Below are 121896 nucleotides of genomic sequence, written 5' to 3' on the forward strand. Positions count from 1 at the left end.
ACACCATATGGTAAAACTACACAACCAATGCAGGTTCTTTGGCATTTGGATGACTGGTACAACTTGTACTCTCTGACGTTCCACCAAAGCGTTGAGAAACAGAAGAAAATCGCCATCCAGATTGAAGTGCCGGTCGTTTGCAATATATAATGACATGTAGAACGATAATGATGTCATCTTGGGATAGGTATATTCGGTCTTGTTGTGCTGGTGAAATTCAGATGGAGTTAAAGGTGGTATTGAAGATGATGACGACCGACTTGCATAACATAGGTAACAAATCCACAGCTGTATCATCTCATCATGTAATAGCAATCGTGCTGGTGTGACATAGAAGTTTATAATGTTTATAAGAATGAGCACTGGTTCAAAATATTGAAGTATCCTGCAACACCTCATGATTCATTGTAATGATTTGTTTCCAAATAAATAAGTACAAAGTCGCCAACTTAATTTCTTCTCAGATTTATTTCCCCCTTCAATTCCATACAAATATCATACATCTATACAGTTGTCATTCCCGGACAACATGCCGGCCAGCTATCCCAGAGATACACAGAGACACGGAAAACAAGCCACCAGCTACTACAGCAGGTACACAACAGACTGATCACAGTACAGACAGCACTAACAGATCACAGGGGATTAGCATGCGCATCTGACCTACAGTCATTACACATCCATAGTATAATGATATATGGGTCATAGATTGGTGTCAAGCCCCTGTGTTACATTTGGTAAGTACTGAGTTTTGCACTGTGTTTTAACTGTCTATTTGATCCCCCAATCTGATTAAAATCAGCTGTTTGAAACTCCGCTATTTTCGTGCAGCAAAAAATCAGCTGTTTGATACTCCGCTAACTTCGTGCTCCACAAAGTTAGCGGAGTATCAAACAGCTGATTTTAATCAGATTGCTTGATCTCTTACATGTTCTTTGAGATCTACCAAAAACAAAACTTCATCATGAAAGATAGATTATACTAAATTAAGACAATTAGTTTATATCTCTGTCAACTGGACCTCAATAATACAATTCAAGTCTTGTTAGAAGTTTGGAAATATCTAGTATTCTTCTGCAAAAAAGCAACAACTCAAAGCTGTTTTCAACAAAATATAATAATTTCACAATAAAACACATATTATATCTTAATAGTAATTAATATTTAGATTAAAGTCATTTCTAAATTTCATGAATTACACTTTAAATCAATTCTTTTGATATTTGATTTTGAAAATAATATACTGTACATGCATCATGAATTATGCATAGAAGCAGGCAAATCACTAGACACAAAATTGCTGTAAATTGAAGCCATTTTCATTGATGACCCATCAAGTGCCCTTCCCATGTTACACAGACCCCAATTTCACTTACATCAAATAAAATGTTGACAGAAACAATGAAAACTGTATTGGTTTCTTTATTTGAATTCCTTTGGAATAAAACAATAAAACAAGAGGCCCAGAGGGCCTGTATCGCTCACCTGGTTTGTAATGCCTAGGAATGTTCTGAATATAAGTTCATTGTTTCTTTTCCGAATTCCCCTATTAGGGTCCACTCTTTCTGCTCCAGGGGGTCAGAGCCAAAATTTATACAATTTTCTGTTCTCCTTCCCCCAAGGATGTTTCTGGCCAAATTTGGTTACAATCCATGCAGAACTCTAGGACAAGTAGCCATTTATAGGATTTACATCTATTTCCCCTATTGGGCCCCACCCCTCTTGCCCCGGGGGATCAGAGCCAAAATTTATACAAGTTCTGTTCCCCTTCCCCCAAGGATGTTTGTGGCAAAATTTGGTTACAATCCATGCAGAACTTAAGGACAGGTAGCGATTTATAGGATTTACATCAATTTCCCCTATTGGGCCCCGCCCCTTCTGCACCCGGGCGGTCAGAGCCAAACTTTATACAAGTTCTGTTCCCCTTCCCCCAAGGATGTTTGTGGCCAAATTTGGTTACAATCCATGCAGAACTCTAGGACAAGTAGCGATTTATAGGATTTACCTTTATTTTCCCTATTGGGCCCCGCCCCTCCTGCCCCCGGGGGGTCAGAGCCAAAATTTATACAAGTTCTGTTCCCCTTCCCCCAAGAATGTTTGTGGCCAAATTTGGTTACAATCCATGCAGAACTCTATGACTAGTAGCAATTTAAAGGAAATGTTGACGGACGGACGGACGGACGGACGGACGGACAGACGATGGACGCCGCGCTATGACATAAGCTCACCGGCCCTTCGGGCCAGGTGAGCTAAAAACGATTCATGGCATACTTCGTGTAATATCTTTTCTGAAAGGTTACCCGGAAGTCCAAATTTGGTCCTAATAAACACCCTCTCATTTTTCTTAAGCATTTTAGGTACTTTTTGGGGTCAAATACAGTCAATTAGATTGAATTTTTCATATTTAAAAAAAAAATGTATTAAGTGATGAAAACCTGTGCTTACAGTACTATCAGAAATGTATTACTTTCTTACCATAATTTATAATGCAAAACATAGAAAACATGCATCAAGTTAAGTATAAACAGCGTGATAAGGTGTTACTGGAAAACTTTAAATAACCTTAGATAGAATATTAGACAATGTGGAAGGAACCATCATGAGGGAAATAAGATATAAGGAATAGTGTCATTGTACTTAAGTTTTCCAGAGTTGTCTCACCTTGCAGGTAGGTATCAATTGTTACGATGTGTTGTGAGCATAACGTCATATTTCCAGAGAAATTTTCTCTCACAAACCAATGATGTCACAATGTTTCCTTCAAGGGCAGATAACTCTGTTATAAATAGAAAACGTGCATTTTGTTATCAGCCGACGTGTTACACATTTTAACCAGAATGAATTCAGTCAGACAACATTCACTCGTTTTAACTGAAGGTGCTTAGGGGAGGTAACTCTTGATTATTCTGCATACTGTCAAGTTAATCCATATACAGCTTTTAAACTAAAAACATTCAGTGACCATGAGTTCCATCAATTGGTCCAAATTGTACAAGATTTCTAACTACAGCTGATGTGCAGCATTCATTGCATATAAACCATCCAAGACACACTAACATTCCATACATGGCGGTGCATATTGATTACATCAACAAACATTTCCTGACTCTGTGTCAAAACTTCTATTCTGAGAAGAAACACATTTGTTATCCACTAACTTGATAGATCAAAAGGTCTACATATCTCACATTTCATGACAAACCTATATGAATTAGTTGTTAATTTTTTAACGATGCAAAATAAATTTCAAAATATTTTGACCTATGACCGATATATTCAGGTATAAATAAGCATATTTAACACATTATCAAAATCACATGTCAGCAAAATTTACTGTAACATATATTTTCATTTCACTTAAATCCAGTGAAAATGTACATCAGGATTTTTATACTATCATACTGGTAATTTTGTTCAAAGCATAATAACATCTTTATTGACATTTAAAAGATTTTTTTTTCCATTTAGCAATATCAAAAATTGAAATGTATCTGTATTAAGCTGCTTTAAAAGTGAAATATGAAGTAGTATCACATCTTAATGGACCAAAGACCCAGCATAAGCTCCATTAATATGTAGTGTGACAGAAAAAGTAAGTGCAAAAACAGGTCACAATGACCTACTTTTGATGTATTACATTCTTTCTCACACAGGTCAATTGACCCATATTAAAAGTTTTAATAGTGTTTGAGATGGAGACATGATAATAAGAGCAGAATGGATACACAGCATAGAACTATAGAGTTCTCACCGGGTAAAAAATCCCCCTCACAATTAGGTGTAAAAAGACGGCCATGTTTGTAGAATTTTATTATTTTGCTCAAGATCTGCTCTTTTAGCTACCAGTTGAGATATTTGTCAAACATCATATCTATATACACTGTAATTTTTATATATACATTTGTGATTTACTCTTGTAGGTAGGACATGTTTGTGATGTTTATTAGAAGTTTATCAGAGTAATTTATTGTCAAATATTTTTGCAGTCCTAACATTTTATAATTTTCATTTGAAATTAGAAAATCAAATTTCTTTGAAAATTTAGAGATTTTTAAGTGCATGTTAATTAAGAGTAAATATAACCTTATATATACTACATCATGTCAATGTCCCACACTATGGTGACATTATAGTGAGATACAACAACCCCCATCCTCCAAAGAAAAGTAACAATCTAATGTTCATAAGATCATCAAATGACTAAATTACCTGTTCTGTTCTGTTGTCTCCAGTTTTACTATGGGATAGTCCAGGGGTGAAGAGATCGTAAGTGATCGGAACCCAGGGCTGAAGAGATCGTAAGTGATCGGAACCCCTGGAATATCGAGGAAGATTCTTTTCATCACCTTAACCCATTGCTATAGACTCTGCCAAGAATTATTCCCCAAATGACTGTGCAATTTGTATATATTAGCTTACTTACTATAGGTCCAATTTCAGGACTCTAGACCTTTCAGAATTTGACAATAGTGAAATTGAAGGCAGCTCAGCTGAAAATATTTGACCAATCACAGACCAGCAAAGATTTCCTTTGAAGACTACAGAGAGAGCGACTCCCAACTTCAAAGCCACATAGTCAACCACAGTGTACCGTTATACGGCTCTTTTGATGTACATCAAATGACTAAATTACCTGTTCTGTTCTGTTGCCTCCAGTTTTACGATGAGATAGTCCAGGGGTGTAGAGATCGTAAGTGATCGGAACCCCTGGAGTATCGAGGATGCTATGAGATAGTCCAGGGGTGTAGAGATCGTAAGTGATCGGAAGCCCTGGAATATCGAGGATGGTATAACTTGTACTCTCTGACGTTCCACCAAAGCGTTGATAAACAGAGGAAAATTGTCGCAAAAGTATAATTGCACCACTTGAATAGATACAAATCGTCATCAAGTTTGAAGTGCCGGTCGTTTGCAATATTGTACGTGTAGCTCTAACGACATGTAGAACGATATAGTGATGTCATCTTGGGATAGGTATATTCGGTCTTGTTGTGCTGGTGAAATTCAAGATGGAGTTAAAGGTGGTATTGAAGATGATGACGACCAACTTGTATAATATAGGTAACAAATCCACAGCTGTATCATCTCATCATGTAATAGCAATCGTGCTGGTGTGACATAGAAGTTTATAATGTTTATAAGAATGAGCACTGGTTCAAAATATTGAAGTATCCTGCAACACCTCATGATTCATTGTAATGATTTGTTTCCAAATAAATAAGTACAAAGTCGCCAACTTAATTTCTTCTCAGATTTATTTCCCCCTTCAATTCCATACAAATATCATACATCTATACAGTTGTCATTCCCGGACAACATGCCGGCCAGCTATCCCAGAGATACACAGAGACACGGAAAACAAGCCACCAGCTACTACAGCAGGTACACAACAGACTGATCACAGTACAGACAGCACTAACAGATCACAGGGGATTAGGATGCACATCTGACCTACAGTCATTACACATCCATAGTATAATGATATATGGGTCATAGATTGGTGTTAAGCCCCTGTGCTACATTTGGTAAGTACTGAGTTTAGCACTGTGTTTTAACTGTCTATTTGATCCCCCAATCTGATTAAAATCAGCTGTTTGATACTCCGCTATTTTCGTGGAGCAAAACATCAGCTGTTTGATACTCCGCTAACTTCGTGCTCCACGAAGTTAGCGAAGTATCAAACAGCTGATTTTAATCAGATTGCTTGATCCCTTACATGTTCTTTGAGATCTACCAAAAACAAAACTTCATCATGAAAGATAGATTATACTAAATTAAGACAATTAGTTTATATCTCTGTCAACTGGACCTCAATAATACAATTCAAGTCTTGTTAGAAGTTTGGAAATATCTAGTATTCTTCTGCAAAAAAGCAACAACTCAAAGCTGTTTTCAACTAAATATAATAATTTCACAATAAAACACATATTATATCTTAATAGTAATTAATATTTAGATTAAAGTAATTTCTAAATTCCATGAATTACACTTTAAATCAATTCTTTTGATATTTGATTTTGAAAATAATATACTGTACATGCATCATGAATTATGCATAGAAGCAGGCAAATCACTAGACACAAAATTGCTGTAAATTGAAGCCATTTTCATTGATGACCCATCAAGTGCCCTTCCCATGTTTTACACAGACCCCAATTTCACTTACATCAAATAAAATGTTGACAGAAACAATGAAAACTGTATTGGTTTCTTTATTTGAATTCCTTTGGAATAAAACAATAAAAAAAAAAGATTCATGGCATACTTCGTGTAATATCTTTTCTGAAAGGTTACCCGGAAGTCCAAATTTGGTCCTAATAAACACCCTCTCATTTTTCTTAAGCATTTTAGGTACTTTTTGGGGTCAAATACAGTCAATTAGATTGAATTTTTCATATTTAAAAAAAATGTATTAAGTGATGAAAACCTGTGCTTACAGTACTATCAGAAATGTATTACTTTCTTACCATAATTTATCACGCAAAACATAGAAAACATGCATCAAGTTAAGTATAAACAGCGTGATAAGGTGTTACTGGAAAACTTTAAATAACCTTAGATAGAATATTAGACAATGTGGAAGGAACCATCATGAGGGAAATAAGATATAAGGAATAGTGTCATTGTACTTCAGTTTTCCAGAGTTGTCTCACCTTGCAGGTAGGTATCAATTGTTACGATGTGTTTGTGAGCATAACGTCATATTTCCAGAGAAATTTTCTCTCACAAACCAATGATGTCACAATGTTTACCTACAAGGGCAGATAACTCTGTTATAAATGTTTTTATTCGAAACTCCCAAAACTCCAGAAATACAGTGGTGAGTTTTAAGGGGTTCCGAAGATTTTTCTTTCTATAAACTACAGTGATGAGTCCCAATGGGCTCTGAAGAAGGCCATTTTACTAATGACCATCTCACAATAAGTATACTTATCAATTTAAAGCCTGGCCTTTAATCCGACAAACAATAAAACATGCTATGCGAGGAATTTAACAGATCAAAAATAATGTACATGAAAACATAGTGTAGATATGCTCTAAAATGAAAAATAGCTACATATAAATATTGTGTATACAGATGATTAACATTAATGTTTTAATAAAAATGATTTGGCTGATGAAGAAAAAAATATAACTGTTGTACAGACTTTTCTTTTTTGATCTAAAAAAACCTGAACTTAGGAGAGTGCCCAGCTCTTGGGCTTCTTATTGCAGGTTTTAGTAAAATAAGTCCAAAAATGGGGCTCAATTTTCTGTTACTGCTTTTTTTTTCTTCTTCACATGTAAAACCAAGAACTACTCTGTCTAGGATCTTTCCCAGAATACCCTGATTAGCTAAGTTTTTATACACTCTCACTCAGTCCTATGAATATTTTTTCTGCAGAATTCATGTTCACTTAATTATCTCTTGAAATATGATGAAACTTAGTCAGTACAGATATCTAATCAAATCATGCCAGTAAAATGTATTGCATAAAACATACAAAGCATTATATAATAGTCTACTGCCATAACAGGGGTACAAACTGCAGCTCAAACATATGATGAACGCTCTCTACACATAAAGATGTTCAAGTACATCGACTGTAAAAGTCTTCATGTAACTCATAAGATATAATTCTTCTTGGTTTTTTTGTAACCAACAAGGCTCATTGTCATTCTGACCTAACAGAGTTACTTCCCCTCGTTTCACTTGCTCAGTACTGATGGAGGGAAACAAAGATAAGTCATTCTGATAGATCAATTTAGACAAACAGTTGCACGACTTTAAAGCTCATGGACTAAAAAACAAACCCCAAATATTAGCTGTAACTTCGGTAATCTTGCTTTGTTCCTTATCAGTGATTCTATTGCCTTTCAAATAATCAAACTGTTTTTCCCCTGACATTGTGATGATATTCAGTGTTTTGTGATGACCATCCATAATAGGGTTGGTAAAACATTGATACATTTTGATTTCAATCTACCAAGTATTCAAAAATGTTTTTTTTCTATGAAGCCCAAGATAGAATAAAAATAGTTTTGTCTTAAAACACTTAACATCTTTTTCTAATTTAAAAACTTTACATGATATTGATAGGACTTGTATACATATATATGAACAGTACAACAAATGATGTACATGAAACTGTACATATCTCACAATACAGGAAAGTCTATAGACAAGTAACACTTATATTACTCATCAAAGAATGAGTCAAAACATTTGTTAAACTTTTAATGTGGGACATTTCAAATAACCAGTACATATAGATCTAGTGGGACAATTACCATTAACTATATCAATAAACAATACTCGTAATCTTAATATGCATATAATTAATTTACATTTTACCACCAGAATCTGGAGCAATATCTTCATAGAAAGTTTGCGTGCATTTTGTTATCAGCCGACGTGTTACACATTTTAACCAGAATGAATTCAGTCAGACAACATTCACTCGTTTTAACTGAAGGTGCTTAGGGGAGGTAACTCTTGATTATTCTGCATACTGTCAAGTTAATCCATATATAGCTTTTAAACTAAAAACATTCAGTGATCATGAGTTCCATCAATTGGTCCAAATTGTACAAGATTTCTAACTACAGCTGATGTGCAGCATTCATTGCATATAAATCATCCAAGACACACTAACATTCCATACATGGCGGTGCATATTGATTACATCAACAAACATTTCCTAACTCTGTGTCTAAACTTCTATTCTGAGTATGAAACACATTTGTTATCCACTAACTTGATAGATCAAAAGGTCTACATATCTCACATTTCATGACAAACCTATATGAATTAGTTGTTAATTTTTTAACGAAGCAAAATAAATTTCAAAATATTTTGACCTATGACCGATATATTCAGGTATAAATAAGCATAATTAACACAATATCAAAATCACATGTCAGCAAAATTTACTGTAACATATATTTTCATTTCACTTAAATCCAGTGAAAATGTACATCAGGATTTTTATACTATCATACTGGTAATTTTGTTCAAAGCATAATAACATCTTTATTGACATTTAAAAGATTTTTTTTTCCATTTAGCAATATCAAAAATTGAAATGTATCTGTATTAAGCTGCTTTAAAAGTGAAATATGAAGTAGTATCACATGAAGTAGTATCACATCTTAATGGACCAAAGACCCAGCATAAGCTCCATTAATATGTAGTGTGACAGAAAAAGTAAGTGCAAAAACAGGTCACAATGACCTACTTTTGATGTATTACATTCTTTCTCACACAGGTCAATTGACCCATATTAAAAGTTTTAATAGTGTTTGAGATGGAGACATGATAATAAGAGCAGAATGGATACACAGCATAGAACTATAGAGTTCTCACCGGGTAAAAAATCCCCCTCACAATTAGGTGTAAAAAGACGGCCATGTTTGTAGAATTTTATTATTTTGCTCAAGATCTGCTCTTTTAGCTACCAGTTGAGATATTTGTCAAACATCATATCTATATACACTGTAATTTTTATATATACATTTGTGATTTACTCTTGTGGGTAGGACATGTTTGTGATGTTTATTAGAAGTTTATCAGAGTACTTTATTGTCAAATATTTTTGCAGTCCTAACATTTTATAATTTTCATTTGAAATTAGAAAATCAAATTTCTTTGAAAATTTAGAGATTTTTAAGTGCATGTTAATTAAGAGTAAATATAACCTTATATATACTACATCATGTCAATGTCCCACACTATGGTGTATCGTAAGTGATCGGAACCCCTGGAATATCGAGGATGATTCTTTTCATCACCTTAAAGGTCCACTACCTTTTCCGAAACGGCTTTTAATTTTTAAAATGGGAATGTAAAACAAGATCGATAATTTTGTAGAGTCTTAAGAATTATTAACTTACCGTTAATACTACATTCATCACTACATTCATCATCACCTTCTGAACGTTTTGATTAAAATAAATAAAATGTTTATTTTCATAACGCGGGTCGTATTATGTTTCCCGCCTTCGTCCTAAATACCGCGCGGTAGTTGACTATCACTGCACTAGACGGCAAAACAGCGAATTGACTCTCCACTGTTTTCATATATTACGCAGGAAATCTTGCATATGTTTGGTGTCGTAACCTTATTTTAGGTCATCGGCATGCATTTTCTGATGTTATTAATGTTTTTTAAGAAACCTTTATATTTTGCTCCGGAAAGGTAATGGGCCTTTAAACCCATTGCTATAGACTCTGCCAAGAATTATTCCCCAAATGACTGTGCAATTTGTATATATTAGCTTACTTACTATAGGTCAAATTTCAGGACTCTAGACCTTTCAGAACTTGACAAGAAGTTGTTTGAAGATTTCACAAGAAATCATTGGAAGATTTCAGGTTTTGTAGCCCCTGTGACCATGAATAGGGGGCCCCGACACCAAAAAATTATTATTATTATTTGTTTTTTTTTTACTCAAGTATATGATTTTACATAGACTTGAGAAAAAATCTGTCTGAGAAAGTTTTATGGTGCCAGGCCCAGATCAATGTTAATCATAATTGACAAACTTAGTAGACATTGAGTCATAATACGTCACGTGACATTTTCACCTGTAGTGTATTTTTAGCTCGAGCAAGAGCTGTGCGCGGCAGGCGGAAAGCGACCATACCTAAAAGTTCTTCCTATATACATGTATTCTGAAAGGTCCAATGTCAATGATAAAAACTTTGAGCATCTCTTATTCGAAAGGCGCTGGTCAAATGAGCTTAATAAGTGGAAAAGTTGATGTGTCACTGGTAATTTCGTTTACTACTAGCAAGGACGTATATCACTTATAAATCCTTGCTTAGTAATATTCTAGCAGTCACGCCTTGAGTACACCATATGATAAAACTACACAACCAATGCAGGTTCAAGTGGTATTTGGATGACTGGTACAACTTGTACTCTCTGACGTTCCACCAAAGCGTTGAGAAACAGAAGAAAATCGTAATCCAGATTGAAGTGCGGTCGTTTGCAATATTGTACAGGTAGCTCTAATTATATAATGACATGTAGAGCGATAGTGATGTCATCTTGGGATAGGTATATTCGGTCTTGTTGTGCTGGTGAAATTCAAGATGGAGTTAAAGGTGGTATTGAAGATGATGACGACCGACTTGCATAACATAGGTAACAAATCCACAGCTGTATCATCTCATCATGTAATAGCAATCGTGCTGGTGTGACATAGAAGTTTATAATGTTTATAAGAATGAGCACTGGTTCACAATATTGAAGTATCCTGCAACACCTCATGATTCATTGTAATGATTTGTTTCCACATAAATAAGTACAAAGTCGCCAACTTAATTTCTTCTCAGATTTATTTCCCCCTTCAATTCCATACAAATATCATACATCTATACAGTTGTCATTTCCGGACAACATGCCGGCCAGCTATCCCAGAGATACACAGAGACACAGAAAACAAGCCACCAGCTACTACAGCAGGTACACAACAGACTGATCACAGTACAGACAGCACTAACAGATCACAGGGGATTAGGATGCACATCTGACCTACAGTCATTACACATCCATAGTATAATGATATATGGGTCATAGATTGGTGTAAAGCCCCTGTGCTACATTTGGTAAGTACTGAGTTTAGCACTGTGTTTTAACTGTCTATTTGATCCCCCAACCTGATTAAAATCAGCTGTTTGATACTCCGCTATTTTCGTGGATCAAAACATCAGCTGTTTGATACTCCGCTAACTTCGTGCTCCACGAAGTTAGCGAAGTATCAAACAGCTGATTTTAATCAGATTGCTTGATCCCTTACATGTTCTTTGAGATCTACCAAAAACAAATCTTCATCATGAAAGATAGATTATACTAAATAAAGACAATTAGTTTATATCTCTGTCAACTGGACCTAAATAATACAATTCAAGTCTTATTAGAAGTTTGGATATATCTTGTATTCTTCTGCAAAAAAGCAACAACTCAAAGCTGTTTTCAACTAAATATAATAATTTCACAATAAAACTCATATTATATCTTAATAGTATTTAATATTTAGATTAAAGTAATTTCTAAATTCCATGAATTACACTTTTAAATCAATTCTTTTGATATTTGATTTTGAAAATAATATACTGTACACGCATCATGAATTATGCATAGAAGCAGGCAAATCACTAGACACAAAATTGCTGTAAATTGAAGCCATTTTCATTGATGACCCATCAAGTGCCCTTCCCATGTTTTACACAGACCCCAATTTCACTTACATCAAATAAAATGTTGACAGAAACAATGAAAACTGTATTGGTTTCTTTATTTGAATTCCTTTGGAATAAAACAATAAAAAAAAAAAGATTCATGGCATTACTTCGTGTAATATCTTTTCTGAAAGGTTACCGGAAGTCCAAATTTGGTCCTAATAAAACCCATCTCATTTTTCTTAAGCATTTTAGGTACTTTTTGGGGTCAAATACAGTCAATTAGATTGATTTTTTTCATATTTAAAAAAAATGTATTAAGAGATGAAAACCTGTGCTTACAGTACTATCAGAAATGTATTACTTTCTTACCATAATTTATCACGCAAAACATAGAAAACATGCATCAAGTTAAGTATAAACAGCGTGATAAGGTGTTACTGGAAAACTTTAAATAACCTTAGATAGAATATTAGACAATGTGGAAGGAACCATCATGAGGGAAATAAGATATAAGGAATAGTGTCATTGTACTTAAGTTTTCCAGAGTTGTCTCACCTTGCAGGTAGGTATCAATTGTTACGATGTGTTTGTGAGCATAACGTCATATTTCCAGAGAAATTTTCTCTCACAAACCAATGATGTCACAATGTTTACCTACAAGGGCAGATAACTCTGTTATAAATGTTTTTATTCGAAACTCCCAAAACTCCAGAAATACAGTGGTGAGTTTTAAGGGGTTCCGAAGATTTTTCTTTCTATAAACTACAGTGATGAGTCCCAATGGGCTCTGAAGAAGGCCATTTTACTAATGACCCATCTCACAATAAGTATACTTATCAATTTAAAGCCTGGCCTTTAATCCGACAAACAATAAAACATGCTATGCGAGGAATTTAACAGATCAAAAATAATGTACATGAAAACATAGTGTAGATATGCTCTAAAATGAAAAATTAGCTTACATATAAATATTGTGTATACAGAAGTTTAACATTAATGTTTTAATAAAAATGATTTGGCTGATGAAAGAAAAATATAACTGTACAGACTGTTGATCTAAATAAAATCTTCCCTTTTTTCTGTCTTCTTCTCAATTCCTCTTTGATATGACCCATCAAGTGCCTACCATGTTACACTGACCCCATTTTCAATTACATCAAATAAAATGTTGACAGAAAACAATGAAAAATTCCTTTGGTATAAAACATAAAAATAAAAAACCGATTCAATGGAATACTTCGTGTAATATCTTTTCGGAAAGGTTTTTGAGAAGAAGTCAAAATTTGGTACCTAATCAGTGGAAAAAAATTGTACTTAAGCATTTTAAGTACTTTTTTATCAGGGGTCAACTGTACAGTCAATGGATTGAATTTTTCATATTATTGAAAAAAATGTTTTTGAATGGAAAAGACGGGGGCCCAGTTCTTACAGTCTATCATCCTGTTTTGGGTCTGTATTACTTATGTACTTATTCGTGTAATAATCTAATGCAAAACAAAAAAAAAGTGCATTTTAAGTATAAACAGCGTGTAATTTGTTACAGAAAACTTTAAAGTAAAAATTAGATAGAATATTAGACAAATTTGGATGGAACTTTCTCATTTTTAGAAGGGAAAAAATATAAGGAATTCGAGCCCTGTGTCATTGTTTACACAGTTTTCCAGAGTTGTCTCACCTTGCAGAGTCAAAACTAGGTAAAATCAATTGTATACAGAACTTGTTTTGTGATGCATCTACTACAAATTTTAGATATATAAATTTTTCAATCCTCACAAACCAATGATGTTTCACAATGTTTAATGCAAAAGGGACAGATAACTCTGTTATAAAAGTTTTGTAACGCAACTTTTTCCTCAAAACTTTACAGAAATACATTGGTGAGAGATTTTTAAGTTTTCCATAATTTTTCTTTCTAAACCAATGATACAGTGATGAGTCCCAAATGTGGCTTTGAATGAAAAACATTTTTCCGACTAAATTTTTCCATTTCTAAAACTACAATAAAATACTTAAAAATTTAAAATTGGCCTTTTGATCCAAATAACAATAAAAAGCATGGCCTTAAATATGCGACAGGAATTTAACAGATTTTTTTCAAAAATAATTTACATGAAAACATAGTGTAGATATGCTCTAAAATGGAAAATAGCTACATATAAATATTGTGTATACAGATGATTAACATTAATGTTTTAATAAAAATGATTTGGCTGATGAAGAAAATATAACTGTACAGACTGTTGATCTAAATAAAATCTTCCATTTTCTTTCTTCTTCTCAATTCCTCTAATACAAACACTTGTGTATGACTGCAGTTTATAGGAGCAGAAAAACAAGACTAAATTCTAAAACCACCTGAACTTGAGTGACCAGCTCTTGGGCTTCTTATTGCAGGTTTTAGTAAAATAAGTCCAAAAATGGGGCTCAATTTTCTGTTACTGCTTTTTTTTTCTTCTTCACATGTAAAACCAAGAACTACTCTGTCTAGGATCTTTCCCAGAATACCCTGATTAGCTAAGTTTTTATACACTCTCACTCAGTCCTATGAATATTTTTTTCTGCAGAATTCATGTTCACTTAATTATCTCTTGAAATATGATGAAACTTAGTCAGTACAGATATCTAATCAAATCATGCCAGTAAAATGTATTGCATAAAACATACAAAGCATTATATAATAGTCTACTGCCATAACAGGGGTACAAACTGCAGCTCAAACATATGATGAACGCTCTCTACACATAAAGAATTGTTACATAGTACATCGACTGGTAAAGTACTTCATTGTAACTCATTTAGATAATAATTTTCTTGTTTTTTTTTGTATCCAACAAGGCTCATTGTCATTCTGAACATAACAGAGTTACTTCACACGCGTTTCACTTGTTGTAATGATGGTGTGGATACAAAGATAAGTCATTCTGATTGATCAATTTAGAAAACTGGTGCTCGACTTAATGTTCTATGAACTAAAAAACAAACCCCAAATATTAGCTTTAAACTTCGGTAATCTGGCTTTTGATTATTTATAAGCTGGTTTATTTTGCCTTTCTAATATAATTTCTAACTGTGTTTTTCCATGATCTTTGTAGATGATTTTCTGTGTTATTTGTGATGACCTTTTCATAATAGGGGTTGTGGAGCTTTTTGGTATTATTTTAAATATAACTTTTGTTTGAATTTTGTTTTCTATTACTCCATAAAGTAATTCAAAAATGTTTTTTTTTAGTGCTTTTCTATATGAAGCCTAGGTTATGATTAAATAAATTAGGTTTCTTGTCCTTTAATAAAAAGTTTAACATTCCTTTTTTTTAATTTAAAAATAAACTTTACATGATATTGCTTAGGTCTTGTTCTACATATAAATGAAACAAAGTACAACAATTGAATGTACATGAATATGTACATTAGCTAACAATACAGGAAAATGTCTTTAGGTACATGTTACACATTAATATTTAATCATCCAAAGAATTTGAGTCAAAAACATTTGTTTAAATTTTTTAATGTGGGGTAGCATTTCAAAATAACAAGTTCATATAGATCATTGTGGGAATTTTCACCTTTTATTTAGTTTTCTATTATCAAGACTCGTAATCTTAATATGCATATAATTAATTTACATTTTACCTCAGGATTATGGAGCAATTTCTTACATTGTAAGGTTTTGTGCGTGCATTTTGTTATCAGCGACGTGTTACTCAGTTTTACCTGGAAAAATGAATTCAGTCAGACAACATTCACTCGTTTTAAATGATGGTGTTTAGGGGGATGGTAACTCTTGATCTATTCTGCATTACTGTAATGTTTAATCCACTATATAGCTTTTTATCTAATAAAATTCTGTTGATCATGAGTTCCATCAATTGCGTCAAATTGTTCAAGAATTCTAACTACAGCTGATGTGCTAGCATTACATTGAACTATAAAGTCATCCAAAGAAACACTAACATTCAATACTTGGCGTTGCATATTGTTTACATCAACTATCATTTCTTTTATATGTGTCTATTACTTCTATTATGAGTTTGTATCACATTTCGTTTTATCACACTTATATTGATTGATTCATAAAGGTCTACAATAATCTACACATTTCCGTGGACGATAACTATATGAATTAGTTAGGTGTTAAGTGTTTTTAACGTTGCAAAATATATTTACAAAATATTTTTGCCATATGACCGATATATCCAGGTATTAATATGCATATTTAACACATGATCCAAAAAATCATATCGTAAGCTAAATTTACTGGTTTAAAAAAAAAACTTATATTTACATTCTCATTTTTAAATCAGTGAATATGTACATCCAGTGATTTTTTTTATATCCATAATGGGAATTGTGTTTTCAAGCACATTAACATCTTTATTGACTTTAAAAAGATTTTTTTTCCATTTAGCAATTTCAAAAAATTGGAAATGTATCTGTATCAATACTGCTTTAAAAAGTAAACATATGAAGTTGAAGTAGTATCTAGTTATTAATCAACACTTCTTATTGGAACAAAGGACACAGCATAAGCATCCATTAATATGTAGATGTGACAGAAAAAGTATAGTGTCAAAATATGGTCTAAATGAAACTACCTTTTTGTTGGATTACATTCTTTTCTAAACACAGGTCAATTTGACCCTTATTAAAAAAGTTTTTAATGTGTTTGAGATTGGAGACTTGTTTTTTAGAGAAGAATGGATTACCAGCTCTTGAAAATTTAGAGTTCTCACACGGGGTCAAAAATCCCACTCACAATTAGGTGTATAAAAGACGGCCATGTTTGTATGAATTTTTTTATTTTGCTTCAAGATTATATATTTTAAGATACATGTTGAGATATTTTGTCAACACTTCATGTCTTATATACAACTGTAATTTTTATATATTCATTTCGTTGATATTTTCGTGTGGGTAGGGTCTTGTTTGTGATAATGATTAGAACGTTCTATCAGTGTTCTCTTATTGTCAAACTATTTTTGACTGTCCTATACATTTTATAATTTTCATTTGAAATAAAGTAGAAAATTCAAATTTATTTGAAATGTCCATGTGTCAACCGTATATATGGTGCAATTTTAGGTGAGATACTACTACCCCCATTGCCAAAAGAAATAGTAACAATCTCATGTTCATAAGATCATTCAAATGGACTAAATATACCTGTTCTCGTTCTGTTGTCCTCAGTTTGTTATTTGGGATTGTACAGGGCGTGAACGAGATCGAAAGTGATAGCGAACCCCTGGGCTGAAGAGGATTCGTAAGTGATCGGAACCCTGGAATATTCGAGGAAGATCTCTTTTCCATCACCGTAACCCATTGCTATAGATTATGCCCAAGATATTTATTCCCACAAATGACTGTGCTATTTGTATTTATTTGCTTACTTTCTATAGGTTCCTCCCACACATTTCAGGTACTCTTAGACCTTAAGATATTGTAACAGAAGTTGTTTGATGTTTTCACAGAATATCATTGGAAGTTTTCAGGTTTTTGTAGACCCTAGTGGGACACAGGATTAGGGGGCCTCCCCGACACCTAAACAAATATTATTATTATGTTTTTTTTTTTTACTTCAGTGTATATGATTTTTACATAGACTTAGCAGATAAAATCTGTATTCGAGCAAAGTTTTATGGGGCCGGGGCCCTGATCAATGTTAATCATAATTGACAAACGTAGTAGAAATTGCAGTCATAATTCGTCACGTGACATTTTTCACCTGGAGTGTATTTTTTGCTCCGACGCCAAGGAAGCTGTGCGACGGGGCAGGCGGGAGTAAGCGACCATACCTAAAAGTTCTTCCTATATACATTGGCCCTGACAGGTAGGGCGTTAGGAAATTGTACTGCGTTTTGCCCCTTTTGCATGATCGTTATAATGGCGATTCAGACGTTCAGGGGTCTTTGTAGAGATCGTAAGGTGATCAGATGCCCTGGATATCGAGGATGGTTGTATTAACTTGTACTCTCTTTCCCTACTCTATGACGTTCCACCAAAGCGATTTGATAAACAGAGGAAAATTGAAGTTCAACCAAAGCGTTGATAACTGATGGAAAATGTCGCATAAGTATTATAGATCCATTGATAGATACAAATCGTCTTCAAGGTTTAGTGCCGGTCGTTTGCAATTATTGTTCATTGTAGCTCCTATATAACGACATAGTAGAACGAATTATTGTGATTGTCATCTTGGGGATAGGTATATTCGGGTCTTGTGCTGGAGTGAAATTCAAGATGGAGTTAAAGGTCGTTATTGAAGATGTTGACGAACAACGTATTTATATTTTGGGTATACAAAATCACAGCTGTTATCATCGCATCTTGTTATTGCAATCGTGCTGGTGTTCTTGTGGACTTTAGATAGTTTTTAATGTTTATAAGAGATGTGCTACCTGGTTCACAATATTCGAGTTTCAATTGCAATATATTCCCTCATTGTTAATATCTGTAATGATTTGTTTCAAAATAAATAAGTTCAAAGTCGCCAACTTAATTTCTTCTCAGATTTATTTCCCCCTTCAATTCCATACATATTTTCTTGCCATCTATACAGTTGTTCATTCCGGACAACATGCCGGACAGCTATCCCAGAGATACCACAGAGGAACGGATAATCAAGCCACAGCTACTTACAGAAGGTACACAAACAGAACTGAATTCAGTTACAGACGCAACTAACTGATAACTGGGGATTAGGTTGCAAATCTGAACTAACATGTCATTTACACATCCATAAGTTACTATGTATTATTGTTATTTGCGGGTCTTAGTTTGGGGTTATGCCCCTGTTTGGTATTACATTTGGTATAAGTACTGAGTTTTGCACTGTGTTTTAAAACTGTCTATTTTGATCCCCAATCTGCATAAAATTCAGCTGTTTTGTTCCTCCGATATTTTCGTGGAGCAAAAACATCAGCTGTTGATTACTACGCTAAACTTTCGTGCTCCACGAATGTTAGCACGATACGAGTATCAAAACAGGCTGATTTTTAATTCAGATTGCTTGATACATTACAAGGTCTTTGAGGATCTACCAAAAACATAACTTCATCTATGAATGATATATTATACTACAATTATGACAATTAGTTTTATATATCTGTCAACTGGACCTCAATTTTACAATTCCATGTATTGTTTGAAGTTTGGCATGTATCTTGTATTTCTTCTGAAAAAAAAGCAACAAACTCAATGCTGTTTTCTAACTTAATATAATTAATTTCACATAATAAAACACTTCATTATTTCTATAATAGTAATTTATATTTAGATTTAAGAGTAATTTCTAAATTCCAATGAATTAACACTTTAAATCTCTTTCTTTTGACTATTTGATTTGTGATAATAATATACTGTTCATGACATATATGAAATTATTGCATAGAGATGAAGGCAAATCACTTGACACAAAAATTGTTATTTTACTGTTATATTGGAAGCCTTTTTCATTGTATGACCATCAAGTGCCACTTCCCATGTTACCACAGACACCAATTTCCTTATAAATAATTAAAAATGTTGACAGAAACAAATGAAATCTGTAATGGTTCATCATTTATTTGTATTCCTTTGGAATAAACTATATAAACAAGTGATCCCAGAGGGATTTGGCGCCCACAAAGATATGGAACTATGTTGACAAAGGAGGAAGAGGGATCTTTTCCCTGCTTTTCAACTTTTTCAAACCCACACTACTATAAATTATGAGACCAGATCGCTATAGTAACTGTTCTAAGAAATTAGTGGTAACTAACTTCAACAATGAAATCTAAGATGGCGGCGGTTGGCCTCTTGTTTACCCGATCAGTCCAAAAAGCATATTGCATCAGTTCCTAAAAGGTATAATGCACAACTAGGGTACAAGAGGAACCTATCAATGAATTTGAGAAAGTCCCTACGTACTTTCTGAGAAATAGCTATAACAAAATTAAACTATCAAAATCCAAGATGGCTCGTCGGTCAGGCAATCTTGTTCATTGATCGGTCCCAAAATGCCAATCATGCTCAACTAGGGGTCTAGGGGAACATGTATATGAAATTTGAGAAAGATCCCTTCAGCATTTTTTGAGATATAGACGGTTTCAATATTCAACTATCAAATTCAGATGGCCGACAGGCGGCTCTATCATCTCCCAAAATGCAATAGCACAACTAGTGCCTAAGGTCCTATATTGAAATTTGAGAAAGTTTAAACTTTTAGAATGATCAGCTGGTAACAAAATATTTAAGTATCCTAAACATCATGATTCATTGTAGGCCATCTTGTTTCCACAAAAATAAGTACAAAGTCGCCAACTTAATTTCTAGGGAAATCAGATTTATTTGAGAACCCCTTCAGTACTTCCATACAAATAGTGGTCAAACTTTACTATCAAAATCAGATTGTCATTCCCGTTTTCACAAAACTTGGTAGGCCAGCTATCCCAGAGATACACAGGCCCACACGGAAAACAAGCCATCAGCTACTACAGCAGGTCACAAAGACTTTTAGCTCAGTAACAAACTTTGCCTAATGAAGGTCAAGGGGATTATTTGAACATCTTGACCTACCTCATCACATCCATAGTTGTGACCGATCAGGTCAAAATGCAATATACCCCTGGGCCTAGGTAACCTGTATATGAAATTTGAGAAAGTCCCCTTCAGCATTTTTTGTGGAAATAGCGGTTTCAATATTTATTTATGAAATCCAAGATGGCGACAGGGCGGCCTCTGTTCATCGATCGGTTCCCAAAATGCAATATGCACAACTAGGGTGCCTAGGGGACATGATATTTGAAATTTGAGAAGATCCTTCAGTTCTTTTGGAGAAATAGCTGGGTAACAAACTTTAAAAATATCAAAATCCAAGAATGGCACGGACCTGTCGTCCATCTGGCTTACACTGATCGGTCCCAAAATGAATATGCACAATAGAGGTCCTAGGGGAACCTGTATAAGAATTGAGAAAGATCCCTTCAGTACTTTTGCTAGAATTAGCGGTACAACTTTAACTATTCAATAATACCAAGATGGCCGCCGTCGGCCATCTATGTTCACCGATCGGTCCAAACAGCCTAATTTTGCCACAACTAGGGACCTAGGCGGGAACCTGTATAGGGAAAGTTGTTTAAAGAGTATAGCCTCTCAGACACCCTGTGACCCTTAATTGGAAGTCACAAACATTTAATTGAACAAAATCCTTGGTGGCCGCCCCCCTGTCGGGCCAGCTTCCTTCACCGCCTCGATTTCCAGAATGCCATATGGCACTTCTAGGGTTCTCTCAGGGGAACCTATATTTGAAAGTCGTTGAGAAAGAATGCATTCCGTAATTTTGAGATAATAAGCATGGGGGGGTGACAATACCTTGAATGACTTTCAAGGTCATTCATTTGAACAACTGTCGGCAACTCTTCATCACCGAATCGGTTCCAAAATGCCAAATATGCACAACTTGGTACCTAGGGGAAACAAAAGTTTACGGACGGCGGACGGCGGACGGCGGACGGCGCACGACGACGGACGGTGCATGATGACAATAGGTCATCCTGACCCTTTGGGTCAGATGACCTAAAAACGATTCATGGCATACTTCGTGTAATATCTTTTCTGAAAGGTTACCCGGAAGTCCAAATTTGGTCCTAATAAACACCGTCTCATTTTTCTTGAGCATTTTAGGTACTTTTTGGGGTCAAATACAGTCAATTAGATTGAATTTTTTTCTCATATTTAAGAAAAATGTATTAAGTGATGAAAACCTGTGCTTACAGTACTATCAGAAATGTATTACTTTCTTACCATAATTTATAATGCAAAACATAGAAAACATGCATCAAGTTAAGTATAAACAGCGTGATAAGGTGTTACTGGAAAACTTTAAATAACCTTAGATAGAATATTAGACAATGTGGAAGGAACCGTCATGAGGGAAATAAGATATAAGGAATAGTGTCATTGTACTTAAGTTTTCCAGAGTTGTCTCACCTTGCAGGTAGGTATCAATTATTACGATGTGTTTGTGAGCATAACGTCATATTTCCAGAGAAATTTTCTCTCACAAACCAATGATGTCACAATGTTTCCTTCAAGGGCAGATAACTCTGTTATAAATGTTTTTATTCGAAACTCCCAAAACTCCAGAAATACAGTGGTGAGTTTTAAGGGGTTCCAAAAATTTTTCTTTCTATAAACTACAGTGATGAGTCCCAATGGGCTCTGAAGAAGGCCATTTTACTAATGACCATCTCACAATAAGTATACTTATCAATTTAAAGCCTGGCCTTTAATCCGACAAACAATAAAACATGCTATGCGAGGAATTTAACAGATCAAAAATAATGTACATGAAAACATAGTGTAGATATGCTCTAAAATGGAAAATAGCTACATATAAATATTGTGTATACAGATGATTAACATTAATGTTTTAATAAAAATGATTTGGCTGATGAAGAAAATATAACTGTACAGACTGTTGATCTAAATAAAATCTTCCATTTTCTTTCTTCTTCTCAATTCCTCTAATACAAACACTTGTGTATGACTGCAGTTTATAGGAGCAGAAAAACAAGACTAAATTCTAAAACCACCTGAACTTGAGTGACCAGCTCTTGGGCTTCTTATTGCAGGTTTTAGTAAAATAAGTCCAAAAATGGGGCTCAATTTTCTGTTACTGCTTTTTTTTTTCTTCTTCACATGTAAAACCAAGAACTACTCTGTCTAGGATCTTTCCCAGAATACCCTGATTAGCTAAGTTTTTATACACTCTCACTCAGTCCTATGAATATTTTTTTCTGCAGAATTCATGTTCACTTAATTATCTCTTGAAATATGATGAAACTTAGTCAGTACAGATATCTAATCAAATCATGCCAGTAAAATGTATTGCATAAAACATACAAAGCATTATATAATAGTCTACTGCCATAACAGGGGTACAAACTGCAGCTCAAACATATGATGAACGCTCTCTACACATAAAGATGTTCAAGTACATCGACTGTAAAAGTCTTCATGTAACTCATAAGATATAATTCTTCTTGTTTTTTTTTGTAACCAACAAGGCTCATTGTCATTCTGACCTAACAGAGTTACTTCCCCTCGTTTCACTTGCTCAGTACTGATGGAGGGAAACAAAGATAAGTCATTCTGATAGATCAATTTAGACAAACAGGTGCACGACTTTAATGTTCATGAACTAAAAAAACAAACCCCAAATATTAGCTGTAACTTCGGTAATCTTGCTTTGTTCCTTATCAGTGATTCTATTGCCTTTCAAATAATCAAACTGTTTTTTCCCTGACATTGTGATGATATTCAGTGTTTTGTGATGACCATCCATAATAGGGTTGGTAAAACATTGATACATTTTGATTTCAATCTACCAAGTATTCAAAAATGTTTTTTTCTATGAAGCCCAAGATAGAATAAAAATAGTTTTGTCTTAAAACACTTAACATCTTTTTCTAATTTAAAAACTTTACATGATATTGATAGGACTTGTATACATATATATGAACAGTACAACAAATGATGTACATGAAACTGTACATATCTCACAATACAGGAAAGTCTATAGACAAGTAACACTTATATTACTCATCAAAGAATGAGTCAAAACATTTGTTAAACTTTTAATGTGGGACATTTCAAATAACCAGTACATATAGATCTAGTGGGACAATTACCATTAACTATATCAATAAACAATACTCGTAATCTTAATATGCATATAATTACTTTACATTTTACCACCAGAATCTGGAGCAATATCTTCATAGAAAGTTTGCGTGCATTTTGTTATCAGCCGACGTGTTACACATTTTAACCAGAATGAATTCAGTCAGACAACATTCACTCATTTTAACTGAAGGTGCTTAGGGGAGGTAACTCTTGATTATTCTGCATACTGTCAAGTTAATCCATATATAGCTTTTAAACTAAAAACATTCAGTGATCATGAGTTCCATCAATTGGTCCAAATTGTACAAGATTTCTAACTACAGCTGATGTGCAGCATTCATTGCATATAAATCATCCAAGACACACTAACATTCCATACATGGCGGTGCATATTGATTACATCAACAAACATTTCCTAACTCTGTGTCTAAACTTCTATTCTGAGTATGAAACACATTTGTTATCCACTAACTTGATAGATCAAAAGGTCTACATATCTCACATTTCATGACAAACCTATATGAATTAGTTTTTTTTTTAAATTAGTAATTTTTTAACGATGCAAAATAAATTTCAAAATATTTTGACCTATGACCGATATATTCAGGTATAAATAAGCATAATTAACACTTCTATTTATAGCAATATCAAAAATTGAAATGTATCTGTATCAAGCTGCTTTAAAAGTAAAATATGAAGTAGTATCTATTATACACAACACATCTTAATGGACCAAAGACCCAGCATAAGCTCCATTAATATGTAGTGTGACAGAAAAAGTAAGTGCAAAAACAGGTCACAATGACCTACTTTTGATGTATTACATTCTTTCTCACACAGGTCAATTGACCCATATTAAAAGTTTTAATAGTGTTTGAGATGGAGACATGATAATAAGAGCAGAATGGATACACAGCATAGAACTATAGAGTTCTCACCGGGTAAAAAATCCCCCTCACAATTAGGTGTAAAAAGACGGCCATGTTTGTAGAATTTTATTATTTTGCTCAAGATCTGCTCTTTTAGCTACCAGTTGAGATATTTGTCAAACATCATATCTATATACACTGTAATTTTTATATATACATTTGTGATTTACTCTTGTGGGTAGGACATGTTTGTGATGTTTATTAGAAGTTTATCAGAGTACTTTATTGTCAAATATTTTTGCAGTCCTAACATTTTATAATTTTCATTTGAAATTAGAAAATCAAATTTCTTTGAAAATTTAGAGATTTTTAAGTGCATGTTAATTAAGAGTAAATATAACCTTATATATACTACATCATGTCAATGTCCCACACTATGGTGACATTATAGTGAGATACAACAACCCCCATCCTCCAAAGAAAAGTAACAATCTAATGTTCATAAGATCAGCTAACTTAAAAATACTACCAAAATGGAAGTGTATAAAGTTTTCCAATGTTTCTGGCTATACATCTATTCGTTACACATTACAGATGAAAAACTTCTACTCATCAGAGACTGTCAAACTATACATCATTTATCCCACATATATATCCGTGAAAAATCCCTGTGAACCATCACACAACCCTTCAACCCGACCAGAAGCTACAGCACTGTCTACTTATCGAATAGCGAGTATTCTACCTTTTAATAGACCTTGGTTTGAAACCTTATCATCATCAGAGAAGATGTAAATATACTCAGTGACATCTCACTTACACTTATAATTCCTTTAAAAAAATCTGTAAGCTACAGGTAATGTATGTACAATGGATATATTTATAATTGTCTAAACAAAATAAAAAAAAAAGCATCATGGTAACTATTTGTCAACCATGTACATCAATAAAACTAATTCTTCTCTGACAAACCAGCCAATGGAAAGCCATGTAACTTCATTCTCTCCATTCCCGCCACATCCAACAACTGTTGATTTGTAAGAAATACTGTGATTGGCCAGTCACACATCATTCTTCTCCATTAGGATCCCTCATCCTGAGAATTTAAACGTGGCATTTTGGTAGAAGGAGAATTTGTAGATTCTGATGAATCTAGACTGGCTTTACTGGAATCTCTTTTCTTGCTGACATTCTGAAATGAAAAAAAGACATACCAATAATACAATACAGTTGTCAGTATTCCTTATGATGTGTGCTCATGTAAACAGAATTTAGAGATCCTTTATCAAATTTTTAGATGAAACCTTACAAGCCAAAGTGTGAATTTATCTTTAAAGACTAAAACTAATTCTTTTAAAGGTAGGTTTCGCCAAACCAAGTAAATATTTATTTTGTAAAATCCAATAAACGGAAGAAAAGGTGAAAAAACATATTAAAAATACCTCATTATTTAATTTCTTAATGCGTATGAGATTGAACAAATGTGTCTTGAATACAAAATTGAAGGAAATCCTTGATTTATTACGATCGTCAGGCTGACAGGGTTGTATGCAAATGAAGCTGGATTGTGTTGTCGAAGTTTCGCGCATGCCCATTTTTATGCACTAATAGTAAACAAAATGGCTGAACGAAAGTGTGTGAGAAAAAACTATGTATCAGAATCGGCATCAAGGAGTAGGAATTTAGAATGGAATCGGTAGCATCCTATGATATCTCTTGGGAATGAAACTCAGAGATGTCATGTAGCAATAGAAGAAACAGAAGCCACTTCAGACTCGCCCAGATTCTGTTGGGTCGTGTTGCACGTTGTGAGTTAAACACATATGCCAGCGCACATACAGCGGCAGACTAACTACATATATGTTTGGTGTACTAAGCTAGCGAGTTTATGTCAGTAACTTGAAGTATTATAGGTTATATGACATGTAGGGTATGAACAATCCATCGTACTTTGATTTGTTGTTGTTGTGTTTTAACTAAACATGCTGTGGCAAGACTGTCACTTCTATCTGACATTTTGTTGCACCCTTCCGTTTGTTGATGCGACCTTGTTTTGGAAAAAAAAATGTCATGTTCTAAGTAAAGCTTGACTTCGCTCTATTTTTAGAGGAGTATTTTCCTGGTCAAGCTAGGCAACTGACCACCCATATTATTCGCTGTATGCATAGAAAATGATCTGAAGATTATATCTATGAACAGGATAAATTTCAATTTCGTAAACTTTATTTCATTGGGCGAAACCTACCTTTAATGTAATATTACCGTATTTTTGCGCGTATAGTGCGCACTTTTTTTGATAAATTATCAAGTGAAAAGTTGGGGTGCGCATTATACGCAAGTACAGGCCCCCGAGTCATGATCATCGACCGGCAGGTCCAAGCTAAAGTGTGCAGTAGCCTAACATTTTGTACATGTTGAGAGTTATGATTAAATACTTGGATCTTTAAGTCAATATTCAATGCATATATTCAATATAAAATGAAAAGCTCACTTGAAATTTATATCTTTAATTTCTTGAAACTCCGTTTGGGAGCACGTGTTCATGACCGGACACATGTTACGATCGTGAATCTTCAGTAAGGTATATCTCCAAATCTAAATGGCTTAATAAATGTAGTCTGGAGCTTGAAACGATGTATAAGTATGTAATTGATTCGTCACGTTAAACTCATTACCTTATAAATATATTTCGCCAGCATGTGAAAACTTTTGAACTTGCAAATGTTTACGGAAGTGAGTGTTATGGCTTCATGCAGAGTCAGCAAATTAAATACGAAATTAAAACCTTCTTACATTAAAACTGACCAATCGGTACTATAAATGATGGTATGTCTGTCAAATACACTCTTATTACCATCTTTTGAAATGGTTCTATAAAATCTCATCTTGATTTCAATACTGATCGAAATAATTGAGAATACGGAAGTGTGCAGTCAGTACTCAAATATGGCGGCCAGCTGTGGTTGATTAGCCTAGCTCGGTTGGCTTTCCAGCTAATATCTTGGACATAATTAAATCTAAATGCCCATCAGATATACAATAGACTTGATTGATACCACTTGGAATTACACAAGGTATGATTAATTATTTTATTGTAAAAACATCGTGGTTGAGACCTCATTATAGAGTCGCCGGCAATTCACAAGCTAACTAGGCCTGTCGCTATTGCTGTGTAAACAAAGTGTCCATCATCGTGTCAAACTCCTCTCGACAGTTAATTTTAATGAACAGAAGGTTGTTTTAGGCACTGATAAACAATAGGAAGAGTTTTATTTTGTTCTTGAAGTTCTTGAAGAGTGTTTGGAGCCTATGCAAAACGTTTTGAATGAAGATGCAAAAATAAGATTTTTTTGTAAAAAAAATTTTTTTTCAAAATAAAACTCAAAAACGTACCTGCGCACTATACGCGGGTGCGCACTATACGCGCAAAAATACGGTATACATTAATATAGGGATCAACCAACTAAATAAAAAAAAGACCTTCGAAATGGCCCCTGTGTATACAAGATTGAGCCCAGGATAGAATTTTAACCCGGCCACTGATTGGCTGGCTAATTATGAATTTCAAAAGTAAAAATGTTTTCTGACAGGTAATTATTCCTAGATAACCATGATATCAATTTGGAAATTCATATTGAGATTTAGGTTCAAAATATCAATTTTGATAATGAATAGGTAAAAACATTAGAATTTCAGGATTTTTTAGTGCAAAATGCGCCTGATTTCAATAAAGCTACCCTGGTTGGAGTTTGAGCAGAAGGACCCAAACTTTTTTTTCTATCTAGTGTTATATGAGAACCTAGACTTTAATTATAGAACACAATAGCTAACTAATATTCCTTTGTTTTAATAATACAGTACAAAACTTTAACCAAGTTTAACACTGTGGTCTATGTAAAATTCTTTAGTTGGTTGCTCTCTATATAAATCCCTCCATTTAAACATTTCACAGGTAAATTAAATAAGTCTCTGGGATTCATGATCTTTGAGAAGTTGTTTAAAGGTAAAAGTTGATGGCCGTACATGTACAGATGGACGACAGGCACTGCATTATGCCCTTCAGGCAGGTAATATAAGCCCAAAATGTTCTGAAGTTGAGTCAAAATACCCCAATCTTTCGCCTGTTCTCACCTACCTTTTTATCCCACTGTTGGTGGAGATACCGTAACAGTATATTGGTCTTTTCTGTTGTTATCACTGAAAATAGACCAGTATTTTCTGTAAATATTTATCAAATCTCAAACAATGGGAATAATTCATATACCACATGATAACGTTTGTGTGGGACTAGTATCTCCAGTGGTGATGGAAAGTAACTTTTTGTAATTTCTCGCTGAAATGACGTTAGCACACGATATCATCATTTGATGTCATTCCATCAATCGCAACAATACGTAGTCCCACAAAAACGTTATCATGTATCACATGGTACTTGAATTAGTCCCATTCAAAATGTTACCATACCAACAGAATGTGAAAGCAAACAATGAAAACTTGTTAACATGAAGTCAACAATACCCTTATAGATTGACCCCAATTTGATTAAAATACATGTGTTCACTATATACATTATGTATAGTGAAAGATCTGTATCTGTATCAGATTGATATGACCCCATATCAAAATCAGAATAGAAAGGAATGAGACAGGAAAGGACGAGGCAGGATGTACATGGTTATGGTGAGCCATAACTATAGAAGTGTAAATCAATGCAGCTTGATGTTCGAATGACACTTTAGTTTAGGTGACAGAGCGGACAAGAAAGTGACAAAATGTAGACCTATGATCTTATAATTATATAACCCTGATGAGAAAGAAGAAGTTATAAGTAGTAGTAGGATTATCGTTTACAGTTACAGATGTATGGTTGTAGGTTTACTCACCTTGTTCTGATGGGAAATCTTTGGTGGATATATATACACCAGGTTTTCTCACCTAGATAATATCAAAATTTAAGTGTAAATTCACTTAAACCTTTAGAATTAAATATTAAATAAATTTATAACCCCCCCCCCCCCCTTATATATTTATATTCAAGAGCAGAGTACAAAAAATTTGAACTATGTAAGACTTAACTTATAATTCTTTGATATTCTTATGATTTAACTTGTACAATTCAAATATATAATACTCCTGAATTCGCCGTAATTAGCACCCAGGCCGCTTAATATATTGTAACAAAGGGGGGCGCTTATGATGAACCAAAATGAAAGTTGTGGGCGAAAAATGTCAGCCATATTTTAGATCTTCCTCTTCTCATGGTATAATCTGTTACAGTAAACATACATATGCATTTTATCGTTTAAGACACATTATTATTTCGTGATTCACATGTAAAAGATTCGCAAGTTCATGTAATATGGGATACAATGCTGATGTTAGAGGCATCATATGTTGTAAAACATTGTTAAATCTATGGAATTGGGGTTTTCAAACAACTTCAACTTTCCTCATGAAAAGGGGAGGGGCACTTATTTATTTAATTACTTAATACGACAAATACAATATATCAAAATTTGGAATGAATCTGCAGCATGAATCTGATCACATATCTAATTATTATGTAAATTAATAAAATCCCATTTGGAATGTACATGTGGTGTGATGAATCTAGTTTCACTGACACAAAAAATTATGTACTTACCCCCACTTTGCAACTTGAATCTGTGTGGAATTTGGTAAAATTACTTTCATTGTGTGATGGTAAGCCTTTGAGAAAATCCGCCTGAAACATAATATATATTTTTTCATTCTCATTTAATAAAATATTCAATAAACATCTGAAAACCATATCTAAGCATACAGAACAACTTATCTAAGGTTCATGTCCCTTTAAATGTATATGTGTCATTTAATTATGTGCATGTATACCTAATTAACTTTATGTTATATATTTTAGCCATATCTTTAAATCTTTCAATTCCTTGATGATGTTACAGTACACATGTATAACAGTCCTGGATCAGGTTGATTGCCAGCAGTCGATCATACTCAATTGGTAGAGCATCCTGTCAAAGTTTGGAGGATCCTGGGTATATTGCCATGCATTTTCCCACTTCTACGTTTAACATATGTAGCAGAATCAAGTGGAAAAATGAAAAGTGGTCAGAGGTTGACGTCCAATTCATCTTCATTCTTCATATATACACACTTTAACTTTTCCTGTATGTGTATCCTAGCTTTGTTAATCAATACTAGTGGGGTCATGCACATGCACCTACTATTTGCTTTATACAATTTTGGTTTGTTTTGCTTAAATAAACAGCTAACATCAGGTGTCAGTACCGCTGGTAACAGCCCCATATGGGATTTTAACCCAGAGGTGGAGGGCTTGAGTTAATATATCGGGATATATCTAATTATCATACATTCCGCCACTGTAAAAGTAAAAGTGGCCAAAATTAAGTAAACATGCTTTATACGAGGTTTGGTGTATCATGATCACAATACCAAATTTAGAAGAAGTAAAAGGTTCACAACAACGCCACAGGTCTCAAACCTATAGGACCTTTCTAAAATCTAGACAGATCTAGATTCTGTTAATATTTTTTAACCAAATGTGCTACACATACTGCAGGCAACTACAGACACTTTAAGACTGCAACCTAATCCTGTTAGTACAGTTAACGTGACGCTACCCAAATTGGTACGCTACCCAAATTGGTACACTTTGATATATATGAGGCAGAATTTTCAGTTTACACTCTAAACTGACAATAACTGTCCTGAACAAAAATTAAGGTGATTAACAGTAACTGTGACAATTTTTATATGTCATTTTCTTTCCTGTTGCTTATTATCTCTAGTTAAAAATGAAAATAATGCAATTGTTAAAAAAATCTGGGGAACGACGTCGTGCGACAACCCTAAATACACCATATATTTTGAAACACAGAAAACAAGTGCTGAATGGAACTTTTTTGACACATACATGACTTTAATCAATTAAAAATTGTTTGAACTTTCCTTATATGAATTCAAACATTTTTATCATGTCTAGATATTTATTAATCAAATCAAATTTAGGAGGTGTACCATTTTGGGTACTGAAACATGCTAAATCATGTTGAAAAAAGCAAATCAGTGAAAAAACCAAACATACATGTACCTTGTTGGTATCTGCACTGTACAGACAGTGTACATAGTGGAATTGAAGCTTATTTTGTTACAGTTTACGCAAAAATGATTCATTGCGAGAGTCTGGTGGGGAAAAAATGAGAAGTCTGGTGGGGAAAAAATGAGAATGCCAGATGGATATCAACTGGAAAGTGTTTTGTGGTTTTACATTTATGAATTGGTTATCGCGTATAAAACTTAAAAACATTATTTTCTTATTTCATAAAGAATGTAATTATCTGTGTGTTATCATTCATAAATAGAAGATAATCGTCTAACATGTCAAGAATTATTTTAGACTCAACTGTCACTTACCATCTTTTCTGTCCGCCATTAAAATATGCACATAAAATTAAAAACTGTTTTCGGGCAGAAATGTCCGGAAAACTGTTAGGAAAAAATATAAAAACTACTTAGATATTCAGACAAATCATTGGCGTTATTTTTTTTCATGGGGTTTTATTTTAACTTAACATTACATTTTAACTTTGTTTTCTTCAATATAAATTTTATTTTGCATTGAAAATGATATTCCGGAATTATCCTCACGGTCTGAAAATATTATTGTGAACGTTTATGTCCCCAAAAATCCAACATGTCGGACGAAGATTGCATGTATGATGATGACGAAGAATATGATTTGGTAAGCCTGTTGTCATACTGGAAATTTTAAATAATTGTGCATGTTCTGTTGAATTTATTATCCAGATTCGTTTGACCATGCTGACATTTTGAAAAACTAATTATGTATTGCGTTGTCGCTTGCGGTAGGAAGTGAGGTTAGACAGTAGTGGCCGGTCTAGAATATTGTTGAGCAACAAAATCAAATGAAATGTGAAGAAAATGTTTGATAATTGTTTATGGATCCTTTCCAGCAGTAAGGTTCTTCAACTTTTGTACGAAATAGATAAATGATTTTAAAAAACAGTTTTTATTCATCCTACTTAGTCTTTGGGGGAAATCGTGTAAAATTAAGATATTAAAGGGACAATTCAATCTTATAGAACATTAAGATTTGTACATATATCGGGGGAAAACCAGTTCTAATGGAAATTGGATCAGTCGGTTTTACTGTGATATGCCTGAAAAGCCCATGGTGGTGACATGTGTGTAGATGTTCACAACTTGCTCGCTGTCCGCCATTACACATTGTGGTAGAACTTCTTGTATGCCGAACCTTGTCCTTTGCTCGTAGAGTAATGCAACTTTTGTCTAGAACTGCTCAAATCGCTCTGACAGTAGTGGTTTACATTATAAGGTGAATTGTCTTGCCTAAAAATTATTTTATTACCTCCTCAGTGGTTATGTAGTTCATTTGTTTAACATGCGTGACTTTGGCTCGGATATGGGTACAGAGTACATACTGTACCTGCTTAATCGTATTGATCAACGATTTGTAATTACAACGGTATCAATTAAAATACTTAACAATGACGTGGAATTTGTCAATATATTGAGTTAAATGTTTCATATGAAATGTAGTAAACAATACAGTTATGCCATATTTTGCTTCTTGGTTATGTAAAAGAATTAGCCTGAGCGAATCGTCCCTTTAAGATATAACGTTAGGCTACTGAATAGTTAATCAGAGTTGGTTGTTAATTTTGAAAGCTTCATTAACATAGTGGAGAGGAGAGGGTGCAAATTGAACTTAACATGGATTGATATATAGCACTAAAACAGTACTTTGCATATATATTAAATATAATTCTAGATCTGCAAAGGGCTATAACTCTGTGTAAAAAAAACACCAAACAATGATACTGTGTTAAAAAAAAGACCAATTATATTTTAGCACAAACTGCTAATCCGATATGGGGAAGCCTTATATTTCGTAAATGTTGCAACAAAAAAGTTTAAGGAGAAAATATATTGGCCAGACTGGGATTCAAACTCAGGTCCACCGAACACTAGCCGGATGCTCTACAATCTTAATTGGACCTCCTCGGATGTAAAACATTACCTCGGATGTAATATATGGAAGAATATGTAAGAAAATCAAACATTTTGATTTCTTAGTTTGAAAACATAATTACACCCTGGTTGTACATAAGACAATGAATAGTTATGAATTGAAAATGAATAGAATAGAAATGTTGAACTTCTATAGTTGTATTTTAAGAAATTTAATGTAACAATTTCTTCTTCGAGATGGACAACACACAGCATTGATGAACTGACACTTTTCGAGGGGGGTTGTGACCTCGGTGGCAACTAGTTGTTATTAAAATACTGTTAGTCCCTTAGTTTCGAAATGGATGCCCTTGTGTGACTTTGTGTTACATCCGAGGTCAGTGGATGACAGCTACATCTGAGAAGTTCTGATTGCTACGGTCTACCGACTGAACTACCTGCTGGTCACCATTGATTGACCCAGTCCAATTCTGCTACAATGTTCTCAAAGTTAAATAATGTTATGTCAATTAAGTGTTGTAGTTTCAAAATATACATGTAAATATGCAAAACTCATGATCAATAAAAAGTGCTATTTTCATTTCTTTTTAAGGAATACTCGGAGGAAAGTAACTCTGAACCTGATGTTGACTTAGAGAACCAGTATTACAATTCTAAGGCACTAAAGGAAGATGACCCTAGAGCTGCATTGGAGAGCTTCCAAAAGGTTTGAAAGAAAGAGAAAAAGGATAGCTGATTTCTGTTTAAATACCAGACATTTCAGCTTAATATGTGCATACACGGCATATACTAGTCCGACTATTTAATCACTAGTCCAAATAAAATATACAGCCATCAGTCTGGATGTGTTTATACAGCCATCAGTCTGGATGTGTTTGTAAGTCACAAATTCTCACAAAATGATGCATCCAGTCGGAAACAATCAGAATGCACTAAAAATGTGTTGAAAATACGAAATGTATAGTGTACTATGTTCATTACAATTGCCGCTAGTCCGGCCGTCAAATTACTAGTCGTGGGCATCGTACTAGTGCTTAAAGTCGCAGACTGTAATTGAATCAGTAATTTTATGATTTCTGAATATAATTCTTCAACTGTTTCCTGGGATATTTTAATAAAAACTAGCAAAATGCTGAAAAAAATGTTTGTTGTCTGACTGTGTTATATTTCTTATTAAAACAAATTCAAATTTGTTTTTTCAGGTGTTGGAGTTGGAAGGCAAAGATAAAGGAGAATGGGGTTTTAAGGCTCTTAAACAGATGATCAAAATCAACTTCAAACTGGTAAAATGGATATTATTATTCATGTCATACTTGCATGCAACGTTTAACCCCTAGTGAATTCTAACGGCAATATTCTTTGATTAGATCTCTTTAGCATGATCCAAGTTGAAACTAGTGTTCAGGTTCTATCTCTACTAAAGACAGTGATGTAAATATTATCAATAATTAAATGTTAATCATTTGTTTGTTTGAGTAAATGTCAGTATCCTGTCATATTTGTCATACAGATTCTTCACATTTTACAATCATGTTCTTTCTTACAAGGGGAGATAAATATTGAATATGAGATAGCTGTGTTCTATAATTTCTCCTTGGTTTCTTTTACTAAAATTTCAAAATGTCATTTTACAATTGCATGATGAGTAAAATTTAATATTTTTAATATTTTTTTTTTATTTTCATTAAGCAAGATATGAAATAGGCCTCAATAACTATAAAGGCAATTTTGCTACAGTTTATGGTATTTAGTCTCGTTGAGATTGCTATCAGTTCAATGTTGTCTCATGTTTAGTCAATGGAGAGAATGTATTATTTCTTTTGTTTTTTCAGAGTAATTATGAACAGATGATGGTGAGGTATAAGACACTTTTGACTTATATTAAGTCAGCAGTGACGAGGAATTATTCAGAAAAATCTATCAATTCCATCCTCGACTACATCTCCACATCCAAACAGGTGAGACTTTTACACTCATAACCAGGAATTTATCTATACTTCTACATCCAAATTTCTCACGCCAAAATACACAATATCCAGTCTGTTACTATCAAAATGTTTTCTGATCTTTTATGATAATTTTATTTCACATTTCTGATAGTTGTGGAAAAAGTTATTCCATAGAAATTCTGCAGGGGAAAAATATATATAAAAGTATTACTGCAAAATAAGATTTCTTTTCATAGAAGCATTTTTGGTTACTATTCTCTCAACATCATATAGAACTTGTATTTATCGTTACAAATCAATGTCCCTAAGGACTCAAAGCAACTTAATTTTAACATTATTTACAATTTGAATATAATGAGGAATGCTTATGGAAAGTAACCCTGCAATGTAGATGTTAGTTCTGACACATAAAAGGCATTTTTGGCATGTTTGCTTTTAAGTACAGAGAGTGGTCATAATAAAGTGGAGGATAGAAAAGTTGTAAAAATTTAATTCTTATTGTAGATGGAGCTTCTACAAGATTTCTATGAAACAACACTAGATGCCTTGAAGGAAGCTAAGAATGAAAGATTGTGGTTCAAAACCAATACCAAACTAGGCAAGCTTTACTTCGACAGAGGCGACTATTCCAAACTCCAAAGAATTCTGAAACAGTTACACATATCATGTCAGGTAAAATAATTACTCTGTTCTAGTTAACAGGTAAATTTTGGTTCCTTTGTAGATTGGAATAAAACCTATGAAATTTCATAATGATCTCTTCCACACTTAACATTTAGGAGAGAATTAGTGATTAATTCATGCTAATAAAAGTATAGGTTTTCGTTTTCTAAAAGTTGTTGACATCCCACTGAAATACATGTTCATCTATAACTTCCCATGCTGATCTATGAATTATATTTACTGACAGTACATTACAAGTTTAGGATATTAGTATCATTTGTATTGAGGTTTAATTGGTGTTGAAATATACTATCTCAGTTTTGTTCTTTTGTCATTTTTCTGTAATTTGCATATGATAGTCTTTTGACAGTTGAAATAGATGAAAATCTTTTCGTTTGAGTTTGGGGTTGAGATTATGATTTGTTTTACAGACAGATGAAGGAGAAGATGACTTGAAGAAAGGAACACAGTTGTTAGAGATCTATGCCTTAGAAATCCAAATGTACACAGCACAGAAGAACAACAAAAAATTAAAGGTAAATATACTTGCTTAAAAAGAAAATGTTTATCATGTATCAAAATGTTAAATGAAAGATAAATATTTTACATGTACAGGGACAGTTTCATCAATATTCCTTAACTTTATTAAGGAATTTATTAAAATTCTCCGTAGGAAAGTATAATTGTATATAACAGAGGTTAAGAAAAGCTCCTCAACTTAAGATCTTCTCCTTAAATTCTGAAACTCCTTAAAGTTAAAAAATGTTGATGAACCTAGGCCAAGAAATGATTCAATTGATTCACAACTGCTCTCAACATACATTTTATATGTTTGATGATAAAATACATTGTTGCTTTTAATTTTGTTTTAAAATCATATTCAATGCTTTACAATGCCTTGTCTACTGTATATATACAGACTTTGTATGATCAGTCTCTCAGTATTATTTGTGTACAGGCTCTGTATGAACAGTCTCTCCACATAAAGTCAGCCATTCCACATCCGCTCATCATGGGCGTCATTAGAGGTGAGTAGATCACTCGTAAGCGTGATTTCGAAGCCACAACTCGGATGATACGGTATGCAAAATAAAACATGCCTAGGCCTATTTATTTAATGTGTTCCATTATTCATTGTCGATATTTAGCATTCTTTTATTACTAAGAAATGGCCTGTTCTTAAGCTATTTCAAATTAGGCATATAAGTTTACGTTCTTTCTCTTTAGATTAGAGTCAGTCGGATTATCGCCTGATGCAACCCAGGTATTCTCGATGTGTTTATAAATAAAATACGGTCCCATTTCTCGGTAGAAATGTTACTGAAAGTTAATATGTGTACCTGCATTGTGATTTTAATAGTTTTGAAGTTGTATATTGTGAGAAAACGCCCCCAAATCGTTCTTTCATGTTCCGAGATTAATCCGTCAAAACTGGTTACACGGCAACATTACATACGACTTGCCAGCGAGAATGTGTTGTAAAAAATATTACACGATACATTGTCTGAAAATAATTGTTCACAGATAGGTTTGACTGTATCAGATCAACTGTGTATGTAGAGTAACTGAGAAATGTTGATTTTTACTTCATCTGCTTGATGTAAGGGGAAATCAAAAGTAACACACTTTTCTCACTGAAACTACTAGAATGGCAATTTAGTACGTAAACCAATTTTCTTTTGCGGCTGCTAGCTTTCAATATTTCTGTTTTAAAAACAACAAGTTTGGCAAATTTGAAAATTAAATGCAAATACATATCAATATATCATCAATGTTCATATGTATTTCCCTTAGATAAACATTCACAAAAGAAGGTCACTTTACAGTATCTTCTCACAAGAGCAGATAACTCTGGATACAAAAGAGGAGATAACTCTGAATAACCAAACGACTTCATTTCTTGACAGTGTTGACAGATAAAAGTACCGGTATGGTGTATCAAGAATCGACCTATTTAATTATAGAAGCTCCAGAATGAATAAAATGATGATTCACACCTTTTAGTTCTTTTACAACTAAAATAACATTGAATTTTAAAATCACTTTTTCAGAATGTGGTGGTAAAATGCATTTACGAGAGGGAGAATACGAGAAAGCACACACAGATTTCTTCGAAGCATTTAAGAATTACGATGAATCTGGTAGCCCTAGGTAAAATTCTGTTGTACATTTCAGTCATTAATATAATATTTATATATGGTTATAATCCTGATGAAAATCAACAGAGATTAAATTCTGTTCTATGTACGTTGTATTGACAGTATTGTTTGTTTGAAATGCATGTTAATTGTGTGATTAGTATTACCATACATTTTAATGATGTTATCCAATTTTCAAAGAAGAAATAAGATCTTATAGTTATGGTAGAGTCAAAGATAAGGTGTTTGCTGCAGTTTGTCAATAATTTGATAGATTTGATATTAATAGATATATGGTTAAACAAATAAATCTATTTATTTCCATGTTTACATTTTCCTCAGGCGTACCACTTGTCTAAAGTACCTGGTCTTGGCCAACATGTTGATGAAATCTGGAATTAACCCATTTGACTCCCAGGAAACCAAGCCTTATAAAAACGACCCTGAAATCTTAGCAATGACCAACTTAGTCAGGTATATATGTGCTGGATTGTTTTTTTAAATCAATGTTTAAATTATATTAAGTTTTTTCTTGAATTCTGAAAAGTTATTTTATTGCAAACATAATATTTATTTGAATGTGTATTAATTTGCTTGGAAAGTGAATCAAAATATTATGCAAATATTAATTTTAAGTAAAAAAAAAACTCAAAATTTTAGATTGGTTTTCCATAGAGCCTTTCCTCCTTCTAACTTTTAGATGAATATTCATCACTAATTCATCACTAAGCTTGAAAAGTAATCCCATAAAGTAATGCGTTTGTGATATCTGTTATGTGATTTACATTTAAAAATTCCTTTGAAAGTTCCGTCCTGTAGAGTTTGTAAATTTCTATTTTGCACTACAGTAACTTGAGTATATTATTAATCTTGATATTGATTTCTTATTTCAACAGCAATGTAGTTTTAAAAATATGGATGTGGGTAAAAATCACATATGCTGTTACTTTTGCTTTTTCAGTGCTTATCAAAACAATGATATTAATGAATTTGAGAAAATTCTGAAAACAAACCGAAGAAATATAATGGAGGACCGCTTCATCAGAGAACATATAGAGGGTAAGGGTGTCCTTGTTCAACATTAAATTTAAGTTTAAACTGTAAATTAGTTCCTGGAAGCAGATGATGAATTATAAAAGTGAGCACTTTGAATGCAGATTTGGTTTAAATTGGTTATTTGGTACAAATGTACAGTTATTAATACCTGTACTGCACACTTAATTAATATTCGAAGTTATTTTTTAATATTTTCAAAAAATGATTACATAAATGTTAAATAGGTTTCAAATACATGTATCTATTTATTTAGTCTTAAGTATATCATTGATAGTGGTAAGGAATAAATTAATGCCAAGATATAAAATTTTGACGGCATTTATCATATATTACAGATTTACTTCGTAACATCCGAACACAAGTGTTGATAAAACTAATTAAACCCTACACAAGAATACACATACCATTTATTTCAAAGGTGAGTGATGTTTTAAAAATTATGTTGATTATTTTAAACTTACAAAGGAGATGTAGAAATATTTCCTTCAAGCTTCAGTTGTGTTTTGTAGATAGAAGCAGTTTGTATTTGGTCTGAATGCCAATTTCTCCTGGAAATAGCTCATGTTTGAATCAACATTTAGACAGAGTATACATCCCCTTCAAATCCAATTTGCTGTACTTTGTTGATTATATTTGATAGCTTCAAAATTTTCCTTGTACATCAAAATTCCACAATCTGTCCTGTATAAATTCTTTGTGATTTTTGTTTTATGATCTATTGCAGGCCTTTGTCAATACATAACTATTTTCTTTACATTATAGGAACTCAACATAGACCCTTTGGAGGTAGAGAACTTACTGGTTTCCTGTATTCTTGACAAGTAAGTGATTACCGGTACACTTGTCATTTTATCCATAAATTATGAGATAAGTGACACATTGAAATTTCAAAAAAAAGATTTTGATTTAAGAGTTAGATTTATTGTGCCAAATTCTCTTAACTGTAAATCAACTTATTTTTGTGGTAACTTTAATTTTGCATTTTCATGCATAACAACAATTTTATGAATATTAAGTTTTGTGATTGAAGCCTTTTTGCTTCTACTTAACCTTTATTTGAAACATTTCCATGGCAATATATTTCCTATAATGAAATTTAATTGTATGCTATCATAAGCTGCTTTACAGAAACATATTTTCAGTTATCTCAATTATTTTGATGATTAATGAATAAAAAGGTTGATGACGTCACCAAGATCAATGTCATCAAAAGGTGGCAGGGTTTAACAATAAGGCTGAATTGATAAATAGACCGAGGATTCCACCAAATCACAAACCAAATTGCCATGAACAAGTACAGGGTATCTGGTAAACAATGAGACCACCCTAAAATTCCACCCAAATATTACCACGATAGCTAATGATAAACAAACTAATAGTTATTTTATCATACGGAGCATGAACTAAAATTTAGAAGAGAAACAATATTGATTATTGCCCGATTTGTTTCAGTGCCATACACGGGAGGATAGACCAGGTAAATCTGGTATTAGAGCTGGACCGCGAGGCCATGGGTACGGCCAGATATAACGCTCTGGACAAATGGACGGCCCAATTACAAACTGTACATTTAGCAGTGGTCAACAAAACAGCGTGATGACAGCTAAAGACTGACCGTTGAATAACTTATTTATACCATCGAATTAGTGTGATTGATCATCGTACAACTTGTGTGGCCTGTACACTTCGTGGTCAAATGATACTTGTAAGCATGAAGATTTGCTGGATGTCTGAATCATCATGATGCTGGCAGTTTCATCAGCTGCTAGGATTGAGACTGATGAAAGAGAGAGAATCCTTGCAACCCCACAAGTTTTTATAAACAAAGACAATTGATTGCAATATTTGTAATCATAAAGACTTCAGCTGTTACCTATGTGTGACAAATCTGGTCATTTTTGCTATGTACACCAAATTAATTACCTCGTTTGAAAGGTAACATGTGAATGGAACACAGATAGTGCTGGTTTGCCAAGGACTAAGATAAGTTGATTCCACATGGAATGTCAACAGACTCTTTGTCAACTAGTGCAGACTATTCAGTTGTGTTGCAATGGAATCTTGTGTGTCAGGATTTCAATGTTAAAGAAACAGTGCTTTTAAGAGTATATTGATAATTCCTGATAATTTTGCTTGAGGGTTGTGTTTACCTTCACATATTCATTTGTACATATGTAGGGTCAAGAGTACTGTTGTCCAGCTGGTTGAAGTGTATAATTTTGCTCACAAGAGGAAGTGCCTGGGATTGGTCCATGGATGATATTGCTTATCATGATTCAGACCATTGGATTTTTTTTATGAAGACTGTTAATGCCTACATTTGCCATTGTGTTACAGGAATTTGTATTTGCATATGACAGATTTAGCTCCCTTATGGGTAGGTATCCCATTGTGACATCATTGTTTTGTGTGTGAAACTTGCATTGTTTTCTCTGGAAAGTATGACATTACCTGTATCCTATCAAACTGATGACGTCACAATCAATTCCTACCCGTAAGGGAAGGTAAATCTGTAATATGCAAATACGGAGTAACAGACAGGTCTAAAAGATTTATATAACAGATGTAAAGTATCAAGACTGAAAATGTTTTCTCTTCATGTATGGTGATTTGCTTACAGTTCCATTGTACTATGATATCAGCCACTTACAGTGCTTTTAAATATTATACTAAAGTTATGTGGAGAGATATCAAATCATGATTATATACAACAAAGGTTAGGTAAGTTTGTGGAAAGATAATAAAACAAACTAATTTAATAAACTAAAGATTTGGTTGTCATTTATCAGATTATAAGTCCCCTGTTGATGAAATTATAGGGGAATTTAGTGTTTGTCCAGATGTTAACTGAGCAGAAATTGAATGGATTTGAAAGAAACTGGTTTAAGTAATTGAATAGCACTAAGTAGCATAAGATTTGGATCAAAAGGTCAATTACATATTGGTCACTGTAGACTGGCCACCAGACCCTAAGATATTGGTAAGATTTTCTCTGTAGAATTCTAACAATATATAGATTATCTCCCTCTAGTTTGAATCTAGAATCAATCCCGTCCTTTCTAATTCATATTTCAAATTTAGGTTCCTCTTGGGCCCTAGTTGTGCAAATTGCATTTTGGGACTGATCGGTAAACAAGATAGCCGAGTACAGGCTGCCTTCTTGTGTTTTGACAATTGGAGTTTGTTACAGCTATTTCTCAGAGAGTACTGAAAAGATCTGTCTCAAATTTCATATATAGGTTCCCCTAGGTTCCTGATTGTGAATATTGCATTTTGGGACCGATCGGTAAACAAGATGGCTGACAAGCTGCCACCTTGGATTTTCACAATTGAAGTTTGTTACCTCTATTTCTCAGAAAGTGCAGAAGGGATCTCTCTCAAATTTCACATGTAGGTTCCCCTATGGCCCTAGTTGTGCATATTGCATTTTGGGACCGATCGGTCACAAGACAATCTAATTAAAATTAGACTTGTAATTCCGCTCCCACTACGATACTCTACGTTATGCTTCAATATTGCATTGAAGCGTAACGTAGAGTATCGTAGTGGGAGCTGTATTACAAGTCTAATTTTAATAAGATTGGGTAAAAGACAGCTAGACATGATACATTAATATATGCAGTGTAACAACAGTGTGTATTGTCATTGATTTCATCAATTTTGCCGCACAACAGTGTTGCAACACATCTGAAATTCCATCATTTTTTTAAGCATGGTAGAAAAATAATCCGATATGGGCCATTTATTGGACAGGGATAACTCAACTCTCATCTTAGAATTTTGCTCTTAACACTCGGCATGCCTAGTTCTAACAAGCTAACAACTTACTAGAGGGTTGTTATTATCCTTGTCCACTTGACACACCAATGTAAGATTTTACTAATCTAGCCAACCTGATTGATATTTATTACATGTAGTATAAATGGTTAACAGCCGATATGTTTTCATCATAGGTAAAAAAAATAACCGACAACTAGAACAAATGTATTAATTTTATTTCAGTCTGTAAACAATGTGAAAATATGAGTTTATAAACTACAATACTGAGTGTAGGAATGGTCCTTTATGTAATATCACAGTTCGTGTGGGGTTACATTCGCAGACAGTTATCTAGGTGTCACTAAATAACAACATTGGTCCAAATTCAAAATTAATACCAGCTTAATCTTAAATTCAAAATTATCAGATACAAATATTAATCAATGCATTAATATATACACATTTGCTGTGTCACTTTCATATTTTGAATGATAAAACTTTGTAATTCTTTGTCATTTAATCAATAAATACATTTAGAAACATTTTTTCATTTTAATATCAGAAAAAATATACGAGAAAAATGTTTAATATCCTTTAATAACCTATTAAAATTAATTTGTTCTCTATATTTGACTAAAACTGACATTAGTTCTGAAGCACATGGTCATAATTAAATTCACTCGCTTAAAATGAAAAGTTTTGAAAAGGATGAATTCAATCATAGTGAATTTGATGAAAATAAATTATTGTTTTTGAAAATATTGTTGAAATCACTTAACTGACAAACATTTTGTAACTCATGAGAACTCAACTGATACATTTTTAAAGTGAATAGTCGGGCAAAGAAAACCAGTCTAAATGCGTTCATTGGCCTTCCAAAAGTTATCACATATTAATACGACGGTCAAGTTCTGCTTAGTTTCCCAGTTCTGACCATTAAAGTAAAGAAAAGTTGAAAGCATCGAAAGCGAGGCTGTGTGGAAATGTAACCACGGACATAGTGAGCCGGGAGGACGTTTTAGAATTCCCATACTTTAAATTAATTTCTGCGTACGCAGGCAGATTTTGATGAGAGATTCTATTTTTCCATTTCATAAGAAATTATACTGAATACATTCACACCATTTTTACCGACTTTAGCCATTCTTGCCCGACTATTCACTTTAAAGTTAGCAAAAATAATCAAAGTTGCCACTATATTTCTAGGTATTACTAAAAGTAAATTAGTTTGAGCATCCATTGACATGGCCTTGTCTCAATCATTTTATTCTTTTTGTGCAACATATTATATGGAAACTCTCAGTCTGGAATGTAAAAGCTGCACATGAAAACTTTTAAAAATGAAATTACTTGTTACAGGTGTCATACCTAATTAACAAAATCAATTGATATGTTAATAAATTAATTGTTTAATTCTATTGCTCAGCATTATAAACACAATCTTTAAAATCATTAGGAACACAACACAATTGCTAAGTTTTAATACTAGTGAGCTATTATTTCAAGAAAACTACAAAGAAGGATACTATTGTATGACTTTGTATTCACTGTGGCACAGTCAAATTTCAAGTTCAAAACCAAAACAACAAACATTCATTTTATTTGAACATAACTAATCATTTCTGAATACCACTTGGTTGTTTCTGAGAAAGAGATCTTTTCAGATTTAAATATTTCTTAGTGTCTTTATAAAGGTCAGTTTGTTTCTAAATTTAATTTTTTTTACACTAGATAACCAAGCCGACAAAACTCCAAAACATTTGTGACTGGATTCACCGATCACTACACCACAAAAGACACCAATTCAAACGGCCACATCTAAGAGGTAGTCTAACAGGTTGTTATCCACGAAATACAAAACTACATCAAACATTTCACGAATCCTTCTAACATTTGTACAAAATGGAAAGTTCATCTCAGCTTGTTTCTTCTGATAATGATATGTCTTAAAATTCTTAAATATAAAATAAGGACAGAGTAAAGTTAATATTTATGGAACGCTGTGTACACTGTACTTTTGTATTAAAGCTTCATTTTGATATATCTTTATACATTAATGATCAGACATTATGTCCTGGCTGACAGTTCTATCTTTTGAAGTTAGATTATCTCCCTTGCATCATTACTGAAGCTAGACTGTTTCTGGATGTTGCATTGTTGGAAATGTCTAATGGGGATCACTAGACTGTGACAAGATTTCCATTTTCAAAGTATAGTCTATTCCCATTCATCGACACCTATGGAGGGTGATCTTCCTTAGATCAAATATATAGAGAATCACAAGATCCATTTGTCACAGCTTCTTCATTGAGTTAAAATCTCCCCATTAGACTTTATTTGACACTTACTGGAGTCATCAAAGATCAACCAGAACTATAAAAATTAAATATAGGTCTGGCTGTACCCTAGCTAAGGATTGGTTGAAGGAGAGGACGAAGAGGAGACACACTGCGACTCCGAGACATACTACGGTCACGGGAGGCTGACCGACTTCTTTGTTCCTTTTTCCCATCTTCAACAAGATTTTTTAACCTTCCAAGATGAACCATAGCTCTGAAAGTTAAAATAAAAACAGATATCTTATGTTTAGCTCTGAAAGTTAAATCAATAACAGATATTATTAATTTAATAATAAAAGGACAGTAAAATGTTCACAGGCAGAATCATCAATACATCTAGATTTCCAAGAATACAGATCGTCTGTATTTATTGTCTAGAATATGAAACATATTTTATAAACACTGCAGATTACTACAATTACTGTCAAGAGGAAATATGTATAAGAGTGTATAGAAATATGTATATGTATATTTAAATAAATGATTATGACACAAAATATCACTTAATTAATGATAAGGTGTCTCAAGTGAAAATGAATTTAAAACAAAAGTAAGACTCACTTTTCCAGTGACTGGCCTCCTGGCTCTTCCTGATAGTTGTAACCCTTCAATGCAGGGATATCCTCATCTGCCTGTAGGGAGGCTGAGCTGGCATTGAGCTCCTTCCTCTTTAAAATATCATATCATACAATCAAGTGTTTGTTTTACTCAGATGACAAGGTTATCTCCCTTGGAGTAAGTTGATATAAAAATATAACCACTAGTGTAATGATAGAAGTAAGTCTAGGTATTCTGGCCTTGATTTTGGTGCATACTATGTTATGTTATTTTTTTAAGTAAAAGCAATAATTACCAATATTCTTTTTACAAAAATTGTCAATTTTATATTGCTGGTTAACTCTGCTGGAGCCGGTCTTAAGCTTGTGTTGAGAAAGGAGCAGGGACATAGTCCCGAGTAGAGGTTATAACCTAAATCTTGACTTTAAACACCCAACAATCAAAAGTTATTTCTGGCTACTGAACATAAATCAGTTATTTTTCTCCATGTGGTTCAGCTTTTCATTACCTCCTAAACCTAGCACATCCTGAAATGACATGACTGTTAATAGGACCTCAAACAAAACATTTTCAATGGCATTCTTTTACTATTGTAAATACCTATATACCTAACTACATTCAGTATAAACTGTACTATGTACTTACAGATTCTGCAATAATATGAGCAATTTTTTCACGGTTAGAGGTTTCTTCTGAGGCTTCAGCTTGTAACTTAAAAAGCATGTTTTTTAGTGTCTCCAGGCTGCCGGGCTGTGTACGACCAGTCAAGGTCTCGCACTGTAAAATAAAATTACAACATCAGTAACTTAAACAGAATATTCCTAAAAGTCTTCAGTCCAGGTCTAGAACTATAAAACAATATTGTTTAAAGTTTTTAAGGGTTTTAATTTTAACTAGTGAGTTAATTGACTAAGGGTAATTTGTTTTTTCATCTTTGATAATTTATGTTAATAAGTATCAACACATTAAGTACTGGGGTAGCTGCTGTGATCATTAACTAACCAAATCATAGCTTTAATATGGCTTATAAGTCACCAAACATCTTGAAAATTGTTTTATCTATTTGCCGTGCCGCAATTAATCTATGGTAATCAAACTCATTTAAAAGGATTTACATACCCAGTATCTTGTAGAAAAATAGAAACTATATTATATAAGAACAGGCCTTTTGAGAAACTTGACAAACTCTTGGGACCGAGCGTCCTTTACAGATACATTTGATAGTTTTTATACATGCATGTTTGGATCACGATTAAATGAAGGTAATTACCTCTGCTGAACCGTCTCCAGCCTGAGCCCCTGATTCCTCTTCAGAGATGTATACAGGAGCCTTACTGGAAAATGTCAGAAACATTATAATAAAACAAGAGATCCCAGAGGGATCTTGGCGCCCACCAAAGAATGATCTATGTCTGACAATGGAAAGAGGGATCTTTTCTCTGCTTGGCGGCCATCTTGATGATTGATCGGTCCCAAATCGAAATATGCACAACTAGGGCCCTAGGGGAACCTATATATGAAATTTGAGACAGATTCATTCAATACTTTCTGAGAAATAGCGATAACAATCTTAACTATCAAAATCCAAGATGGCAGCCTGGCGGCCATTTTGTTGACCGATCGATCCAAAAACGCATTATGTACAACTAGAGCCCTAGGGGCACCTACATATGAAATTTGAGAAAGATCCCTTCAGTACTTTGTGAGATATAGCGATAACAATCTTTAACTATCAAAATCCAAGATGGCTGCCTGGCGGCCATCCTGTTGACCGATCGGTCCCAAAACGCAACATGCACAACTAGGACCCTAGGGGAACCTATATATAAAATTTGAGACAGATCCCTTCAGTACTTTCTGAGAAATAGCGATAACAAACTTTAACTATCAAAATCCAAGATGGCTGCCTGGCGGCCATCTTGTTGACCGATTGGTCCCAAAATGCAATATGCACAACTAGGGCCCTAGGGGAACCTACATATGAAATTTGAGACAGATCCCTTCAGTACTTTCTGAGAAATAGCGATAACAAACTTTAAGTATCAAAATCCAAGATGGCTGCCTGGCGGCCATCTTGTTGACCGATTGGTCCCAAAATTCAATATGCACAACTAGGGCCCTAGGGGAACCTACATATGAAATACGAGACAGATCCCTTCAGTACTTTCTGAGAAATAGCGATAACAAGAATTGTTAACGGGACGGACGGACGGACGGACGGAAGGACGGACGGACGGACGGACGGACGGACGGACGGACGGAAGGACGGACGGAAGGACGGACGACGGACCACGGACAAAAAGCGATTTGAATAGCCCACCATCTGATGATGGTGGGCTAAAAAATTCTAAGAATATCAGGTAAATTTTTTTAAATGTAAAATCTTATCAATGATCTTTAAGAAAAATATATAATTTTATCCCAGCAACAACTGTACATTATAACTTGAGCATTTCTCCCTTTGGATGACTTGTGATCATGAGAACCAAAGTTGTGCATCATTTTATTTTGAATATTAAATTGAAAGAACAAGACTATACATACAAAGAAGCCAGAGGTTTTTCCCAGGGCCGATCCCCATCTAACACCAAGTCTGTATCTGGAGTCTGTGGCCTGGACCGAGATCGCCTGGATCTGTCAGGGGACTTTCCTGTGAAAATAAAACTTGGCTATCACTAAGAGACAATAACCACAAAATATTAATTTTATAAAAAAAAATCCAGTTTTTTCAGGACATAGTAATAAATTTCAAAACTATTTCAAACTAGGTTATTTTGTCAGAAAAAATATATTAAAAGAATAGAAACTCTTTTTGTAGAAATTTGAATCAAAATTGTATAGAAAATGCGTGAAATTATCTGTAATTTTACTAATTTAATAAAACTGCACTTTAAATACACTAAAGACAATATGAAAATGTCCTCAACATTCCATAAACTCACCATTTCGTGATATAGGACTTGCTCCAGTAATATCACTCTTGGTTGGGGCTGCTAAACCATTTAACAATGCTGTAGTGTCTAGACTGGAACACCTTAGGGGCTCATACTGGCTGTCTGAGTGGATAGCTGAGGTGGAAGGCTTGGGTCCACATCCTAACCCCTCCAGATAGCGATCCAACGCATCACTACTGTCTAACTTAGTATTCCCACTCTCTAATACTTCCTTAGGTAATTTACTGGCAATTTCAAACTTCTCTCCTGGTAGTCTCCCCTGATTTGAGGAAAGATCAAAGTTCACAGTTTTACCCTTGGTGGGGGTCACCATTAAGTCTTTAAAGGTTAAGCCGGGAGGGTTAGAAAGCGTAGAGTTCCCAAGACCCGACATGTCCATGTTTGGGGCAAGTAGATTATTGATATCAGTCTGGTTGTTTGACACACCTGATATCAAACTATGAACATCCGAGCCTTCCAGGCCCTGGACCCAGCTGGGAGGGGGACGACCAGCAATTAGGTCACGTTTAGACCAGAGTGTATCACTAGGGTTAGAAATATCCAGGGCCTCTATCCAGCTGGGAGCTTTATGTTTGTCCAAATCTAATGTATTGTCCTTATGGGAAGCACTTTTTGAATTACCAAATAAACGATCATTCTGTCTAAATGAGGAGGGTGAAACTGACCGACTACGCTCCCTCAGTCGACCGCTACCACTGACTGGGGGCCGATAACTTGAGGGAGGTCGGTTTGTGTTCGAGTCCTTCTTTATTTCAGTCTGGAGTTCAGAAACTATACTTGGCCTCTCTCTGCTTAGTGACCTTGACCGCGTACGTGCAGTCCTGTAAGAATACACATGGCCACTTTTCTTAGGCTCCTCTGCCTGTGTAGCAGCAGCAAGTGCAGCCGTATATTCTTTACTGTAGCCGCCGACAGGGTTCATTGACAACAGGACATCAGTGGACATACTGCCAACCTCACTAGCCATCGGCACTATGGGTTCCTTCTCATCCTTAGCTATTCTGTTTAATAGCTTTCCTGACCGGTTCAGAGCATCTTCAGCTGTAGACAGAACAAAGATATCAAAGCATAACATAAAGGTAGTGGTATATTACTCCAGCTGGTATCATCAATTATCAAATGATTTAGATTTTTTGTGACTTTAAACTGCATGTTCAAAGGAACAGCTACATAATGTTCATACAAAACTATTCATAATTAAATATATCATTAAGCTCTTTCTTAAAGATTAACGTGTCACTTTGCTGAGAACTGGCCATGGTGAATTTAAGTATGCATGAGGTGGCACCATACGAGTTTAACATAGAGATAAAGCTGAAATGATTGGAATGAAATAGAATAAATAATGAAGGACAAAAACATAGATAATGAATTACGTCTTGCAATGTTTAGGAATAAAATGATGAAAATTATCAGTGATTTTTCTCCTTATATATATAACTGGTGTCGGTAAATAACCCCATTCCCAATGCCAAACTCCCAAATTTTTTCCCCAATTACAATGAAAACTTCCAAAATTAAATCCCTGAAAGACAAACAAAACCCGAAAATCTCTCCCCTCATTGTTTAATCTAAAACAACCTACTCTGAAGCTGTTGTGATGGTCATCATCTTTTGATAAAATTAATCACCTATAATACCATGTTCAGTAATGGGAAACTTTTTCCCAAAACTGCTCTTAAATGTGCGATTAAAAATTCCCAATTTGTTACAAAAACGTTTTTCCCAAAATACCCTGAAAAATCACTGATTATAAAGGTGATGGTGAAAACAAAAGAAGGTCAGAGAAATTAAAATGAATGATTGTAACACACATTTACAATATATATCATTCACACGTCTATTTGAAAAAAACAAAATAAAAATGTGCATGATTATGTAAGGAAACAAGTGACTTAACTTAAATACAGAAAAGAGAGGTTGATTACATAAGTGATGATGAAAGACAGTTTATAAGTTTATAATGTCAGTGCATACTCGAGATATTATGTAATTATCTATATATTAATTCATCAACAGTAAAATATAAAGTGCACAATGTACTATCACTACCAGTAGCTATATGTATATAGTCCGTAATGTAAGTTCTAAATTATGATAGGTTTGAGAACAGATGTTTCAAAACAATATTTGGTATTTACTGAGCAGTGAAAATAACTAGATTGACATTTTTCTTCCTAATATCCAAATTAGCTTAAAATTACATGAAAGAATCCAATTTTATGTAGATGAAATTAAGCAATATATAAAAGTACACATTAAATTTATCTAGGAAATAAATGATTAAAAAAAATCTAAGTAAATGTACTAATGAGACTGTATTTATAACCAAAATCTAAAGGACACATTTAATTATTGAATATAAATAGATGTACCATGCCAGACAACATCAACACTGTATACCATATAAGTATGATCTTTAAAAGACAACATCAAAAGCATGTAACTTCACATACCACCACCCTTACGGCCAGACGGTGGTTTAACTTTAACTTTCCTCTCTTTACACAGGTCAAAAAAAAAAATTCAAATTGATTATGAATTAATAAACTTAATACTGGAAAGTTTGAGTATCTATATTTATGAACTTTAAAGGGAAATTAAAGAAGAGTATCAGTTATTCTTGAAAAGTAAATCACTGTTATGACATTGAGAAACTTCAGACAAAAAAGCTTTTTAATATAAAAGGTAGCTAAATTAACCAACCAACCTTTTCTTTTCTTTTCAAAATGAATTCAGTTTTAATAAAACAATTATTAAAATTCATTTTGACTACGGAATCAAGTTACATAAAAATGTAATTGGGTGCTTTAATAATTAAATCAAATTACATGTATTACCTTATATATGTTTAAAAGGCATAAATCATATTTCATTTAAATGTTCATTGCAGGGCCCAAATGTCATCAAACAATAAAGCATTATTCAATTAAAAAAAAAAAGATCATTAAGATTCCTTGTCGCCACGAAATCTTAATTGATAGTAAATCTAAGATATATATCCAACAGATTGGAAATGCACATACAGTGTACTTAGCATCATTTAGTAGCTTTTAATTAATGGCTATCAAATGTTTAATAAATTCACAATTTCACAAAGCATCTCTTACTGTAAATCGTTCAATAATATTAAGTTCACCAATTGTTGACCGGACTGTATTTTGTTTTGGATAACATGATATTAGAAAGCTATCCAAGAAATATTGGCTACAGCTTCTTAACATCACCTGGATCAATAGTAATAGATTGCAAAGAAACAAATTACAAAGTGACACAAATATAGAATTAGAGTAATTAATCACAAAATTTTACTGAAATTTTCAGATAGCATATTTTAATAGAAATTAAGTACATGTAAATGCTTTGTAAATTTGTTAATGAATAAGGTACAGTAAGTAAAATACAGTGTTTTATCCCACAAACCCTTCTAGAGAAACTATAAACCAACTTATAGAACTTTTACTTTCAATACTGGGATTTCGAGATCCTAAAACAACATGGGTTATGTACAATTTACCGCTGATTAGTCCCACCACCTTGTATTTATGATGTCGTCTTTTTTCGTGACTTTTGTGACATCATAACCACTGGAAGGTGTAACTAATCAATGTCGCTTTGGGATCTCAAAATCCCTGTAATGGAATCAGTATGCATTGTATCTGTAAATGGTACAGATCTATGAAGTAAATTTTGTGATATCAAATTTTTTTTTTCATTGAGATATTTTCATCGTTTTTCATAACAATTGCCAAATCATTTTTTGAAGTATTCATCAATATCCGGTAAAACTGTACATACATTGGTTAATATAAGATATATTAGATAAGTTGGTTAACAGTAGACGACTATGAGTGACAATACCAATCTTACCCCTGGAACGCCTTCCTGTGGAGCCTGGACATGTAGTGGGCAAATATATACATTGTATATAGGGTCAAATGTTTATAATATAGAATGGGAGGATATACAGAGTCCAATACATAATCTACCAGGGTAATATTCAAGACTGACTCAAAAGAACCAGATAAAAAAAAAAATTAAATTCTACCACATACACCATGTTAATAAAAAATACATTCAAAGGGTAAAAAAAAAAAAAAAAATTTTTTTAGTGCTACATGTATATTATGACATATATATATATATGTATAACATGCTATGAGCAGAATATATGCAGGGTAAATATATAATGTTCTCCAAAGCCATCAATTGGTCAATTTTTACACAGGATAAATATAATATTATGGCAATATACATCATCCCTCTAAGTACTAGAATCTAAACTTAAAAGAAAAGATATTTATACTTCTGATCACCATGCGATTGTCTTGTAATCTATGACAAGTAAGACTATATGCGTTTAAGTACATACCTTCAGCCCTCAAGGCACTGGACTTGTTCATTCTGTCATAGGAGTTATTAATAGAATCCTTTGACTGGGCTAGTTTAAGCTCTGTGGGTGTAGCCCTCACCCCAGTTTTCAGGGATCGCTCCGCTGTCATGTGTAACACAGACTTGGGATCAAGCAGATCCGTCACATTCATATCGTATTTATCTCCCTTGGGCTTCAGCCCTGTATACTGGTCCATGTAGGCCTGGAGGGCCTCCGAAGCAGAAATAAACTCCCGTTCCCCAATATGGATCCTGGATCCCTGGCAGCGAATACGACAGTTGGGTCGGTACCCACTGGTATGAAGCCCTTCGGGGGCTCCATTAAAGTGACTGAAGTCCATGGCTCAAATACTAGTATGTAACCTCTATAGAACTCTGTAAGATGTCTGTAGTGTGTAGTCTACATCATGAAACAATTTCTAAGTAGTCAGCTTCTCATTCCGATGTGAATCAAATCAATCTGTAAGGAAAACAATAATGATATTTCAGTATGAGTCACCTGGATCACCTTAAATTATGACACTAGTTTTCATGTCCTGAATTCTGCATCATAAATTACATTATTGCATATGAAGGTAGCATGAAACACAACTCACTTTGTGAGTGTAATTCAGATAGAACCATTCAATACAAGGGTTTCTAGATCCCAAAACAATTGTCAATTAATTCCACCTTTCAGCGATTTTGGCATTATTTTTAATTTTTAGTGTAAATTCTAAGATAATAACCAAAGGTGGGACCAATCAATGTTAAATTGTACTTTACCAACGTCGTTTTTGGATTTAGAAATCTCTATATTCTATAGGTACTTTAAGTTAAATATCTCTATCTTCATTTTTTCCAATTATTTTTATCTTCCATCAGTATCTTGATAATCTTTTCTTTTTATTCAGTATGAAATTAATTAGTCAATTATCAATTCCTCTTATTAGATCAGTGACTTACCGCAGTCCTGAACAGCCATCCTACCAGTGGTGATAACAATTATGCACTGCACCTCACTCACAACCCTTACAACCTATCAACAGCAAAAATATTCATATTTATTGTATGATTAAATTCATTGATACACAAATATAACCTTTATATAAAGATCTCAAAAGTACATCTCACTCCTGCCTTTCGTGACCTCACTATAGTACACATGTAAATTTTCCTCCCCCAAAAGTGCAAGTATTTTGTTAGAATGAACCCCCTGTAAATAACAGTACCATTCACATTTGCTATACCTGGAGAACGGATTAATTTTTTGACACACAAACCTTGAGGTGCATCCATGTGGACAATGCTATTAGATATTGTGTGGCTCCATTCCCCACTACAGATCTGGACTTGCTTTCTGTTTAAGTGTGTGAGTAACAATACAAAATATGACAGCTTTGCTTTGGATAAATATTACAAGTCTCACACAGGAACAGTTAACATTTTACTTGAATGGTGTGTTACCATTGTAAGCACAGAGAGCATGGACTTGGTAAATATTTTGTGTTAGCTGACAATACCTCGATACCTTTAATCTGAAAATTGCACACAAGTCTATTAACTTGAGTCGGTAATGGGTTTTAAAAAGCATTGTGCTGTGTTTATTCTCTAAGCCAAACTTATAATGAGACATAACAACAAAGCCTCCAGCTTTTCTTGTAGCAAGACCTTTATTGTTGAACAACGCCTAATGTGTCGACTCTGAGTAGAAGAAGATATCAAGTTTATCAAGTCAGAAGTTTAAAAACAAGGTTTTATCTTGTCCCGAATAGTTAATAAGTAGTTCTAATCAGTTTCTCCTTTTAAATATCCTTTAATCTGCTCTGTACGTCAGTGGTGCAGGTTGTACATGTTTGATCTAGTCCGGTCTTCACAGAAAGAGATTTAGATCATGCAGAGGGCCATCCTCGATACTCCAGGGGTTCCAGTCACTTACGATCTTTACATCCCTGGACTATCTCAAAGTAAAACTAAAGGCATCTCAGGGAACAAATCTGAACCAATCACATGCCTGCAAAAAAATTCTATGAAGACTGCAGAGAGAGGGACGCCCCACTTCAAAGCCCACACAGTCAACCACAGTGTGCCATTATACGGCTCATTTGATGTACATCAAAGGACTAAATTACCTGTTCTGTTCTGTTGCCTCCAGTTTTACTATGAGATAGTCCAGGGGAAAAGAGATCGTAAGTGATCGGAACACCTGGAGGGTTGAGGATGGCAGAAGGTTGATAACTAGGTGCAATGATGATAAATACTCGAAATATTTAGTGAACAAATTAAATGGAATTTCACAAAATATTATTATAATTTGGTTGTATAGATATATTGTCTTAAAAAAAAGTGCATGAACCAAAAAGAACTTGCAATTCCAAATCTATCAAATCATTTATAGAAACAGTAAACATGTTTTTGTATATATCTAAGTGAATCATAATGAATTTGAGGTATCGTGATACAAATTGTATCAATACCAAACCTTGCAATGCAGCCCTGCTACAGACTGTATTACTGATTCTGCTCACAAACTTTATCAAATTGTTGACTATATGTAATAGCTACTGTATATGATCTGTAATTAAAAGTTGTAAGGTCTATAACTTACTTTCTTTTTGTCATAATAGAAAATCATTTAAAGTAATCTACATATTTTTCTCTGCCCCTCTAAGTTTTTAACTTTCCATATTTACCAACTTTTGTAAAGTTAATTTGCAAAGTTATTTAATGATTTAAATATTGATTTTTCCTTTTTTTTTTTTTTTTTTTTTTTTTTTTGTACCGATTAAAATAGCCCCGAAGTCTCCAAGCTGATCTGATCTGTACGAATTTGCAGATATTAGTCACATGATGCAACTCAGGTTTCCGATATCAAACTTGAAAGTTTTAAACATGACGTTGATCTGTGGCTGCTTTTGAAATGTATATTTCTTCGCTCTGTCAGAATGGTATGTTGGTACTTTTATGGATCTAAAACATCATATATGTATCCATATTCACACATTGTATGTTTTACAACAGTTTGTTAGGGTGAACATTACATGAATTTATGAAATATAACTTTAAAATATATTCATATACCATGTAACAAACAAATTTTCATTAAGCATTTTTGGTCAGTATGTATTGATCACCAAAGTCAGGTAGTAGGTGGCGGAATGTTATACGTAGCCTTAGCCTATACTTGTCAATGTTAGACCCGATAAGATTTTACAACCAGATATATTAAGGACAGGTGGACGAGTACAATAAAGTCATTATTACACTGTATATTATACAGAAAATATTGGTCAGGTATATCCTGGTATGCTGAATCTACCACAAACAAAACAGCCATTATCTCTAATCCAGCCGTCTATACTCTCAACAATATAGGTACACACAATACACACACAATATATATACAGACTTTCAGGTGAGGGCACAGGTAAACAACACATTAATCACAAACTACTCAATATTTAACGGAAATTTGGGGACTATTAAACGGCCATCAACGGCAGCAAGTTTGGTCAAGATTGACATTCTCTGGGGCAACCAAGGACTGCACACGAAATGTAGATCCTTTAAATTTGAGTTCAGATTTCTAAATATACAAGCAGCATTACTGTATTTCTTGAGACGTCATGCAAATTTTATAAACACTTTAACAAAAATTTCCCTTCAGAAAGTCTATGCCATTGTGAACAATTATTACTTCAGTAATTCTATAAAGAGCCATATATCTATAATTTATATATTGTAATTATGAATTTATTATATCTTATTATTGTATCTGCAAAATTCTTTGACTGAATGATATCGGGTATTACTAAAATAGTAAATTAAAACAAAATATAATTACATGTACTATACATATAATATATATATATATATATACAATGTATACATATGTATTTCAGGACCTTAAACTACTTTTCTCAACTTTGTTTTGACAATTAAGGTACCATTTACTTTCAATAAAGTCTTGATAGTATTCTTTTTACAATTAAACCTTAAAAGTACATATATTTTTTAGCATGAAGCTGCTTATATTTGAAATTAGCTTTAATTGATTTTTACAGTGATAAAAGAGCCAAACATTTTATTTTTGATTAATTTAAAGCACAAAAAAAATAAAGTAACATACTATATAAGATCAGTAGACATGTTTATACATACTGTATATTTACTTTTAAACTTGAACATGTTCCCACCAATAAATCACCTTTTGGGTTAGCAAGCTCTGAGTTAGGCAATAACCACTTTGACCTTAAATGTGTCAAAACTCCTCCAGAGATTTCAAGGTGTTCACATTCAAGTTCAGTTCAACGTGATTCACAACAACTTCTCGGTGATTTATGACAATAGCCTATATATACAGTACCATATTGAAACCATTAAGAACATCAATATGACTCTGCAATATTAACAAACTACAAATATAAAAAGGTCACTGTTTTATACCCTTTGTAATCAAATAAGCCCCTCCAAATCCAATTTAATGCTACTGCCTAGTGCTTACTAGTGTTGTAAGAGATAGAAGAGATGACTACATGGTAATATGAGAGCAAAAATAACAGTTACCAACCATATTCGACTCAATAAGCGCCAAAGGCATTTAAAAAATTTAAAAAGTGCTAATAAGATGAAATTATTGCAAATCTGTACAGTTTTGGTCTTTATTTATGCCTGGGCAATTGAAATCATGGCCTCAAAAATGGGGAGGGGTGCTTATAAGGACATTGGCCCTTATTGGGTTGGATACGGTAGTTATTTACTACAGTGTTTTAGTGAACAGTTTTTAAGGAAAGCAGGAGTTACATGTACAGCTTACAATTTTTCCATGCGTTCATGATAGATGAAATCAACAGTTTGAGCTTGTGACTGTGGTGATTAAAATAATATCATTAAGACAAATGAAATTGTTGATTTACTGTATTGTACAAAAGATAAAGTAACCTAGCAAATAAACCTAAGTAAATCCATGAGGAGCCTTTTACACCTTGATGCTAAATCCTCCAGATGAAAGTTATCTCTGATAGGCTTGTCGGGACAACTGACTGGCTGTGTCTGACTTATCTTTTAGACAAGAGTAAGTTAAATGTAAATTTTACTTCTAACTTTTAAAGTTATGACCAGTGGCGACATGCTGTCAAACAGTAAACTTAAACTTACGTGCCGATATCCAGAAATCTCCTAGAACTTGTCACCTAAGGCATTATTGCCTTTTATTGAGACACTTGAAGATCTACTTTACAACATGTCTGTTTACACCGAGACCTTCTCACAGTATACACTATCTAGATATATAGCTAACCGAAGCTTGTTAACTTATGTCAGTAAATATTTAAATTCAAATAGAAAAAAAATTATCTGGTGCATGGTCAATTTTAGCATAAGAAAGTTCTTTCTATACTTCACCAAATCATAAGTACTTGGTGTTTAACTATAAAAAATTTAAAATGTCAGTTTAAATTTACATTTCTACTGATTGAAAATCTTAAAAGCCTATTTGTTCAATTTGTCATGAATATTCATGACTTTAAATGTCCATTACATTTAAGATTAAAAAATATTTGAAAAGGACAAACTTAAAGTGAATCTGTTCCAGGGAATTTTGCTACAGTATTACCTCACAACACATGCCAATGCATATAAAATAAGCTCTAATTTGTAAGGAACATGATCAAGCATGCTAAACACATTACTGTATACTAGTATATGAAATGACCTTATGGCTTATTAGCATAAGAAAATCAATTATATGTAATTACCACTGCTCAGAATCTGACATAATATCTACTACACATATAGTTAAGATGTGTACACAGGTAAAATAACCATTACAAACCTACCGATTACCCCTAAAAAATTGTACGAATGTGTACAAATTACCCCTACAATTTTTGTAATCACTCTACCCAATTAATTAGTATGAGCGCTTACATCCAGAAATAAAATCAGAAGAAATTTAGTAAAATCAGATAAATTTGTTATTTTCAATAGTCTGCATCAACTGTGCTCTTGTTTCAGATAGATATTTGCACAATTACTATCTGATCATTGATTACTTCATACTATAGCCACATCACTTTTATTGCAATGAATCTGTTGTGTTTTGGGTTCGTATAGCAGCACATCTCTCCTTCAGAAGTGCGAGTACAATTACCAAACTCCTCCAAAAATTATCTGGAGCACTGAGATCTCTTTCAATTTCAGTCAAATAGCTTTCAATTGAACATTTAAAATAGAATGTTTAAGTACATGCATTGTCACCTCAGACTTTTACTCTGTACTTCTGATTATTTTACTAGCTTTATGGTGAGATGTATGAACAACATTGAGTCAACCTTGATACATTCAGGTTACTAGTTATTATTTCAGTATAGCTACTTTCTGATGTCATCATTGAATTACACAATACATTGCTTAATAATTTGACAATACAAACATCAAAATGAAATTACCATACTTTTACCATTTTCATCACTGTCTATCAAGTCTGATCTTTTATTGCAATATACCGGTACTATCCAAATACAGACACTGAGATGTGAAGTTAACACTATGGGAAACAATGATAACACAAAATAATGTATACTTATCTGAAGGTTTCAGTAATAGCAATTAATATGCAGTGTAGTATATGTAGTATGATGTCATACCCTATTCTTGGATTTAATTACTACGAAAAATAGTAGCTGTAGACTAAAGTTGTTTTTTATTGTGCATAATGCTTTGGTTAAAAAACAATCTTACTCTGTAGTTCACATGATATTTCAATAATTGTGGATCTTAACTTGATCCTTGTCAGTGGATTTATTTATGACATTAGGAATACCGTAGATCATATGAATGAATTGCGGTAAGTACTGCAATTCAGTGCGGTACTCAGTAGTCATTTGTGAAATGATCTGTAATGGGTCAGGGAGATGTCGATGTCAAACGTATTGGCCAAACCAGGATTCTACCAGGTACTTCCAAATACTACCAGATGTTCTGAAAATTTGTTTCATTTATCAATTATGGTAAAAATATATTAAAACAGTGTTTAACAATCGTTTTTAACAAATGAACCTATTGTCAGATATAAATTAGTTGGGGGTACAGATTTTGGGCACCTCTGATTCTTGCCACATGGCCTTCATTTTCTTTCTTGACGGAGACTTGCATTCTCCACTTCCAATAAAGTATGCATCTAAACCTTCAATCTGAAGTTTGAATATGGGTCACAGGCTAAATGAACTCCCAATGCTTGTGTAGAAGAACAAAGAAAATACACATATGAGTCCTGTCGAATGCCCCGGGCAAGAATCAAACCCGGGTCTCCGGCCTGAAAAACTATATACGGCTCTACCGACTAAGGCAGAGAAGCATGCTCCATCAGGTGTCAGCTGAGTGACAGAGACTGTATTTAAATCTATGTACAAACCACACTGATCCGCTCCTTTTACATTTGAAACACAGGTTGGCAAGCTCGCCAATTTTGATATTGGAGAGCGGAAAATGTAGTGGGCAGACAAGGTTCAAACCTGGGACCCCCGAACACTATAACCGGATGCTCTTCACCGCTTGAGTATCCTGATGATCAGCCCAAATCCGGTAGATCTTAAGACTTAAGCTTTGAGATCTATAATTTTGATTTAAAAAAGGGAAATAAATTGCTGTGGCTTCTGAGAGAAAGCTAATATTTCAGTTAAAAGGCATACTAGGCTGGAAATCTTTCCCTGCTTATGATATTGAAAGTAATTAATCAAGCCTGTGCTTACAATTCTTTCTTTGAATATTGCCAAAATTCTGAAAAAAACTAAGTTCGTGTTATTGCAAGTTTAAATTATTATAATTTTCTATCATTCAATTACGTTCATAAATGTGTGTAACTTATAACAAAACCATAAAATACACATGTTATCGATCTAACAATGCATTATTCATCAAGTAATTTGCATGGCAATTTGTCGATAGACAAAACGACTGTTTTATTACCCGGAGCAAGGCTTATTATTGATTTTATAAGACATGCAGAGGCCAATTTAACAGGTTTCGTTTCACTCGATCGTGTAACCTGAATCATCATATATCAAACTAGGCCTATCAACTATGTCAGTTCTATTAATTGACTCGTTGAGAACATATCTTGCATAAGACCATTTATAGAACAGGCAATACACTTACAGGGTAATTATTGCCTAGCCTCAGGTAATGTTTTGACAGTAAGGTCGTGCACCGACTTGTCACCGCCAACAAATCCAGTGTTTACAAAGTGATTTAACACCATACCACTATTTTCTCGCAATTTTTCGCCTGTAGTTATGTTTTTTGATATATCACCACATACATGTCTCATAACAAGCGGCATAATGTATACTTACAACGAATATCTTTATGGAAACGGCGCACAACACATCCTTGCAGACAACCGGAAATATTTCAAAGATACCGCATTGCGACTGCGCTTTGACCAATTCAAGGGGAATAATCGATGGGCAAAATACAAAGGTAGGTAGCACATCACCAAAATGTAAGAGTAAGCTATACTGTAATCATTCGGGGGAAAACACGAATAAATCAGAGAAGATATAAAATGAAAAAATACTTTCTAAATATTTTTTTATATTAAATTACTTTAATCCTGGTAATAATCATAAAAAAACCACAACATAAAACGAGAAAATATCTGATCGCAGAGATAAATATTGAGGGCCCCATCTGGATGATTTTTAGTTAGGATATATTATATCGTATGGCACCATATTTTTCATTTCATTTTTTTTTTTTTGATGTTACATTTATAATCTGTATAAATATGTACTTATTTCATTTCCTGTTTCATTTATACATTATATATTTTGTATGTGGAAATAACATTACATAAGACTGTAATTATAATAAGTTCGATGAAATTGTTTATTTACTGACAGACAGAAAATGAATTTACAATGTTTGCTATATTTTGTTCGTGTGGAACTGAACAAGTTTATTGTTTGTGTGTGAAAATATTTTTTTTCTTTTCAAGTACAAATCCTAGTGCATCGCGGTGGCCGAGTGGTAAGATGTCCTGACATATTACCACAACCACAAGACCTCTATCGCTGGGTTGCAACTTCCAATCATGTTCCCAGATACTGACCGCTGGTTTGTGGTAAATATTTTTTCCGGGTACTCCAGTTTTCCTTTATCAATAAACTTAGCATGTCTTAAATGACCCTGACTGTTAATAGGATTTTACAATTCAAACAAATCCAACACATGCACATGGAGAGAAAATGTGCAGCCATCAAATATCTTGTTGAATATGGGATTAAAATAACAAATGCTTACGTTTTTCAGTCATTCTTAATCTTTATTCTTTTCAAAGCAGGACATCATTTCTTTCGTTTAGACACACAACATATTTCTGATTTTACTATACATACATATACATTGCACTTCCTGTACATTTATCAAGCATTTTCTCTTTTCTTGTTTAATAACACAAGACAGATTCAATTCATAATTCATTTCACAGGAAGAACATGAAATATCACAGATAAATTAAACTGCATCAATCAAACTGATTAAATGTCAAAATGATAATATTACTTTGTAAACATAAAATGTATCATAATTATGGTAAATTTCATGGCAAATGGAATGATACCAAATAGATAACATATCAGCTAATTAACGATGGGCGGTACAAATGAAGCTGAATTCACTCCCAGTTACCTGTAGAAATGGAACTAATAAACTCTTGACCTATGGTAAGTATGTAAATATAAAACAGCACTATTAAATCCCAGCTTGATGATTTATGTTCCATGATTCACTTCATCAATATATTCATTCACATCTTCAACATATTTTCAATTCACATCAAAGTTTATGAACACTGTCCTTGAACATCATCGAGGGGGTTTTGTTCTAAAGCACTCAGACTGAAGCTTCTTGGACTGTTTTTTGTTCTGATTAAATTTAAGCTCTGATCAGCATTATCAATTTTCAAATAAAAGTCTAAAAATAAATTATAATAATTGGAATTTCAGAAGATTTTTCCATCACAGGTTTGCCTTAGCCTGGAATAGTTCTCCAAGTTTCTGGGCCAGCATTAGGTTGCCTTGTACCTTCAGCAGTCCTTTCATGAAAGCCTAAAACAAAACAAATCATTATTGATATAAATGTGTAGTTATATGACAAGTTGTCTTGAATTCATTAACAAACAAGAATGCAATTCTTAGCGAATGTTGGGAGCATGACAAAATAATGTATGATCCATTGCCTGCAGCCACCTATTACGCATGTAATGCCATATCTAATGGAAACAGCGTAAAGTTTTGTCCAGAAAGTATTGACGTAACAAACTTTTTGGCAACAAACCTTATATATTCACATAAAATATTTACGCATAGAGTATATTGTCAAGGTATTAAAAATATAAATTTATGAGAAAATGGATACTTTATTACATACTTGTTGTCCATTGAGCTTTCCAGTGACCATGTCCCCAAAGTTATCATCCGATATTGTAAGAGTACAATCTGCCTTGCCCTGCTTGGGCTTCCCTCGGTAGATCGCCCCGCCCGGGGTCTTCATGTCAGTAGCTACAACATAAAAGCAAGATGTCAGACAGCTGAATTCTTTAACACACCAAAAATGCTTAGACTTACTTACAATATGATTATTCAAAAATGAAAATTGCTTGATTTGAGTCTATCAGTCACCAGGGAAAGTGCACAGAATTGTATTTCTTGGATATAAGTAATGCATCAACAATCACAATGTTATTTCAATTTATTTAATTAAACAAATTATCTTTATGTATATCTTAGTAATAAGCAGCAACTAGCCTTATATATGTTTATTTATTTTGTGTGGATGTTTGGAGAGGGCTTATTTATAAGTTGTAAGAACTTGTGCCCAATCCTCTTTGTCAAATACTAGAAAAAGGCAAATAAATTATGTTTGAATCAATGCATCAATTAAAAGTCTATAAAGTTACTGATCATTGATGGATAACAAACTTTATCCTGATTCATTCCATACATACAAAAATATTTTACACAAGATATATAAACATTATACTGTCACTGAATTTTTAATTTCGTGATTCAACAATATTTCTGTATTTATAACTAGAAATGTCTATGATATTTGTCTTGTCTGAATATGAAATTTGAACTGGAAGGAGCAGGATGGTACGGGATGGGTCTGTCATAGGCTACACTATATCCCTCTCTCTCAATGTCAAGGTGAGACATACAACCAACACTTACTCCACACAGCAGCAGTCTTCCCTCCTTGTGTAATGTTAAACTGGAATACACTGTTGATCTTCTTAACCATAGCGGGATCACCTTTAGCACGACGACCAAGCTCCTCGAAGATAACGTCACTCTTCAAAGCTGAAGCCTAATATAGATGGGAGTAACACTATATAACAAGGTGTTTTCATTATAATCTTAAACTATGCACAAAACAGGCACAGTATCAATGTTCCTGCATCCCAATAAATTTCCAGCAGTTATACCTACAAAATGTACTCGGTAAACCCTAGCTATTGGTATAAATTGTTTGCAGAATTAGGCAAAACTATATGCCCTCTATCAAATGGCAGGACCACAGATATAGCTGATTCAGAAGGATTTTCTAGGTTTCATATGTTTCGTGAGCTACATTAACAGAAATTGACAATTTAGCCTTCCTTATATCTATGTAATGAAAAGTCTGTCTTGCAATCTTATATACATTTTCCAGATTCATGTATCGAGGCACTGGCTGATGATATGGCCAAAACTATATGCCCTATATCTGATGGCTGTCAATAGGAGATTTCAGAAAAGATGGCGATGACGTCACACATAGGTACATCCGGGCGCTCAAAGGTACAACTCCGTATATCTACACATAAACATAGAGGGAAAACAGCAGCTTGCGATGTTTGTTTACATTTTATTGTAATAAATAGTACGACAATCCGAGAACTATTGCGTTATTTTAATTATAAAAAGGGTAAATAAATATATTTAACAATAATATTTAGATATAAACATCTGGTATTTATATATTTTACTCCGTTTATACTCAATTTTCTACCGCCACGAGAAAAAAACACGGTCGCCATTAGACCTACGTATAAACATTGACAGAAGTTACAAAATTGACAGAAACTACAAATTAAATTCCAAGTTTCCCCAAATATTATACTGATATTTTAATAAGCAATTACTGTTTTCTGAGTCTTTCTTGGTAAAACACCTTACGATGTGTGATTATGACCAAATTAAAATTTGCCTTCGTAGATACCCCAAGTGCACTGCAGCCATTACTTACAGTACTGCCGAGATCCCGAATTTCGTCATTTTTCATAGTCACAAAATTATGTATTCTGGTTAACTTTTTCGTCAGAAATTTTGGAATTTAGTTTATAACATTCAAATGAGTCATTTTATAGTTACTTTTTATCATATTTTTAAACAAAACTTCGAGTAATTTAGGATTCTCGAAGCCGTGCGCAATGTGTCCTGGTCGGCATTTATAGTAATTACGATCTGCATTGTAGCTATATTCATAAATCTATATGTAGTCTATCTAACATGTATTCAAATTATTTAAAAGTAAAATCACCTCAATTCGGGACTTCACATAACGGCATGGAATAAAAGTGAACATGGAAACATGGAATAAACGATTTCACTATTTTATTTTTCGAGATATCGGCAGCCATACTGTACGTCTACGTACACATACATGTATATCACACATACCATTCATTTAAAATAATATATACATGGGAAATAACGAAATATATATATTTTACAAGTACTTATTGAGATATGTGTTGATAATTACGTATAAATATTATTAATTTCCCAACTATCGGCTGTTGCCCGAGGTGATCTACCAGCGAAGCCATGCACGAGCGGCCGTGGTCTGGCCAGGTGGTTCACATTTTGTTATATTTATATTAAATAGTGTTATGAACAGATTTTTCGTGTATAACAGAAATACGATACATTGAAATCAATTATCTATTCATAACTTTTTCACAACATGGATTTCTACGTGTGAACAAAAAGCGGGTACGTGTGACGGCCCGGCACCGCTTCGCAAGCTGGCTTCAACACTAAATCTAAACAAATATATTTAGCAATAAACAATTGTAAATATAAATGTCTGTAACCTCTGAAACAATAAGAAACTATTTTGAAATCAGAATTTGCAAGTATGAAAGCGTATACTTTTGTCAACGTATTGATTGTGTAGCAGGGATGTACGTATCTGTTATTGTTTTTATTAGTCGCCATACCGTGTTTGTACCTTTGAGGACCCGGATGTAAACTTTCTGTGACGTCACGCCATCTTTTCTGAAATCTCCTATAGCTGATCCTTGAAGACAAGGAAGATATTGAAACATTCCAATAAAACATCATTCATGCTACCTATTATGTTTATAAGTTGTGTTGGTATTTTACCTGAGGAGCAGACGCTGAGGCACTGGCTGCTGGAGCAGCATGGAAATCTACGTATCCACCAGAAAGACAGACATTTCCAGACTCGGCCACCTGTAACCATGGAAACGGTTTTAATGATTAAGGCAATACAACATCTGTATTTTTACTGTCAACTTTGTGATTTGTTTCTATACAGTTTTGAAGTCCTTGCAGTCACCTGTTTAAGATTGTATCTTGATCCTCGTACTTATACTGAAATCATCCTATTTCTTCAACTTGATAATGATGAAGCAGGCCTTTCATGATAACAATGACCCATATCGTACACAAGAACATTACCTTGACCCTCACCTTACACTGGAACATGACCCTGACCCTTACCTTACACTGGAACACGACCTTGACCCTTACCTTACGCTGGAACATGACCTTGACCCTTACCTTACACTGGAACATGACCCTGTTGCCCTCCTTCCACATATCTGTATGGATTGTCTGTCCTGGTAGAACAGGTTTGGCAAATCTCACCTAAAATTGAAACGTTCACATTGTTATCACATAAATCAAGAAGGCCAGACTGGAATTGCTTACCTGGTTAATTTAACAAAAATAATTATATCACAACAAACAATTCTCTAGTTAAGAATCTGATATAGTAGTGTAAATGTTATGAAGTTGTTTCATTCAAACTACTGTGAGAGTTATCAATAATATGATTTTCATAAATAAAGTTGCTTACATCTATTTTGCAATTCAACCAATTTTGGCCCCAACCATTCCGACAAAACAAAGCAGTGTGTCTACATACAAAATCATGTGATCCTTTAAACTTGCTGTGAACTTTCATATTTACCTTAATGGCCTTGACCTTGGTAACATCATTGTTGCCATATTGTTTGAGCACATGGCGAGTAGCATAGCCAAAACTACACAAGCCATGAAGAATGGGTTTGTCAAAACCTGGAAGGTAAACATACAAATATAATTGAAATTATATACATAATATCATTTCTCATAAGTCTTTCATGAGAAAAACTGTGTAAATCAACTATCTTAAGTTTGTAAATTCAGGTTTACATAACATATCAAAACAAATGCATGGAACACACTTTTGCTAGTGTGACATAAACACTCCTATCTTCATACAGTGGGACTAACATGGGTAACAGTATATCTGTCTCCATCAGTTTTATGGTAAGGGCAAAATTGTGTGTCCAGAAGTGATGCAGACAGGAGAAATTTTGCTTTTAAAATACTATGATGAAATTTTTATATTACTAACCATCTAAAATGAATGATAATCAAACATTGAAAAGAAAAGTGTCACTAAATATCACTAAACTTGTTTGTTCCTTTAGTCAAAATAGAGTTACCTCCCATAGCAGCAAAGCTGGGGTCGATATGGAGAGGATTTCTGTCACCACTAAGACGATACAAGGCTGCCTGTGGACAAAGCATATAAAATGTTCATTAATAATTGTCATAAATAAAGAACGGTTTTTATTTATTTATCAAGCAATATTGCATACTGAATTAATTTGATATTTTCCATTATAAATGTTTTTAGTAACGTCAATTCTGTGGTATTTGGTTGTATATAATTTTAAATGTGGTCTAATCTGGAAATGTCTTACAAACCACCTAATACAAAGATCCCTTACTAATATGTACAGATAAAGATAAAGGATATTGTAAATATACATATTTTTGTGGTCTTTAAATAATATTATAGTGTGTTTCTTGTTAATTATTTTTGCTAAAATATAATTGGGCTAATTACATGTTTTACAAGTGCATGAATTCATTATATATAGTGTGCTAACTTGTTCAAAATCAGTCTCACTAAAATTTGATTGCACTGAAAAATAAGTACCATATGTTAACAGTATATATCTTGAAGTTGAATACTGCAAACAACCCTCACTCAAGTTTATTTATGATGTAAAGAATATAATTATATACCTGATCCACACTGGTTGTCTCCACTAGGAACGAGTCTGGTTTCCTTGATGGCATTTTACCGGGAGCTTTAGCTGCCTCAGAGTTTCTACTTCCACCAAAATTTCCATATCCAACAGCAAATATGTTAAACTGGTTAAAACATAATTTCTCTTTCTTCTCATCAAAAGTATCAACTGTGAAAAGAAAGATTAATATGCACTCAGGATGATGAAACAACTTGAAATGGCATAGCTGTACTTAGTTTTTTTCTATTACATCTGTTTTTATAATCCCTCTTGAACTAAGAAGAGAAGTGGATATGTAAAGGGTATCTATAGATATTGAGTACATCTCCTTTACTGCATTGCATTACTTAGTAAAATTGCAGTTGTCATGGATACTTACTGTTGATGAGGATAACAGCCCCCCCCCCCCCCGACCCTAAATCTAGTTGTCATGTATACTTACTGGTGATGATGATGACAGCCCCCAAAACCTAAATCTAGTTGTCATGGATACGTACTGGTGATGAGGATGACAGCCCCAGAACCTAAATCCAGTTGTCATGGATACTTACTGGTGATGAGGATGACAGCCCCAGACCCTAAATCCAGTAGTCATGGATACTTACTGGTGATGAGGATGACAGCCACAGACCCTAAATCCAGTAGTCATAGATACTTACTGGTGATGAGGATGACAGCACCAGACCCTAAATTCAGTTGTCATGGATACTTACAGGTGATGAGGATGACAGCCCCAGACCCTAAATCCAGTAGTCATGGATACTTACTGGTGATGAGGATGACAGCCCCAGACCCTAAATCCAGTTGTCATGGATACTTACAGGTGATGAGGATGACAGCCCCAGACCCTAAATCCAGTTGTCATGGATACTTACTGGTGATGAGGATGACAGCCCCAGACCCTAAATCCAGTAGTCATGGATACTTACTGGTGATGAGGATGACAGCACCAGACCCTAAATCCAGTTGTCATGGATACTTACAGGTGATGAGGATGACAGCCCCAGACCCTAAATCCAGTTGTCATGGATACTTACAGGTGATGAGGATGACAGCACCAGACCCTAAATCCAGTAGTCATGGATACTTACAGGTGATGAGGATGACAGCACCAGACCCTAAATCCAGTTGTCATGGATACTTACAGGTGATGAGGATGACGGCCCCTGACCCTAAATCCAGTTGTCATGGATACTTACAGGTGATGAGGATGATGGCCCCTTGACCCTAAATCCAGTTGTCATGGATACTTACAGGTAATGAGGATGACAGCACCAGACCCTAAATCCAGTTGTCATGGATACTTACAGGTAATGAGGATGACGGCCCCTGACCATAAATCCAGTTGTCATGGATACTTACAGGTAATGAGGATGACAGCACCAGACCCTAAATCCAGTAGTCATGGATACTTACAGGTAATGAGGATGACAGCACCAGACCCTAAATCCAGTTGTCATGGATACTTACAGGTAATGAGGATGACAGCACCAGACCCTAAATCCAGTAGTCATGGATACTTACTGGTGATGAGGATGACAGCCCCAGACCCTAAATCCAGTTGTCATGGATACTTACAGGTGATGAGGATGACAGCCCCAGACCCTAAATCCAGTTGTCATGGATACTTACAGGTGATGAGGATGACAGCACCAGACCCTAAATCCAGTAGTCATGGATACTTACAGGTGATGAGGATGACAGCACCAGACCCTAAATCCAGTTGTCATGGATACTTACAGGTGATGAGGATGACGGCCCCTGACCCTAAATCCAGTTGTCATGGATACTTACTGGTGATGAGGATGATGGCCCCTGACCCTAAATCCAGTTGTCATGGATACTTACAGGTGATGAGGATGACAGCACCAGACCCTAAATCCAGTTGTCATGGATACTTACAGGTAATGAGGATGACGGCCCCTGACCATAAATCCAGTTGTCATGGATACTTACAGGTAATGAGGATGACAGCACCAGACCATAAATCCAGTAGTCATGGATACTTACAGGTAATGAGGATGACAGCACCAGACCCTAAATCCAGTTGTCATGGATACTTACAGGTAATGAGGATGACAGCACCAGACCCTAAATCCAGTAGTCATGGATACTTACAGGTAATGAGGATGACAGCCCAAGACCCTAAATCCAGTTGTCATGGATACTTACAGGTGATGAGGATGACAGCCCCCAGACCCTAAATCCAGTTGTCATGGATACTTACAGGTGATGAGGATGACAGCACCAGACCCTAAATCCAGTTGTCATGGATACTTACAGGTAATGAGGATGAAAGCACCAGACCCTAAATCCAGTAGTCATGGATACTTACAGGTGATGAGGATGAAGACCTCGACCCTAAATCCAATTGTCATGGATACTTACAGGTGATGAGGATGACGGCCCCTGACCCTAAATCCAGTTGTCATGGATACTTACTGGTGATGAGGATGACGGCCCCTGACCCTAAATCTAGTTGTCATGGATACTTACAGGTGATGAGGATGACAGCCCCAGACCCTAAATCAAGTTGTCATGGATACTTACAGGTAATGAGGATGACGGCCCCTGACCATAAATCCAGTTGTCATGGATACTTACAGGTAATGAGGATGACAGCACCAGACCCTAAATCCAGTAGTCATGGATACTTACAGGTAATGAGGATGACAGCACCAGACCCTAAATCCAGTTGTCATGGATACTTACAGGTAATGAGGATGACAGCACCAGACCCTAAATCCAGTAGTCATGGATACTTACAGGTGATGAGGATGACAGCCCCAGACCCTAAATCCAGTTGTCATGGATACTTACAGGTGATGAGGATGACAGCACCAGACCCTAAATCCAGTAGTCATGGATACTTACAGGTGATGAGGATGACAGCCCCAGACCCTAAATCCAGTTGTCATGGATACTTACAGGTGATGAGGATGACAGCACCAGACCCTAAATCCAGTTGTCATGGATACTTACTGGTGATGAAAATGACAGCCCCAGACCCTATATCGGGTTGTCATGGATACTTACTGGTGATGAAAATGACAGCCCCAGACCCTATATCGGGTTGTCATGGATACTTACTGGTGATGAGGATGACAGCACCAGACCCTAAATTCAGTTGTCATGGATATTTACAGGTGATGAAAATGACAGCACCAGACCCTAAATCCAGTTGTCATGGATACCTGCTGGTGATGAGGATGACGGCCCCTGACCCTATATCCAGTTGTCATGGATACTTACTGTTGATGAGGATGACGGCCCCAGATCCTTTATCGAGGACGTCAGCTATGCTGACCTGTGAAGTCAGAGTTCCACTGGTCGGTAGAGGTTTGTATAACTCCACATACTGCTCTCCATGTAGAATCTACATAATAGAAAAGTTATCATATTAAAGTTGTACAGTTACTAATCTCCTGCAGAGTTAAATTAATATAATGATATCCCTTTTCTATCACATCTGTCCTCCACACTATTAGCACAGTAGTCTGTCACTAAGTTTAGAAAAATATGAAGCTCTTTATTTCAGTTAAAATACATATAATGTTACATATTTACCTAAAATCCTAAAATAATGTTTCAAACACAGCTACATGGGGAGGGTATAAAATTGCCAAACAGCTTTTTTGAACATTATATCGCTAATGACTTTTTAATTATTAATAGTAGCTGATTGTCCAGGAAATAAATCCAAAAAGATGAGAATTCATCAGAAAGTAAGATATGTTTTATTTAAAACATCCAAATTTGTGTTAGACACCTTGGCTGGGTTGATCTGCATCCCGGGAATGCCATTTGTTACTACATTCTCCATTCCCATCTGGGCTGGGATGACAGCGAAGCTGGGCAGGACACCAAAGTCCTCAGCCCCCTCGTACAGAAAGTTCAGGTAGTCTGTGGCGCGCGTGGAGGAGCCAACTAAGTAAGAACATACATAATAAACAGTTAGCCTGGGGTGCAGGTGGAGGAGCCAACTAAGTAAGAACATAAAATGAACAGTTAGTCTGGGGCACATGTAGAGGAGCCAACTAAGTAGGAACATACACAATGAACAGTTAGTCTGGGGCGCATGTAGAGGAGCCAACTAAGTAGGAACATACATAATGAACAGTTAGTCTGTGGCGCGCGTGGAGGAGCCAACTAAGTAAGAACATAAAATGAACAGTTAGTCTGGGGCGCATGTAGAGGAGCCAACTAAGTAGGAACATACACAATGAACAGTTAGTCTGGGGCGCGTGTGGAGGAGCCAATTAAGTAGGAACATACATAATGAACAGTTAGCATGGGGGGCATGTGGAGGAGCCAACTAAGTAGGAACATACATAATGAACAGTTAGCCTGGGGCGCATGTGGAGGAGCCAACTAAGTAGGAACATACATAATGAACAGTTAGTCTGGGGCGCATGTGGAGGAGCCAACTAAGTAGGAACATACAAAATGAACAGTTAGTCTGGGGCGCCTGTGGAGGAGCCAACTAAGTAGGAAACTACATAATGAACAGTTAGTCTGGGGTGCATGTGGAGGAGCCAACTAAGTAGGAACATACATAATGAACAGTTAGCCTGGGGCGCGTGTGGAGGAGCCAACTAAGTAGGAACATACATAATGAACAGTTAGCCTGGGGCGCGTGTGGAGGAGCCAATTAAGTAGGAACATACATAATGAACAGTGAGTCTGTGGCGCGCGTGTAGGAGCCAACTAAGTAGGAACATACATAATGAACAGTTAGTCTGGGGCGCATGTGGAGGAGCCAACTAAGTAGGAACATACAAAATGAACAGTTAGTCTGGGGCGCGTGTGGAGGAGCCAACTAAGTAGGAACATACATAATGAACAGTTAGTCTGGGGCGCGTGTGGAGGAGCCAACTAAGTAGGAACATACATAATGAACAGTTAGTCTGGGGTGCGTGTGGAGGTTCCAACTAAGTAGGAACATACATAATGAACAGTTAGTCTGGGGCGCATGTAGAGGAGCCAACTAAGTAAGAACATACATTATGAACAGTTAGCCTGGGGCACGTGTGGAGGAGACAACTAAGTAGGAACATACATAATGAACAGTTAGTCTGGGGTGCATGTGGAGGAGCCAACTAAGTAGGAACATACATAATGAACAGTTAGTCTGGGGCGCATGTGGAGGAGCCAACTAAGTAGGAACATACAAAATGAACAGTTAGCCTGGGGCGCGTGTGGAGGAGCCAACTAAGTAGGAACATACATAATGAACAGTTAGTCTGGGGTGCATGTGGAGGAGCCAACTAAGTAGGAACATACATAATGAACAGTTAGCCTGGGGTGCATGTGGAGGAGCCAACTAAGTAGGAACATACATAATGAACAGTTAGTCTGGGGTGCATGTAGAGGAGCCAACTAAGTAGGAACATACATAATGAACAGTTAGTCTGGGGCGTGTGTGGAGGAGCCAACTAAGTAGGAAACTACAAAATGAACAGTTAGTCTGGGGCGCGTGTGGAGGAGCCAACTAAGTAGGAAAACTACATAATGAACAGTTAGTCTGGGGTGCATGTGGAGGAGCCAACTAAGTAGGAACATACATAATGAACAGTTAGCCTGGGGCGCATGTGGAGGAGCCAACTAAGTAGGAACATACATAATGAACAGTTAGTCTGGGGCACGTGTGGAGGAGCCAACTAAGTAGGAACATACATAATGAACAGTTAGTCTGGGGCGTGTGTGGAGGAGCCAACTAAGTGGGAACATACATAATGAACAGCGAGTCTTGGGCGCGTGTGGAGGAGCCAACTAAGTAGGAAACTACATAATGAACAGTTAGCCTGGGGCGCATGTGGAGGAGCCAACTAAGTAGGAACATACATAATGAACAGTTAGCCTGGGGCGCATGTGGAGGAGCCAACTAAGTAGGAACATACATAATGAACAGTTAGCCTGGGGCGCATGTGGAGGAGCCAACTAAGTAGGAAACTACATAATGAACAGTTAGCCTGGGGCGCATGTGGAGGAGCCAACTAAGTAGGAACATACATAATGAACAGTTAGCTGGGGCACGTGTGGAGGAGACAACTAAGTAGGAACAAACATAATGAACAGTTAGTCTGGGGCGCGTGTGGAGGAGCCAACTAAGTAGGAACATACATAATGAACAGTTAGTCTGGGGCGCATGTGGAGGAGCCAACTAAGTAGGAACATACATAATGAACAGTTAGTCTGGGGCGCGTGTGAAGGAGCCAACTAAGTAGGAACATATAAAATGAACAGTTAGTCTGGGGTGCATGTAGAGGAGCCAACTAAGTAGGAACATACACAATGAACAGTTAGTCTGGGGTGCATGTAGAGGAGCCAACTAAGTAGGAACATACAAAATGAACAGTTAGCCTGGGGCACGTGTGGAGGAGCCAACTAAGTAGGAACATACATAATTAACAGTTAGTCTGGGGTGCATGTGGAGAAGCCAACTAAGTAGGAACATACATAATTAACAGTTAGCCTGGGGTGCATGTGGAGGAGCCAACTAAGTAGGAACATACATAATGAGCAGTTAGTCTAGGGCATAACATAACATCTGAACAGTTTATATTGAAATAAGTTTTCATTAAAGATTGTAACATAGAAGTGTCCAAAAATTCAATCAATGAGTATAAAGTTCTACTAGAAACATTTATCACTACAGTAATTGTTTAACACAGAAGCTTAAGCCCCCATGTACAGACCATTTTGTGGACCAAATATTACCTTGACATTTACAACAAAAGTTGTTTAATTCTTTTATTTTAATCAGCTCTATGACATGTTATTTATTATCATATTTTCAATTATTTATATATTAATATACTTTCAGAAATGTTTCCAAAAATTTGAAAACAAAATGCTTAAAATCATACCAAACATTTTAACAGCCAATGAGTATTACTTTTTATTGTTGAGTTCACTTACATACCTCCAAGAGCGTACAACATTACATCCCGAGCAGAATAGGTAAAACTGATAGGTTTGGGCTTGTATTTCTTTGCTGCTTCCTGAGAAATAATTTAAGAACAGGTTGCACATAACTGCTTATTATATTATACAAGGATACTAACAGTAATTAATAATGCCTTGACTATAAAGTTCAGTCTTAAGAAAATTATTTGAATACATGTACATAGTTCTTCCATTAACAATCGTTTTTATGTATTTCATAACATGCTAAATAAAATCATTTCAATGTAACAAATCTAATATCTTAAGGTCTAATATAGATCGAAAATCTAAAGATTGATTTTACACTAATTTTCTCAAATCTAATCTACCGGTAACTTGTACTCACAAAATCTGGGCCAGTGGTTAAAGGGACAATTCAGTGAGGCTTATTCTATTACATAACCATGATACAAAATATGACATAAATGTATTGTTCTACATTCCTTATGAAACATATAACGAGAAATATTGACAAAGTTCACAACATATCAAGTATTTTGATTGATACCGTTGAAATTCCAAATTGTTGATCAATATGATTAAGCAGATACAACATATATGCTGTACCAATACCAGAGCCAAAGTTACCCATTTTAAACAAATGCAATACATAACCACAGAGGAGATTATGAAATTATTTTTATACAAGAACATGCCTCTAATAAGGTAAACACACTACTGTAAGAGCAATTTGAGTGGTCCTAGACAAAAAAATACTAATTTGGCAAGGGCCAAAGTTCGGCATACAAAACATCCGACCACTATGTGTAATAACGGACAGTAAGAGTTTGAATATTTCACTACAGTGAGCTTTTCTGGCATATCACAGTAAAACCAACTAATCTAATTTCTAATAGAACTGGTTTGTTTCCAAATATGTGCAAATTTTAATGTACTCTTAGACTGAATTATCCCTTTAAAAATAATCATCGAAATCAAGATTTTCATGGAGCTTATTCAATTGCTAGGTAATGTTTCATGTAATTTTCTATTCTGAAACTGAATTTCTCCACTACGTCGTATATGTAAGGTACTCACAACATCTGGGCCACTGCTAGAGGACACCGATCTAGAGGCAGGCTTGGATTGGGCTTCTACATCCCTCAGTATACCCATCATCATAGCTGATGATTCTGTACAACAAAACATCGTCATATCTCATCATCATCATCATCATCATCATCATCATCATCATCATCATCACATCTCATCATCATCATCATCATCATCATCATCATCATCATCATCACCATCGCCATTGTTGCATAATCATCATCATCATCAGCAGCAGCAGCATCACCATCATCATTATCATCGTAATCAACATCATCATCATCATTATCATCATCATATCATCATCACACCTCATCATCATCATAATCACATCTCATCATAATCATCATTGTTGCATAATCATCATCATCATCATCATAATCGTTATCACATCTCATCATCATCATCATCATCATTATCACATCTCATCATCATCATCATTGTTGCATAATCATCATCATCATCATCATCATCATTATCACATCTCATCATCATCATCATCATCATCATCATCATCATCATCATCATCATCATCATTATCATCATCATCATCATCATCATTATCACATCTCATAATCATTATCATCATCATCATCACATCTCATCATCATCATTATCACATCTCATCATTATCATCGTCATCATCATCATTATCATCATCATATCATCATTATCACACCTCATCATCATCATAATCACATCTCATCATAATCATCATTGCCGCATCCCATCATCATCATCATTATCACATCTCATCATCATCATCATTGTTGCATAATCATCATCATCATCATCATAATCGTTATCACATCTCATCATCATCATCATCATCATAATCATCATCATTATCACATATCATCATCATTATCATCATCATCATCATCATTATCACATCTCATAATCATTATCATCATCATCATCATCATCACATCTCATCATTATCATTATCACATCTCATCATTATCATCGTAATCAACATCATCATCATCATCATCATTATCACATCATCATCATCATAATCACATCTCATCATAATCATCATTGCCGCATCCCATCATCATCATCATTATCACATCTCATCATCATCATCATTGTTGCATAATCATCATCATCATCATAATCTATCACATCTCATCATCATCATCATCATCATTATCATCATCATCATAATCATCATCATTATCACATCATCATCATCATTCATCATCATCATCATCATCATCATCACATCTCATCATCATCATCATCATCATCATTATCATCATCATCATAATCATCATCATTATCACATCATCATCATCATTATCATCATCATCATCATCATTATCATCATCATCATCATAACATCTCATCATCATCATTATCACATCTCATCATTATCATCGCCATCATCATCATTATCACATCTCATCATCATCATCATCATCATCATTATCCCATCTCATCATCATCATCATCACCACCATCACCACCATCATCACATCTCATCATCATCATCAGATTCAACTCATTCTTTTCTAAAATTACTATCAAAATTCATATTTGGTATCCTTTTCCAGTAATTTTCAATGATCATATTAAAAGATATAATTGATAAAAAAACAAGAGGCCCAGAGGGCCTGTATCGCTCATCACCTGGTTTGTAATGCCAAGTAATGTTCTGAATACAGGTTCATTGTTTCTTTTCTGAAGGAATTTTGATATTAACCTCTAAATCCCCTATTAGGCCCCACCCCTCCTGCCCCCAGGGGGTCAGAGCCAAAATTTATACAAGTTCTGTTCCCCTTCCCCCAAGGATGTTTGCGGCCAAATTTGGTCACAATCCAAGCAAAACTCTAGGACAAGTAGCAATTTATAGGATTTACCTCTATTTCCCCTATTGGGCCCCGCCCCTCCTGCCCCCCGGGACCAGAGCCAAAATTTATACAAACTCAGTTCTTATTCTCCCATGGATATTTCTGGCCAAATTTGGTTACATTCCATGCGGAACTCTATTACAAGTAGCGATTTAAAGGATTTACCTCTATTTCCCCTATTGGGCCCCGCCCCTCCTGCCCCCCGGGGGGGCCACAGCCAAAATTTATACAAGTACTGTTCCCCTTCCCCCAAGGATGTTTGTGGCTGATTTTGGTTACATTCCATGCCAAACTCTAGGACAAGTAGCGATTTAAAGGATTTACCTCTATTTCCACTATTGGGCCCCCGCCCCTCCTGCCCCCGGGGGATCAGAGCCAAAATTTATACAAGTTCTGTTCCCCTTCCCCCAAGGATCTTTGTGGCCAAATTTGGTTCCAATCCCTGCAGAACTCTATGACTATAGCGATTTAAAGGATTTACCTCTATTTCCCCTATTGGGCCCCGCCCCTCCTGCCCCCGGGGGGGTCAGAGCCAAAATTTATACAAGTTCTGTTCCCCTTCCCCCAAGGATGTTTGTGGCCAAATTTGGTTACATTTCATTCAGAACTCTATGACAAGTAGCGATTTAAAGGATTTACCTCTATTTCCCCTATTGGGCCCCGCCCCTCCTGCCCCCGGGGGGCCAGAGCCAAAATTTATACAAGTTCTGTTCCCCTTCCCCCAAGGATGTTTGTGGCCAAATTTGGTTACAATCCATGCAGAACTCTATGACAAGTAGCGATTTAAAGGATTTACCTCTATTTCCCCTATTGGGCCCCTCCCCTCCTGCCCCTGGGGGACCAGAGCCAAAATTTATACAAGTTCTGTTCCCCTTCCCCCAAGGATGTTTGTGGCTAATTTTGGTTACAATCCATGCAGAACTCTAGGACAAGTAGCGATTTAAAGGATTTACCTCTATTTCCCCTATTGGGCCCCGCCCCTCCTGCCCCTGGGGGATCAGAGCCAAAATTTATACAAGTTCTGTTCCCCTTCCCCCAAGGATGTTTGTGGCTGATTTTGGTTACAATCCATGCCAAACTCTAGGACAAGTAGCGATTTAAAGGATTTACCTCTATTTCCCCTATTGGGCCCCGCCCCTCCTGCCCCTGGGGGGTCAGAGCCAAAATTTATACAAGTTCTGTTCCCCCTCCCCCAAGGATGTTTGTGGCCAAATTTGGTTACAATCCATGCAGAACTCTAGGACAAGTAGCGATTTATAGGAAATGTTGACGGACGGACGGACGGACGGACGGACGGACGGACGGCGGACGGCGGACAACGGACGGCGCGCCATGACACAAGCTCACCGGCCCTTCGGGCCAGGTGAGCTAAAAAAAAAAACCATAAATGTGATAACATTTCAACAGATTTTGATCATGTAACTTATTTGACTCACTCACAATTTGGAATTATAAGCAGTTTTCATGTATGGCTTACCTTGGGTTGAGCTAGGGGCAGTGGAATCTTTGAAATCTGTGATAGCATCCCAATTATCTCGTACTGCAACATAAGAACAGTAGTGAAATCAGTTAAGTTAAACAATTTTAAATAAGATCTTGGAACAAATATAATATGTTCTGGTTCATTCTTATCATCCTTTTTAACATTAAGATATTACAGTGTAGTTGATGAGAAATATTTTAACATTGAACTACATTAAATGTTCAGTAGCATAACAGAAGCTTATTGTAATGCAAAGTATATAAAAGGTAGTTATAAAACGTATATGACTCTAAAATAGCAGTCTTACCTGCTTCAGGTGTCATGGAAGTGTTCTTTGATAGTAAAACTGCACCTTTTGTTCTCTCCCATCGTACTGAAAATACATTTGATGGAAATGTCAAACAATGTTCTGAGTATTAACCAACACAATACGAAACAGCTAACTAGAGATTTCTTTTTGTGAACAGAAGACGATATATGTCTAGAAAACTTTAAAGTAAAAGTCATTGACCTGACAAAATATGATAAGATCTTGAGAACAAAGTTAAAATCTAACAAGAGGCCCAGAGGGCCTGTATCGCTCACCTGGTTTGTAATGCCAAATAATTTTCTGAATACAGGTTCATTGTTTCTTTTCTGAAGGAATTTTAATATTAACCTCTAAATCCCCTATTGGGCCCCACCCCTCCTGCCCCCTGGGGGTCAGAGCCAAAATTTATACAAGTTCTGTTCCCCTTCAACAAAGGATGTTTCTGGCCAAATTTGGTTACAATCCATGCAGAACTCTATGAGAAGTAGCGATTTAAAGGATTTACCTCTATTTCCCATATTGGGCCCCACCTCTCCTACCCCCAGGGGATCAGAGCCAAAATTTATACAAGTTTTGTTCCTCTTCCCCCAAGGATGTTTGTGGCCAAATTTGGTTACAATCCATGCAGAACTCTAGGACAAGTAGCGATTGATAGAATTTACCTCTATTTCCCCTATTGGGCCCCGCCCCTCCTGCCCCCTGAGGGTCAGAGCCAAAATTTATACAAGTTCTGTTCTCCTACCCCCAAGGATGTTTTGTAGCCAAATTTAGTTACAATCCATACAAAACTCTAAGACAATTAAGTTGCAATTTATAGAATTTACCTATAATTCCCCTATTGGGCCCCGCCCCTCCTGCCCCGGGGACCAGAGCCAAAATTTATACAAACTCAGTTCTTATTCTCCCAAGGATATTTCTGGCCAAATTTGGTTACATTCCATGCAGAACTCTATGACTAGTAGCGAATTAAAGGATTTACCTCTATTTCCCCTATTGGGCCCCACCCCTCCAGCCCCCGGGGGGCCAGAGCCAAAATTTATACAAGTTCTGTTCCCCTTCCCCCAAGGATGTTTCTGGCCAAATTTGGTTACAATCCATGCAGAACTCTACGACTAGTAGCAATTTATAGGATTTACCTATATTTCCCCTATTGGGCCCTGCCCCTCCTGCCCCCGGGGTGTCAGAGCCAAAATTTAAACAAGTTCTGTTCCCCTTCCCCCAAGGATGTTTGTGGCCAAATTTTGTTACATTCCATTCAGAACTCTATGACAAGTAGCGATTTAAAGGATTTACCTCTATTTCCCCTATTGGGCCCCGCCCCTCCTGCCCCCGGGGTGTTAGAGCAAATATTTATACAAGTTCTGTTCCCCTTCCCCCAATGATGTTTGTGGCCAAATTTGGTTACAATCCATGTGGAACTCTATGACAAGTAGCGATTTAAAGGATTTACCTCTATTTCCCCTATTGGGCCCCGCCCCTCCTGCCCCCGGGGGGTCAGAGCCAAAATTTATACAAGTTCTGTTCCCCTTCCCCCAAGGATGTTTGTGGCAAAATTTAGTTACAATCCATGCAGAACTCTATGACTAGTAGCGATTTAAAGGATTTACCTCTATTTCCCCTATTGGGCCCCGCCCCTCCTGCCCCCGGGGGGGTCAGAGCCAAAATTTATACAAGTTCTGTTCCCCTTCCCCCAAGGATGTTTGTGGCCAAATTTGGTTACAATCCATTCAGAACTCTAAGACAAGTAGCGATTTAAAGGATTTACCTCTATTTCCCCTATTGGGCCCCGCCCCTCCTGCCCCCGGGGTGTCAGAGCAAATATTTATACAAGTTCTGTTCCCCTTCCCCCAAGGATGTTTGTGGCAAAATTTAGTTACAATCCATGCAGAACTCTATGACAAGTAGCGATTTAAAGGATTTACCTCTATTTCCCCTATTGGGCCCCGCCCCTCCTGCCCCCGGGGGGGTCAGAGCCAAAATTTATACAAGTTCTGTTCCCCTTCCCCCAAGGATGTTTCTGGCCAAATTTGGTTACAATCCATGCAGAACTCTACGACTAGTAGCGATTTATAGGATTTACCTATATTTCCCCTATTGGGCCCTGCCCCTCCTGCCCCCGGGGTGTCAGAGCCAAAATTTAAACAAGTTCTGTTCCCCTTCCCCCAAGGATGTTTGTGGCCAAATTTGGTTACAATCCATTCAGAACTCTATGACAAGTAGCGATTTAAAGGATTTACCTCTATTTCCCCTATTGGGCCCCGCCCCTCCTGCCCCCGGGGTGTTAGAGCAAATATTTATACAAGTTCTGTTCCCCTTCCCCCAATGATGTTTGTGGCCAAATTTGGTTACAATCCATGTGGAACTCTATGACAAGTAGCGATTTAAAGGATTTACCTCTATTTCCCCTATTGGGCCCCGCCCCTCCTGCCCCCGGGGGGTCAGAGCCAAAATTTATACAAGTTCTGTTCCCCTTCCCCCAAGGATGTTTGTTGGCAAAATTTAGTTACAATCCATGCAGAACTCTATGACTAGTAGCGATTTAAAGGATTTACCTCTATTTCCCCTATTGGGCCCCGCCCCTCCTGCCCCCGGGGGGTCAGAGCCAAAATTTTATACAAGTTCTGTTCCCCTTCCCCCAAGGATGTTTGTGGCCAAATTTGGTTACAATCCATGTAGAACTCTATGACAAGTAGCGATTTAAAGGATTTACCTCTATTTCCCCTATTGGGCCCCGCCCCTCCTGCCCCCGGGGGGTCAGAGCCAAAATTTATACAAGTTCTGTTCCCCTTCCCCAAAGGATGTTTGTGGCCAAATTTAGTTACAATCCATGTAGAACTCTATGACTAGTAGCGATTTAAAGGATTTACCTCTATTTCCCCTATTGGGCCCCGCCCCTCCTGCCCCCGGGGTGTCAGAGCCAAAATTTATACAAGTTCTGTTCCCCTTCCCCCAAGGATGTTTGTGGCCAAATTTGGTTACAATCCATGTAGAACTCTATGACAAGTAGCGATTTAAAGGATTTACCTATATTTCCCCTATTGGGCCCCGCCCCTCCTGCCCCCGGGGTGTCAGAGCCAAAATTTATACAAGTTCTGTTCCCCCTCCCCCAAGGATGTTTGTGGCCAAATTTGGTTACAATCCATGCAGAACTCTATGACTAGTAGCGATTTAAAGGAAATGTTGACGGACAGACGGACGGACGGACGGACGACGGACGGACGGACGACGGACGACGGACGACGGACGCCGCGCCATGACATAAGCTCACCGGCCCTTCGGGCCAGGTGAGCTAAAAACCAAGAAAAAAAGAAAATGATCTAGACTAGAAGCACACAACTAATATTGCGACAAAATCTGAGCACAGCTCATTTCATAAGCATTTTCGATTCTATCAAATCAGGTTAAACCTATAGACTAAAACAGAGTATTTATAGCCTTACACTTTCCAATCCATCCCGCCCCAACCTCAAACAGAGAGCCACTCTCCTCGCAATCTTCATGGGACAGATACAGCACTAAGGGGGACACATACTCAGGCTTCAGGAGAGCTACTACATCTATAAAAACACAAACAGGAAAATGTGTAAAGCTAAATACATAAATCTAGGAAATGACATCCTCAATTCATATACAATAATTTCACTATCTAATTCTACTCATTTTTATGTACAACAATCTGGTATCAGATTTTTTTCTTCTGCCTTCATGGCAAAGAGCGCAAGCAATGAAGATTTCTTGTTATTGAATTACTAACAATGAATATTGGGCTATCATGTAACTTTTATAAACATAAGGGAGATAATTTCAAATTCCTCCATAATATTACAGCTACTAGTATCTAAAAAGGTATAAGTCAGATACAGTATGTGGTGTTACTGTAAAATGACAGTGGATGTCTTTTAACATCTATTTGTATACAGGAAAATTACTGGAGAAAATGGCATACTGCTTTCAACCCAATAAGAGTCCCTTCCATATCGGCGCCCTCCCCTTTTTCAGGCCTGAATTTCATTTACCTTGAACCAAATTCAGGCTGAAATTATGAAAAGTGTGGATTTCTTTATTATTTTCTTCTGCAAAATGATTTATAGTAAAACATGATTATAATGGACACAGACAACGAATACATGGTTATAATGTAGTAGATTTCATTCCCCATCATGGTTCCTATAAGATGTCTTTAGTATATATATATAACGCACTATGCTTATAATGAAGTGATTTTGTTAGTTTCCAGATGTTTATTATAACTGTGTTTTACTGTATTGCTTACTTTTTACAATAATTTTATGAAAGGAAAGTCCGAATTCGGTTCTATTAAGCGCCCCTTATTTATTTCAACTTTTCTCAAGCGCCCTGGATGCTAATTGGGTTGAATACAGTACATATCGCATAATATACTGTTGTCATACCAGCTGGCATTACAGTCTCGGTCATACGAGAGCCAGCCATCGGTGCGATAGTGTTACATTTGATGTTGTTCTTCCTTCCTTCTATGGACAGGGTGTTGTTTAGGCCCAGCACACCTAATTTGGCTGCAATCAATAAAGAATTCATCATAAAACCATCACTAACAAGTCAAAGTAAACAGGCATCTTCTATCTGTACAATCATAATGTCTCATGCAATGAAGCCATAGGGTGACAACATTGTTATAGAAATTCTGTACAACAGTTTACAGGAGTTTCAATATCAGGCTGTACCCAGTACTTTTTGCAGGTTGAACCTGGCTGTGGTACAGCCTGATTTGGGCTCAATTACATTAGATAGCATACAGATGGTATGGAAAAGGACCCCCTGAAATTGCAATTGTACCGCCTCTCTGAAAGATAATGAAACCCCTGAGTTAAGCTACTATATTGTCTACAACATGTGTAGTAAACCTACCAGCACTGTAGTTGGCTTGTCCAAAGTTGCCATAGATACCAGCAGCAGACGACACATTGATGACTCTACAATGTAGTGACAACAAATGTATAGTATCAGATATCTTTCCCTACACCACACATCAGAAAATCAAAGACAAAATCTCCCTAGATTAGACTCGCCAACAGTCTCTAGAATGACCAGTAAAATTTGTCTTTGTGACTTTTATCTCTATAATGTATGTTCAACACTTACAGATACAAACTAGGGGAGATAATTAAGTTTCAGAACTCTGCTGAGAAATTCTTATCAACAACACAAGGTATGATAACAAAATAAGTTTGCTTAATTACAGAATTGATTATATAAATCAAAATGATGAAGACTGTCTACCTAATACAAATGTAGGTGTATTAATTTATAAAAGTTTATCGAAATGATGAATGGGATCAGCACCTTGCTTTTGTACCTCTGAAACAGATTATGTTCCATAGTATTTTATATTTCATGTATGAATATAAACATGCCCTACCTGCCATAGTTTTGTTTTTTCATGTGTGGCCATGCAGCTCTGCTAACCTGGAATGCACCTCGTAAATGTACCTTCTGAATAAGGTCTGAAAGGCAAGACTTTGTCTCTTAATAATTTCTCTGTTGCTGTGAACAGTAGGAATAATAGAAAAGTAGCATCAAGCATCAAATTCAATAAAGGAACCTAGACTTTCCCCGATAAAATGACGATTGTAACTGTGCACAGGTACAACACCCTACCTATAAAGGTAGTCCCACTCACCCCAGTCTGTGTCGCTGATCCTGGCAAAGGATCGGTCTCGGAGTATACCAGCATTGTTTACAACGACATCTGAAAAAGATCAAACATATAACATAAAGTGCTTTCATTAATAGATAAGTACATATTCATCCAAGTTTTCATTATCATTGGAGATATTATGATACATGTAGTGCTAAATGTAATGCATGTGTGAAAGTCCTGTAACAATAGCCTTGATCTGAAATGCATTTCTATTATTCCTATCGTTACAAAGCACTTTTTACACATAGTTATTTACATCTAAATGTTTATTTCACAGATCAAACATTAGTGTTACCTATCCTTCCAAAGTTTTCTAATGCAGTCTGCACAAGCTTTCCTCCCTCTTCAACAGAATCTGCAATAACAAATTGTTTTCAAATAATAAGTAAAAGAATCACACACTAAACAGTGATATTGCTCTTGGTACATTCAGTATTACACTCATGAGAATTCTTTGAGGTGCAGGTAATTATTTTGCTCTTAAAGGTAAGCAAAAATTACAATTTATCATAGGACCTTAAAAACTATCATACATGTAATACAATTATGAAAGAAGAGTATTTCTACATATATAAACAAAAAGAAATATTACTGTAGTTGGCCACTGCCTTTCCACCCTTAGCCTTGATTTCATTGACGACTAGATCAGCAGCTCTGGTCCCTGAACCTTCACCCTTAAAGTTTCCACCAAGGTCATTCACTGAAACAAAGGTCATCATCTTATTCATATACAGTGATTTGTATATACATGTACCTGAAATATTTTTGAAATTATCCAAAAGACACTTAAGAAATCTAAATAACTTGTTTGAACTGTCAACCCTACAGTGCATGTGGGGGAGTGAAATCATTGTTTGACATTGATAGGATGGATAAGTTTGAATCATCACCACTTTTATAATTAGTTGATGAATGTTATTGACTTTCACTATAAAACACTAACAGGTGTAAAACATACCAAAGGCCATGGGCTAGGAGGGTCCCACATGCACCCCCCCCCCCAAACCTCCGAACCAATATTTTTCTGAACCCTTATGACCCACTGATCACAAATCCAAATGTTAACATTGCATAAGTTGGGATGAACTTCCGTTTATGACGTCATCAAGATGGCCGCCATCTCGAATTTCACTAAAAATTGAAAAATAGTCATAACATTAACATTTTTCAACCGAAGTAGACAAATGAGGTATCAAAATGACCACAATAGAACAACAAATACATATCAGGACCAAAAAATCCAATATATGTAGTGATTTCTACGCAGGAAATGAAAAAATCGGATTTAAAGCTAAAAAATGGTCATTTTTCAGCAAATTTTTCATATTTTGTTTGACACAGCAAAAATATTTCCCAACAGCAATCTATTATTTCTTGTAAGTTTTTTGACCACTTGTCAATCAGTTTAAGCAACAAAAACAACCAAAACCAATGTTAACATCGTATAAGTTCCGGTTATGACATCATCAAGATGGCCACCATCTCGAATTTCACTGAAAAATGAAAAATAGTCATATCATTGACATTTTTCAAATGAAGAAGACAAATGAGGTATCAAAATGACCACAATAGAACAACATATACATGTCAGGACCAAATAATCCAATATATGTAGTGATTTGAACGCAGGAAATGAAAAAAAAATATATTTTAAGCTCAAAAATGGTAATTTTTCAGCATTTTTTCAAACTTGGCTTGACGCAGCAAAATTGTTTCCCAACAATAAATTATTATTCACAATCAGTTATTTGACCTTTTATCAATCTGTTAAAACAACAACAACAACAAAAATATATAGAAATGCAAAAGAGAATTGTTATACCATCATTTGGTTTACAAACATCACCGGATGCGGCATATGATTGTTATTTTTTCCAAACCGCTAACACTACAGTTTCCTGGTGTCTTGGAATTTTCCTGAATATAACATTGACTATTGACGATATCCATTTCCATGTTCGAAATTTTGTAGACTAGTAGCCTCTCAAACTGAATTATTACAGCAAAACGCTAACAAATAGCTATAGGGTATCAAATTAAAGTTCCATAAATACCATGACACTTTTCGAAACATATTGTGTCTTTTAGAATGAGCACATCCATTGTTTATTTCCTGTGTATAACGCAAGGAAATATAAGATGGTTACTGCAGTGACACATATTTCTTTCACTAGTTCTTAATGCTAATCATTTTCGTTGTGCGTGCGTTCTCGCCAGAGTGTCGTCTTCGACCTCGGTGACCTGATGTGACATTACATTACCGGGTTACCATCGTGGTTCTAACTTGTCAACTGTCCATGGTCAGAGTTAAGATCAGAAACATCGGCTTCAGGGATGTGGGAGATCTTCCTGTTTCCAACCTAGTTTCACCTAGATTCACATATCATATATGATGTTCCAGACTTCTCCGGCATGATGGAAAAGACACCAGATCAACATTCTGCGGAGGGTTGAGTTGGTTCTCCTTAATTCGTATGAAGCACAATTCCTCATTTTTGTGAACCTCAGTGACCATAGGTGGCACAGGTGGATTCTTTGAGGTCATAAATGAGGTCTGCAGTGAAGTTTCACTCTTTGCCAAGTCTGGAAAGCACTTTAGAGAACTTTTTACTGGAGAGTCTTCAATGGTCTCTTTGCGCATACACCAGATGTGACACAACCAGCACATTCAAGGGAGTGGGGAAAGTCAGACCAATGAAAAAACATTTAACATTTATGCCCTCATTAATGACCTCGATGATATCACCTGTGCCATTTATGGTTGCACGAGGGTCCACAAGATTGATGAATAGTACTTCATACGAATTATGGAGTTATGTGCTAAGGAGAACCAATTCCACCATTGGAAGAATGTGCATCTGGTGTAATTTCCATTAAGCCGGAGAAGTCTGAAACAGCATATACGTACGATATGTTAGAATCTGAAAGAGATCCCACATCCCTGAACCTGTTTTTCTAATATGAGCTCTGGTCATGGATGGGTCATAAAAGGCTAGAACAACACTGCACTGGTAATGCAGTGTCACATGAGCTCATCGACATCGAAGACGTCGATCTGGCTTTCGACGAATTGGATACTGATATCTCGAGTACTCTGATTCGGACTGCATGTACCAGCTACCAGATATGCCGAGTCTCTTCAGTGGATAGGTCAGTGAGGCGAGAAAGCACGCACAATGATAATGGTTATCATTGAGAACCAGTGAAAGACATATTAGTGACATTGTAGTAACCATCTGACATTTTGCTTATGCTATGCATAGAAAATAAATAATGAATGTGCTCATTTTCAAAGACGCTTTGGGAACTGTTAATGATATTAACGGAAAACACAGGCTTAGCTTAGGTTACATTTGTTACGCTATCAGTAGGTGTTGTGTTATTTTTGAGACGCTGCTAATCTACAAAATTGAGGGTATAACAATAATTCTTTTTTGCATTTCTATATGTTTTAGTTATTTTTGTTTTTACTGATTGTTAGCAGTTTAAATAACTGATTACGAGTAATAATTTGCTGTTGGGAAATATTTCTGCTGCGTCAAGCCAAGTTTGAAAAATTTGCTGAAAAATCACCATTTTTGAGCTTAAAAGCTTATTTTTTTATTTCTTCCGTACAAATCACTACACATATTGGATTATTTGGTCCTAATATGTATTTGTCGTTCTATTGTGGTCATTTTGATACCACATTTGTCTACTTTAGTTGAAAAATATCAGTGTTATAATACTATTCTTCATTTTTTAGTGAAATTCGAGATGGTGGCCATCTTGATGACGTCATAACCGGAACCTGTACAATGTTAACATTGGTTTTTGTTGTTGTTGTTGTTTAAACTGATTGATAAGTGGTCAAAAAACTTATTAGAAATAATAGATTGTTGTTGGGAAACATTTTTGCTGCGTCAAACAAAATATGAAAAATTTGCTGAAAAATCACCATTTTTGAGCTTTAAATCCGATTTTTTCATTTCCTGCGTAGAAATCACTACATATATTGGATTTTTTGGTCCTGATATGTATTTGTTGTTCTATTGTGGTCATTTTAATACCTCATTTGTCTACTTCGGTTGAAAAATGTTAATGTTATGACTATTTTTCAATTTTTAGTGAAATTCGAGATGGCGGCCATCTTGATGACGTCATAACCGGAAGTTCATCCCAACTTATGCAATGTTAACATTTGGATTTGTGATCAGTGGGTCATAAGGGTTCAGAAAAAATATTGGTTCGGAGGTTTGGGGGGGGGGTGCATGTGGGACCCTCCTAGCCCATGGCCTATACCAAAAGTAATAATGGATAGTATTAAGCATGAGTAAGACTAAATTAGATAACTTTGTTAAAAAAAAAAAACTTTGTTGCATGTGACTGTAGGTGTCTTAGTTTATTTTGATAGATGCATGTTTTTTTCTCAACTGGTTGCAATGATGGCATTCTTTAAATAATTTTTATTTAAAAAAATCAGAATGTTTTCTCTTACCAGATGAAATATTCATGTAATTGAATGAGAACCCCAATAAAATTTCAAAAAAGGTGAAAAAGCAATCAATCAGATGGGAAAAATGACATTTTCATACTTATAGCATGGTACTGTTCAAGACAATTTTTAATGCAAAATTCATGAATTCCTGTTACATTATCTTACATTGTGCAATGTATTTAGTTTTTAACATGTCTAATGTATTGGCTAAATCTGTATTAAGTCATTTTATTAATACGCGGTAATAAGAATTCTGTCAGTGTAGAAGGGAGCATTAAATACAAAAACCTAACAGTGTTCATAGCTGTTAATGTTTATTTTTATTTACCAACGACTGAAGCACCACGTTCAGCAAAGTCCAAGGCATACTGCTTCCCTAGACCTGTAAATGAAATTAAAGTTTAGTTAGCATGATACATTGCACTTTGTTATCCTTGTGTCCTAGAGATAACACCTTGCATAGTAGCTGAATTGTTATCAACATCAACTCTATCTCCACTGCATATTCACCCTACATCATATGTTTCTAGGAGTACCATATGAACTATTTTAAATACATGCAATTACATGTCATAATTTATTTTAACAATATATGTAAATATTACCATACATCCTAACAAGCCAAAGAGGCTTTCTATTGATGTTGGACTGCCAAGACTGGTGAGATACTGGTGAGATCGACTGTAATATCTGATGCACATATATTACATGAATGTTCCATTTACTGACATCTAATTCATATCTTATACAGGCATTCACTGCTGCTGTATTGCAATAAATATATTTTTTACAGAAAGTAAAATGGATTTCTTAGTCAAATTTCTTGTTATTAAATTTTGATTGCATTATTCTGAAGTGGATATTTAATCTTGAAATTTTATGAAATGTAAAAGCCTAGCTAAGGCCAATCGCCAGTTATTGTCCAGTTTAACAACCATCATCAATGTCAAGTAAAATAACCAGATATTAAATAATATTTATAGTATATATATGCTAATAATTTAATCACAGCTGATGCTTTTGTTCAATAGAAAGTGTGTCAGAAAATTTTCACATTTGTGCAAGCTACTTTTATTATACATAATATTCATAAATAATGTAGGTCTAATTGCTAGATATTAATTAACTTATCGAGCTTAAGACTAAAATTTAATCTGATATTCAAAAACATCTCAACACACATACTGAACTTATGAATATATTCTAGACTAGTGCACAAATGTTATTCATCTTCCACCTGAAGAATTTTGTTTTATCTAATCACTATAATGTCAGTTTTTTTCGGATGATATAATCCCTAAAAATTGAATATGGCTCTAATCAAGGTAGAAGAAATATCTAATAATTAATTATGTTCCTATTAACTATTTACTGTGTTAATCACGCCCACCATTGATAGCAGTCTTTTTTTTAGAACAAATAACGGATAACTAATATATACCTTGCCTTCAGTTGATGATGAAATTTACAGATCTAGACACACTACTTTTAGTCCAAGTATTGGTCTAAGTTTAAGAATCGCCCTACTTTATGACCCACTCATGCCAGACTAACATTTTTTGGGAGAAGGCTAAAAAAGTAAAACTACTGTACAATCATTCTATTTTATGACCTGTAAGAACCGTGCTGCTTCATGACCTACTCTGACAAACATTTTTAGAAAGACCAAAAAAGTAAAACTACTGTACAATCGTTCTATTTTATGACCTTTTTGGATCGTGCTACTTTATGACCTACTCTGACAAGTTTACATTTTTTAGGAGAAGGCTAAAAAAGTAAAACTACGGTACAATCGTTCTATTTTATGACCTGATGCCGTGTATCCGTAACCAAACTGCAAACATTGAGACATATGTAAATCGCATGGAAAACCTACATTTCCTCAGCAACGTCCTTGCGTTCAAGAACATATCGTCTGATCAGTAGCGGCCGCGGATCAGACACTTCAGATGGACTTTGGTCAGTTCAGTCAGTAATCAGGCTGTTCACCTGTATTTTCTACCGTAAGGTTGATGTACGGTACATAATGCAAAATAGCTAATGTCGTTAACTGATGCCGTTCGTAAACAGGATAATTGCCTCTGTATTTAAGAATATTTTACAACCTCTCTGCTGTCCACATTCGCATTTTGGCCATCGATGACAGAAGATAGCCGATATTGAAACGAGGGTCGAAGCGATAACGTTAGCCTAGATTCGAGAGACAGTTCACTTTGCAGTAAGAATCATTTGAAGTATATATTGTCCGTCTTTACCTAAAGCTGAGCATGATCTAAATACACTACGGGAGGGAAAACAATACAAAAACTTACCATTGCCAGCGCCTGTCACCAGGACCACTTTCCCATCAAACCGTAAGGGCGCAGACATCTTGGAAAGTGACTGAACTATGAACTTTGCCCGCGATAAGCGAAGAGTTTTTATTGGTTGTTGTTTTTAAGAACACATGACCCATAACCCTTGAACTATAGAAAGCCAAGATTTGATTGGTCCGTGTTGCACACTTCTATTGGCCTAACATACACAACCACGTTGAGGTTATGGAGCTGAAAATGAATTGCCTCATTTGTTTACTTTTTCTTGTTTCGTCAGTGTTTTGCAACGATGATGACGTTGTGGCTTCAAGACGATTCAATATTAGACCTGATCCCTCAAAACAGTCGACTGATTTAGTTTGGGTAAGAAAAAACGATGTAATGTGTGTTGTAGTACCCGGTGTCGACTCAAAAGACCCCAAATTAAACTGTTGGGCCTAAAGTAACTAACTTCGATTTCAGATTAACCTACGACTGTTTCAAGAGTCACACTTTTTATTTGTTTTGAACTTTTTCAATCACTTAGTAACACTGTCGAGTCTCTAAAAGTCGAACCACAGATAATTTGCAAACAACTTCATATGGCATGTATAACTGTTACAGGTGCCCGGGTCCTGCATGACCTGTCAAAAAGAAAGATAAATCATAGCACTGATCCCCATTAATAATGAGTCTATAATATAAGAGGATGCTTATAATTTAACAACTGCTATAGACTTTATAACTTATATCACCGTAACTACATAATGTATACAATACTGAGTAGGCTATCCACGATACTCCAGGTGTTACTATCACTGATATATATCCACCCATGTACTTTCTAATCTCATAGTAAAACTGGAGGCAACAAAATTCACGGGTAATGAAGTCTGTTGATGTACATAAAAAAACGAGTAAGAGCACACTGTAGTTGACTCTGTGGCTTTGAATATGGGCGTCGCTCTTTGTTATCAACAATGGAAGTCTTTGTATTGCCTGTGATTGTCCAGTTTCTTTCTCCTGAATTGCCTCCAGTTTTACTATATAACGAGATTGTCCACAGGTGGATATACCCTCAGTGATAGTAATCCCTGGAGTATCAAGGATGACAGTAGGCCTTATAGTCAATAACTTAACTGTATGAAACAGTAACATTGATGGTGGTCAATGTAAGCTGAACAAAGTACAGCCTAGAGAGAATAGAAAAAATAACATGCAGCTGATTTTTGACCAGGCCTATATAGCTACATAGAGCATGAGATTTGAGCCCGAGACCTCCAGACACTCTAAAGCCGGATGTTCTACTATTTGGTCATGTACAGACGTTATGTCATCCATCCTTGATATTCTAGGAGTATAACTGTCATTAGTCCGCTAAACCTGCCTATATTATTAGGCTTTTTTTATTTATTTATTTTTATAAGGAGAAAAAAAAAAGCCTAATAATATAGGCAGGTGTAGAGGACTACACTGTCGTAATTAAATATGATAAGTGATATATTTTATTCAGATTTGCTTTCTCCTGAAATGCTTTCATTTTTTCTATGGCATATATATTTCAAGGGTGGATATTACGACAATATAGTACGGTGGATATTACGACAATATATATATAGTACGGTGGATATTACGACAATATAGTACATGTATAGAAATTCCTGAAATATCCAGGATGCATAATCTCATGATATGATCTTGATGTACTATATATACAATACACTGCTCTTTTGATCCTTTATAAAATTGTTTCACACCAACTAATAAGAGTAATATTAAAATTGAGACACAGTTTTGCTATTGCTTTCACATTAAGTGACATTATACCCAATTATAAAGGGAGAATGTCACCTGTTGTTTTACATTTTCCATTGCATGATCTTTAATATCACTTGAGAAAAAAGTTAATTATAAAAAAACAAACAAACAAAAAGTAGGTAATGTGAAAAAGTAATTTCTTAATTGGCTATAGTTGTTCGGTAGTAAGTTGTTAGTTGGCATGGTGAATTCTGTATTGATACTTATGTATATCCCCTTGTGTATACACAGGATGATGTCAAGTGTACATTTACATACCAGGCCATGGGAGGGACTAACGAGGTTTGTATAATTAATTATTCTTTGGCATCCAGTTAATGTATAAATGAACTTCTGAATGATCAATTGAATTCTGGAATAGACCAGGACCATATTAAAGGAAATATAAACTTTGTGTAAAAAGGATACAAGTTTGGAAAATAAAATTACATCAATCAGCTTTTTGGTGGATAGTAAACATTAATTAACTCATTCACCCCCGAAGACTCATTTAAGATTTTCTACATCAAAGACTAGACCAGTCCATTATAAAATTTCAGGGGTGAAAATATGAAAGACCGTATTATTTTTGATTTAAAAAAGAAAAGAAAAATGAAATGATGTATTTACAATATAATTATCAGCCACGCCATATTGTTTACTGGGATATGTGTCCTTTGTGAGAAACTGATTTCGAAGGAATTATTTTTTTTTTTATTCCTAGGATTGGGAGATTGCGATTTTCCGTGCGGAGGAACACCAGATAACTTGTATGGTAAACAGAGCAGATAAAATGACAACCTACCTGGTCTTCCAGAGTTTCTCCCTCAAAGTCAACGGTGCCAAACTTGCTGTCGGACAACCATACGTAAGTAGTTTTAACACAGGAAAAAGGTGTGGTCTGAAAAAGGTGGACATTGGTATCACAACACATCCATGCTTTGTATTGTGGTGGCATTACTGTAAACCAACTGATTTTCACACCAAGCTAATTTCACCTTAGCATGCCTAAACACTTTTTAATTTGCAGCAATTTGATTCAACATTTTGGAGTGATATGGTTCTACTTTACCTGTATTTGAAACAGTTTTGTTGTGATTTATTTTTATGATTTGATTTTATATCGCCAGGAAAATATGTGTACCAAATTTATACACACAAAATTAGATTGGTTTACTGAATATGAGAGAAATTCTGTCTTTGCATATTACAGAGTTAGCTCCCTGTGTGTAGGTATCAATTGTCATGTGGATATTTTGTAAGCGCAATTCAAGTTGTTGTATCCGAAAAATATGACATTACATTCACAAAAACATGACGTCACAGTCAATACTTACCAGCAAGAGCAGATAACTCTGTAATATGCAAATACATAATAGATCTAATATAAATGTTGTAACTGACATTTTTCTGATCAATTAATCATTAAGTTTGTAAAAACATTGTTACAAAGTGATAGTTACATAACTGATATTTGCAGATGAATAAATGAGTAAAAGTTGTCTCCCTTATTTGTACATTTTGAAACTCGTGTGTATTATGTCAAAAATCAGAATCAGTTATTACTTTTTGATAAGACCAGGATCAGTAAGAATCAGAACATACTGAATTAAACTTTTTCCATATTTTCTCTTTTTCAGAATCGAAACAATGAAGCTCTGTCACCCATTGAGTTTGTTGAAGTGCCAAAGAAAAATATGGGTAAATATGCGCATTATCTCCCCTTACAGTTACTAAAGTTACAGTATATGTCTTGAGGCATATTTTCCATTTGATTAAAATACTCTATTGAAGTGTTATTGAATTATAACAATCATGTTGTCCATAGTTTGTCCATTTGTTATTAACATTTTGGGCTTACCAGATACGATGTGGCTGTTTACTGGGACTGGCCATTTTTTTTTACTTTAATTGATATCATGAATAAAAGTCTCCCAAAATGAACTTCATTTATTTCTAGCTTTTACCTCTGGTGACATGCATTGTTATTTTCATTTTTGCAGTTAAAAACAGTAAAGAATTCAAGAATGAGATTGGAAAAGTTACATTATGGGCCCAATATGGTGAACTAAAAGAAGAATTATAACGACCAGCTACAAGGTCTTACATCATCGCAGCAGAGCTTTGTCATATTAACGGCATCTAAAACTGAAACCGCTGTAAACTCTATATTACAAATGTGCATGCAATTATGTGCTGAGGTATAGCCTTAATATAGTTGTGAATTTGGGTGATTGATTAAGTTTAAGGCCAAGAATTGTTTTTAACGTGGCATATTCTGTATTTGCATACTACAGAGTTATCTGCTCATGATATTATAGGTATTGCTATGTCATGAGTTAATGAGCATGTTGCAAACCTAATTTTCACAAGCAAATTAACTAATCATGTCACAATACCTCATCTCAAGGGCAGATAACTGTGTACAAAGACTGAATATGATGCTCTTAGAAATGTTTTTTTTGTCTGTGTGTTGTGGTGATATGATGAGCAAGTATGGTGTACGATGTAAGATGTGAGCATTGTCACCCTAGGTGTTAGCGTGTTATATGATTAATGTGGTGCGAGGTCAGACTGTGAGTGAAAGACAATCAGTCATACAAGTTTTATACTGACAACAGTTAATTATCTACGTCTGCAATTATTGAAATATCTATAATATTTGTAGAGTCTTTCACCATCTTGGATGCGAGAGAGGCAAATCTCAGCTTGGAAATTTCAACTTTAGGGGTACTAGTTGTTGTGTTTGACAGCTTAGAATCTTACCCAGATAATTGAGATCTCCAGACTCATGGAAGTGAATGTTTAGCTTTCCTGTATCACACTTTACCATATTTCAAATATTTGATGTGTCAGCCATCCAGGACCACAATGAAGGGATATGATTGTAGTCCTGATGTTACTGCATCTTCATTCCATGTAGAGAACTTAAAATCTTGTGCAGTTTTTACCAAGAGGTAAGATGAGAAAATCTTGCATGTGACAAAAGGCTGCAGATATCTTTATCCAGAGTAAGAGCAAATTGAGTCTTATATATTTAACTTGGTACAACAGTTATACAAGGTTTTTTTTACCTAATTTACCAAACATAGCTTTTTGGGAATTTTGTTAGATACATTGTATTTTCACTGTATATTGGACTTGTCTTTGATTTAAAATTGCTTTTTCTATAGATAGAATAATGTGAGAAAGAATGAGTATATGTATGAAGGTATATGTTATAAGAGAATTACTATAATAATCTACTGTAGACCTACTTATTTTTGCAGTTACCCATATTAAAATATCACATTTTTATACATGACATTTACAGTGATTTAATTTACTATTTGATCACATGGTTCTACTCTCCTTATGCTTGAATCATTTTCATGGTGATTGATTTTCATGATCCGATCCACAATGAAATACACAAAATTTAATCGCATGTAAAAATAAGTAGGTATGCACTAGTATGTGGGGATGGTACATAGATGTTCAACACAGAGAAAAAGATTATATTTATTGATGAAATAAAAGAAAAGTTGAAATAAAAAGATATGTTTTGTTTTCATTTTATTTAATCTTTACTTATAGATAGGGGTGCCATGTTATATTTAGTTTGTGCTGTTTATGAGCATCTGATTACAAGGATAATTGATTGTAGCTGTTTATTTGACATAAGTCTTGATCTTGAGTCAGTCATAGTCTTAAAGGGCCACTACCTTTCCGAAACAGCTTTTAATTTTTAAAATGAGAATGAAAAAAACCTGATAATTTTATATAGTCACAAATGTTGTTAACTTACCATTAATGCTAAACTTACCATCAACTTCTTATCAATCTAATGCTTATTTTCATAACGTAGGTAATTTTATGTTTCCCACCGTCATCCTAAAATTACTGCGCACCAGTTGATTGCACCAGACGGCAAAACAGCGATGTGAACCTTCACTGTTAACATAGTTTACACATTTGGTTGGTTTTATAACATCCTCATAGGCCATACATTTTCATATATGTTTATTGTTTTTAAGAAACTTTTTAATTTTTGTTTCGCAAAGGTAGTGGGCTTTTAAATAGGGCACTACTAAACTTAGTTGACTTACTTGACATTGTCTTAGTCTTTAAGTCAAGGGACACATACAATAGTCAAAGGACAAGAAGAGATCCCAGAGGGATCTTGGCGCCCACCAAAGAATGATCTATGTCTGATAATAGAAAAAGGGATCTTTTCCCTGCTTTTCAAACTTTTAAAAACATACAACATATGAAATTTAAGACAGATTACTTCATTATTTTCTGAGAAACAGCAGTGAAATCCAATATGGTAGCTGGTTGGCCATCTTGTTTACCGATCAGTGCCAAAGACACTATGCACAACTAAATCTAAAGGGGAACCTACAAATGGAATATGAGGGATATCCCTTCAGTAATTTCTGACAAATACCCATAACTATCAAAATTCAAGATGTCGGCCAGTTGGCTATCTTGTTCACAGATCGGTTCCAAAATGCAATACGCACAACAAGGGCCCTAGGGGAACCTACATATGAAATTTGAGAAAGATCCCTTTGATACTTTCTAAGAAATAGTTGTAACAAACTCTAATTACCAAAGTATCAAAATCCAAGCTGGCCACCGGTCGGCCATCTTGATGACCGGTTGGTTCCAAAATGCAATATGCACAACAATGGTCCTAGGGGAACCCACATATGAAATTTGAGAAAGATCCCTTCAGTGCATTCTGAGAAATAGCGATAACAAACTTTAATTATAAAAATCCAAGATGGCTGCCTGTAGACCATCTTGTTAACCGATCGGTCCCAAAATGCAATATGCACAACTAGGGCCCTAGGGGAACCTACAGATGAAATTTGAGAAAGATCCCTTTAGTACTTTCTGAGAAATAGCGGTAACAATCTTTAATTATCAAAATCCAAGATGGCCGCCGGTCGGCCATCTTCGATTTGAATAGCCCACCATCTGATGATGGTGGACTAAAAGGTCGAAGGACAAAAATGGTTGCAGAAGAGATAGAGCACAATGACACAAAGGTCTTTAGAATCCTTTATCTTGGCTGTAAAAATTATTCCAATTGACTGATTACATTTCTGTAAACATACTTATTTTAGAGCAGTCAAAATTCAGCGCAAATATGAAACAAGAGGCCCAGAGGGCCTGTATCGCTCACCTGGTTTGTAATGCCAAGTAATGTTCTGAATACAAGTTCATTGTTTCTTTTCTGAAGGAATTTGAATATTTACATCTAATTCCCCTATCCCCATCCCTCCTGCCCCCAGGGGGTCAGAGCCAAAATTTATACAAGTTCTGTTCCCCTTCCCCCAAGGATGTTTGTGGCCAAATTTGGTCACAATCCATGCAGAAACTCTAGGACAAGTAGCAATTTATAGGATTTACCTCTAATTCCCCTATTGGGGCCCCCCTCCTGCCCCCAGGGGGTCAGAGCCAAAATTTATACAAGTTCTGTTCCCCTTCTCCCAAAGATGTTTGTGGCCAAATTTGGTCACAATCCATGAAGAACTCTAGGACAAGTAGCGATTTATAGGATTTACCTCTATTCCCCTAATGGGCCACGCCCCTCCTGCCCCTGGAGGGTCAGAGCCAAAATTTATACAAGTTCTGTTCCCCTTTCCCCAAGGATGTTTGTGGCCAAATTTGGTTACAATCCATGCAGAACTCTAGGACAAGTAGCGATTTATAGGATTTACCTCTATTTTCCCTATTGGGCCCCGTCCCTCCTTCCCCCGGGGGGTCAGAGCCAAAATTTTTACAAGTTCTGTTCCCCTTCCCCTATGGATGTTTGTGGCCAAATTTGGTCACAATCCATGCAGAACTTTTGGGATGAGTAGCGATTTATAGGATTTACCTCTATTTTCCATATTGGGCCCCGCCCCTCCTTCCCCCAGGGGGTCAGAGACAAAATTTATACAAGTTCTGTTCCCCTTCACCCAAGGATGTTTGTTGCCAAATTTGGTCACAATCCATGCAGAACTCTAGGACAAGTAGCGATTTATAGGATTTGCCTCTATTTCCCTAATGGGCCCCGCCCCTCCTGCCCCTGGGGGGTCAGAGCCAAAATTTATACAAGTTCTGTTCCCCTTCCCCCAAGGATGTTTGTGGCCAAATTTGGTCACAATCCATGCAGAACTCTAGGACAAGTAGCGATTTTTATAGGATTTACCTCAATTTTCCATATTGGGCCCCGCCCCTCCTGCCCCTTGGGGGTCAGAGCCAAAATTTATACAAGTTCTGTTCCCCTTCCCCCAAGGATTTTTGTGGCCAAATTTGGTCACAATCCATGCAGGACTCTAGGATAAGTAGCAATTTATAGGATTTGCCTCTATTTCCCCTATTGGGCCCCGCCCCTCCTTCCTCCGGGGGGTTAGAGCCAAAATTTATACAAGTTCTGTTCCCATTCCCCCAAGGATGTTTGTGGCCGAATTTGGTCACAATCCATGCAGAACTCTAGGACAAAGCAATTTATAGGATTTACCTCTATTTTCCCTATTGGGCCCCGCCCCTCCTGCCCCTGGGGAGTCAGAGCCTGTGGCCAAATTTGGTTACAATCCATGCAGAACTCTATGACTTAATGACAGGCGTCATCCGCCTGAAATTTTCATACAGGTAGTAGCGATTTAAAGGAAATGTTGACGGACAGACGGACGGACGGACGACGGACGACAGACGCTGCGCCATGACATAAGCTCACCAGCCCTTCGGGCCAGGTGAGCTAAAAAATGTAAATTATGATTATAAGCGTAGATATAAATTTGTGCAATTCGGAAATACTCTTTTACAAATTTTGCGCTTCAACTGAAACTGCCACGAAAATACGTATGTTTATAGTATGCGCCTATCATCATCAAATCAGACAAGCTTACAGTAAGTGTTAGCAAGCAACACACGTCCCCTACCGTCAATTACATTTTTCTAATCTATAGCCAGTTATTATTGCTTAGTTATGATATCATTGTATGAAGTGCTTTGTTTTCTCCTATGTTACCTATGTATGAAGTTTGAACAAATTCCATTGATGTGTTTCAAGTTATCATTCGGAAACTAAAATTTGTGAAACAATCTATATTTAGTAACAGTGACCTTTACAGTTGACCTTTTGACCCCAAATTCAATCCCAACTGAATTTTCTCATATGCTACCTTTGTATAAAGTTTGATCAAAATCCATTGATATTTTCTCAAGTTATCTTCTGGAAACCAAATCCGGACAGACAGATGGGAACAAACACTATAGTCCCCTCCGGTTTCACCTGCATGGGAATAAGAACTGACACAAACAATGAACAACTTTAGAAAACAAATTTGAGTTCATAGATTTTATTTAATCAAACAAAAATTGATCAGGGTCAATGATGTTACCAGCTTGTTATTGTGGATGTTATATGTAAATTTGAAATGGAGAATATATTAGCCTTTACAAGTTTGGTAGAAAACACAAATCATTTATTCATGTCATGGATTTTCCACTACAAGCTCTTGTTATATGGTGATATCACACAAGAGTGAGAGATATCACACTAGAGTGAGAGATATCACACTAGAGTGACAGAGATATCACACTGCAGTGACAGAGATATCACACTAGAGTGACAGAGATATCACACTAGAGTGACAGAGATATCACACTAGAGTGACAGAGATATCACATTAGAGTGACAGAGATATCACATTGCAGTGACAGAGATATCACACTGCAGTGACAGAGATATCACACTGCAGTGACAGAGATATCACACTAGAGTGACAGATATATCACACTAGAGTGACAGAGATATCACACTAGAGTGACAGAGACATCACAGTCGAGTGACAGAGATATCACACTAGAGTGACAGAGATATCACACTGGAGTGACAGAGATATCACACTAGAGTGACAGAGGTATCACACTAGAGTGACAGATATATCACACTAGAGTGACAGAGATATCACGCTAGAGTGACAGAGACATCACAGTCGAGTGACAGAGATATCACACTAGAGTGACAGAGATATCACACTGGAGTGACAGAGATATCACACTAGAGTGACAGAGATATCACACTGAAGAGACAGAGACATCACACTGGAGAGACAGAGACATCACACTAGAGTGACAGAGATATCACACTGGAGTGACAGAGAGATATCACACTGGAGTGACAGAGATAATACACTGGAGTGACAGAGGTATCACACTGAAGTGACAGAGACATCACACTGGAGTGACAGAGATATCACACTGGAGTGACAGAGATATCACACTAGAGTGACAGAGGTATCACACTAGAGTGACAGATATATCACACTAGAGTGACAGAGAGATATCACACTAGAGTGACAGAGACATCACAGTCGAGTGACAGAGATATCACACTAGAGTGACAGAGATATCACACTGGAGTGACAGAGATATCACACTAGAGTGACAGAGATATCACACTGAAGAGACAGAGACATCACACTGGAGAGACAGAGACATCACACTAGAGTGACAGAGATATCACACTGGAGTGACAGAGATAATACACTGGAGTGACAGAGGTATCGCACTGAAGTGACAGAGACATCACACTGGAGTGACAGAGATATCACACTGGAGTGACAGAGATATCACACTAGAGTGACAGAGATATCACACTGGAGTGACAGAGATATCACACTGGAGTGACAGAAATATCACACAGGAGTGACAGAGATATCACACTGGAGTGACAGAGATAATACACTGGAGTGACAGAGATAGTACACTGGGGTGACAGAGACATCACACTGGAGTGACAGAGATATCACACTAGAGTGACAGAGATATCACACTGGAGTGACAGAGATATCACACTGGAGTGACAGAGATAATACACTGGAGTGACAGAGATAGTACACTGGGGTGACAGAGACATCACACTGGAGTGACAGAGATATCACACTGGAGTGACAGAGATATCACACTGGAGTGACAGAGATATCACACTGGAGTGACAGAGATAATATACTGGAGTGACAGAGATAGTACACTGGGGTGACAGAGATAGTACACTGGGGTGACAGAGACATCACACTGGAGTGACAGAGATATCACACTAAAGTGACAGAGACATCACACTGGAGTGACAAAGACAGAACACCTTGGTGATAGAGATATCACAAAAATAGACACAATTTAGGAGTGACAAAGTATCACATCCTTGGAATGATTTTTTATCACCAAAATATAATCTGCACACTGGTGATTTTCACCACCAGTGCCACGTTAACATTATGTCAGCTATCCTAGAATTACAGCCTCATTGTCAAGTAATACAGCATTGTATGCTGTTACAGCATTTAACAATTACAAATTGTACTCTGAGAAGTGATAAACGAGAAACAAAATGTCATGTCATGCTTTCAGGATTGCTGTGTATTACTACCCCTTCCGAAACAATGATCATTCACTGTAAAAAGCCAAGCCATATTATATCTGGAATGTATTAGCACTGTACACCACTTCCTCTGTTTCATCACTAGACACTGTTGTTATATCACTGATATGTTCATCCATTGAACTTCATGAGATCTGTGTAGAACTGATGGTTCACCTGCTGTCCATCAAACCGCCAAAGATCCACACCTTACAATATACATGTTCCAACATTTCCTCTGACATTGAATGTGTACATGGTCATGTGTTTACAGGAGCGTGGTTTGTTATCGTGGAGTGATAGACAGATCACAGCCTTCTCTGTAGAATTGATATACTTATTTACCCCCTGGTGGGGGCTGGATTAGACAAGTCTTCTTCTTTGGACAATAACAGCAGGCCCTGTAATATATAAAAGCTTAATGCAGAAATATCTGTAAGATATTAAGTCCATAAAAGAAAATTTATGCCACCAACTTGTAATTAATCAAAACCTTTTGGGTAGTATAAAGAATAAATCAATGATAAAGTTACAATTCACAGTAAAATTGTGAGTACCAGAAAGGAATAATAAAAGCAGCTAATTTATATTATTATGACAGTATGCTTGTTTTCAGATTTCTATATTTAATATGAGAGACCTTACCATGCTGGCTGATGGTTCATAATATATGGCACCGTCTCATGACCTGAAATATGCAAATAATACATATTATACCTCATGTTTCAAACAGTGTCAGTGAATAGTTGAAACACATCACATGACAGGGAAATAAATCATTGTATCTATTTCCCTCTGAGAAATAAAGCATCATATTTCCCTGGGGTGCATGCCCCTATGGTGACCGCCTGTCTTCCACACAGAATTATCTCCCCTTCCAATAGTACAACAATGACGGACATAGAGCAAAACGTCATTTTTTTTTTACTCATCCCAAGTTTAAGGAATATATAACCCAGAATAGAGGATCGCAAATTTCTGGTATAATAAACAATATATGTCCCCAGTGGCAGTGTGATATGAAGGTTTATTTACCCTCAGATGTAATATTTCCTGAAAGCTTGCACCTTTGGGTAAATAAACCTCCATATCACACTGCTATTGCACCAGGGCCATAAATGCATAATATGTACTACAGTGTCAATATTAAGGCATCTATTATATATATCATATATAATATTAGGCAATTAGATTTCCTTTGCACATGCATCAGTTTTTGAAAACATGGTAGTGATTGGTTGTTGCTTATACGCATATCAATAAATAGAACAGCATGACTATAGTCCTCAGTCAGTGCTCGAACTTGCCCTGTATAATTATAGGAAGGAGTGTCTATAAGGGGGGAAATAACTCCAAACAGATAATCAAACATAAGATATACATGTCACACCCACCCATTCTCTTTTGCTGGCTGGTGTATACTAGTGATAGTAAGATGTCTCGTTTATAAAGACAAGACTGACTGCTGGCAATGTTTTATTTTGTTCACTTCAAAAATCCAATAAGGAATTCAATGATACAGTTTGGCAATAATTAAATAATATGTGTCAAATATAATTCAATCATTTTCTCTTTGCATATTTAAACTGATTTCACTTGTGGGAAGGTATCAATTGTGATATCAATATTTGTGAGCCAAACTTGTTTCTCTGAAAAATATGATGTTGTGCTCGTGATTACACATGGTCACAATCAATACCTACCCATACGGGCAAATAACTCTGGGCAGATAACTGGGAGGGTTATAACCTACCTTGGTGACAGACTTCCATACACGACCTGCAGATCCCTGTAATATCAAACACACTAAGGGTTAGCGACTGGTGACTTTACTAGGACATCCTGGTAATTCAGTTTGTTCATGTCAAAAAATCAGTTTTTAAAACAACTGGTTTCAACATTGTACATTACATTTTATAAGCCTACATTGTATAAGATCCACACTTCCAATTGCATTTATAAGTATCTGTAACATAAACCTCAAGGTCAAATATTAAAACCAGTGCAAATTTTACAGTGTCTTGCTTGTTGATGCAAAAATCAAACAGTTAAAAAATAATGTTGTGTTAAATATGTAGAAAATCCTATATACTGGGTAGAAGAAACAAAACACTTACATTGAAACCCACACTGTTTGCAGCAGAAGTAGTCAACAGCTTGAGGAACTCCATCTTGGAAGATTTGTCGGAAACACTTTTTAGGCATGTCACTCTCCAAGACAATCTTACCATATATAACAATCTCACTGCCAGGTTTCTACAAGAAGAGAGACAGTGATGAAATCACGACATGTAAAATGTTGAAAAAAAAAAAAAACAACAACAACAAAAAACAGATGAATGGCAAAACTAGGTATATGTATCATCTCTTCCTATTCCCATGGGCCAAGGACATGTAAAGGAGATGAAAAAGTATAGACTTCCTTACAATTCAGAAAACTGCAAGGTCTAACACGTGCACATGTACTGGAAGTGAGGTTGAATTCTTATATGCTGATAGTAATTGAGGGATGTGAATGTTATAGGGGAAAATGAACAATATTTAACGGGGAAGGGAGGGGTGCCGGAAAAAATGAAAATAACTAAAAGCAAGGGAGATAATTACCATGGAATGTTCAAGGACTGGACGACTTTGCTTGTCTACCACCACAATGTCTGGGTAGACTTTTCCATCATGTAGTATTTCTTTTACCATTTGCTGCATTTCAAAATGGCTACACTTTACAAAAGGTCTGGAAGATAAAAAACAATGATATTTTATTCAAACAACATATATCTACAATGTAATAAAATTTATTCTTGCACTTATAACTTTTATCTCAGAATACACTAGGTATTGTTCAACAGATCTGTATATTTCAAAATGCACAGAGGTCAAGACAGTAGAAAACAATTCATCAGCAAGATGATTTTGTTTTTTCTTGCAGCTAAGTGATACTTAAATGATATCTCTATCAGTGATTATACATAATAATATTATTACAAAAGTGCAGACAAAGACATAATTCTTTACACTGAGAATGCATTTAAAACATATTACAAAGAATCTATATTCTTAATAACAGATCTGAGCATATGATTATATGATTATGCTATAATGAAGTATTCAAGTTCTGCTAATGAGCAATATAATGAAATGTATGTGAAGGAATATTTACCCAAACAACACAAAATGTAGTTCCTCCGGCCATTCTCCGACTGGATCGTTCCGTGCAGACATTGTAGCTTCTACAGAGGCTTTCACCTTGTTTCCAATTCTACAACAACATGAGACATTAGTATGAGGGTATTCATTTTACTTTTAACATTCATGTACTAAACAACAAAATAAGAGGAAATTATCATATGCATTTATGGCCCTGGTGGCAGTGTGATATGAAGTTAATTTACCAGAAAGTGTAATATTTCTGAGGACTTTATTATAGGGGATGATTTAACATAACACACCTTCAGTCTACATCCTCTCTTCATCAATCCTTATTTATCCCATAACTATGCATTTTTCACAATGGAAAAACCCATGTGATAAATTCCATAGCAGTTGGTTATCATTTATGTTTACACATTCCAGTGTGTAACCACCTACCAGTACTTCACCTCTGATTGGTCAATTAATTCTAAGATCTCTTGATTCGATTGGCTCTCAAATTCGGGTTACTTTTCATAGCGCATTTTCTTTAAAATAGGACTGTATTCATTGTTAAGCATGTAGTTGCTTATTCAAAGTATCAAACAATAGAATATTGACTCTCTATTTAGGCACTATATTTTATGGCGGAAAGATATCACAACACAATTTATGGTGGAAATTTAAGTTTCCATGAATGAAGACGAGAAAATGGTCACCACGATATAAATATAGAGCTTAAGTTATGGGATAAATAAGTTCCCCAACGTGTGACACTTGTTTATCATGTTTATCTAAACTCTTGTTAGTTAATTTTCAATTTTTTAAAAGACACTCACTAAAGCTTGTGTCTTCTCAAAATTTGAAAATAAACTAACTTGAGTTTGATAAACATGATAAACAACAGTCACTTGTTGGGGAACCTCTATATCACTAACCCAAGGTCTACTACATCTTTCAGTGATTTTGAAGAAGTGACATTGAAAGTTTAAAGGTGACTTAAAGTATAAAAGAAGCACGTCCTTCATCCCAACAGTTATACTTGTCACAGTCTGGGTTACCCTTTTAACATGTATAGAATTACCTGGTTAATATCCGTAAATATGATGATAAGTACTGGGTAGACTTACCGGTCCGCAGGACTGAAGACGACGTCAGACACTTTCATGTTTTTATCCAGTATGGTAATGCCCACCTTAACAGGTAGAACATCTAACTGGGGAATGTGGTTGGTGAGGTATCTACAGGATAGAAACAATTAACATTAAAGTGAAATCCACTAATTCAGAGGCTAATTTTCACTTCTGTAGCCTTCAAAAGTGCCATTCACATTACAGGTTGTGATACGTAAAATAATGATTTAAAATAATACCATGATGTATAAAATTTCATGAACTTTGGCCAATCAGCAAATTAAGCTGTATGTAAAACCTTTGCGAAAATCAGCAACTACTGTTAACATTTATTGATAACATATACCGATTGTAAGATTCTGTGTTACCATGGTGACATACCTACTGTAAGATTCTGTGTTACCATGGTGACATACCTACTGTAAGATTCTGTGTTATACCATGGTGACATATCTATTGTAAGATTAAGTGTTACCATGGCGACATACCTACTGTAAGATTGTGTTACCATGGTGACATACCTATTATTTACATGGTGACATACCTACTGTAAGATTATGTGTTACCATGGTGACATACCTACTGTAAGATTATGTGTTACCATGGTGACATACCTACTGTAAGATTATGTGTTACCATGGTGACATACCTACTGTAAGATTAAGTGTTACCATGGCGACATACCTACTACAAAATTATGTATTACCATGGTGACATACCTATTGTAGGATTCTGCCACAAGTTTTGTACACAACTTCAGTTCCTCCTGTAGCGATTCTTTCTGATTTGACAGTCGATTCTGTAGGTCTGAAGTCTGCTGGGACATCTCTGATAAAATACACAAATATTGAAGTTTTTATTTAAAAAAAACCTTTTAATGAAATTGGTTCGAATACATTATATGTTTGTGATTGACTGAAATTTTGCCTTGTAAAGACCATTATAAAATTATATGAAACAGGAATGATTTTAATAATTAACCTTGACATTATTTATGATAGTATTACCTTGTTCTGACAAGTCATGGGAGGACAGATCACCGATCTCCTTCTCACAGTGAAGTTCTAAACGCCTTTCCTGCTCTGTTAATTCATTTCTCAGTTTCTGAAAAACAGTGACCGTTATTAAACATTCCATAATGTAACTACATAATTAGAATCAAATCAGTTTTATAACTAATAATATTAATCTATAATCAGAGCGTTGATTAGAGAACATTATTACCCTATAACTTTGCACCTTGGCTCAGATACTATCTCATTGATGATAACCATTATAAATAGCTGTTAATTTTGCTATCCTTATCAGCTAACAAGAAATGTTTCAAAATTTGCATTTTCAATCATAGTTGGGTCTAATAAAGCTGTAACAGGAACCGGGGTTCGAACCCAGGACCTCTGAAATACTTGGAAGTCTAGCAGGATGCTGTATCGAATGGAGCTACCTAGTCACTGATCAACCAAGACCAATCCCAATACAAATCTTACATATGTAGCTTTAAAAATATTTATAAAGACAGCTCATGTATATTGCCATACATCATTAAAACTCTATATTTTTTATGTTTGAAAGTTTTCATCTAAATTTAGCAACCCAAGAGAAATTATCTTGTATCAATAAACATTGTAATAAACTTACTGGAAAATCAAAAAAAAAAAATTTATATATCTAAAAGGAATGAGATTATTTACGTACCTGAAAATACCTCTCATGAGCAGCTAAGCTTTCCTTTAGGTGGTCTACAAGAGGCGTTTGATAATTTTTAATCAACTTTTAATACATATATACATGTATCACTTAAATTCATGTACGATGATAAATAAAATGTTTGAATCTTGAATCTAACTTCTATATATACCTATCAGACTGTCAAACTGATGGTCCTTAAACACCTGATCCATATTGAGGGCCTTGTTACAGCAGGGACACTTGTGGTTGCGGTTGACCCATTCCTTGATACAGTGGTTACAGTACCGGTGTCCACAGCAGGTCATCACGGTATCCTTCATCACAGTCATACATATCGAACAGCACAAGAAATCAGACAGTGACGTCACCTAGAATTACAAATATTATATTTCACGAGACCTTGACTTAAATCTTTCTTACATATGTCAAAAGAAGAAAAACAAATTATATTCCTATAAGTTATAATTAATTATATGATATATTCCATAATTATAACTTATAGATATATAATTTGTCTACATGGTGACCATGTACAATTGGCCAATTTTCTAAAAACAAATTTAGTAATGTCAAAAGCGGACTGAGGTCAATTTCTTTATTGATGATGTTTACATAATAAATAAAACTTAAAGTTTCGACTGAAGTTGAAACTAATTGAGGCTAAAATCCGTGTTCACTTTAATTCACAATCTGATCGAGTATCGATGTTGGTAATTGTGTGTTGTGCCACCTATGTGGAGTTTGGTGTTTTGTTATGTTTTTTTTTTTTTTTTTGTTTTTAATATTTCTGAGCTGTTTTAAAAAACTCAAATTTATTTTCAAGTGGGGGGGGTGTGGGGGTGGTGGGGGGGGGGGGGGGGTGGGGGCTGGGTGGGGGTTGGGGGGTGTGGGGGGGGGGGGTGTGGGGGGTGATTTTGGGGGGAGAGGTTGTGTTCACGGGGGAAACAGAGGGTGCGGGGGGGGTTGGGGTTTGTGTGGGGGTGGGGGTGCTGGTGGTTGTGATTTGTTGTTTGGTGGGTTGTCAGATGTACACTGCGGCAAATGCCCAAATCCATGTGTTGTCAATGGGTTACCCCCTCATTGTTCTTTGCGGTGAAGCAGCTTACGTCCGGAAGCTTTCGGAGGTTGTGGTGGGTTGAAAAGGTGGGGTGGGTGGGGGTGTGGTGGGGGGGTGCTGGATGTGGGGGTTCGCGGGTATGGTTATTAATAGGGTTCATCGGTGTAAAGTTGTTTTATGAAACCACTGGGTATTGGATTTAGTTTCAGCTGGGGTTGGGACACGTATTAAATGGTTTTGAGACTGTGAGGTTTGTGTGAGTTGGGGCAGAGTATAGTTTTGATGGTTGTTGTATGTTGGTGTATGAGCGAGGCACCCGGCGTCCCCGAGAGGATTAAAAGAATCTTAGCATAAGAAGGAAAAAAACATGGAAATAAATTGTTATTATACTCATAACCAATCAAGCTGTCGCCCCGACTACGACCGGCAGAATCGTTTCAGATTCGTGTCCACCGCGAGCTGGCATATTTTGGAAGAAGAAAGAAAAAGATAGACAAAGATGAAGTAGTTATTTTTTTTTTTTTTTTGGTTTCCTTGAGAGGAAAGGACGAGAGGTGAGAAAATTGAAACCCCATTTCCTCTGGAAAGATAAATTATTTCTCTTTAAGGTAAGATATCCGTCAATGTTGTATATTACCCATTTATTATAATAATTACGGTTTTAAAAAAATAGGTCCGTTTTTCTCGACCGCCGAGTTCATACCCTTGATACTATAATACATATATGTATACTATTGGTTAAAAATTTTCGTGCCAGATCCCTGTGTCATTGACAAGCTTCGTCCCGAAGCTTTCCTGGCATCCTAAGCACACACTAACTGCCCCTGCTGTTGTTATAGCGGTGCTGTCCATAGGGCACCCCCTTTACAGGATGCCAGGCCTGTTCCCTGCCACCAAATGTAACATATACCGAGGCCGGGGCCTGAACCAACTGCACAGTCATCCATCCAAGAGTGGGCTGCACTAACTATAATCCAATAATATTAGACGTCAAGAGAAACTTCTGATGGGCAATATCGACATGACATAATGATCAAAAGTGTCCTAGCTGTCGTGCTATACCTCTAACCAGAGATTTAAATAGTAACATTGTTGGAGTACCTATATACATTAAGTACTGTTGCGATACACACTACCGACTCTCATCCTCACAGCCACAAACGATGGCTGAAAACCAGATAGCTGTGAGGCTGAAATGCCCCATGTATCGCCACAACATCGATATAAATCCTCTCTGGCATTTGCTTTAGATACAGATTCTTCTTTTATGCCTTCTAATATGCCTAGTGCTTATTTTACACATGATCATAACAAGGGTTGTGTTGATTATATATGTATCTAAAACACTGAGAGCGACCCATTTAAATTAAGTGGTAGGCCTACATTTAGTAAAAGCTTAGCATACACTAAATTAATACAAACCGAAACCAGCAGAGGCAAATCGTCATCCATGTTGTTTTGGAGAGTTCTGTCAAATGACGTCACACATGAAAGGTCAATCCTTATTCATTTCTATTTTTATCTCCAACCGCTAGTCTATTTTTATTGGTGACTGGTAAGGTAACCCGGATGATAAAATTTACTACCCATACAAATCAAAGTACTGAAAGTACTACACATTTTTTTCGCTTGGCTTATAGGGGCGAAGTAAGGGGGAAGGGGGGGCATGTATCTTTGCCCCCCCCCTATTTTCGCCGACTGAAATGTCCTAAAATTGCACATTTGAAAGAAATAAGAGTTCTACTGCTCATTTTTCGTACTTATTTTCATTTTTTTTTAATTTCAGCCGCTCGGCGCATTTCCTAAAACGTTCATGAATGCACATAATGTTCAAATCCTTCACAGTAAAAATTAAATACACATTTTTTTATCTCACATCTTTATTTATACCCTTACCAAACCCACCACAAAATATTTAGCTACAATAAATTCTTTATTATTTGACTTTTTTGTGGAATGGTAAATGCCATAAGATCAAAACAGATGTTATGATTCAAAATTTTGCATATGAAATATACTTTATGAAATATAATTTATATATTTATTAAATTATGCAGATAATATATACTTTAAATTTGTATGGTCTATCACTTTCGCTCTTTTTGTCATAGTAAAAACTGTATAGGTGCTATACACATTTTTCTCCGTCTGTCTGAGGTTTAAACTTTCTACTTTTACCACTTTTTATTAAGTTTCAGCACTTAAAGTATTTTAATTATAAAAGTGAAAAAAATATTTTTAACGTGTACACGTAAAAAATAGGCTCGAAAGATGCCGAATCATTCCGAACATCGTCGCGACAATCTCGAAGTAACACGAGAGTTGTGAAACCAAGAGAAATGTCAACAATTTTTCGTAAACAAAACACGTGGTCGACCTCAGCAGACTGGATCTACAAAGAAATTAATGCTGGCACAATACAATTTTTGAATACAATATTGAATTACGGCAATGTGTGAATTAATTAGATGTTTCAAACACTCGCTCTGTGGACATAACCAGCTTGATTTGCTCATATTAGCCAGAAGGAAAACGTAAACAAACACATGTGCGCTTACGCTAGTTACCTGGATCACCACGTGCAGGACGTGTGGACGTCAATCACGTGATACGATTCGAAATTCCGACAAAATCCGGAGATTGAAGGCGTTTTATTCAAAACCAGGAATATATGATCCCTAGATTTCGGCACTTTTATAGACTGACATATGGTTTTTGGGAGCTAAAATCACCAATGTTACATGTCAACATAGAATACTCATCAAGAGTTATTTCCCTTACTACAGAGACAACTCTTGATATAGCCAAAAAAAAAGGGGGGGGGGGGGGGGTAAACCTAGATCAGAGGTCTTTCAAGAACTTTTAAAATGATACTGTATATATATATTTAACCAAATTTGTACTAAGTGTTTGTGGTTTACGCTTTAAATTACTATTGGATATTACAATCTCGTGAGCTTTTTTTCAATTTTCAATATGATATTTATGTGTACTTGTTTGCGAAAATAAAATCCTGTTTTTCAAATCTATAAGACTAAATTATTAGTAATTATAGAAATTCTTCATTGTTCAATCAAATTTTATGCATTTTCACAGTCTCAAAATATACGAGTGATTGTTTCTGGATATGTTTTACAGGATGTACATAGTTTGTTGTTTGATTTACAAATTCCTAATAAAAATGTTTTTGTAGTTTGTATTCTGTGATCTATTTGGAATTACAACCATTGAAGCTTGGAGCTAGTAGTAGCATTAAAATAGTGTTTATCAATATTTCCCCATCCATTTCGATCAATTTCAAAATTTTGATTCCATTTATTTTGAGCAGTAGGTATAACCTCATTTTAATTAGAACAGTATATATATCTTGAACAATTTTTTTTACAACTTAAATTAATTTCAGGTTTATTGGTATGTTGGGAAAAGTTATATTTTTTCAGAGTCAAAATTTTGTTGATTGTTTCCTGTGACATGATTAATGGTGTTTTTTATATCCATATATTCTAGAAAATTGGTCTGAAAATTATACATTTAACGAAATTCGTCTAGACTTTATATGGATTTGTCTGTTTTCAAAATGTTATAGATAAAATGAACACCCTTTTCATACCATAATTTCTTAAAAGATAGCTTTATGATTTAGTTTGATTTCACTATTAAACCAAAAAGGGTTTTCTAAAATATTTGTTTTGTAAAATGTCACATCATCGGGGTAGCGGATTCTCACAAAAGTTTACAAACAAAATTTTGCGATCTTATCTTTTATTCCTAACTGACCTAAAATATCCTTGATACCGCCTTACATTTCGCTTTCCGATGTGTACTCATCCCTGTCCCCTATTCGAGACACGCCATAATCTGTAAAAGGGTTATCGGGTGGTGTAGTGGTTAAGCCGCACGCCTTTCACCTAGCCGACCGGGGTTAGATCCCCGGCATGGACGTGAAAAGGTTAGGGGTCAACTGCTCGATTATGTGGGCACTCCGGTTTCCTCACACTAAGACCCCCTCGCGTACTTACATCCGGGCCATCGGGAGTGATTTACATAAGTTGTGTAACTTGTTTCTCAATCGATGTAAAATAAGTAAAGTTTATATTTCATGTAGGGTTAGTTTCTACTCCTTCTTAGCGCTCAGCATTCAGGGAGTAGAGCAATTTGTTCGTCCATTGTCAGTATAATGAAAACGGATGGGATGTGATTGTTGATAAGAACGTAAACCTACTCAATCAACCAACCAATTAGTCTAACCAAATGTGATCATCACTACAAATCGAATCACAGTTCTGTCTTTGATCATCTCTTCTTCGATTGTTATTATTGAATATAACATAAATTGGTCCTTTTTCTTTTCTGCATCTAGTAAAGTTATTTAGTTGTTGGTGTAAGATAATTGTCCTGTCCCAAGAATACTCAGCTTCCTTATCATTTCTAGCAGACTATAAACTCCAGTCTGTTCTGTGCAAGTTACAATCTCCCATTATTAGAAGAGGCTATATCTATGAGGGGGAAACTAAGTCTGGGTTACAAATAACCAAACTTTCCCCATTTACTTTTCCATCAGAAATTGACGAAACTAACGACTTCGACTATAAAATGGAATTGACATAAATAATAAAATAACTCCGATTACAGACCTCCTCTTACCATCTCCACTGTTATACCCTCCTCTTGGTATACACGTATACTAGTGGAGCGGCTAAGCATAAAAATCGTTTAAAGTTTGAAGAAAGCATGAAACTTTGCATATGGCTTCTTAAGGACATAAGATTGCAGGGAAAAATGGACCCCAAAAAATCACGGCTCTGGCGGCCTCCATATTTTTTTTCAAAATGGTCGCCAAAAACCTCCTATTGCTAACAATATCTTACGTTCTGTACAAGCTAAACACTATTTCTAAACGTCTACACCTCATATTATTGATACTTAGGATCATTCTGGTAGTGTTAGTCTTCATGCAGAAGGACCGCCTTTGTATATTTCAAGATGGCCGCCAACTTTGCGAGCAATATCTGTATATAATACATCTAATTGTCTAAACTGACTTTAAGCAAATAAACACCAGTAAATAAAGTGAGAGTATTTAAACTTTTGTAGTGTTTAATACACAATAAAATAAATAATTTGATTCTTATATTAATTTTAAAAAAATATCTGTTTATATGTGTCAAAACAATTCGGGTATTATACTGTACGACAATTTTTCAACTGTCACACGCCATTGCATTGTAATAATTTTGCAACTATCATAAACCTCTGTACTGTAATATTTGTACAACTGTCACACACCACTGTACTGTAAAGTTTTGCAACTGTCACACACCACTAAACTGTAAAATTTTACAGCTGTCACACACCACTGTATAGTAATAGTTTTACAACTGTTCGGCACTCCTGTACTGTAATATTTTTACAACTGTCGACCACCACTGTACTGTAATATTTTTAAAGCTATCATACACCACTGTATTGTTATAGTTTTACAACTGTCACACACCACTGTACTATTTTATTTTGTCAATAATTTTACAACTGTCACACACCACTGTACTTTAATAATTTACAACTGTCACACAGCATTGTACTGTTATAGTTTTACAATTGTCACACAGCACTGTACTGTAGTAGTTTTACAACGGTCACACATCACTGCACTGTAATAGTTTTTACAACTGCCTCACATCTTTCTACTGTTATAGTTTTACAACTGTCACACAGCACTATACAGTAACAGTTTTACAACTTTGACTTACCAATGTACTGTAATAGTTTTACAACTGTCACACATCACTGTACTGTAATAGTTTACAACTGTCACACAGCACTGTACTGTCACAGTTTTACGACTGCCACACATCACTGTACTGTAATAGTTTTACAACTACCTCACATCTTTGTACTGTAATAGTTTTACAACTGTAACACACCACCGTACTGTAATAATTGTACAACTGTCACACACCACTGTACAGTAACAGTTTTACAACTTTCACATATCATTGCACTGTGATAGTTTTACAACTGTCCCACACCTCTGAACTGTAATAATTTTAAACTATCACACACCATTGTACTGTAATAGTTTATCAACTGTCACACACATGACTGTACTATTTTTAGAGATGCCACACACCACTGTACTGTAATATTTTTTACACATGTCACACCTCATTTGACTATAATAGTTTTACAACTGCCACACACCGCTGACTGTATAGTAATCGTTTTACAGACGTTACACATCACTGCATTGTAATAGATTTACAACTGCCACACACCACTGTACTGTAAGAGTTTTACAATAATTTTACAATTGTCGCACATCACTATACTGTACTAGTTTTAAAACTGTCATATACCTGTAAACTGTGCTAGTTTTACATTTTTCACACACCACTATACTGTAATAGTTTTACAACTGTCACACACCACTGTACTGTAGTAGGTTTATAAATTTCACACACCGCTGTACTGTAATAGTTTTACAACTGTTCCACACCACTGTACTGTAATAGTTTCACAACTGTTCCACACCACTGTACTGTAATAGCTTTACATCTGTCACACACCACTGTACTGTAATAGTTTTACAACTGTCACACACCACTGTACTGTAATAGTTTTACAACTGTCACACACCACTGTACTGTAATAGTTTTACAACTGTTCCACACCACTTTACTGTAATAGTTTTACAACTGTCACACACCACTGTACTGTTATAGTTTTACATCTGTCACACATCACTGTACTGTAAAAGTTTTACAACTGCCTCACATCTTTGTACTGTAATAGTTTTACAACTGTCACACACCACCGTACTGTAATAATTGTACAGCTGTCACACACCACTGTACAGTAACAGTTTTACAACTTTCACATATCATTGCACTGTAATAGTTTTACAACTGTCCCACACCACTGTACTGTAATAGTTTTACAACTGTCACACAACACTGTACTGTAATAGTTTTACAGCTGTCACACACCCCTGTACTGTAAAAGTTTTACAACTGTCACACACCACTGTGCTGTACAAGTTTTAAACGGTCACACAACTCTACACTGTATGACATATTTATATTGATATTTACTGATTTTATACACCAAGGTGATATGGATACTTCCCACTGATCCTTCTTTCCGGTACCAATACATTATGTATGTATAGTAGAAACACCAAAAACTATGGATTAGTCAATTATAATGGACAATGCAAGATTTATTGAATTCTAAAGGAATCTTCATTGAAATTAAGTGAAAACGGAAAAGTGATGAAAAGAAACTTTAGCTTATTTTTTCAAATTTGTTCATTAGGCTTTGTGTGATTCTTGGATAAGGAATTGTACCGAAAGTATTCAATTCAAGAAATGTGAATATATGTGTTACGTGTATTGTATTCAAGAAATGAAGCAGTTTAAAAACAGTGTAATTATTGGGACAAGAAATATAATTAAATCATTTAACTTTAAAAGAATGAAAGTGCATGTTTCTTCTATTTCAAATCAAAACATCATTGTAGGAATGCCTGTGCTGTCGAAATACATGTACTAAAGAGTTTGGATTTTCAACACAAGGAGTAATTTTTAGCGTTGTAGTTGATGTGATTGGATTTATGCCGATGTCCATAATTAAATATGTTAAACAAAAATATGTTATAATATGTATTATTGAAGTGTTATATTACATTTATGCTGAATTTATTTTGAATAATTTGTTATTTATCTGTCCAATTTTTACAATACTGCATACATCTCCAACCGAATCTGTTCTGTTGTGATATCTATTTGTGGGCGTGGTGTTCGAGAGCTATAGATGGTGTTACATATTACCATAGGTCCCGAGTTCGATCCCTTGCAGATCAAGGCAACGATTGAATTTATTTTAATTTCTGAACCCTGAACACTAAGCGATTTGAGGGGAATCGATCTAAAGCGCTACCCAATGCCATGCTTTCGCGCAAAATGTGGTCAAATTACTTATCACAATTATTTACATCATAAACATATCACAGTAACTGGTTATAATGACTGTACTGTAGTCCAAGTAATTCATCACACGCAAACCAAACGGTGTCATCTTTGTCTATATATACGATGGGTCTTTCAGTACTTCGCATATGCGATTCATGATGTATTCCTATCCGGGAATTCCCACCTCCGTCGTAAAGAAGAATTCTGTATTGTCTGTGTAAAGGTTTTTTGTGAACATTAAGGAGGTTACCTTCGCTGTCATACATTACATCCTGAGGACATAGAGGGGAATTAAGGTCATTGATATAATGTATGTACTTGGCTTCGTCAGGTTCACATTTGAGGAGTTCTAATTCTGTGTTTTCTAGAAAGGTGATGTCGTTTCTATACAAGAATAGTTTTATGAAATCAGCATTTAAGACAACAACATATTTGTGTGAGTCATCAGCATCATTGGAATCAATCACTGCCACATTGTGAGTTACAGGACATTCAGCAACCCGGTGCGGTGTGGACACTTATTAAGTCGTTTCCACACACGAATAGTTTTATGAAATCGGCATTTAAGACAACAACATGATGTTTTTTCTTTACATCACAGATCCACAGGCTGTGTGATGTTTTGGTGATATGAAGATGTCAATGATTTCAGCCGTGTGAACAATTTTCTGTATCTTTTGTCCAGTTTTGTCCATGAGAGTTAACAGCGACCCTTCTCTGATCCACATCTGACCATCAATGGTAGGGCGTATATCATCAACGTTAGAAAAAAATGTTAGTTTATTGATAGTATACAAAACAGCATGTAAGTATTTTTCATAAACCAACCAAGTCATTGTTTATACTTCTTGCTCCATTTCATATGTAATTACACATATCATTACCAAAATGATAATACAGCATGTAAGTATTTTTTATAAAGAAACAAGTCATTGTTTATACTTCTTCTCCATTTCATATGTAATTACACATATCATTACCAAAATGATAATACAGCATGTAAGTATTTTTTATAAAGAAACAAGTCATTGTTTATACTTCTTGCTCCATTTCATATGTAATTACACATATCATTACCAAAATGATAATAAATGAACTTTTACATACATCTGAAGCGTAAACATGATGCACGCATATTAATAGTATGCCATATGCTTTTCGCTTTTAGAGATCTTTAGTGTGGTTATTGCCAACGGATTATTTTTCTAGTAATCGTCATATGATAGTGGATATTAACATCATGGAGTAGCAATGCGTGCCGAGAAAGGAAACAAATACGCTGTGATTTACCACCCATACAAATCAAAGTACTGAAAGTACTGTACATTTTGCCAAGTTTTTGGTTTTTTTTTCGCTGGGCGTGTCTTTTTGCTACTCTCCCATTTTCGCCGACTGAAATGTCCTAAAAATGCACATTTGAACGAAAAAGAGTCATCCTGCACACTTTAAAAACATTTCCGCTGCGCGGCGCATTTCCTAAAAATGAACGCACATAATCAGAGATTTAAATATAATTTAAATCTCTGACATAATGTTCAAATCTTTCACAGTAAAAATTCAATGCACATTTTTTTATCTCAAAACTAAATTATTTATCCTTATCAAACCCACTAGAAAATATTTAGCTACAATAAATTCTTTATTATTTGTCTTTTTTTGGAATGGTAAATGCCATAAGATCAAAACAAATGTTATGATTCAAAATTATACAGATAGTGACCTTAAAATGATTGACCTATATGCCTTCATTCATTCATTAAAGCTAGGATGGATTAGAAGATTACTCTCGTCTTCAGGCAAATGGTATCTGATCCTCAAGTCAACTCTAGATTTAAATAAGATATATAATTGTGGGTAAGATTATGTAAAATTGTGTATATCCAGGTGTCGTAATCAATTTTGGGAAGATGTATTTAAAGCATGGGATAAATTAAATCATTCTGAAGATATGAGGCTAAATATCCTCAAAACACCTCTTTGGTACAACAATGACATTAAAGTTAATAATAAATTTGTTTTTTAGCCCCACTGATTTAGGTCAAGTATCTTAACTTTAAATGGTCTGATAAAAAATTCGACAATCTTACTTTTCTTTTTTTGATGAATATATAGAAAAATTTGGAATTAATACTACTTTTTCTTCTTTACCATGGCCTAATATTGTCAAATAAAACGCTATTCAAGAAATCTCGAGTTAAAACCAGAGAAACTTTCCCATCCTTTTATACCACAAATTATTAAAAAAATTCTTTATGAGCTAAAAAAGGGTGTGAAAGACTTCTATAGGTTTATCATTACTCCCTCGGTACTAGAAAATGGAATTTGAGCTTTAACTTTGCTAGAGAAATGTGGTTTAAATTCATAATCTTCCATTTAAGCGTAACCAAAAATTTCCAAATTGATATGGTTTCAAGTCAGAATTATTCATCATATCTTAGTTACTAATACCTTCCTTCATAAGATAGGAATAAGTTTCTAGTCCTGTGTGTACTTTATGTATTACAGAAAGGGAGACATTTATACATTGCTCGTTGGAATGCAAGGAGGTGCAAACTTTTCTTCAGAGTTTTGAAACTTTGTTAGATTTATTTTTTTATCCCTTTTGCATATACATGTAATAAAGATTCATTTCTTTTCGGAATAATTTTACAAAAGTGTAGCTCTGTTGACAATGCAATTCTGATAATAATAAAACATTACATATGTAAAACAGAATTCTTAGCAACCC

The 121896-nt window shown here is 35.3% G+C and overlaps 5 protein-coding genes and 1 pseudogene across 10 annotated transcripts; 2 read left to right on the forward strand and 4 right to left on the reverse strand.

The window, feature by feature from the left end:
• Nucleotides 1–24596: 24596 nt before the first annotated feature.
• LOC138333437 (DET1- and DDB1-associated protein 1-like) lies at nucleotides 24597–32159 on the reverse strand. Of its 2 annotated transcripts, XM_069281810.1 has the most exons (5): nucleotides 32131–32159; nucleotides 30344–30424; nucleotides 29583–29634; nucleotides 28835–28896; nucleotides 24597–25891 (listed from the first exon to the last, which is right to left on the reverse strand). In XM_069281810.1, the coding sequence occupies exons 1-5, from the start codon at nucleotides 32131–32133 to the stop codon at nucleotides 25781–25783; spliced, it is 309 nt and encodes a 102-aa protein (XP_069137911.1). In that variant the 5' UTR covers nucleotides 32134–32159; the 3' UTR covers nucleotides 24597–25780. The 2 variants fall into 2 exon arrangements, with proteins under 2 accessions (XP_069137911.1, XP_069137910.1); XM_069281809.1 differs by lacking the exon at nucleotides 32131–32159 and having other exon boundaries at nucleotides 30344–30433.
• Nucleotides 32160–32357: 198 nt separating this feature from the next.
• LOC138333438 (COP9 signalosome complex subunit 2) lies at nucleotides 32358–42306 on the forward strand. The gene is made up of 13 exons (XM_069281812.1): nucleotides 32358–32458; nucleotides 34322–34435; nucleotides 34932–35012; nucleotides 35562–35687; nucleotides 36183–36350; nucleotides 36773–36877; nucleotides 37300–37369; nucleotides 38393–38492; nucleotides 38822–38953; nucleotides 39441–39538; nucleotides 39871–39953; nucleotides 40298–40356; nucleotides 40988–42306. The coding sequence occupies exons 1-13, from the start codon at nucleotides 32411–32413 to the stop codon at nucleotides 41130–41132; spliced, it is 1329 nt and encodes a 442-aa protein (XP_069137913.1). The 5' UTR covers nucleotides 32358–32410; the 3' UTR covers nucleotides 41133–42306.
• A 1207-nt stretch (nucleotides 42307–43513) lies between these two features.
• LOC138333439 (uncharacterized) lies at nucleotides 43514–61953 on the reverse strand. Of its 4 annotated transcripts, none has more exons than XM_069281813.1 (10): nucleotides 61871–61953; nucleotides 54483–54555; nucleotides 53518–53997; nucleotides 53016–53039; nucleotides 49134–50186; nucleotides 48736–48841; nucleotides 47462–47525; nucleotides 46837–46968; nucleotides 46195–46301; nucleotides 43514–45847 (listed from the first exon to the last, which is right to left on the reverse strand). In XM_069281813.1, exons 3-10 carry the CDS (start codon nucleotides 53876–53878, stop codon nucleotides 45700–45702), a joined length of 1995 nt encoding a protein of 664 aa, XP_069137914.1. In that variant the 5' UTR covers nucleotides 53879–53997; nucleotides 54483–54555; nucleotides 61871–61953; the 3' UTR covers nucleotides 43514–45699. The 4 variants fall into 4 exon arrangements, with proteins under 4 accessions (XP_069137914.1, XP_069137915.1, XP_069137916.1 ...); XM_069281814.1 differs by lacking the exon at nucleotides 61871–61953 and adding an exon at nucleotides 58674–58914; XM_069281815.1 differs by lacking the exon at nucleotides 61871–61953 and adding an exon at nucleotides 54800–55865.
• Nucleotides 61954–62815: 862 nt separating this feature from the next.
• Nucleotides 62816–93145, reverse strand: LOC138333440 (peroxisomal multifunctional enzyme type 2-like). 2 transcript variants are annotated; one of them, XM_069281817.1, is made up of 23 exons: nucleotides 93015–93145; nucleotides 91031–91084; nucleotides 86818–86925; nucleotides 86521–86580; nucleotides 86205–86273; nucleotides 85944–86028; nucleotides 85433–85497; nucleotides 84958–85080; nucleotides 83986–84102; nucleotides 80543–80608; nucleotides 80230–80292; nucleotides 76882–76976; nucleotides 75821–75899; nucleotides 72665–72822; nucleotides 72148–72271; nucleotides 68891–69063; nucleotides 68302–68371; nucleotides 67782–67888; nucleotides 67370–67456; nucleotides 66950–67039; nucleotides 64751–64886; nucleotides 63948–64078; nucleotides 62816–63625 (listed from the first exon to the last, which is right to left on the reverse strand). In XM_069281817.1, the coding sequence occupies exons 1-23, from the start codon at nucleotides 93070–93072 to the stop codon at nucleotides 63536–63538; spliced, it is 2208 nt and encodes a 735-aa protein (XP_069137918.1). In that variant the 5' UTR covers nucleotides 93073–93145; the 3' UTR covers nucleotides 62816–63535. The 2 variants fall into 2 exon arrangements, with proteins under 2 accessions (XP_069137918.1, XP_069137919.1); XM_069281818.1 differs by lacking the exon at nucleotides 93015–93145 and adding an exon at nucleotides 92579–92747.
• Nucleotides 93146–93214: 69 nt separating this feature from the next.
• LOC138333441 (myeloid-derived growth factor homolog) lies at nucleotides 93215–98329 on the forward strand. The gene is made up of 5 exons (XM_069281819.1): nucleotides 93215–93380; nucleotides 95046–95096; nucleotides 95518–95661; nucleotides 96434–96494; nucleotides 96797–98329. The coding sequence occupies exons 1-5, from the start codon at nucleotides 93243–93245 to the stop codon at nucleotides 96877–96879; spliced, it is 477 nt and encodes a 158-aa protein (XP_069137920.1). The 5' UTR covers nucleotides 93215–93242; the 3' UTR covers nucleotides 96880–98329.
• Nucleotides 98330–102114: 3785 nt separating this feature from the next.
• LOC138333442 (uncharacterized) lies at nucleotides 102115–112697 on the reverse strand (annotated as a pseudogene).
• Nucleotides 112698–121896: the final 9199 nt, after the last annotated feature.

This window comes from Argopecten irradians, chromosome 10, assembly GCF_041381155.1.
Source record: "Argopecten irradians isolate NY chromosome 10, Ai_NY, whole genome shotgun sequence".
Lineage (NCBI taxonomy): Eukaryota > Metazoa > Mollusca > Bivalvia > Pectinida > Pectinidae > Argopecten > Argopecten irradians.

Coding starts and splice junctions, on each gene's coding strand:
- LOC138333440 (XM_069281817.1), bottom strand. CDS start 93,072: ATGTCTGCGCCCTTACGGTTTGATGGGAAAGTGGTCCTGGTGACAGGC. Junction 91,085..93,014: donor GGTGACAGGCGCTGGCAATG/GTAAGTTTTTGT, acceptor TTTCATTTACAG/GTCTAGGGAAGCAGTATGCC. Junction 72,272..72,664: donor TGCAGATCAACCCAGCCAAG/GTGTCTAACACA, acceptor TCTATTATGTAG/ATTCTACATGGAGAGCAGTA.
- LOC138333438 (XM_069281812.1), top strand. CDS start 32,411: ATGTCGGACGAAGATTGCATGTATGATGATGACGAAGAATATGATTTG. Junction 39,539..39,870: donor CATCAGAGAACATATAGAGG/GTAAGGGTGTCC, acceptor CATATATTACAG/ATTTACTTCGTAACATCCGA. Junction 39,954..40,297: donor ACATACCATTTATTTCAAAG/GTGAGTGATGTT, acceptor TTTACATTATAG/GAACTCAACATAGACCCTTT.
- LOC138333439 (XM_069281813.1), bottom strand. CDS start 53,878: ATGGACTTCAGTCACTTTAATGGAGCCCCCGAAGGGCTTCATACCAGT. Junction 48,842..49,133: donor AAGTCCTATATCACGAAATG/GTGAGTTTATGG, acceptor TTATTTTCACAG/GAAAGTCCCCTGACAGATCC. Junction 46,302..46,836: donor CTCATATTATTGCAGAATCT/GTAAGTACATAG, acceptor GATATTTTAAAG/AGGAAGGAGCTCAATGCCAG.
- LOC138333437 (XM_069281809.1), bottom strand. CDS start 30,433: ATGTTTCAGGCGGATTTTCTCAAAGGCTTACCATCACACAATGAAAGT. Junction 29,635..30,343: donor ATTCAAGTTGCAAAGTGGGG/GTAAGTACATAA, acceptor GATATTATCTAG/GTGAGAAAACCTGGTGTATA. Junction 28,897..29,582: donor AGATTTCCCATCAGAACAAG/GTGAGTAAACCT, acceptor GTCTATTTTCAG/TGATAACAACAGAAAAGACC.
- LOC138333441 (XM_069281819.1), top strand. CDS start 93,243: ATGGAGCTGAAAATGAATTGCCTCATTTGTTTACTTTTTCTTGTTTCG. Junction 93,381..95,045: donor AGTCGACTGATTTAGTTTGG/GTAAGAAAAAAC, acceptor GTGTATACACAG/GATGATGTCAAGTGTACATT. Junction 95,662..96,433: donor TTGCTGTCGGACAACCATAC/GTAAGTAGTTTT, acceptor TCTCTTTTTCAG/AATCGAAACAATGAAGCTCT.